The sequence below is a fragment of the Aptenodytes patagonicus genome, chromosome 5 (genome assembly GCF_965638725.1).
Source record: "Aptenodytes patagonicus chromosome 5, bAptPat1.pri.cur, whole genome shotgun sequence".
Lineage (NCBI taxonomy): Eukaryota > Metazoa > Chordata > Aves > Sphenisciformes > Spheniscidae > Aptenodytes > Aptenodytes patagonicus.
Window position 1 is genome coordinate 63,460,541 of NC_134953.1, and position 144,179 is coordinate 63,604,719.

Genomic DNA, 144,179 nt, shown 5'->3' on the forward strand with positions numbered 1-144,179 from the left:
TGTAATGTACACACACTTTACTGCTGCTCTGTATCAGTTTCTTCCACGGCTACACACTAGAGATCTCTCAGTTTGTTGAATGTGCTGCCCACGGTTGATGGCCCATTTCAGCAGAGGCTTTGATAACTTTCTGTTCTAGCAGATTATTCTGATTACCTTAAGGGTTATAAGTTACTTTCGTATTGAGCCAGCTGCACTAACACCTAGTATGCATTTCCTTTCTCCTGAAAAAATATGCCATCTCCTACCTCCTCAAAAGATAACTACTGAGATAGAGAAAATTAAATGAAAGGAAGGAAGTCTTTATTTTAACCTGCACTGGAGATTTTAATTGGTATTACTTTATCAAAGACTTAATTTTCTGTCTTGGTCTGCAAGGCAGATTAGAGAGAGAGATTCTTACCTCTCTGCAGACCTGTGAAGAAATCAGGTGGAAATGTACATAAGCTGGGGGGGGAGGCGGGGAGGAGGGAAAGGGAAAGGGAAAGGGAAAGGGAAAGGGAAAGGGAAAGGGAAAGGGAAAGGGAAAGGGAAAGGGAAAGGGAAAGGGAAAGGGAAAGGGAAAGGGAAAGCAAAGGAAGGGAAGGGAAGGGAAGGGAAGGGAAGGGAAGGGAAGGGAAGGGAAGGGAAGGGAAGGGAAGGGAAGGGAAGGGAAGGGAAGGGAAGGGAAGGGAAGGGAAGGGAAGGGAAGGGAAGGGAACTGCAGAAACACTGTCAGCTTCAATTCCAGTATGCAAATACTTTTCCTCCAGACTGTTCTGTTTTTTCACCAACTTGTGTACTTTGAACTACATTTAAAACTAAAGAGAACTTGGAATTGTAGTCACAAAAGCCACCCTTCTGGTGAAAAAAGATTTAATGTTTATTCAGTTGTAAATTGCTCAAGACTGGCATAATGTCTTTATCTGTTTCCATTATCTTTATAGATGCTAGTATTACCCCTTTATGTCAAAAGCAATAAAAAGGCCTCTAAAACAATAACAAAAAATCCTCTTACAGTATATAAATGCTACATCAAAAAGCTTCTCAATAAGAACTAAAGTGTCATCCTACAGAATATCATTATACTAATAATGGTAATATAGTTTTATTTTGTATTGTGTCTCTGTGATTCCAGGTAGTATTTTCTGAGTATACAGAGAAAATATAAAGTTTTGAGGAGATGGAAGGGTTGCAAGGTTTTGGGTTGGGGTTTCCGACTTTTTTTGGTTTGGTTTTGTTTAACTACTACCAGTCTTGCAAGCCCCAAAGTGGTTCCTTCCTCCCAGATGTTTTCACTCCTGAGATGCTGTTGTGGTTTAACCCTCATATTTTCTTAGTTAGATCTCTACTAGAAATCAGGGGGGTTTTATTTTAAAAAAAAAAAAAAGAAGAAATAGATTGAGTTGTTAGAAAGGCTTTCAGTTCTTGGAGCACCTTCATGTTGAGAAGTCAGAGGTCAATGAAACAAGAATGCCAATACTTGGTCACTGTCTTCTATTAACACTTCATTTTGAGACAGATAATGCAATTCACTCCCCTAAGGAAAGATACTAGAGTGGGAATCTCTTCGAGCTCTTGCACAGTGAACAAAACATGAAAAAAATCTACGTTAATCTAAATGGCATATCAGGCTAGCACAGCCAAGACATTCAAGCTTCTATAACCCAAATAAAACAAAGATATAATCATATGCAGGCACCTCTGATGATATACTAGACTGCATGACAAAGTACCCAGTTGGAGCTGGGTTGACTTGGGATAGGTGAAGTTAGGGAAAAAAAAAGAAAAGAAAAAAAAATGCAAGAAAAAAAAGAATTTGAGCTTCAGCAGAAATAATGCAGTTTTAATGGACCATGGAATATCAGGTACCCACTAAGAAGATGACCTTTTCTCCAGTACTGAAATAACAAAGCTATAGAACACAAATGGTGATAAACCAACTACAACTTTACAAAATCAATTTATGTGAGAATAAAAGAACAAAAGACATGACCTTTTCTTTACTATTAAATAAACCAAATCCATTCTACTGAAGTCTTCTTTTTGAACGTAAGTTATTGCCTGACCTTTCCTATTCCACTGCAGGATGCAAAGTGATTAGGCAAGCATTTAAGCTCTTCTGTTCTTCCTAAATCAGAGTTTTGTGTCACCATAGAGGAGAAAACATGCACATCTTTCCTAACCTCAACACAGGAGCATCTGTAGGTACCATCAGAGATCTGTAACATCTCCCTCAAAGTTGGGTCAAAGACCACACAGGCTAGCAAGCCACAAAGGCTGGTGCTGAAATTGGAGTGGATATTTGGGCTAGGGGCCCAGAGGCCAAAAGCAATGAAGGCTGGGATATGACTGGCCATCCAAACCAGCCCTGTATCTCCTCAGGATCCTACAACACACAAGTGTCAGTTCAATGAAGATCATTAAAAGTGAGATATGTTTATGTGATTTTATATCTATTATGTCAACACTGAGATATTGTACCTAACACTGATACCATTTTGTATGCTATTCTCGAAGAATCAGAAGCACAAAATATATTTCCTGAAATTATCTTTTTCTGTGGTATTACCACAAGATGAGGTCTTGATCATTTACTGGATTCTCTACTCAAACAGTTTTATAAACAGCATGAAATCAAAATATAATGTAAATTAATGATAATTATATAATTAATGTAATGATAATCTAAACATCATTTTACCTGTCATTTTTCTCTTGTGGGGGCAGTGCCCAAGTAATGTTCAACAGATGGATGTTGCAGACTGGGATAACTGCAAAATAGGTTTATTAATTGAAAATAGAAATGTGTTATTATTGCCAATCCTTTTAATCCCAAAAGCCATCTGTGGGCAAGATATTTTATTTTACGTAGAAAAAACCACATGCATACGCACTTGCATATGTGGAAATATATAAAAATATATACATTCATTCATTAAGCTGCCATCCACCCCTCCGTTAAACCGTTGTCAATAAGGTACTGCTTACGCACCATTCGGGATAGACTTACAGTCACAGTAATCCTGACTGACCAGAAATCAAGAATAATTTTCTGAGAGAGAGTCAAATCACTTTATTATGAGATCTACATGCAGAGAAATAACTTCCTCACTTCTGGAAGGGGATTAGTTTATTACAGTCAATATCATCATTTTCATCTCGGTTTGGGTTTCCATCCTCCTGTTTTCTTTTTTATCACTGAAAAATTGCCAGTGACATGAAACAGAACCAATCTGATGGCTCCTAGGGGCAGGAGAGCAGTTATGCACAACAAAATAGACTCTTGGAAAAGATGACCAAGAACTCTTTGAGATCAGGGAAAGTGGACAGGAGAACAGCAGGACTGAGAATTGTATCTCCTAGCTATAAAATAATAGTGCTCAAAACCCAGAATCTGAAATTATATGCCCCCATGCAGTATGGAAGGGACAGGCTTTTGCCAAAAAAACATAGAGAAGGTGGAGGGAATAACTACTGGTATACGTACAGATGAAGGATAAAGAGTATTAGTGAGCAAAGATGCACAAGAGGGCCTATAGCACTGCTAATTTCAGGGCCTGCCTATTTATTGCTTCTAATAGCTATGAGTGACCCTGAACAAAAGTCACAGGGTACTGTGAAAGGGGACGTTTACTGATCAAGAAGTCTTTTTCTGGATAAAGAAGAACAAGGTTGCCATGGCAACCCTGAATGAATTCAGCACATCACCTGCACATAAAGTCTATCTGCAAGGGCTGTCTTGAAAGCTGAGGGTTTGCCTGCTTGTTGCTAGGGATCCCTGAAAATTATACAAAGGTTTTACAAATAAGGATTGCACTGGAAATGGATGGTACTTTTGCATCCACCAGATCAAAGACTGCTCGAAGGTACAATTATCTATGCATGAGGAAAGCAATGTATTTTTCTTGACATAAGTTTTCAAATGGCTGTAGAGATTGGAAAATCTGATGCATGCAGGGGACAAGCAAGGCCTGGCAGTTTCTTGTGAGAAGACAGGACATGCCAGAGGTCTCTACCTTTTTGCTAATGAAGCCTTAAGTTTTGATCTCCTGATCTACTAGACGAGTTTCCTTCTTTATAGAATAAGGGAAAAGGAAAGAACTATATATCGGAATCAAAGATGTTGGAAAAACATGAGTTGTTTAGAGGAGATGACAAGCATGAGAAAAAATGAAATGCAAAACCAATTTAAAAGTATGCAGAAACACAGGAGACAAGCTTACCCATGTTAGCCCTCGTAAATATCTCTGTAAAATTTTGAAGTGAGAACTAACACACATCTATTTTTAAATAAGAGCAAACAATAGTCTGTGTAAGTTGAAGCCACAGTTCTACTGTGAAAAAAAAAAAAAATTTAAATAAGTAATATTTATTTTCTTAAATTATTTGTGGAAATAAACTATATTGAGGTGGATCTATCTGTACTGCAGCCCTGTTACTCTTCAAGGATAGCAGTTCTAATACACCGGACTACACACCAACTTCTAGCATCGCCAACCCAAACAGGTTAGAACCGAACACATTCATATGGGGGCTGACTTTTCGAATGAGAAAGTAAATTACATTATAAACTTCCATTTGCTACAAAAACAACCTATAGAAAAAGCAGAGAACGAAAATCAATCAAAATCAAAAAGCTTCATTAAAATTCACAAAAAGATTCACACGAGAGAGAGCTGATCTTGTCTGAGGACAGAGGGATGAACGTGGCAACTATGACAGTCCCTTTCAGTCCTGTTTTCTATTAATTTCCGTTAATCTTTCTCCTTTTTAGACACTCATTTACACATCTGACTCCATGCTAGGCTTAGGATTTTTTTCTTCTAATACGGATGTCAATACACTGCATTTTTGTTTACTTAGTCATCTTCAGAGAGTATTGTCTTGTAAGCAAGGATGTGCGTTTGCAAAGAATGTCTTTCAATCAATAGCTGGCAACAGAGGCATAGCACAGCAGAGAAAAACCTTAACTTAGAGAGCAATAAGGTAATTTTACTTGGCACCGAAACAGTAGATATTACTTCTTACAGAGCTATATTTTTAACCAAGTAGATAAAACTTATCTGTATCGCAGTTTCAAGATACAAAAAGGGATGTCTTTTCTAAATAGCATATTACCATGCATAGCTTAGTATTAACGTAGAAACCCACAGTCAGTTTGTCTCTAACGGCCACAACAGAATGCCGAATCAGTTATATTTTGATACTAATTATCTTTCACAGAATGCAGAGGCATACAAATTAACATTCTTCAAAACTAGAATATAATTCTCTTCCCAGCAACTAAAGAAGTAACACAGGTGTAACAGGGATCCACGTGTGTCCTGGTTTCGGCAGGGATAGAGTTAATTTCCTTCCTAGTAGCTGGTACAGTGCTGTGTTTTAGATTTAGGATGAGAACAAAGTTGATAATGCACCGATGTTTTAGTTGTTGCTAGGTAATGCTTACACTAGTCAAGGACTTTTCAGCTTCCCATGCTCTACCGACTGAGAAGGCTGGAGGTGCACAAGAAGCTGGGAGGGGGCACAGCCAGGACAGCTGACCCAAACTGGCCAAAGGGACATTCCATACCATGTGACGTCATGCTCAGTACATCAACTGGGGAAAGCTGGCGGGGGGGGCCACTGCTCGGGGACTGGCTGGGCATCGGTCGGCAGGTGGTGAGCAATTGCACTGTGCATCACTTGCTTTGTGTATTATTATTACTATCATATTATTATCATTTTATTTCAATTATTAAACTGTTCTTATCTCAACCCACGAGTTTTTCTCACTTGTGCTCTTCCAATTCTCTCCCCCATCCCACCGGGTGGGGGGGAGTGACCGAGCAGCTGCGTGGTGCTTAGTTGCCGACTGAAATTAAACCACGACAGTCCTTTTTTGGCGCCCAACGTGGGGCTCAAAGGGTTTGAGATAATAACAGATTAACCGGAGTGTATTAAGGAACTTATATCTGTTAGTAGTTGTGGGTCACAATGTTGGTTTCTCTGTTCTCGATATTGATTTGTATAATCTGCATCATGCTCCTTTCTTTGCTGCACATGTTAAAGATTGGTGTTGGTTTTTGCAGTTTGCTGTGGTCTGCAGTGATTAGTGATGTCTCGCTTGTGACGTTTGTTTTTAGAACATTGACCTTGACCTTAGTGTGGTATGTAAGTTTCGCAATGAAGCCGTTAATGTACCACGGAGACCATTTCGTGGAGACAACTAGCAATTGCAGTAACTTTTCTGAGAGTTTTTTTACGGAGGAAATACAGAATGGCAGTGTCACTACCTTCTTCTATGATGTTTCCTCCTTAATTACAGTAACTTTTCAGTATTTTGAACATCCTTGGGTAGTTAAGATACTTCTATTAATACTTCTTGGGAATATTGTTTTGGTTTTGTCTAAAGTTGGTAAGTAATTTAAGAATATCATCCAAAGATCCAGACGAAGTCAAGTGCACACGACCCATGTGGCAGAAGCTTATAAGGAGCTCACCATCGTCATACACCAATTCATTGGCAGTGATGACCTGGAAAGATGGAGGGGAACAAACAGGGGATGAATTGGCTGGTCAACTCCGGCAATATGAAGAAAGTCTCTCTTCCTCCCTCGTCTCGGCTGTGGAGAAACTGTCTGAAAAGCTGTCCCGGCAGATCCAGCAACTCAGAGAGGATAGGTCCTACTCCTCACCTGTACGGACCAGTATCTTGGCTATTAGAAGTAAGCGTTCTTTTGCTCAAGAGAGAGAATATAAAGGGTACACACCATGGGGCACCCTATGGTTTTACCTGCGTGACCACGGAGAGGACATGAGAAAGTGGGATGGGAAACCTACCGCAGCCCTAGGGGCACGGGTACGTGAATTGCAAGGGAAAACAATCACAGAAAGAGGTTCTTCCAGGAAAATTGCTGCTCCAGTTTCCAGCGGGCAGTTCCCCAGAGAGAGTAGAAGGGCTGATCTTACTCCTGATCTTAATGAAGAAACTTCTGACTCGTACGTACAAGAAATGAGAAACAAGTACTGTGATGAGGATCAGAGGGGCCCTGCCTCCAGCCAGGGGGAGGAAAGGGACAACCAGGTTTACTGGACTGTGTGGCTTCGATGGCCTGGCACATCAGACCCACAGGAGTATAAGGCTCTAGTGGACACCGGTGCACAGTGTACCCTAATGCCATCAAGCTATATAGGGGCAGAACCCATCTGTATTTCTGGGGTGACGGTGGGGGTCCCAACAGCTAACTGTATTGGAAGCCGAAGTGAGCCTAGCTGGGAATGAGTGGCAGAAGCACCCCATTGTGACTGGCCCAGAGGCTCCGTGCATCCTTAGCATAGACTACCTCAGGAGAGGGTATTTCAAGGACCCAAAAGGGTGCTGGTGGGCTTTTGGTATAGCTGCCTTGGAGATGGAGGAAATTAAACAGCTGTCCACCTTGCCTGGTCTCTCGGAGGACCCCTCTGTTTTGGGGTTGCTGAAGGTGGAAGACCAACAAGTGCCAATCGCTACCACCACGGTGCACCGGCGGCAATATCACACCAACCGAGACTCCCTGATTCCCATTCATGAGCTGATTCATCGACTGGAGAGCCAAGGAGTGATCAGGAAGACTTGTTCACCCTTTAACAGTCCCATATGGCCAGTGTAAAAGTCTAATGGAGAGTGGAGACTGACAGTAGACTATTGTGGCCTAAATGAAGTCACGCCACCGCTAAGTGCTGCTGTGTCGGACATGTGAGAACTTCAATATGAATTGGAGTCAAAGGCAGCCAAGTGGTATGCCACAACTGATATCGCTAATGCATTTTTCTCAATCCCATTGGCAGCAGAGTGCAGGCCACAGTTTGCTTTCACTTGGAGGGGTGTTCAGTACACCTGGAACCGACTGCCCCAGGGGTGGAAACACAGCCCTACCATTTGCCATGGACTGATCCAGACTGCACTGGAACAGGGTGGAGCTCCAGAACACCTGCAGTACATTGATGACGTCATCGTGTGGGGCAACACAGCAGGAGAAGTTTTTGAAAAAGGGAAGGAAATAGTCCAAATCCTGCTGAAGGCCGGTTTTGCCATAAAACAAAGTAAGGTCAAGGGACCTGCACAGGAGATCCAGTTTTTAGGAATAAAATGATGAGATGGACATCGTCAGATCCCAATGGATGGGATCCAAGAAAATAACAGCCATGTCCCCACCAACTAGCAAAAAGGAAACACAAGCTTTCTTAGGCATTGTGGGTTTTTGGAGAATGCATATTCCAAATTACAGTCTGATTGTAAGCCCTCTCTATCAAGTGACCCGGAAGAAGAATGATTTTAAATGGGGCCCTGAGCAACGACAAGCTTTTGAACAAATTAAAGAGGAGAGAGTTCACGCAGTAGCCCTGGGGCCAGTCCAGGTAGGACGAGATATAAAAAATGTGCTCTACACCGCAGCCGGGGAGAATGGCCCTACCTGGAGGCTCTGGCAGAAAGCACCAGGGGACACTCGAGGTCGACCCCTAGGGTTTTGGAGTCAGGGATACAGAGGATCGAGGCCCACTATACTCCAACTGAAAAAGAGATATTGGCACCATATGAAGGGGTTCGAGCTGCTTCAGAAGTGATCGGCACTGAAGCACAGCTCCTCCTGGCACCCCGACTGCCGGTGCTAGGCTGGATGTTCAGAGGGAGGGTCCCTGCTACACATCATGCAACTGATGCTACGTGGAGTAAGTGGGTCACACTGATCACACAACGGGCTCAAATAGGAAACCCCAGTCGCCCAGGAATCCTTGAAGTGATCATGGATTGGCCAGAGGGCAAAGATTTTGGAATATCGCCAGAGGAGGAGGTAACGCATGCTGAGGAGGCCCCAATGTATAATGAACTACCAGAAAATGAGAAGCAATATGCCCTGTTCACTGATGGGTCCTGTCGTCTTGTGGGAAAGCATTGGAGGTGGAAAGCTGCTGTATGGAGTCCTATGCGACAAGTTGTAGAAACTGCTGAAGGAGAAGGTGAATCGAGCTAATTTGCAGAAGTAAAGGCCACCCAGCTGGCTTTAGACATTGCTGACTGAGAAAAGTGGCCAGTGCTCTGTCTCTATACTGACTCATGGATGGTGGCAAATGCCCTGTGGGGGTGGTTGCAGCAATGGAAGCAGAACAACTGGCAGCGCAGAGGCAAACCCGTCTGGGCTGCCGCATTGTGGCAAGATATTGCTGCCCGGGTGGAGAACCTGGTTGTAAAAGTCCGTCACGTAGATGCTCACGTACCCAAGAGTCGGGCCACTGAAGAACATCAAAACAACCAGCAGGTGGATCAGGCTGCTAAGATTGAAGTGGCTCAGGTGGATCTGGACTGGCAACATAAGGGTGAATTATTTATAGCTCGGTGGGCCCATGACACCTCAGGTCACACCAAGGAAGAGATGCAACATACAGATGGGCTCGTGATCGAGGGGTGGACTTGACCATGGACACTATTGCGCAGGTTATCCATGAATGTGAAACATGCGCTGCAATCAAGCAAGCCAAGCGGTTAAAGCCTCTTTGGTATGGAGGACAATGGCTGAAATATAAATATGGGGAGGCCTGGCAGATCGATTATATCACACTCCCACAAACCCGGCAAGCGCCACGTGCTTACAATGGTGGAGGCAACCACCAGATGGCTGGAAACATATCCCGTGCCCCATGCCACCGCCCAGAACACTATCCTGGGCCTTGAAAAGCAAGTCCTATGGTGACATGGCACCCCAGAAAGAATTGAGTCAGACAACGGGACTCATTTCCGAAACAACCTCATAGACACCTGGGCCAAAGAGCACGGCATTGAGTGGGTGTATCACATCCCCCATCATGCACCAGCCTCTGGGAAAATTGAACGATACAATGGACTGTTAAAGACTACGCTGAGAGCAATGGGTGGCGGGACATTCAAGCATTGGGACACACATTTAGCAAAGGCCCCCTGGTTAGTCAACACGAGGGGATCTGCCAATGAAGCTGGCCCTGCCCAGTCAGAACTTTTACGTACTGTAGATGGGAATAAAGTCCCTGTAGTGCACATAAAAAATATGTTGGGGAAAACAGTTTGGGTTATTCCTGCCTCGGGCAAAGGCAAACCCATCCGTGGGATTGCTTTTGCTCAAGGACCTGGGTGCACGTGGTGGATAATGCAGAAGGATGGGGAAGTCAGATGTGTACCTCAAGGGGATTTGATTTTGGGTGACAATAGCCAATGATCTGAATTATGTGATGTTAAGTACTAATTATAGTTATAATAGTTATAATACACAGATATACTAATAATACTAATAATATTATATGCCATACTAATGTTATTACAATAAGAATCACCCAGACTAATGAAGAATAACTTCAATGAAACCAAGCAAAGCACAGTGATGATGGTACCAGAACTGACTTCAACATGAAACAATCCAACACCACATACCATCTCCATTTTTCCTGCCCTGGAAGATTATGATGACAGATGGAGCCCGAAGTCATGGACTAAATGAACTCACCGAAAGTTTTAGAGGGATGGCCCACAGACGAAGGGAATGATATCTCTGTGTGTGTGTGTGTGTATATATATATTAAAAAAAAAAAAAGAAAGGGGGGTGGTGATTAATGAAAATGTACTGGAAAATATGAGACTTGAGCATGACGCAGATGGTATAGAATAAGGGGTGGATATTGTCCTGGTTTCGGCAGGGATAGAGTTAATTTCCTTCCTAGTAGCTGGTACAGTGTTTTGGATTTAGGATGAGAACAAAGTTGATAACACACCGATGTTTTAGTTGTTGCTAGGTAATGCTTACACTAGTCAAGGACTTTTCAGCTTCCCATGCTCTACCGACTGAGAAGGCTGGAGGTGCACAAGAAGCTGGGAGGGGGCACAGCCAAACTGGCCAAAGGGACATTCCATACCATGTGACGTCATGCTCAGTACATAAACTGGGGAAAACTGGCCGGGGGGGCCGCTGCTCGGGGACTGGCTGGGCATCGGTCGGCAGGTGGTGAGCAATTGCACTGTGCATCACTTGCTTTGTGTATTATTATTACTATCATATTATTATTATTATCATTTTATTTCAATTATTAAACTGTTCTTATCTCAACCCACGAGTTTTTCTCACTTGTGCTCTTCCAATTCTCTCCCCCATCCCACCAGGTGGGGGGGAGTGACCGAGCAGCTGCGTGGTGCTTAGTTGCCGACTGAGGTTAAACCACGACAACATGTAAAGTCAAGATCCACACCATGGAACACGTTAAGTGCTATCAAATACATTTTAAAGAAACATTTTATGAATTTATTAACTTCCAAAGATTATATTGTCTTAATTTAGTCAGTGAAAGTACTTTCTTTGATAAGGGAATCAGTAAGAATTAAAGTCTCTGTAGATACAAGGAAAAGCAATTGCATAAAATTCTGCATGTTTAGAAAATAGTTTCACAACTTACAGACATGAAAAATATCAGAAAAGAACCTGACTTATTTGGAATCTGTGGAAAAAAATTCTGTCACCCAATTCTCCAAAGTGTTCAACGTTTCTAATGAAGAAAAAAAAATAGCAGAAATGCAACTACTTCAATAGCATGAGCAGGTTTTCAGGAAAATACAAACAATTCATAAATCTTGCAACCTTAAAAATAAGTTAAATTAGGGATCCAAAGTAGGTTGATTTATTAAAGCTTTCTGCCAGCTTTCACTGACATGTGGAAAAAAAAAACAACCCAACAAACAAATAGAAATATTCAGAGCATGTTTATCTGTTTTCTCCCTTTTCGCCAAGTCCCATAGATACCTGCTCCCCATAGGTCAGAAGTAAAAATCATGTAAATTTTGCTCTTCTTAAAACAACAAAAAAAACCAACCCCAAAACCTTATAAATCAGTATCAGTATCAAGATTTGATATCCACATTGTTATATTACAGTCCTTCTATCATATCTAAAATAGTAATGCTAACAATGTGTATTTATAGAGAGATTTTCTTCAGACACAGAACAATTACTGTTTGTATATGCTTTTAAGCAGAATGAAAAGAACTACAATCTACACATTTCTGTCCTTCACAGATACAACCTTAAGCCAATGCACTCAAGCGTGGCATGCCTTTTGATTCTAAATGTGTCAAGATAACCCAAACACCACTGTGGTAGCAATACGCTATCTATTGTAATGCCATCAAACATTGCATTTATTTTAACAAGACAAAAAACTAATACACACACAGCAAAAAACATATCTCACCCATAACATGCATTCATCATAAAATATGTTACAGTAGAGTCATTCTCTCACAAAAAAACCTCTGAACTTGAAGTCAAACCGGACAGTACTTAAGAGGATCATACAAAGTTTATACTTGGTATTACCTTTCAATTGGACAACCAAGTTCATATGATAAGCAGGGTAATAGTTCTGCCAAAAATCCTTCAATCTGGTATAAACATGAATGTTACTTTTTTTAAGCTCATGTTTTAATTTCTTTGCACTTTCTGTAAATGTTAAGAAAGCAATTGGTTAGCTATTTCTGCGTCAGTAGGACTCTTCTACTGAAGGGCCAACTTTAAATATTTTATAAAATGGAAATTCATAAAGAATGCAGAATGCAACTGTGAATATTCAAGCCCAAAGACATGAAAAATAATGAATCCCTTTTCACATTCATATAGCTGCTACCAAAAGTCTGCCTAAACCCAGGAAACTATGGCCAAGAAATCAGTAATTTTTAACCACCTATTTTAATTATAAACAGCCCTTTGAGATTCCAAAAGAACACTCTTTTCTTGAATGAATACACTTTGGAGACTATCTATGCCAGTTAAATTGTGAGAGGACTGGAGAAAAACTCAAAAATTTTACCAGAAAGGTGCCATAAGTGACAGAATGATAGACAGGTAGGTTTATTGTGACGGGAAAGATATGGGGACCTTTGATTCAATAGCCCAAGCTACTAAGCCAAGCAGGACAGGCATGACTTTGTCCCAGTCATTTAGACAGAACTCCCCCCAGAAAAAACTTTCTCATCAGATGCCCAGGTCTAGCAAGGCTTCCTAGTGGTAGCTCCCAACTGTTTGCATCAGAGGGCTTTGCTAGCTGGTACTCTGTTAGTTTTAAAGAATTACAACTACATTAAGTGATCAGTTTCAAGACAATATTCCTATGAAAGGAGAATACTATTTAAACAAAGATTCACACCATACATGGAGCGGTATTGAAAGTGCTTATTACTGGATAGACGGAACAGCAATGAACCTCATCAACCTCCTGTAAGTGCTAGAAGTAGACAGACAGTAACAGAATAAGGCAATATAACCATGTTAGATCTTTTTTACATGGAAAAACTCAGGAAGAAGAAATGGAATAAAAAGACATGTAAGTGTTTGATCCTTAAATGCTGTGAGAGACTGCAACTCCAATTTACTTTTAACAGGAAAAAAGGACTCCCAACATTTCCTGCAAAACACTGAGCCTCTTATGCATACATTTAGGACTAATACGCAGAACAGGCTAAGTACTAACTTTTTTTAATTCACAGAAGTTGAGGTCTTTCTTACCATAACTGCTCTACGGGGACTATGGTACCCAAAGAGACTGAATGTTAGGAAGCTGTAAACCAGAGGAGTCTATGAGGCTTACAGAAAGTCATTCAATTGAATTAGTGTAACATCAGTCTTCGTTAAACAGGAGTGAGTGTAGTATGTGAATATCTTTCACATGTGCCAGTCACTTAACCATGAGAAGCTAAACTGAAGTAAACTAGACATAAATCCAGGCAAAGTGCATACACTAACTTCCTCATGCAGGCCAGCTTTCCATTACAGTTCTGACGTTGCCTCACAGCATCTCAGCTGTGAACAGAAAAGACTCACGTATGTTCTGATGTCAAATAGATCTTCCAGTCAAACCCTGCCAGATTTGATATTTCCAGTATTCCTAACCATAATGTAAATGCAACAAGAAAAGTGATTTAACATTTATTTTAAAATTTACACTCTTAAACCTCTCTTCATATAGTGAAACTTAAAAAAAAGCCCTTTACGGTTTCTTTAGTGAATATCTTCAGCTCAGCAAACTTCTGTCTTGTTTCATTAACACCTTCTGAGGTGCTTCTGTGGAGTTTGCTTCAAAATGAACCATAATTCTGATTTTCTAATAGAAAAAACTTTAATTTCAAAAGATGTCTTCGCTTTTGTAATGACATCTGGCAGAACTCTGAAGATGTCATTCTATTAACTTCTAACTACAGGTAAGGATTAAATTTACTCCGAGTAAACACAGTACAACATAGCATGTCACATGACACATCATACAGAACAATCAAACCACAATACAAATGCAATGGCAATGAGTACTGCCATATTAGACCTAAGAGGAAGTGCTCTACTTCATCATTTAGCTGAGTTGTACATATTTAGTTTTCAATCTTTATTCATAAATAGATTTCTCCAGACTACTAATCATTGTCCCTCAATATCCTCCAATTCCCTTGGGAAAAGAACATAAGAAACTCTGTCTAACCTAGGCAGAGAAGGAGCTTGACCTATTACCACACAGTGAATGACACTAGGAGTCCATTATCTGTTCAAGAGTGAGCCTTAAATATTTCACCTCCCTCTACCTATCTTTTTATTTTCTTCTCTCACTCTTGGCGAGTCTATAATAAATTGTTCTTTATTTTGTGTGTGCCCAGTGAATAGTGTCTTTAGGTCCAAGCAAATAATAATTTAAGTTAAATGAGACAATGATGCAATTTCTTTGCTCCATTATTTTAATCCAATGAAGTCCTAAAATATATCCAAAGTAGCTATTTAACCCTAATTTATGAGTGCCTAGATTTAAACATTCATATTTTTCCAGAAAATTACTGTATTGCCTCTCACTGCAATAATTTACGTTAAAAGAAATCAACCATCAATCCCAACATTTTTTGGTTTTGACTGTACTAGTGAAAGCTTAGAGCTCCTACATAGTCAGAAGAGGAAGCTAGATCACAAAACATAAGGGGCTCCTGAAAAACAAACTACAGCCAAATCTGACCTATCAATGGGGAGGTTAGTCAGTTTACATATGAATTATGTCCAGATGTGGACACCTAGGGCTTTCCTCCACACAGAATTAACTGAGATCAAAGGTTTATCTGATAATTTACAAAATACCATACCAAAGACTATGTTATTTCCATGGACAGATTAGATGTGGAAGCAGTTCAGCAATTTCCACTCAGTTCATAATATTGCCAGACATAACCTTGCTGTAACTCCAAAGTAAGCAGAGTGAGCTTCATTAGCCCTGCACTAACTGCCTACACCTGGGATGTGACACAGCACCACCTAAACGAAATCAGGTTCATCAGTGTAAAACCCATTTTCAATACTACCACACTACAAAATGTCCTTCCCCGTTCAGTGTCCTCAATAAAAACTGTCCCTTCTAGTGATCAGCACAAGAGATACCCTATTTCTAAATTTTTCTTTCAGAAGGGAGTATTTTACAGAAGGGCAAGTATCCAGCTATTTCCTTTCCCTCAGCAGTTCCCCAAAGAGCAAAAAGGCAGATATTACCACCAGTCCATTTACTCGCAAACTTCAGGCCACCAGTGATGAGGCTTACTCAACAAACCAGTACCAGTGAGGAGGCACAGGGGTGCGCTGGATGCGTGGGGGCAAAACCCAGCCCAGGGAACAGCTCAGCTGGGTTACTGCCTTCGTCCGCAGGAGGCACAAAACTGCTTCAAATTCTAAGAGAGTAACACTAAATGTTAATGTCTGGACTCATAATAAAAGGCTAGCTGCACCTCATTTTTCTTTTATTACTACTATGCCTAAATATTACAAGAAAGCCTTTATTAATGACAAGTAGTTTTCATTTTCCACACAGAAAAAAATTCGCAAGTTTTAGGGCAAGGCATGCAGTATGTCCTGCACTGACTGAATCGAGTGGTCCTGACTGACAAGTCAATACTTGCATGTGGACTTCGGTCCATTCTGTGTTACAGCGACAGCACCCAAGCCATCACCAGCACAGCTGCGGCGTGGGGGAAGGGGAGGTGATAATCAAGCACCAGCCTGATTTTTTTCTGTCAAACATTACTACGAGAGAACAGCTTTGTGTCAGCAGCCTGGCCTCCAGGTACCCCACGGGGAAGCCACCTGCCGAAGGCCCAAGCCTTTGCCCTGGGGAAGGCGGTCGGTGAGGCGGCGCCCCTCACCTGTACCGCTTCGCGTCGCTAGGGGACTCGGCCATGTCCGGGCCGCCCCGGTTGAGTTTCGCCTGAGGCCCGGCCCTTCTCCCGCCGCCACCGCCGCGGGGGCCGCCTCCCGCTGCGGACAGCGGGAGCGGGAACGGGAGCCCAGCCCTCACAGACCCGGCTGCAGACACCAGCGCCCGCCAGGGGGCGGCCGCAACCGCCGCCGTTGCTGCTCCGGCTCGCGGCGGTTGGCGCCGCCGATCAATCGGAGTGGGGAGCACGCCCCGCCCCGCCCCGCCCGCCGTGACGCACTTCGTCTGCGCCGCTGCGGTGCATGCCGGGGCGGCGGCGGGACCATGGCGAGCGACTTCTATCTCCGGTACTACGTGGGGCATAAGGGCAAGTTCGGCCACGAGTTCCTCGAGTTCGAGTTCCGGCCCGACGGTGAGGGGCGGGACGGGATCGACCGGGCGGGACGGGATCGACCGGGCGGGCGGGCGGAGCCCGCTCCCTCCCCTGCCGGGAGGATGCGGAGCCGGGCCGGGGGCCGCCGCGGAGCGGTGCCCGCCGAGCGCTGCCCTGGCGGGGGTTTAACGTCCGTCCTGTCTCCGCCAGGGAAGCTGCGCTACGCCAACAACAGCAACTACAAGAACGACGTCATGATCCGAAAGGAGGTAAGGGAGAGCCGGCCGCCGCTGGGCCGCTGCCGGCGTGGAGGCGGAGGTGTGCGGCTCTGCCGGCCTGCGCCTGGAGCGGGTGCTGTGTCGGGAATCGGCAAAGCAAAGCACTCGTGTGGTGGTTTGTGCAAGTAGAGCAACCCCGGCAGCGTGCTAGGTAGCGCTGGGGGTTGTTTTTTCATGGTGGACTATTGTTTGTAGGCCTACGTGCATAAGAGCGTGATGGAGGAGCTGAAGAGGATAATCGACGACAGTGAAATCACAAAAGAAGATGATGCTTTATGGCCTCCTCCTGACAGAGTTGGTCGACAGGTTGGTGTACAGTGTCTTTTCTAATTGCTGTTTTAATTTTCATATGTTAGCTCATTAGAAGCATAACAACTTTTTCTTCACGTCAGTATTGTTTCTAGCCAAGAGGGAAGCAAATATTATTTTAAAACCTATGCAATGCCTAAGTGGCAATTTAGTTGTGAGAGTTAATACAACTCACAGACCTGCTGCATTCAGTACCTCTGTAATAAAAATGGAAAAGCCATCATCTCAGTACTTAAGTATTTCTGTAACTAAGGTGGTAGTTTGACTTCCTCTATCTTTTATTTTTCAGGAGCTTGAAATAGTAATCGGTGATGAGCACATCTCCTTTACCACGTCAAAAATCGGTTCACTCATTGACGTAAATCAATCCAAGTATGTACTCTGCTTTTTTTATGTTGCTGTTGTTTTTATGTAACTATCTATATTAGAACTTGCTGGCTATTAGGTACTTGTATTTTATATTGTTTCAAAGTAAAATCAGTTCCTGGGGGCACAGGTGCTCTGTGTTCCCGAGTAACGTACCGAACACTTTTAGACTGTGTCATTACATGCTATATTTTTAAACTGACCCAGCAGCTAACCTTACTGCAGGAACCCGTTAGGCGTATTCAGAGTCTGAACTGAACTGTCATTGGCCTGTCCACACCAGCATCTCTGGGAGAGCCAAGGCTTCTGTATTTCACCTAAGCTGAAAAGACTGGATATCGTGTTTTGTAAATCCACAGTGATGTTACTACTTGCTTTCATCATAAAAATGCACATTTTGTCAAGACTTTTAATTTGCAGACTTGGACTGTAGAATGTTCTTTCAATCCATGCAGGATGAAACAAATCTGTTGATGTCTAACATGACCTCTGAAAAGACTCCCCTATAGGCTTTGTTGTTTTTTTTTCATAGGTTAGTTCTTTAAACTGCGCTCTCAGAACATCAATGTAACTTTTTTTTTCCGCTTCCTTCTGTTGTGCACTGCAGGGATCCAGAAGGCTTGAGAGTGTTCTACTACCTGGTTCAGGACCTTAAGTGTCTAGTCTTCAGTCTTATTGGACTACACTTCAAGATTAAACCAATTTAAATGAAACAAACTGGTTTATATTGCAGTATCGGGGGGGGGGGGGGGGGAGGAATGCTGTTTCAATTCCTTGATATTTCTGGTCTGAAGCTTTTATGTATGTTAGAATGGGGTTGTTTTTTTTTTTTACAAACTGTCAGTGACCGTCTTAATAAAATGGTGAGATCTGTATTTTTAATTTTTAAGTTCTGGTGAGAAACTGACTTCCTAACACTTCTTTTATCATGGTACGTTCACGGTATGTTACTTCACTTGTATCACACAAAGCTGTATTTCACTTCTCTATCTATGCAGCAGTAGAAAATAGAATTAAGTCTGGCTCTGTGAAAGGAAACTTTTGCTAGCTGTCAAGATAAACTTTTCTTACTATCCCAAGTTGGATATTCTTTTGGCCAGCTCAAATATGCAACACAACTGAAGCCCTGACTCTGCACGATAACTGGTTATCGCAAAGACACATGTTGACTTCCTAACAACGTGCTGCTGTGGTTACCCATTTGCCTTCAGAGCAGAAGTAGACAACAGGCCACCTGGGAGCCATCCAGGATCTTCACTGATGCTCCCGCTTTAGAAAAACTGAAATGAAAAGCAATGTAGGATGTATTTAGTTAAGTTCTAGACTAGATCTGTTGTGCAGAATTGATTAAGAGACTTAGAGGACCAAACATGTCTCAACTTTAAAGTGGTAATTTTTGTAAAGCACTGTGGGAGACACCCGCCCCCCACCCCCCCCCAGTGATCCGAGGTTCCCCACAAGCTCTGAGGGGGAGCGTCCCCTCCCCACGGCAGCTCTGCCGAACTGAGCCCTTGCTTTCTCTAGCGCTTCTTTCTGTTTTTCCTAAACCAGTAGCCACTGCGATTAAAGAAAGATTGTGGTTAAATGACTTTTTAAAAGGTGAAAACATCTAACCCTTATTACCTGTGCCAGCACCTCCTGCTTTCCCTCCTCTCACCACAGGCACCATCTGCCTTTCCCGCCAGCATCCTCCTTCTGCACCCTCCCCACATGCCTGCCCCGCTTCCCCACCACCAGCGTTCCGCTTTCATCCCCTGAACCGGCCGCCCCGCTCCCCGGGGCCCAGCCCGCCGCGCCTCCCGCCTGGGGCCGCTCCGGCGGACGGCGGGGCGGTGGCGGGCCGCGCCGGCGGGCGCCATCTTGGCCGAGGGCAGCTTCGGCTTCACGTTAGCTTCAGCCCGGCGGAGGGCACCGGAAGACGGCCGCCAGCTTGGCGCAACGCGCTGGGGGAACAAAACAAAAAAAACGCAAACCAGCACTAAAAACACGCAGGAGCGGCTTGAAACACGCAGCTGCTCCCGCGAGAGGCGGGACGGGGTTGAGGGGGGCCGTCAGGGGAGTCCTGATAGTGCGGCGCCTTCGCGGCCCCGTGAGCTGCCGGGCACCCTGCGAGGCCATGGGGGTAGGTAGGAGCCGCGGCCGGGCCGAGCTGAGCTGAGCTGAGCTGAGCTGAGCTGAGCTGACGGCCTCTCTCGCTGCCTCTTGCCTTGCAGAGGATCGGGCTGCAGCTGCGCGCCACGCTGGAGAACATCACCCGCCTGCGGGCCGAGGGGGAGGACTTCCGCTGGTACCTCAAGGTGCGGCGGGCGGCGGCGGCCTCGGGGTCTTCGGGAGCTGGGAAACGCCGTTCTCGGTGTTAAGAGCCTGTTAGACTGTCCAGCGGGGCACCTGGCGATGAAGGCCTGTGGTGTTGAATGTCACATCACTCGGCTTAAAATGCAATGTGGGGTTTTTCCACACAGCGCAAGCAGGCTGCTACAGGAGCAACAAACGTGGTGGTCTAAGTATACGGATATGTATTCATTAATACATGCATGACATTATACATTAGTTTGCAATAATGAAAAGTCTTAAGTTCGAGTGTTGGTCAGTGCTTCCATTGGTGAGGTGGTTGGTAATCCAATATCCATTGGCAGGTAACTTTTATTTCGTGACCGTGCTTCTGTAACACGCTTTCCATCCAACGCACCGAAGGGCAGACCCTCTGCGGCAGGCATACCCGCCAGGTCGAGTCAGCTCATGGGCTTGTCGGGATAGACAGCACCTCATATCTGCCTCTGGCTCCTCTCCGCTGTGAAACGATGGCGTTTGATTCTGGGGGGCTCACATCAGCTCCTTCAGCTTTTTAATCCCTGATTATTGACAGCTTTAAATTCTCTGGTTTATATTTATTTTTCAGCTGAAATGTGGGAACTGTAGTGAAGTTTCTGAAAAATGGCAGTATCTGCGATTGATGGTATGTTTCCCTGTTGTAACCTGCATCAGAACAAAAATGAGAAAACAAACCTGCCTCTTACATACAAGCGATATTGGTGTCAGGGATGTGATGACTTGCACTTTAGATGAGGTAGTATTTTAATAGCTGTATGCATTCAGGAAATGCTGTCATATTCCGTATTAAAAAAAATATTTGGAGACTTAATTGAAATATGCCATTGGAATGGTGACTGTTGGTGAGAAAGTATTTACAGCTGCTTTGAAAAGCTGCCTTTCTGTAAAAATATCATTTGAAAACAAATTTTGAAGTGATACCAGAATAAGGTTGTGCCTGTAGCATATTTCTCTGATGGAATCTTTTTGGAGAAGTTTAGGTAATTAAATTAGGTAAGTAAATTAGGTAATTAAAGGTGAGTTAAGCATGCTAAATTAGCATTTAGAAACTGAAAAAAGCAGGATAAAATTTGTCAGGGATAAGAGAAGGTTCTGTTTTCAGGAATAATCATCCCTCTTTGTTGCATACTACTGAATGGTAAGAATGTATTTTGAGGAATTAATGGAACGTGCATATATGGACAAGACATAACTATCCATTATTAACTATTTTAAGTCTAGAACAGAATTATTCTTTGATAATCACAGCTTTCTGAATTATAGATCTCTCTAGTTTAAAAAAAGCCTTCTCATTGCAATATTTTTAAAAAGTTAAAGTTTAAGACCATTGTTGTAAAAACTACTTTACCTTTGCAGAGGTTTCCAGTGGCTCAGCTAGAGTGCAGTTAAAAATGATGTCTCTATTGTCATGGTTTTTAGGACAGTGCTCCCCTGAAAGGAGGCAGAGGAAGTGCCACTATGGTGCAGAAATGCAAGCTGTGCTCCAGGGAGAACTCCATTGGTATGTGCTTAGAAATTTGAGAGACATCATCCATTTTACACTTTTTCTCCTAAGTTTATTTTTTAGTCCCCATTTTTGCTTGACACTGTTTGTAAAGAGCATTCACCAGGAATTTTTTTCCTTGTACACTGGTGCTTGAGTTCACAACAGGTACATACTTGTCATCATGCTTATGAAGGAGACAGCAAGACCTCTGGGTGAGTTCAGGTTTCTGCATGAACAAAACTCATACCCGTGATGTCACTTTACAAAAGCATGCAAATTTTTTTCCATTGTTAGGGTAACAAAATGGTGTAATGTGAACTTCTCAGGAGAAGTGAGAAGAATTGAATTCTACCTTTTGAGGGCCAACTGCAGGAACTGCTTGGTTACTTTGTTTCTTTTACTTTGTATAAGGAAATTTCTTCAAAAAAAGAAGCTGGTGCTTGGTTTGTGATGAATAAAACTGAAGACATAATGCCACTCACTTTAACACTTCTGATTTTTTTTTTTTTAGATATTTTAAGTCAGACAATCAAACCTTACAATGTAAGTTTGTTTTCTCTTTTATATAACAAGTGAAAGATAAATAAGCCTTAATAATATTTTGAGGTTTTGCTTTATCATCACATTCCGCTTTCAAGAACACAAAAAGCTGGTATTCTCCTCTGATAGCAAATTGTCTCTTGTAGGCTCCTGCACACAGTCTCAAGCGTAGAATAATCCGTGATACATTTCATAAGCAAAACACAAAACCGTATCACTCAAATTAGAGGTGATTCTGTAATGCCCATATTAGTTTCCTTTTGAAGGCTTCTTTGTGGCAGATTAAGAAATCCCTGTTGGAATACCTATTAAATGAGCCCTAGGATTTTGCTGTCACTTGGGACATCAGAGTTGATAGTACTGCCTTTAAAGCAATTCATTCCTAGACTAATGCTTGTCACTGTTTCCCTATTAGAAGAAAACTAATGGTACTCTGACTCAATTATAGGCTGAAGACAGTGAGAAATTCAAAACTATAGTGGAATTTGAATGCCGAGGTCTGGAACCCGTTGACTTTCAACCACAGGTGAGTTCTTATTTGTTTCTCAGTTTTTAAGAGCACTTCTTATAGACTCTAGAGTGATAAAATACACACTATTTGAAATGTACTGCTCTTCCTGGAATGTCCTAGGCTTCCCCGGTTTTCCATCCTCTCCACAGTTCATTCTTTTACTTCATTTGACTCAAAAAAAAAAAAAACAAAAACAACAAAAAACCACCCCAAACAAAAAACCCAAGCAGCTAACACTAACAACTCTGGTATTCTTTGTGCCAGTAAAATCTAAAATTAAACACACCCTGGAGTCATATTCAAATTGCCTTACAGGTGACTCGGCACTGCTCACTGGAATTCATCTGAAAGGTCTTCATTGCTCAGGTTGTTGCAAAAGGGAGTCTTTCCTAAAGGGGAATTGTGAAAGTGCATAATTAGACAGCCACATTCAGGAGAGCGCCACTTTGCTTCTTGGGATGTTACAGAGAGTAGATGAAGTTCAGGTTATGAACAGTCTTCAGTATATGGCCTCTAAAAAAAAAAGAATTTTCTTTGAGACTTGACATCACCAAAGCCATAGGAAATGAATATTGGCATTTTTCCATTTGAAACTTGATCAGACAAAGACTGATCAAGGCAAAGATCAACAGCAGTTACGAGTGTTGCAAAGCACACCTCAAGGTTCAGAGTTAAAGGATTTCTTCAGGTCCAAGCCAGTCTTCAGTGATTCATTTGCTTGTGCATGGTCGTGCTGTATGCAAGCTAACTCCCTACTATATTTAACCTATTATTCCAGTCGGATTAGGTGTAAATAGACTGACAAATATAAACCTGTCTTATCCTTCCCTCAGACTGACACTATGGTAAGAAACAGACCAAAAAAGCTGATCCTACAAAGAATTTGGTATAAATAAAATCACCACTGCAGTGTGCTGCAGGAAGTTCTCTTTATTTATTTAAAATGAAGCCTATCTTTTCGAGGAACAGAATGGTTATTAGTTCATTCCTGTTCGAAAGCTTTGCAGCCAGACCTAGGAACTTGCACTTCAAGAAAAATCTATGAGACTATAAAATGTAGATGTTTATAGCTCTGCATCCTAGCTGTCAATTTTATTTTTATCTGCAGAACAAAGACTTCACAGCTGTAATAAAGCTTTTAATTTAATATTCTCAAAGTTTGGTCTGTGCACTCTATTGGAGAGTACACTTGAATCCCTGAGCAGGTATTTCAGTGAATTTTCTGATGCCTAAATGAGTAAATATATACACTTCTGCAGTTCCAAACAATTCTATAAACTGCTTTATATTTGACATGATCTAAGCCAGCCTGGCTTCTCCACAACCTAAGATCTGGCTTTTGATTAGCACCGAACAGGATTGGCCATAGCATTACTCTATTTTCTTTGTATTTTTGATAGACATAATACAACCATACCTGAAGTCAATTTAGAGTGGCTCAATGCTTGCATGTCTTATTTAAATTATAGTAGTTTTCTCAAAAAAATGATTGGAGTCTGAAAGAGGAGAAAGTGTCCTTTGATTCTCTGATATAAACCCTCTTTTTCTATCTAGTAGTAGCAACAAATTCAAACTAGGTACTCGTGTGTTCTAATAATGGGCAAGCACAATTTTTTCCCCCTAGTTACTTTTCTTGTTTAATGTGCTTAAGTAGATACATCTACTGCAAATCTGATATATAATTTTTGGCTTTACTTGAGGATAGTTCAGCTCCTTTCCTGTCCTTGTCCCTCAAGTGAATGCTTCAACTAAAAAATGGAGGTTTCTTTATAAAATTTCTCTTAAACCTTCTTAAGCTTCTTCGCTTTGTGGCATAACTGATAGTTTCATTGGTAACAAAAGTGTGACAATTCACTGTGTTGTTAAGTCAATAGGCACTTTTGCTTCTTTGGGGTGTGTGTGTTTATGCTTTAGCTGTTGGTCCTTTGCCCGTCAGCAGAGAGCAGACAAGTCACTGCATGTCCCAGCTCCCTTCTGCAGAGATTAAACGAGTTTCTGCTCTGACGCCAAAGCTGTAAGAATGCAAGTCCCACTGAGTGTCTGGTACAGAAGCTTGTAATTCCAGTCACATGGCTTCTTTTTCCTTGGAGGGCTGGTGAATATCTCCAGGTGGCAAAAGCAGGGCTTCTTCTATTTTTTGATTGTTTGTTCTATACTGCAGCTCAGCATTTTTGTCCCATGATGCTGATCTTCCTCTCCGCCCCTAGCAGTTCCCTTGAGATGGGCTTCTGACAATTATATAAAGGCCATATTCACACTGAGCCTTGCTGATAGCTCTCCTGTTGTTACATCTGCCACACTCTGTGGTTTATTTTACTCCCAAGTGCTTAACCTTCCATTCAAATCCCGAAATATTTTAAAATCATGTGGCTTAGTTCACACATTCTTACACGGTTAAATGTCTGACTGGCACTAGTGGGGATTTCTTTATCAAAAATGCAAGTGTAGATCCCTTGCAGAAAATCAGGAATAAGGTACCTTTGCTTTTTAGCCACTTAATTTCTGTAGTTAGAAATGGCAATGTAAGAAATCTTCCTGTATGCTACAGAGGTGGCTGAGATTTTTAATTTTACTTTTAAAACTAATAAAACTTAATTTACAGCTTGATAACTGTGAACCCTAAAATGAGAGAGCTGTTCCTATAGAAGGTAAAACAGAACACCTTGTTCTTGTGCTATACCCCACTGATACGCTATTTCCTTCCTAGTGCTATTGTTACCCTTTCCTTCAACTCTTTAAAAACAGCAGCAGTAACAACAATGGAGAACTCTCCCTTTTGAAATGATTGTTTGGGTATACTAATCTGTTCATTCAGCCAGCTGATCCTCCTTTTCATGTAAAGCTTGCTAGTTGCTTCTGTACCCAAATCCAATACAGGCTGCTCCTTCTCTAGAGTGGATTCTGGTGATATTTAAGCCAAAACTATTAACCCTTTCCCACATTTTCTTTCTATTGTTTTCTTGCAGTGTAAGTTTATTATGAAGCTATTTTATACATAATGCCTGTATGGATTCTGAACACAAATTAAAGCTATTAGTAGTTGGATGCTGCTATATAAACTTAGAAACCCAGGTTTAACGTTATCTAGAATACTTGGAAATACCTTTTTGGCAGGAAAAACAGAGGAGCAGTGTTCCCTCATTTTACGCTGTGGTTGCTTAGATTGAATTTTCCCAATTCACAAACAGGGTCACAATCTTATACTGACCCTTAACCAGGAAAGAGCTTGACCATTCTTTCTACCTAATTTAAAAGAAATACGATAGAAGTTTGTGCTGAGTTGCTTTCTTTAAACATGTTTCAATGATGATATTTATTATTTTCTTGGTACAACTTATTCTTAAAAACTTACTGCAAATGTGTTTGCAGGCAGGGTTTGCCGCTGAAGGTGCAGAATCTGGCACACCTTTCAATGACATAAACTTGTTAGAAAAGGTATGTTGTCTTAGTTTCATTAGTAAATCTAATTATCTAGCTTTCTTTCCCTAAGTCGCTAGTCCAAAATACACACCCTGCACATTCAAGAGACTAGTTTTGCTCTTTCATGTAGGCACAGGAAGGTCATAGCTGGAGAGGGAAACTAAATCAACTACGAACAACCAGCATTACTAACAGCGTCATTTTAAAGTATTCATTTGATAGCTTAGTAGCTGACAAAGGTAGAAATGCAACTTTTCTTCTAAGTCACTTAGGAATTCCAGAGAGCAAACACCTGGAATACTAAATGGCTGGGGTTATTCAGAGTGGTGAACTGATTTTTCTAGGAAGATGCCTGCACTTTTTCCTGTGCAGAGAGATATTAAAAAGTAATAGAAAGACACTGTCCTTCAAAGCTCAGGATAATGACTCCAGCATTGCAAATCTTCCTTGGCTGTGAGCAAGAATCTCAAGGTCAAATCTGTTCCCTGGTATCCTACTTGGCAGGGATCTGCTTGTCTGCTTACCCACCTGACTAGGGTGTTGTAAATGATAGATAATCCTTTCATCTGCCGTGGTTGCCATCTTGTCCACTACAGGCTGTGGACTACATATGAAAAAAAAAAAAACCATTGTTCAAACACTGAGACTGAAGCCCATTTAATTTCAGGCCAGTGCTCTTGCTTCTCTCGGATATCAGAACTTAGCTTAGTGACTGCACAGTGCTTTCCACAGAACTCTAAGACCCAAACTTTGAGTAAGGCTTAGTTTCAGTTTGAATTCCAGTCTGTGTTTTAGACACTGTTGCATTCTATCCTCTGTGACTAATACTGTGAAATCTTATTTCCTATAGGACTGGAATGACTATGATGAAAAAACAAAGGAATCTGTTGGAATCTATGAAGTTACCCATAAATTTGTAAAATGCTAAAGTTCATACCCCTAATAAATGTTTACATGCTTATTGATGAAGGGGCTGTAACCATCAGAGATGCAGTTTCCTCGGAGTTACTTTTCACATGGCTGTACTTCAGAAGTGGAAACCTAAGTTGTACTTACTGTTCCCAGGACGAACTAATAAAATATTTTCCACAGAGCACTTTTGAGATGGCCTCAGTACAAACTGAAAATCGTATATACACTTGACTGAACTGTGCCATTTTCTTAATGTTGTCTTTTTTGGGAATACGTATGGTTGTGATGGACTGTAGCTTAACTACTGTATCAACAGTAACTACTTAGACAACTTAACTGCCTTAAAGTTTTTAATAGCCTATCACCAAGAGGTACCCACATTTGATTCTCTAACATAAGCATAAGGTCTTTTCACTCACCATTCCTATCATCGGGAAATGGCTCTGATTAAAGGGACTGTGTTAACTGTTCAAGCGAAAAGGTATGTCTTTAATAGCTTTCTGCCAGTTCGGTAAAGACACTGAGGTGAGTTTACTGAGAACACTTAATAAGCTTGACTGCTATTGACACTTACACATAGCTGTTACATCTGAAAATCTGAGTGTGTCATTAACTAAACCTCACTCATTTCTAGTTAAAGGCAGACTTTCTACTTCATGGCAAGTGTGCTCACAATCTTGCCAGCTGTTCTGGTATTTAAAAAAAAAACCAAAGCCAACCAAAAATGGAAACCCCAAAACCTTCTTTAGTGACTTTCATTCAAAGGCTTTTGGTCCGATTAGTGTTTCATGATAGATTATCTCCTTCATCCCCCCAAATGATCACCTTCCTTTCTTTGTTTAAATGAGCAAGAACAATCATGGTTATGTTTTAAAATAATCCTTTTCAACTGGAAAAGAGAACAGCACATTACAGGCTGCAGAGGAAACAGCCCTGACTAGGAAAAGTTTATAAGCCGTTGGGCTTACATATTTAAAGCACGCCTCTCCCTTTCCTAGAACTTGCAGTTCATGCTTCAAGATACGGTATTGCTTACGCTTACGTGATGAAGAAAAAAGACACTGGGAGAACCCAGAAGCTAAGATATCCAAAGGAAGAGTAAAGGCAAGTAGGTTTCTGAGCCTCTGAACCTCATCTGTCACACCCAACCAACATGCTCAGGCTTTATGTTCTGCCAATGTATTTCGTTGTCAGGGTCACGGTGGGCTGTGCTGAAAGACATGAGCTGCATTAGTTTTACACAGAGCTGCAGAAGCAAGCGCTACTGTGCTATTCAGCTCCAGAGAAAGACTCATCTTCCCAGAAGAAAAACAGAGTGGAAGATGTCAGGGTTTAGAAGGCAGAGGAGTTCAGGTTATACATACCATAACGAATTTTGTGCAAAAAGGGGTATCTCATGCACAGGGCATCTGTGTTGTAATCCCAGCAACTTTGAGCACCTTTGACTTCTTGACTGACAAAGGCCCCTTCCCCTTTTGCTACCACGCACTTTGTAGCTGGCAGAGTCCCAGTTGTGAACAGCACACAAGCAACTGTCTGCATCAGTTTCATCTCGCCTTCACAGCACCGCTAAGTTTTATTGATGTTTATGCTCAAGCTCTCCTGCAATCCCTTCAGAGAGTTCTGATAAGTCTTAAGTCTTCAGAACTTCTGCAATGAGCCCCAATGCATTAAAGATGCAGCTCTAGGCACTACGACTCTGGCAGCAGTGTTCCCCAGGGCTCAGTTTTGGGGCCGGTCTTGTTCAATATCTTTATCAATGATCTGGATGAGGGGATTGAGTGCACCCTCAGTAAGTTTGCAGATGACACCAAGTTGGGCAGGAGCATTGATCTGCTCGAGGGTAGGAAGGCTCTGCAGAGGGACCTGGACAGGCTGGATCGATGGGCTGAGGCCAACGGTATGAGATTCAAGTGCCGGGTCCTGCACTTCAGCCACAACAACCCCATGCAATGCTACAGGCTTGGGGAAGAGTGGCTGGAAAGCTGCCTGGAGGAAAAGGACCTGGGGGTGCTGGTTGACAGCCAGCTGGACATGAGCCAGCAGCGTGCCCAGGTGGCCAAAGCGGCCAATGGCATCCTGGCCTGTATCAGAAATAGTGTGGCCAGCAGGAGTAGGGAAGTGATCGTGCCCCTGTACTCGGCACTGGTGAGGCTGCACCTCAAATACTGTGTTCAGTTTTGGGCCCCTCACTACAAGAAGGACGTCGAGGTGCTGGAGCGTGTCCAGAGAAGGGCAACGAGGCTGGTGAAGGGTCTGGAGAACAAGTCTTATGAGGAGCGGCTGAGGGAACTGGGGTTGTTTAGCCTGGAGAAGAGGAGGCTGAGGGGAGACCTCATCGCTCTCTACAACTACCTGAAAGGAGGTTGTAGCGAGGTGGGTGTTGGTCTCTTCTCCCAAGTAACAAGCGATAGGACAAGAGGAAATGGCCTCAAGTTGCGCCAGGGGAGGTTTAGATTGGACACGAGGAAAAATTTCTTCACCGAAAGGGTTGTCAAGCATTGGAACAGGCTGCCCAGGGAAGTGGTTGAGTCACCATCCCTGGAAGTATTTAAAAGACATGTAGATGAGGCACTTAGGGACATGGTTTAGTGGGCATGGTGGTGTTGGGTTGATGGTTGGACTCGATGATCTTAGAGGTCCTTTCCAACCTTAATGATTGTATGATTCTATGAAATTTACTACAATAAGTGACATCAAAAGTTCTAGCTGATAGAACAAGGAGGAAACAGGAAAATGTTCTGTTGAGGTTACTTTTCCACAGTAAGAGGATGTTTGGAAAAAGAGAACCCCAAGAGATAAAGTTCAGTGATTTTTCTTTTTTAAGACACAAGAGCACAGGTTTACGTAGCAAAACAAAAGCAGATTACTGGACAGACTTCATGTATGGAAGGGGAGAGCCAACACTGCAGCATGCTTTCAGTAGTATTCTTTTCAACCTTTATAAGAAACACGAGCTATTGATAAAGGGACTACCCATGCTGTATTATTTCGATATGACAATAAAATAACTTTGTGGTTATTAATAGATAGCTTTATTACAATACAGTCTCTTCCAGTCAATTTAACAACACAGTTGGTGATTGCAGGTTACTTAAAGCCTCCCACTTCATTTTTTGTTTCTCAAAAAGCTGTTACAGTGGAAAGGCTTCAAGCAGTTGAGGCACAATCAGTTCTGATATCAATTCAAGTTTAAATTAGAGAAAAGTAAGTGTGACAAGTTAGTAAGGAAGCTTACTGCAAGAGTGCAAATGTAACCACTCTTCCATATTTAAAATTATTGTGCATACTTTTTAAAATCAAACAGTTTAAGAGTGGTATCACAGTGCTGTTGTCTGTCTGAACACTCATGGAACACAGATGTTCCAAGTTCACAAACTTGGTAACAATGCTTTTTATTTTAAATAATGTGTTTTAAGAACACATGGATCTGTTGGAACAGATGGGTCTGTTACTTAATTTTGACATTGTCAATGTTTGTATTTCCTGAAACATGCATTCAAGGTCTGTACTTGATTTCTTTAAAATAGATACAAATTTCATAGTGAATCTAACAGTATTCAAGTTCAATGAAGATAAATGAAGCCAATTAAGCTGGGCAGTCTCAGCCACCTTGAACACTGATTAGTATGCCAATTAGACATAGTCTGCATTTTGTACTGCAACTGTAAAGTGTTCCAACATTTTTATGTCTAACTACTCATTTTCTTGCCCTTTAAAACATTAAAGATATCTTCTAGTGACTTGTATATACACTGAAGGAATTCCTTACCATTCCTAGTTGGGTAAGAAGAAACATTGCAACCTATCCAATCATTATGTACCTGATATCCTACTCCAAAACCATCAGACACCACTGGGCCAAACCCTCCTAATTGCACAGCTGGGCTTAACAATGTGCTTGTAGAAATGATGTTGTGATTAAGCCGAGCATAGGCTTGGTCTTGATAGAAATCAGGCAGTGCAATATCTTTGGATAAGGCTAAATAGCGCAAGCCAAAGAGATGTCGGTCAAATCCCTGACCTGTTAAAATAAAATAACAAGTATTAGAGAGATGACTAATTTTTGTGGGAAGTAAACTCACTTATTTTGACATCACATTGTTTTTCAGCCATAAAAGAGGAGGTCTATAGAACTGGGTTTTACTTTCATATTAGCAGGAATAATTTTTCAGAACCCAGACATTCTGCACTTCTAATGCATGTATCCTAGGGAATGAGGGCTTGCTGTACTGCTAGCCTCAACCAGGAATCATGATAGTAAACAAAAGTGCAATGTTAACATTGTTAGCAACATCTTGTTGTTAACATCTTGTTAACAACAAGACAATTTTAATAATACATCGCATTCTTTGATTAACTATTTACCTGAACATATCCAGGTTGTTTAAAACAGAGAAAAGCTTTCTTAAAATTTATGAATCTAAAGAGGAAGAGGATCTTGCATCAACAAAAGGAGGCAAATCTTAGACTCTATGGGGTAATGTTCAACAGTCAATTTTACTGAAGCAATAAAACAAGTTATGCTTCTGGGAAGGACAATTCAAAAGAAAGCATTTAGAAAAATACCAGGAGTAGCACAGCCAAAGAATCAGTTTGATTTGGAAGTTGTTAAAGCTTTTATCCCCTGCAGGGATAAGGTAGGAACTCCTCGGACATAAAGCCAAAGTTCTTGGCTGCCTTGGGGAGTACAACATGCACTAGGTATTTATCAAATTTTCTAATAGCCCAGCTGCTATAAAGACAAAAACTAAAGTATAAAAAATTCTCCACACGTTAACAGTGAAGTGGGAAGCACAGAGGCATTCTCCTCCATCAAGAAACAAGTCTTAGAGAATGCATTTTAAACTGCAGCCTTCTGCTACTGTTTTTGTCAAGTTTACATTAACATTAGACCTCCACGAAAATTAAATTATTTAGTTGTGAAGTAAACATTTACAGCAACTTTAATAGACATTTTAATGCAAAAGCAAGAGTGTTTGATATATTCCTACTTACCCATAGCAGCTTCTTTTGTCAAATGGCCATGGTATTTTGAGCACTCCACTATCAACTTCTGAAGCTCTTCTGTGCTATGTTTGGACAGTTCCCTGACAAAAGCTTCTGAACATTTCTTTGTATGGATAGAGGCAGGACGTATAGTTTCTGTACGACCATGTTTGAAAGCTGCAGTACTACAAGACTCATATGTAGCAACAGTCTGATTGTATTGTCGAAGGAAAGCCATCTGGAAGGCAAGCTGAGCCACAGCATCTGGACTTACCTTCTTCTGCTTTAGAAGGTCCTTGCCCCCTTCACGGAACTGAATCATATTAAGAGACAGTGCTTCTACACTGGCATCAAACTTCTGTTTGGCTTTGGTAATTCCTGCTTTTAAGGCATCATTCAGCTTAAAGTCAAGTTTCTGTACTGCTCTAGAAGAGTCTACTGAAGCAGGCTGGGACTGGGGGCTGATGGCTGGTGCCTTGGTGCTATCTTTAAAAACCTCATTCTGGAACCTGAGCACAGCCACACCATCTCCCCAGGAATGTTCAAAATTAATTCCTGCAGTGCCATCCTTAGTTATGATAAGATTAAAGGATTTGTCATACCAGCGGTTAGCACCATCTCCATGCAACATAGTGTGGGACAAGTGCACAAAGTCTTTAATGGGAAAATCATCTAAACTTAAACAAAATACCGCAGAGTCTACTTTCTGAAGAGCTTCTTCATTGCCATTATCCAGTAGATTCTTTCTCAGCAATGCCCACGTATCTCGGTTTTCACTGGAGAGGTAGCCAAGAGGGAAGGCTGGGGCTGGACTGTTGTCACTAAGGATGTATTTCAAGTGTGCTTGTATTTCTGAAGGTTTCAACATATTTCCGTCTCTATCAATAACATCAAATACATAAAAATTCCCATTTCTCAGTACCAGTAAATGTTTTGCCTTTTCATCTGTATAAAGCTCATCTCTGTTGAGTTTAGGCAGCCGCGTAGAATTGAAAAGCCTGAAGTACTGAGACATATCTAGGGGGTACGCATTGACCATGTAGGCACCAAACCAAGAAAGTGAAGAAGGCACAAATCGGATAATTTTTTTAAAGATCTGAGTGTCACTTTTTTCCGGATTGAGGTGAAAAACTTCTGGTTCAAGATAACCAGCCCTGAAGGTCTTCATAAAACGTACAGCAGAAACAGTCATGTTCGTAGCTCGTATGAGCTGATCGTTATATTCAGATTTCGGATCAGGATTAAAAGACATAAATGCATTAAAATTCAAAACAACAGGTTCACGTGCTTTTAGGTACATGTCAAACCAGGGACCTGAAAATGGAGAGTTGAAAAATAGGTCAGAACATAAGAGCAGCTTACCAAGTCAGACCAGAGGTTCACATAGTCAATATGTGATCACGAATAAACACCTCTTGAAGTGCGTACAAACAAGACAAACATATGTAGTAAGTCCCCCAGGGATTCTCCCAACCTCCAATTATGAAGAAAGGTACTGTTGACTAATTGTAAAAATACTGTATTTGGAGTGATCCATATCAAGAGTGTCAGTGTCATCAGCAACAAGGGCCAATTTCCATGTTTTGTATATGGCTCAGTGATAAACCGTAACTCCTGCGACATACAATGCAGCTCCCCAGCACTATATTTTGGTGCACACCTCACATTTGGAGTGGAACATGCCTTTAAGCTATTAATTTCTGCAACTCTCTGTCACTGAGGGCATGCTTCTCTTTAGAACCACCTTTATTTCTGATCCAGTGTTTCCCTCATTCCTGCCAGCATTCCTCCATCTACATTTGCTGTCTTACATTTCCACCTCCTTCCTCTTTCTATCCACTAAAATGATCAGCACAGGGCAAAACTCTTGATACCGATGCATTACCACCAGTCTCTCAAGCTGGCAAAAAGACGAGGTTAGAGGGGACCGTACGGTTATTCTTCCAGGCCCAGAACTGACTTCGGAAAGCAGAATTACATTTGATACCCACAGGTCTTTTAGATCAAGAAGCATGAGTGTGATCCAAAGGTTTTGTGCTTGCCAAAACCAAGGGAATCAATCATAGCTCCTTTACACCTGCCTATGAGTAAATGAAAATCCAGGGGGCATAGGCAGAGAAGGGATTTTTTAGGTAGGTTCTATTTCATCATCATTAAAAACTTCAAACTCGACAAGCTCTGGTATTGCACACTGACTGGATGCAGACAAAGGAAGCAAGTGCACACCAACTTCATCTCAAGGCAGCTGATGTATTAAAAATTATTATTTCAAGCCTGGATTGGTCCCAGGTAGACCCTTCTAACTGGGCTGTAAGAAGGGCAATGGGTAACTCAAGGACCTAAGTTACAATCTTAATTTCAGGTCCTCACAGGTGAGTAACTACCATTCACCTACAGTTTTAAGACCACATCTGTCATCATCACATAGCCCTTTAACTTTGGACTTCAAAGTCCAGGGTGGAGGCAATTATACATACTTTCAGAAACCAATTTCAAGTGGAACAGGTCTTTTATGAGGCCTGAAAAATAATAACTAAACAAAAAGGAATACAAACACCCCACAGTTCACGGACACAAAGCAGCATGCTGGTTAGTGTTGACAAACACCATAAAGCCACCAGTTAAAACCCCAGATGTTGTTCAAAGTGAATGGAAAGTAAAAGATAACAAACCGAACAGCAGCTTTTGTGAAATAATCTGGTATTCTCTACAGAATTTGTGGTAGCTAACACCCTTATAAGCAGTCTCAACAGATAGCAAGGATAGAAGTGTATTCGCTGGGCAACATGCAAACTTCTACTTCCATAGGTATCTGAGTATTTCTACCTCTGTTGCTATCCATCCAATACTTTCATAAGCAGACACTTGTATTTGGAAGTCAGCGGAAGCAATAATAAGGAAGAACAATAAAAAAACTATATGTATATTCTCCCTCTCTTAATTTTTCTTTATTCTCACCTTCCTCTTTCTGTCACTCCTTTTCTTTTGCTCTTTAAAAGAACATGGTGTTTAGTTTTGGGGGGTTTTAAGTCCAGAGCACTGACCACTCCTGCCTCCCGAAGCTTAGTCATATTCTCTGACCCCCCCTCAGAGTTCAGTTTTATTGCTAAATAACTTGGAATTATTTGAAAATGATTGCTTTAGTTTCCTTAAGGGAGTTAACAGTTAAGCGCCTCTATTAACCTAAACATAAATAGATAGCAATGTAAAAAGAAAAAAGATAAACCCTGTAAACTCAAATTTAAATACACTAACTCATGAAAAAATACCGTTTCTCCAATATCCATCTATCCAGTATTCTGGTATATATACAAGTTAGATGATGGGCATTCTTCTTTCTACCAGAGACTTGGAATTTGCTCAAATACAGTCACAGGTAGTATTCACAGCATGTTATTCCAAGTTTATGGAGTACAGAACTTAAGCTTCAGCCTATTTTATTTGTAGCATTATGAGCTGTCTGTTATCAAGCATGATGATCTACAGACTCCTTCTATATCCAGTAGGCCAACATACCTGTGATGTAACTAGTATGCTTGTTCTGATTGTCTTGAGCAACCAGTTGCTCGTGCAGCTCTCTTCCAATTCCCTTTTGAAAGTGATGAGCAAGTTCTTCAGTTTTCCTACAGCAATCAATAAGAGTCAAAATGCTGTCACAAGTCATATTTTTTATATGTAACACTTGGCTTTGAGGCAGCACATGATACTGCAATACGCGTATCTTGTTTGCCCATACCTGAATTGGTCATCATTTAAAAGCGGTTTCTGGGCATTCAGGTATCTCCTAATTGTATCTTCTAGTTTGGGAACCGGCAGTCTGAAGGAAGGGGAACAGAGAGACATGCATTTTATGAGCAGTGGTACTAATGAAGCCCGAGTTTCTTACACAGTAAGAAACTCTCTGCCTCCCCTCTTCCCTATCCTTCCTTATACCCCATATTATCCAAACAGCTCAAAAGTTTCTTCTGGAAGATGAGAAGAAAGGGACTAGATGGACATATGTCATCACAGCATAAGGTTCTTGGAAAACAAGGTAGAAAAACAACTCGACTGTTCTTGTTACAAAGGTATTGCAGTGAAGGGTCTTAATACCTTACAGGGAATACAATGACGTGAACTGTTGCAAGGAGCAGCAGCTATATAGAAGGAAGGTTTAGTTCAGTAGCCACCCCTGCATCGGGACTTCCCCTCACTGCTTGGTGCTGAACATCTACCCTTTCTTGCAAATTTCCTAAACAGTATCTTTGTCATCTGTTTCTCAGCCTAAACATGGAAATGCTCTTCTTCATAGAATCATAGAATAGTTTGGGTTGGAAGGGACCTTTAAAGGTCATCTAGTCCAACCCCCCTGCCGTGGGCAGGGACATCTTCAACTAGATCAGGTTGCTCAGAGCCCCATCCAACCTGACCTTGAATGTTTCCAGGGACGGGGCATCCACCGCCTCTCTGGGCAACCTGTGCCAGTGTTTCACCACCCTCAGCAAAAAAAATTTCTTCCTTATATCTAGTCTAAATCTACCCCCCTTTAGTTTAAAGCCACCCCCCCTGTCCTGCCGCAACAGGCCCTGCTAAAAAGTTTGCCACCATCTTTTTTTATAAGCCCCCTTTAAGTACTGATAGGCTGCAATATGGTCTCCCCGAAGCCTTCTCTTCTCTAGGCTGAACAACCCCAACTCTCTCAGCCTTTCTTCATAGGAGAGGTGTTCCATCCCCCGATCATTTCCGTGGCCCTCTTCTGGACCCGCTCCAACAGGTCCATGTCTTTCTTATGCTGAGGGCTCCAGAGCTGGACACAGTACTCCAGGTAGGGTCTCACCAGGGCAGAGTAGAAGGGCAGAATCACCTCCCTCCACCTGCTGGCCACGCTTCTTTGGATGCAGCCCAGCATATGATTGGCCTTCTGGGCTGCGAGCGCACATTGCCAGCTCATGTCCAGCTTTTCATCCACCAGTACCCCCAAGTCCTTCTCGGCAGGGTTGCTCTCAACCCCTTCATCCCCCAGGCTGTATTGATACCGGGGGTTGCCCCGACCCAGGTGCAGGACCTTGCACTTGGCCTTGTTAAACCTCATGAGGTTCACACAGGCCCACTTCTTGAGCTTGTCCAGGTCCCTCTGGATGGCATCCCGTCCCTCTGGTGTGTCGACCGCACCACTCAGCTTGGTGTCATCTGCAAACTTGCTGAGGGTGCACTTGATCCCACTATCTCATTGATGAAGGCATTAAACAGTACCAGTCCCAATACGGACCCCTGCGGGACGCCACTCGTCACCAACCTCCATCGGGACATTGAGCCGTTGACCACTACCCTCTGGATGCAACCATCTAACCAATTCCTCACCCGCCGGACAGTCCACCCATCAAATCCATACCTCTCCAGTTTAGCGAGAAGGATGTTGTGGGGGACCATGTCAAAGGCCTTACAGAGCTCCAGATAGACGACATCTGTAGCCCTTCCCATGTCCACTGATGTAGTCACTCCATCATAGAAGGCCATTAGGTTAGTCACGCAGGACTTGCCCTTGGTGAAGCCATGCTGGCTGTCTCAAATCACCTCCCTGTCCTCCATGTGCCTTAGCATAGCTTCCAGGAGGATCTGTTCCATGATCTTCCCAGGCACAGACATGAGACTGACTGGCCTGTTGTTCCCCAGGTCTTCCTTTTTTCCCTTTTTAAAAATGGGGGTTATGTTTCCCCTTTTCCAGTCAGTGGGAACTTCACCAGACTGCCACAACTTCTCAAGTACAATGGATAGTGGCTTAGCAACTTCATCCGCCAGTTCCTTCAGGACCCGCGGATGGATCTCATCGGGTCCCATGGACTTGTGCACCTTCAGGTGCCTTAGATGGTCTCGAACCTGATGTTCTCCCACAGTGGGCAGCTCTTCATTCTCCCAGTCCCCGCCTTTGCCTTCTGCGGCTTGGGCGGTGAGGCTCGAGCACTTGCCAGTGAAGACCGAGGCAAAAAATTCTTACTATGAAATAATCCTATCACGCTCACGGAGGGTACTTTGCAACCTGAAGAGATGTTTCAGTAGTAGGCTTATAGTCATGTTTATGCTTTAAAAAACAAAATCATTCCTCTCCACTGTGATTTAGGAAGAACACATACAACAACAAGCAAGTAGCACACCCCAAGCGCAGCTATACAGAAACGGGAGGGAGGACATTTTCTCTCCCCTCTCCTCAGAGCGGACATCCCAGGGCCTCCGGCCCCACACGGCCGCCGGCCGCCTGCCGCCGCCCCCCCCCCCCCCCCCACCGGAGCCCGGCCCGCCGGGTGCCCTCGGAGGCCACCCCGGGGCTGGCAGTGACGCTGGCTCCCCGGAGAACGCTCACTCCAGGCCTCGCCCCGGCCCCCGCCCGGCGGCGCCTCGGAGAGCCGCGGGACGGGCGGTCCCGAAGGGCAGAGGACCCGGCGGGCGCACCAGGGAGCGGAGCCGCGGTCCGCCGTACCTGGGCAGGCTCTTCTGGTAGTGCATAGTGGGCACGATGCTGCGGTGCAGGTACTCGGCAGCGCCCGCGCTGCTGTAGCCGCGCCGCCAGCGCGCCGCCGCCGCCCGCCGCCGCAGCAGCAGCAGCTGCCGCGCCGCCATGATGCACGCGTCAGAGGCCGTGAGGCGCCGCCCGCGCGGCTCCCCTCGCCGCCGCCCCGGGGCCGGAGGGAGCGGCTGCCGCGGCCCTAGCCGGCTCCCGCGTCGCGCGGTTGAGCGGCTGCGCTCCTCCCAGCGCTGCGGAGCGCCCGGACCCGTTCGGGATGAGCTCACAACGCCCTGCGGCGGGGCGGAGGCAGCAGCTCGGCACCTCGCGACGCGTTCGCACCGGCGCGTCGGAGGAACTGGGGCTGGGTCCCCGAAAGCCGCCCGGGGAAGAGGCGGGCGGGGGGGGGGGGGGGGGAGTCAGCCAAATGGCGGCCAGGCCCCGCGGCACGGAGGGCTTCCGCCGAGCCCTCTCCTGCCCGGGCGGGCCTCGGGCGGCGCCGGCTCCTCTGCCCTGCACGGCCGTCCAGGGTGAAATGTCCCAGCTGCAAAGCTGAGGGTTGCAGCTAGCGTGGCAGTCGACGTGATTTCATGAAGCATTTTTTTATTATTATTTCATTTGGAAAGTATATTCGATGCATGCTATCGAGGTAGCAAAGTTATCTGGTATTAGAAAATGTCTGGAGTGGGACGGTGCAACATTAGTTCAGTCTTCTTCTACAGGTGCATTAATAAAATTTTCTGTGATCTTGTTTTGACAGCACTCTTGTTCAGCATATAGACTCCACTTTTTGTGTGTGTGTGTGCGCGCGCGCGTGTCCCTATGCCTTACTGACCATACAGCATTCAGGTTCTGCCTTGAAAGAGAACAGTTTAATCTCTCATGAGCTTTTTTACTCGTATGTGAGCATGTAACAACAAATACTGTATTACAGTATAAAATATAATATTGTAAACACACAATTTTGTTGTACTGTATGGAATATTTTCCATAATACCACTGAATAATCTTAGAATAATCCGGAAACAGCAGAAATGTTTCGGTAAGAGTGGCATGGTGAACAGTTATGGTGGTATATTTTTATCAGATACTAGCATAAAAATCAGCATTGAGATTGAATGCGGACACGGCAAAGGAAAGGAAAGCAATCCCCGTGGCTTAGTCTGATAATCCTCTGAAAGTAAATTGGCCCTACTCTAATCAACATAGTGGTTGGAGAAAAAGTGAAATCATTTCACTTCCAAGATAACAAATGCCAAATGCCAGAAGGTGTCCTTGTGTGTGTCAGTATACAGCTATTTTATGTTCGTTGTGTGTCTCTTATGCTACTCATTCAGCCTTTTTTCGCCATGAAAACAAAAAACCCAAGCCTGCTTTAATTAATGAAGTTCAGTTTCACCTAACTTGCCCTGTTGTGATAGTCCGGTTCAAAATGTTACCTGCTGTGCCCTTTAGAAAAACTGCAGTAACATTACTTTTACCCATTTGAATGCATGACTCGCACTGTTCCCTCTCTAGGTTTGGATGTCCAGACCCCAAACTGGGCAGACTGAGGAATGCACTCAAACACCATCTTTCTCCCAGGAGTGTCACTTTGTTTTGAACCAGTCTTGTTTTAGAAATACTACTGCATTCTGTTCTAATTTTCCAGAGCCCCCTAATCTTCTTCCAGGCTCTTAATGATGTAGTCGATAATAGGATTGTTGGTATTAATTTGGAACAATAATGCCAGCTGCTTGCTTGGTGGCTATTGGCAGAGGGGTGACCTTGCAGGTCAGCTAAGCAGAACTGGAAGTGCTTTGATCTGATCTATACAGAGCTGGATCTGTCCACCCAAACAAGAGGAGCGAGTGAATTCTCTCTCCATGGGATGCTGATTCTTCTCCAAAGAGCACGGAGGGCAGCATGGCAGTGGCTTTTGATGCAATCCTCGCTCGGATCAAGGATGTTTGTAAAAGAAATGGTTTGCTCATTCTCTCGGTGTTGTCGGTCACCATTGGCTGTCTTCTCGGATTCTTCCTGAGGACGAGACGGCTCTCCCAGCAGGTATGTGTGGCATGGCAGTGTATCACTACAGAGAAAATATTGTATTTACGTAACAAAAGACGTAGCAACTTGCCCAACTTAAGGATGGACTTTTGAAGATAAAAAGCACGTATGTGTGTTTGTTAAATTTGTTTAATTTCTTTTGTTTGTTAATCTACACTGTTCTTTGGATCTTTTCACACATTCTCAAACAATACATTTGCAAAGGGTTCTGGTCTTTAAGACACCTAGTAAGTCTAGCGTAAGCATATTATAATGTTGCAAGTATGGATAATAATAGTGGGTATTTAAGCTAGATGAAAAGTAGCATCTAATATAGACCTGTTAAAAACTGGTAGTGCGATATATTAATTGGATTTTATATTACTTTGGAACATGTACGTCTAAAGAAAACATGGAATATTTTTCATCATCAGATGTACAGAGGTACAGATGTTTATAATACACCAATGGTATTTTGTATTAATAAACTTGAGATTTCACATCGTTAACAGACCATGTTATTAAAGTCACTTGGGGATTTCTCCTCCAGCATACTTCAGCTAAGCTTTTTGCAGGTACTCATTTCTATCTGCTCTATTAGTCAGACAGAATAGGGAGGGCAACATGCATTGCTGAACGCATTGTTTGAGCACAAAATATAAATCGCAACTAAAAAATATGGCACTTAGTAAATGTGACTAAACTAAAACAATTCTTTGTTCTGCTACTGCTAACTGCAGTCTGAACATCTTTTATGTCTAAGCAGTAGCTTCATACACATCTAGAAAAACACACAAAATGCAGAATGAAGAGATTATTCAGGGCAACCTATTAACAATAGTCCCCAAGAGACGGCATATTTCATTTTTGTCTTCCTTTGTTAAAGGAACAATGTAGTGTGTTTTTGTTGAATTACAACACAGTATGTAATCTAATTAATTTTAAAATGATCTTTTAAAGCCTACTATCTTTGCCACCTTATATACCAAAGCTGCAGATTTTACCAATGTTATCTGATCCACAGCTCTAGCAGGACAATAAGCATCTCTCCATGTATTTCTAGGAAATTAGTTATTTCCAGTTTCCTGGTGAGTTACTGATGAGGATGCTGAAAATGTTGATTCTCCCACTGGTTGTCTCAAGGTAAGTGAGGACAATGATTGTTCCAATAACTTCTGAAGCTTCCTAAATGAGACGTCATCACCACTATTTTGGGTTTAACTGAATTAATGTCAAAATGCCAGGACCATTACTGACTGCTGTACATTGATATTTATAGTGGAGCTATGAACATATTTTTTAATCAATAGGAACATTTATGCTATACCTCTTATAGGTATTATTTTCTTAAAAACTCATGGGTTTTTTTTAATTGATGTTTTCTTCTTTCCTTGTAATGGGAGGATTTCTTCCTTCAAGCTAACTAGAAGTTAAACATATGGAATAAATAATGCACCTTATCAAAAAGCCTACCTTAAATCTAAACTATTGAAATAATACACCATACAAATAAGATGAAAAAGCACAGTTAATTTATAGTCTTCCGCAGTATTTTGAGATGTGCTGTAGTATGATGAATATTGAAAAAAAACCAATGTGTCTCCAGTGAACTAATAATATATGCCTGGCTTCAGCTGGAAGTGAAAGTGATTTCTCAGTACATTAAAGGCAGAACCTTTAGTGGTGCCACTTTATTGGTGGCAGGATTAATGATCTAGATCCTGATGCTGAGAGATGGTGCATGGTAGCTGCCTTTTGCAGTGGGCGGGCATAATTTAGGCTAGCTTTTTCTCTCCTCTAAATTTGTCTTGACTTCCAACTGACTACAATCACAAATACCAGTTGGATGGCCAAAAGCTCTCAGCCCAACACTGAGAGAAGAGATAAGGAGAGATGGAGAGTAACAAAGCTAACTTTACGTAACCAGATCTGAGAAAAAAATCTTGCACTCTTTGGTGCCTTTCCTTGAAGCCTCAGCTTCTAGAACCGAATACACATGCCAAAAACTCATCCATTTTAAGAAAAAGATACGTTTCTAGGCTTCAGATCGCTGAGAGTTGCTGAAAATAAACACAACCCAGCACTAATTTTATTTTTAAATCATCTACCTTTACATCTACCTTCCCATGGTTTTTCACAGAATGAAGCTGATTCATGGTGGTTGCATGCCTAGAACTGGCCATAGTATGACCATAGACTCATACCTGGTTCTGTCCCACGCAGCTAGAGAACATGAAGACAAAATACGTTAGATTTTTTTTAAGAGGTGAAAGGAGAGTTTTCCCAGGTCAGCAGGAGTCTCACATGAGGAAGTGACGTAGTAAAGACAGAAAAGGGTTGGAGCAGAGTCACATGCCTTTCCCTAAAATGTATAGTTCTTTAAATCCCCTTGTTTTTTAGAGATGCCAGGAGGAGAAGCAGCACAGTGGGGCAGAGCTGCTCCGACACAGCCTGTGATAGCTCTAGGTTACCTACGGATGTGTCAGGAGTGAACCTCTGAGCCATACTGTTAGAACTGATGGACTCCATCCTCTGAGGGAGAAAGAGAAGAAACTTTACAGATTTTCAAAGGGATTAGCTCTTATTGTAAGACAGCATGAGTCTATCTCCCTGTATAACAAAGTAACCATCATTTGCTATTGCATACTGAAATTTCAGGTTTTTGCAAAGAAAAAATACTCCAGATATAATTACATTCTTGTACAGTCCTCTTTTTTTTCACAACAGGCACAGTATTTCCCACACATACATTTCATAAAATGAGTAAACCAGTGCTCTGTGTTTTTACCAGTCTGCATACACATTTAAACTAAATTTCTTTGTAGATTTGGAATATTCTCAGCCCATCCTGTGGGAGCAATGACATTTAAATTATCTTCTAAATTACTCCATATTATTGTTTACAAAAGCCAGGGGTACAGTGACAAGCTCTAATTTTACTCTCCTAGTTGAAGATAATGCAAGTTTTTTCTTGAAGTAACAAGTAAAAAAAAAATACTTTTAAAGAAAAGGGAAGGTGAGAAAGGAGGGTTAAAAGAGGCACTCGGTGCAAAATACACTGTCTCCAAGTCCAGAGTTTATCTTGAAGGGTTCTGGCAGAAGTAAAAGGTGGCAAGTGTGTGACTCAGAAGACTGATAATAGACTAGAAAATCTTGCACTTACAGGTCACTAGCACAAATCCAACCTTAAACAGAAGTGGCTGAAAATTTGTACTATCCCTCTTTTGACCTGATAGTTTGAGTTAAAACAGGAACTTTGCAGATTGTATCCATTAGGAAGGAGAAACTGATGATATAGTCAGGTATCTCTGACTGAACCGTGTTTATTCGAAAAGTTCCTTGAATGCAGAAGACATTAGTCGAACAGCAGGAGACTGTTTCTTCAATGTACAGCTCCCTCTTACCCAACTCTGTCCCAGGACTTGGAAGTGCTGTATCCCAGAGCTCCTGTACCTGTTTCTGATATCTCCTATCACCTGTGGTCTTACTTTTTGTTTTCCCACAGACAGAAAAATCTTGAAAAAGCAACCACCAGTAAAACTAGCTTTACAGTTTGAGCCCTTCATGAGCTTTTGTTTTTGTTGTGACGTGGACCTTCATTAAGGATGGGGGTTGATATTATTTCAGTTATCTGAAATAATAAACAATATCATAGCATCGTACAATGACTCTAAAAGAAGTGTATATTGATTTCCCCCATCCTCTGTCTGAGGTTTAGCCCTGTTCATACCTATTAGTATCCACTAAGTGTCTTGTGTATAGAGTTTGCTCTTCTCAGTGATGAGAACAGGTACCCACATAACAAAAGATGCTGCTTCTATTAGCAACATAAAGAAATGATAACAAATAGTCTGATGTTTTGTATCTGCCGTAGGAATACTCAGTAGGGGAGTATTACAAGATCAAATTTTAGACCCTGCAGTTACCAGATGTACAGTATTTATTATATGTATAAACATAGGATACTGCTTTTAAACCCGGGAATGGGAATATTAAGAGAGCTCACAGAGAATAAGAGCCAAATCTGAATTCATAGTTACACACTTAGACTCTGCCTGAGCTCCTACTGCAGTTGGACAAGGGGATCTTCTCACCAAGCCTAAAAGATCGACTGCAGGAGATCTGAAGTTCCCTGATTCTCTTTGGGACAGAGGCCTTGATCCTCATATGACAACTGCAATGCAAATAATGTATTTTCTCCTTTATATGCAAAAGGTTTCAGCACATATCTCAGGTTTTCGAACAGGCACACACATACATGGCAGTGACAGAGGTGAATCTCGGTGCATCCTGCCCTGAGTCCTCTGATCTGTTTAAAAAAACATGGGTCCAGGTCTTCAGACAGACATCTGCTGATCAGCTGGCCCAAGGCGCTCAAGTTTGTTAAACCATCTTTCCTTCTATCGAATGCATTTCCCGGCGTGTGGAGGCTCAGTCTGTATTACACCCTCTAGCCAGGAGGTGGCTCTGTCTAGAAGACTGAGGAACCAGGAGTTGTTAAGGGTGTTCAGTCCCTCCAGTGCAGGGAGGACCCGTGCCTCCGGGACGCCGTTCATCCGAGGCGTTTTCTAATAATGCTACCTACCCAGAAAATTATAAAATATCTACTGTTTTTCAGTACGGTTAATTATAAACTCTTCCCGCCCCCCCCCCCCCCAAGTCAATTGGCAGAGATACCTGTGCGTCACTTTAGTTTCTCAACTTCTTAAATGCTTGAAATAATCAAATCTGATGTCAATGTCTTTGTGCTGTGCACAAAGCAAAAAACTGGGAGAGGAACAAACACTCAACTTTCCCATTAATATCTTCTCACATTTGCTAAAGATAATATAAACCCTCTGACCAAATCCTCTCTGTGCCAGCAGTGCCAGGCATGGGTGCTGGCTTGAGCACAGGCCAGCCATGCTGGCAGGTACTGTGCCACAATTTACGCGCTGTCACCTCCCTTCGGAGCGTCTTTGTCCTTGTGCCCGTTCCCTGCCCCATCGTCTTCATCTCAGGTTACCAGTTTTGTACTGATTGGCTTCCAGTGGGCCAGAAACTCGATTTTCAGTAAAGCATAACTGCATTGACTTTAAGTTTTTTGGTGAGGCCGTTACTGAAACCTGATCTGTTACGACTTCGTATCTTGTTGTGACTGAGGTTTTGAAGAAGCTGCAAACTCTGACTGAAAAATTTACCACTGCTGAGGCATTTATAATGCTTCTTTTTGGCATGCATTCCTTCCAGTAGGCAGAGAGCTTACACTGTAGCATTTACCCCAGAAAGGAAATCCAACTCTGTTCAAAATGCGGAGGTGCCAGTGAGCCCACAGGGGAGAGGAGGTCTGGCTCCCAGCGCGCTGCAGAGCTCTGGGCAGGCAGAACCTGCCTGCACGTGCACCAGACCTCCTGCGTCTTCAAACAGTAATTGCAAGATGTGTGTGCTGCAGGTCTGTAAGGCAGGTTGGAGAAGAGGCATGGCTTGCAGCCCCTGGTTCTTATTTCAAGGTAATACTAGAAGTGCACAGATTCTTTCTTTCCTGTATTCGGCCATATAGTTTCACAGACCTTACAGGAACCTAATTCTCCCTTTCAGAGCCTTCCATCCCCTCTGCATAATTTGAGAGGAAAATGAATTAAAATGTTATTAGTAAGGGCGCTCACACACACAGAGTTTGACTGCATAAGCCTTGCTTTTTCAGAAAAACAGGCTAAAGCCAGAGTTACACAGGTTTACACTGGATGAACCTATTGCGTTCTCTTTGTCTTATATGTCTACCTGTGCATGTAATAGAATATTGCATCCTTTATTTCAACACCCTCCTTGTTTATATGATTAAGCTTTTATCTGGTAATAGATATAGGGCCCAGTTTTCTAAGCCTATGATTAGCAGTAAGCACTGAGACTACTTGTGGGAAAGAGTTGTCAGGGCAGAATTGAACTGTTCAGCTGTCTAACAGGCTTGTAACCCCAGTGAATAGTCCTTTTAGAAAAAGCAGTTTATTTTGTTTAAGCTTAGGATAATTATTACATTTTTTATTTATTTGCCACTAACTGTTTTCTAGACAAGAAATAATGTTTAGCAGAGATTTGATCCTTTTCCATGTGCAGAATCTGTTAAAGAAAGATTGTTCCCTTTATAGTCAAATCTAAATAACTCATTTGACCTGTATTTTTTTAAAATTATAAAGCTCGTTCTGCTAAGTATGTTGTGCCTGATACAAGCAAGTATATGCTAATAAAATTTTATATTTATTTGGAGGCTCATTTGGGCGTAGTAATAAATATTTGTTACTATTGGGGTTTTGTTGCTGAATTAAATACGATATGCTAAATATAGAACTGTCTTTCTTTAAGGGGGTTCCTGTCCATAATGCCATCAGTTCTGGTAATCCCTTATCCTTCTGCTCAGATTCCTGAGTGGGTCATTCTTACTCATGCTGTTAAAGCTTAGTATTTAATTAGAACCTATTCCATTGTAGTACCCTTTTCCTCATATCATTTTTTTTCACAGTTCTCTGATTTGGGGAATGCATTGGCATTTTAACAGCCCACTAAAGAAAAATACTGCTCATTCTGTTTTAATGGAATTCTGTCATTATTCAGCTGTACTGTGCCATACCAAATTTTGCCTCTCAGGACTCATTAGTTACATTTGAAGAGTTGACAACTGGATAAACTCTGCAGGAGGATGTGGAGATGCTATGGGTACAAGCAGGTGTGAACTCACTTAGCCCATGAGCCAAACTGGGCAGACTGGTGCCAGATCCATGCCGGAAGCCATACAGCCGCGGTAGCGTGGCTCTGCGCCCAAGCTCATATGTGAAGGACTAATGTGGCTATATGGCTTCCGGACCAGCCTTGGCAGCTCAGAGTGAAGGCAGAGCGAGTTCATGTCTGTCTGCAGTTGTCTGTGCAGACATACCCTAAGTAACTTTACAGCAACAGTATATTCTTTGGGAGTTTAGGGTTTGGTTAAAAACATGCTGTAAGAGAGACCATTAGCTTGGGTAAATTGTGTTGTGCGCTGTTTTGCTTGCTGTCAGCTGTAGGTGAAACTGGTAATAGACCACAGACTGGAGATTAGTTGTCTGTTTTACTACTTAAGCTTACAATTTGTTAGGGATGAGAAATTTGACCCAAACACTCAGAGGCCAGTACTGAAATTTGCAATCTAAATCTTCTACCATGATTATAAATCAGTGCCTGATATGGTCAATATAATGTCTATTCAGAAGGAAAATGCAGATCTCTAAAAGGCTATGAAATCTATCTTTTTTCTTATTTATCATTAAATTTAAACCAAGAGGACAGCCAAAATTAATTCACTCAATAATACTGGTTACGTGAATGACAATATGTACAGTACTATTTCTTCTAATCCATTCCTGGTACTGAGAGATACTTGCTATGTTGTCGTGACAAATTCATGTAATTTACCTGAAGACTGAATGGGAAAGGATAGATAACATCAGCTTCTGGTCAGTTTTCTGCTATGTATGAGTTAAACTATTCCCTCTGGTCATTCTTTCATAAATACCAGTCGCTTTGTTATTATGCTTATGCAGCTGCCAAACTGGGGCATAATCAAGTGCAATCAAATTTATGTGCTGTATTATCTAGTGAGGTGTTGAGGAGCAGCTGCAAAATGCTGCCTACAGCTCTCTGAGGAGCCTGCTCAGAACAATGTTTTATAACGTACCAAAGCAGCTGTATTTTCCCATAGAATTAAATTGCTCTTGGAAACACAGGGCTTTTTCTTCACATTATTAGACTCTGGACTTTTCCCTCTATTTCACCTGTGTTGCCTTGCCAATAGAAAAATATTGGCACTTGGGAACAGATCTTCCCCAACAGAGGAGGGTAAACCTTCTGCTGGGTTAGTATGGAAAAATCTGCGGGGTACCTGAATGATAATGTAAAGCGTGTATAATGTCCCATTTCTGAACTACCTGTCATGTTTATCACTGTAATGTAAATAATAATAATAAAAATACATTTCACCCCAGTGAGAACAAGCTGTTAGCCCTTTCCTAGGACGTGCGATCTACAGTCTTTATTGTGGAGAAAGTCAGTCTAGAGATGTGAGTTTTAAGGAGATTACTAGAGGGGATAAATATATTTACTTTCAGAGTGAAAAGCAAAACTGTACTTGGATGAAACTGAAAGGAAAGGATTACTCAAGGGTAAGAAGAACTGGTCAGAGAGGAATCTTACTCGACACCATTATACCACTTTAAATTATCCATATCGCTATTATATTGCGGAACTGATGTCAGATTACCCCAAAAGTTCTCCAAAGGATGCTTTGAGATTGCCTGAGCTTGTAGAGGAAAATTCCATTCTACCTTTGTAGGAAATCTTATTAAGAATCCCTCCTCTGTGCCTCAGACATCTTCAGAAGTTTCACTACGTTATAATCTGTAACATTATCCATGTTCTTAGCTGTGTTTAGGAATACAGAGTCTAATGGTCTTTTGCTTGTGCAACCTAGAGGTCCAAACTGTTTCAGTGAAAAATGACATGTTGCAGAGTTATGCATGTTGTAATGACAAAATTGGACCAACTCAGTACAAATTATTTAGGCAGTGTCAGTAGGGATCTAGTGGTGTGCAATAGACATCTATGGTCACAAAGTGAATGGGTGTGGAAAGCACTGAAGTCATTACACATGGGGTATGAGCTGTTTTCTGTAGTCCTCTAAGAGCTTTAAAGTACTTAGTGTCTTGCAAAAGAAACAGCAACGACGTGAATCTTCAGGGGCTGGCTGGATTCCCTCTGTTTCCCTAGGATAGAAACATGTATGAACTATAAACAGTTGAATAAATTTGACATTTGTTTATAATCCAAATTTGTCTTTCAAATCCTTTTGCCCTTTTCTTAATCTAAAAACACTCGAAAGAATTGACAGAACAGAAAATCAAGTAGTATTAAGATTCTTGGCTCTTTCCACAGATGTGAAGCTGCACATCCATATTTAATAGATAACTTGTTTTCGTTTGCATCCTGACCTTTGAATTTAGGGAATATTTTTTTTTTTAATCAGAATAGCTAAAGTCAACAAGCCAGCCTGAATTCTGTGTGAGCTATACTACAATGTCTCAGATCTCCTTTATCAGTCAGTGAGCAAAGGCTGCTGTTCACCCCTTCCAGCATTCATAGATGTATTGCAGTAGCCTTGCATATTGGGCTATTTGGGAGGAAGCAGTGGCGGAATAGCTGTTGGACATTGATCTTCACTGTGTGCTGTACAAAGTCCTGCCTTGTTTACATGAGTCCATAAAAACAGATTTCCTACTAAGAAAATACAATGCATGATGTGAATTCCTGGCAGGATTTTTGCTATATATGTCAGTTTATCATTAACAGTTACAAGTGTTAGATAATAAGGAAAAGGAGATACTAACATTTTGGGTAAAAAATAAAACTGTTTTATAAAGCGTTATTTAAAAAACAATCTCAAAAAGCTGCATGTTATGATGTACTAGAAATGTAGATTTGGTTTCTTTTGTAGATTTCAGTTTCTTTTCCAGCAGCCTATCTGTAAAACTAAACACAATCACTGCAAATAGTATATTGCAGACAGCATGATCTTCTAACATATTTTTCATTTGCTGTTGTCTGAAGATCAAGAGCCAGACTTTCCATCATGCCTGACACCTTTGAGCTCCCACTGTGTTTAGTAAAATAGCTATATATTGAGGCTCTCTGAAAAGTTAATTCACATTTCAAGTGCTATTTATGGCTGATAATCTAACCATACAGAAACTGCTGCAGCGGTCCTATTTGTAAAATAGCTTCCACTTTTTGTATTTGTTTGGGGTTTTTTTTAGCATAGACGCTATTTTAATTTATATCAAGATATCTACATTTCAAAAATGCTGTTTCCTATTACTTGATTTTCAAAGGAGACAAACCTTAGTAGCCCCTTGGACCTTCAGGAGGATTCTAGACTTCTCATCTCCTTTGAAAATCGTGCTGTAATACTGTGAAACTTTTAATAATACATGACATTGGGGATCATTCCACTGACTACAAGTGACCATGATAGTTCCTTAGTTGCGTTCAGATCAGCGAAAGCCTGTTAGTACACTGGTAGTCTGCAAAACTATTGAGTCTGCGTAAAACTCAAAGAGAGCCTAGGTGTCATTTTATTGCCTGTCTGGACCCTACACAAACATACACAGAAAGAGTGTTCATCCGTACAAATGGGCTGTCCTTCTACAAGTGCACAACACGTACCCGATCCAGCTTAATTCGCGGTGTGAACATGGATTATTGCAGGATTTTATCTTCCTGTGTACTTAGACAGATGGTGTCATGCCACATGAGACGTCCTGGCATCACTCAAAAGTGGGTGCATGGGACTGGAGGTGTAGGGTGGCACCAGCTTCCAACCAAGATGCCACTTGATTGTCTATAATATGTATACAGGTACAGACCAACAGCTGTTTGCGCATGTCTGGGCAGGAGGCATTTTTTCCTGTGCAGTGTGATACGACATCTGGAGATGAAAAAACTAAACTATAACATATCACTGTAAGTAAGGGCAGACCATGTAGGGTGAAGCAGAGACAGGGACGGGGCTACGGTCCTCCCACCAGTACCACTGTCACTCTGGCATGTGATGGCAGCAGCAGGCTTTTTTATTGTAGCCATGGCAGTGTGTTGCTCTGTAGGTATTCTGTCATGTTAGAAGAAAGCAAAAGAATATCCTGGAAAGAAAAAGTAATTCTGATCCCTCTTTCTCACTGCTGATATAATTTTAACTACACTAGAGACTAAGAGCAAAATCAAGCATCAAACTATGGAAAGAGCCAGAGAAAGCTTCTTATTTCTTTCCCTCATTACTGTAAAGAGTCTTATTTTCTTTGTTGCAAACTGTTCCTCCATAAATGGTACCTCCATGGAAGTGAAGCAGCCTGTCATGAAAGCACAGATAGGTGGGCACAGATGAGAAAAAGTCTGATGGTCCAATGCAATACAGAGATCTCTTCAGGTATATCTTTCTTCACTGCAACTTGTTTGTCTTTAAGTAAAGTGCCTTAATTTCTTTGTTTCCTTGTCTATAAACTGGAGATACTGGCTTCCTGTATGATAGTAGGTTCTCTTAGTAAAGCATTTGAAGATGATTAAATGGCTTGTGCTATGGAAATGGAGATTATTACCATGTTGAAACTTGAAGGCACTGACCTTGACAAAAAGGTAAGTGACAGCCTGCCTGCATGATCAAGCAGCATTAGTGAAGCCAGAACTTCACTTTCATGATGCTCAACTGTAATATAATCATCTCTAATGTAGCTGTTAGAGGAGCTTCCCAGCCTCACTGGGAGAACTTGCTTAGGAAGGTCTTTTCTACGGCATGCAATTACGAAATGAGAATACGAGGGAGAGTATGGGATGAATGAAAACAAACATCATTCTAGGAACAACTGTTGGTGGTTAATACTCGACCATTACTTCTTGACAGGATTAATGTCTTTCTAATCATACTAATCCCTTCTGATAACTTTATCCATAATCCATCTATCTCAAAGCAACATCCAGATGGTTTCTGGTGGAGAGGAAGACAAAATAAACATGCAGAATGGGGTCTTAACAGCAGCTTCTTGTATTTTCCCTTTCTGGGAATATAGGTTTTGATCTTGAGACAAGTCCAAAAATGTGCTTTTTATCAGAAAGCAACAGAAAAAACTAGAGAATTGCAGAGAAGATAGAAAGTTCTATTTTTATTTGTAAATAAAATACTTCATAAGTACTCTGATGTTTATCAGTGACAGCCAGAACAAGCCTAGAGGTTCTTATAAGGGTTTAGCTACTTGTTTGCATGGGACTAGATTTCCAAGATATTGAAAGAATTCCCTTCCTCATTACGTCAAAATTACTATAGTAGTTTTTGGGGTTTTACACAGATTTCTCTCAAAGCAGACATGAAACTTACTACTTAATAGTTTCATTGGTTTGTACCATTATCAATATTTTAAACAACCTAGTAACTGACTTTACATTTTTAATGAGTCACATATAATAATAATTCCTGGAGTTGATGAGGTCTTCCTCTTCCCTTCTAGTTTCCCCTTAAAAGCTTAATGTAAGTTTCATTATATCTTCCACTGATCTTGGCTTCGCTCTTCACCTTCCTCCCTCAACAAGGACCCCATAAAGAAATAATTTATTGTAATCTTTCATAAATCACATGCAGACTGTTCAAAAAAAGTAAACAAACTTTAATCAAGCCATCCTAGATAAAATAATTTAGCTAGAATTTTTTTTACTAACAACCAGCAATGAAACAATTGACGTCTTAGTGAAATAATTGTCTTAAATATCTGTCCCACTAAAATGCTGAAAGTAAATAAACTCTTTTGAATTATTGGCCATATCTAGCTTTTGATCAAAATACTGCTATTTGGTTTACTGGCTTTCTGACTTTCTTTCTCCAGTAAAAATGTGGCTAGATAGTTCAGAGAAGAGACAAGACAGATTTGGCTGCATCAGAACAACTTATTTCCCAGAAAACAAAGCAGAGTAGATTTAGAATTTCCTAAGTCCCAATAAAAAAGCCAAATATCTTTTACTTGTTAAGAATAAAAATACAAACCTTAGAAAGACTGTAAACCTGAAAATATTGTGGAGCATCAGGTTTGCATTGTGTAGAGAACTTCAGATTATCAAAACACAACTTTGAAGAGGCTTGAAAGCCACAGACATATAAGGACCACAGGACAGATATTTGCACAGATATACAGCAGATACAATGATTTTGGAGGCTATTCTTCAAATCATATGTAGTCTCTGAGAATACACAATTTCATCCAAGATTTATTGGATAAACAAGATAGAATAAAAAAAATTAAGCAGACTGATGTAGACAGCAGAAAGAAAAGCCACAGGAAGATCATTTTTACATGTAATTGGAACAATCTATGCAGGAGATAAAGAGGTCATGGGGCTACTTAGTTTATTATGGTGTCTGTTATTATATCCAGCACCAGATGTTTCAAAGCAAGGTGCAAGAAACCTCTTAAATTGTAGTAATCGGAGATTTCACTTAAATCCTGCACTACAAGATTTAATATCTCATCCAAAATTCATTAACACATATTTTGGAAGCCTTAGGCTTGACATCATTTTTTTTCTATACAAACTAAGAAATGGTCCCTGAACATGAAATTACACATTTGTGGAAATTTTTTTGCCAGACTGATTAAATGAGTGAGATGTACTGTAATTATTCAGAAAAGCTGCAGCTTGTTTTTCATTGTCTTAATCCTGTTTTGTCCATTTGGCAATCATTAAAACATGTTATGGAAGCTACGTGTGAAACATACATGTGGAAGCTACTTAGCTACATAGTAAGTCAAATGATTTTAATTTATGAATCAAATGTCTGTCCTGTTATTCCAAGCCTCGCCAGATTCTGAGGTTTGACAAGAGTTAAAGGTACACTGTTTTTCATTCCATTGTGTTTCATGAGAGTCTAGTAATGGATGGCATGGGAACATCTTTGTTCAGTCTTAGAAGAAGCTTGGGAAACTGTTGGGGAAGTTTTCATGTACCCAAGAGCGTCTGATGAGAATTAGATTTAAAGGGAAAACCTGAACATGATACAGTGATCTTAAGTTAAACCATCTGGAAGCTTATTCCTCCTGACTTTCTTATTCCCTAGGAAATAAGAAAAGTACTTTTTCTTGTCATTCTTTGGCTACATTATGTGAATGTTAGAGCTCTAGAGATCAACGGTGAGGAACTCCTGTGATGTAACTGTGTATTACTTACTTCATACAATAACTGTGATAATCAATATGTCTCTTAATCTTTATCTCTTCTGTCCTGTTCCCTCTGACATCAAACGTATGAAGCCAAATGAAAAACAGTTAATGAGTGATTACTGTCTCGTACTAGTTACAGGCATTTCCTTCTGAAAATTATTCTGAGCAATTGCTTAAAATGACATGACCAGTGTTACTCCACAGCCTTTGGAGAATTGCTTCCACTGGTCCCTTCTTAAAACTGAGCATTGCAGGCCGTGAAAAGCACAGGGCTTTGTCTGAACCTAGACCTTCGTTCATGCTTCGGTCACACCACAGTTACCCCTGTTGCACCTCCATAGTTAATTACTTTTGAGGACTTTCTCATCACAGCATGAACTGAGCATGACTTTATCTGGTGACAGGATAATCTCATTACAGATGATGATCTTGTTAATGAATATCCCCAAGACAGAGCAATCTCATTATTAGCCCCCTCAGGATTTGTCACCTAAGAGCCAATGTATGATTAGATTCTAGCTGTACAACATCCCCCTGGATCCTAAGGGCCTGACGTCTTGAGGCTGAGGTAGCACCCCCAAAGGCACATGAACCACTGGACATATTTAATTAGGATTTTTGTCCCTCAGTACTTCTGGACATACTTCTCAGGTGAACAATCAAGACAGTTCAAGTGCTATGTGCAGGGTTCATCTCCCTGTTGTTCTGTAGAACAAACACAACACAGCGGCATCAAGGACAACAGAAACAGCGTGGCTTTACTACATTGATAGTGGCTTCAGGGCAGTATCCGGAAGAGAAGTGTACTGTCTGTCTCCTCAGTAGTGCCCTCTCCAAGTAATCACTCTGCATGGTGTCCTATCTACAAGTTACAGATCTGCTGGTCAACGGTCAGGCCTTCATACCACTGGTGTCTGTTTGCCTGCACAATATATCTATAAAGAACACTGAAAATTATTACCGTGAAAAACATCCAGCTAGTTAAAAATCAACCTGATTTTCATTTTTGCTTTTTTTCCTGGGAAGGTGAGGGTGTGGGGTGGAACAGTGCTGAAGTTTAGTACAATATAGGTATCTCCTTTGGGCATCAATGAGCTGTTGAACTGGCTCAATGGCCTGTGAAACCTCAGTCTGTGAGAAGAGTTTAGTCCTAGAAATCTAATAACAACATAGAGAATGTTTTACAGAAAACTAGCATATTAATTTGAGCTAAATGTATTTAACTCAACTGTTTTATCAAAAAAAAGTTTTAGAATGTTTACTTTTCCATATGGACCCATCCAAGGGAAATGCCAAGGAACTAAGTATCATTGCTGCTACTGTTTTTTTAATACATAGTGCTGTGTTTGTACACAGTGCTTTACAGACATGCAGAAAGGTGGATTTTTTATCAAATACAATGATAAAAGAGAGGGAAGAACAATGCTTACAAGAGTGAGAGTTATCAAGATGCTAATTTTCTAAATGATCCCTATTACAGTGCAACCAATGTTCCCCCTTGCTCCTATAGTGTTAACAAAACCCATGCTAGATGAGAGATTGGCAATGCAGAGAAGCAATACATTTTCTTAATTAATCTAGTGGATAGCAGGAACCTGAGCACTAAATCCCACCCATTTGATTTCATTAAATCTACTATAAAGGTTAAGCTGCACTTTAGCATTGACTCTAGACAACCTCACTCAGCAGAGTGAGGTCAAGGAGGTCTCATTCAAGGAGGTGCAGCTCAGTAAATGACTATTTATGAGGAAAGGTCTGATAACCAGTTCTGTTTTGATGAGAAAGCTAGACAGTGGGGCACACCAAATAGTAAATGTGGTATTTTATTTCACCTGCAGTTTTCCTGAGATGTATGCTTTGAAGAGTTTACAGAGAATTAATCATAGAATCATAGCATAATTTAGGTTGGAAAGGACCTTTAAGATCATTGAGTCCAACCATTAACCTAGCACTGCCAGGTCCACCACTAAACCATGTCCCTAAGCGCCACATTTACATGTCTTTTAAATACTTCCAGGGATGGTGACTCAACCACTTCCCTGGGCAGCCTGTTCCAATGGTTGACAACCCTTTCGGTGAAGAAATTTTTCCTAATATCAAATCTAAACCTCCCCTGGCGCAACTTGAGGCCATTTCCTCTCGTCCTATCGCTTGTTACTTGGGAGAAGACATTGACACCCACCTTGCTACAACCTCCTTTCAGGTAGTTGTAGAGTGCGATAAGGTCTCCCCTGAGCCTCCTCTTCTCCAGGCTAAACAACCCCAGTTCCCTCAGCCGCTCCTCATAAGACTTGTGCTCTAGACCTTCACCAGTTTCATTGCTCTTCTTTGGACATGCTCCAGCACCTCAATGTCTTTCTTGTAGTGAGGGGCCCAAAACTGAACATAGTATTTGAGGTGCGGCCTCACCAGTGCCGAGTACAGGGGGACGATCACTTCCCTACTCCTGCTGGCCACACTATTTCTGACACAAGCCAGAAGCCCCAAGCATCACTGGTGTCACTGGAAACTCAAATCTCAGCCACCGGTCACTTGGAAACAGCGTCAGAATCTGTCAGAGCAGCCTGGAGCAAGTTCAGGGACCAAACAGTGCCCTGTCTAATTTGCCTATAAAAGAGGGTCAGTGGGAGCTAAAGCACTTGGCAGAGTTGTATAGCTTGGCAGAGGCAAGCTATACAAGCAAGAGGATGACTACTGGTCATCCTCTGGCAGTGGTGGGCAGGGAGCTAAAGGGGAAAGAAAAGGGTGAACTGACCATAGCATTTTCTTTGCTCGCCACTGTGCAGCCACACCCCCCATGAAGGAGTTTCCTCTGCACACCGTACCCTGTCTCCACTTCAACAGGAGGCACACTGAATCACGGTCCACTCCCCAATGTGCCCCCGGTAAAGCAAAAATATATTCTGCTTTGTATTGGTTTAGAAAGAAAAAAAGTTATTCTTTTAGGTAAAAAATGGACTATATGACAAAATTGCCTCTTAGTGTTTTTCATTTTGAAGTCGTGGTCTGCCTTCACACAGAAAAGGGTAAGGAGCTTGACCAGATTTCCTTCAGCGGTCCCTTCCGACCTGAATTATTCTATGATTCTGTAAAATTATGTGTAGAATTTCATACCTAAGTTTGTATGACTGATTATTGCCATTGCTCCTGTGAACTGAGCCATCACACGTGTAGGTTATGTAAAACTATCCCTCGAGCTTCAGGGAACAGTCGATAGGATTCAGTCCCCATGTGTGCAGCCTGAGCTTGCAAGTTCCTTCAAGTAACCAGGATCTCACATGGCAATCGGGAAACATCCCTTTAGACACAGAGGCTACAGCTTTAGTGTTACTGGCAAGCTTCTAAAAACACTGATATGCAGGCAATCCTGAGAAAAGCAGGTAAATGGCAATAATTAGGAAATTAGGTTTTCAGTTGCATTAATGTTATGCAAAAGATACCATATGTGTTGTGTTTTCTTTTCACAGCTTAATGTCTGGGCTAGCAGCCCTGGATGCCAAGACTTCCAGTCGATTAGGTATCATAACCGTCACTTACTACCTGTGGACAACATTTGTGGCTGTGATTGTGGGAATAATTATGGTCTCCATTATCCATCCTGGTGGAGCAGCACAGAAGGAGAGCACTGAAGAGGGTGGAAAGCCCATCATGAGCTCTGCAGATGCACTGCTTGACTTAATCCGGTAACTACATTCATTCTTTCTGCTTTCTGAAGGTAACATTTTGTACCTAACTACATGAGGAACTGTGGCCTGAGGATAAGTTCTGAACCTAAGGATGAACATTTTGTTTAAATCAAGAAAAAGAATCAAAAACATTTCAGAAGATGATTTTCAAGTTATCAGATATTTATACTGGCTGTTTCTAGTAAAATTTTAATGAATGGCCACCAAATGTGTCAGAAGTACTAACAACGCTGGGGTAGGTTGTTTTTTTTACCCCCACAGAATCACATGTAGCCTGTGGAGCTCATCATGCAATCTATTATTAAGGCCAAGACAGTATTAAAATGTAATGTTAATTTAAACAAGGGCAGACAGTTGTAATAGGCAAAACCTTAAATATAAGAGTTGAAATCCACATTTTTTAGGAAATAATTCTTAAAAGTGCTGTTACAACTGCTCATAGCAACTCTCAGATGAACAACACAATTAGAAAGACCACTATTGTGATCTTTTTATTCCTTATTTTTATTACATTATTTGTTCTGCTTTGTGGCTTTTTCTTGTTTGTTTTACTTTGTTTGACAGAAGGGAGGGTTGTTCTTTCAGACCAGCGTTACAGCACTGATGGCATTTTTATAGCCTTGCCTGAATATCCCTCTTTGTCTCAACATTTCAGGTGCTAGTGGAATTGGTTTCCTGACTGAACATAGTATGTGCCTCAGATTTATTTTGCTCACGCAGAAAGACCAAGTTTTGCCTTTGTTTGGTAGTTTCTCAAGCTGGTGATCTCATACCATGTTGGGCAGGGGCGTCTAGGCCCAGTTTGTATCTAAAACACAAAGAGTTCTCTCTGGAGTTTGACTTACTAAAATCAAAAACGTTGCACAGTTTGTCTTTCAAAACCCCCAATTCCTGACCCTGACAGGGCATCAGCACACCAAGTACTTTAATTAGAGTTACTAGGACCTCAAATCAGAAGGAACTGGGATGAAAAGCTTATAAAAATCTTTTTTTTTCTCCTCCAAGTCACACTTAGCCAGGCCATCTGAAACCCGCACATTTTTCTATTGTATCAATGTCTTACTGAGAATGGGCCAAATTATTAGTCATGGAGCAGCAGCTGAGCACACTCTCTTTCGTAGCTTTCCACAAAACCACCATCTTCATCTGCAATGGGAAGATGCCCACTTCATTGCCATCTTCATGGCAATCTTCCCCAGTGACTTTGCTGTGAAGTATGTGCAGTGGAATTTATGCGTGTGTGTTTGTGACATAATGTTAAGTCACATTATTCTGTTTTTGCTGCATAAAGGACTATCATTCCTACGCTAAGAGGAAGGAACTGAGCAAGTTACTGGAGCTTTGAATCCCTTCGTACAACAGAGTAGCATAAGAAGTAAAAGGGAATTTAAGAAAACTGTAATCTTAATGATTGTCTTCATAGTGGCAGTGTTTAGAAACCCTTTCTGGCATGCTGAGCTGTTTCTAAGGCCTCGGTCTTAGACAAGTAAAGGATAGTGGGACATATGGTGCAATGTTACATCCAAACTGACCTTACAGCTGTTTCTGGAAAGGGTCTCCCTCACCATGGGTTCCCATCCCCTTCCTCACACCAGCCCAGTTGCTTTTTGAGACCCGGAGTAAGCTAGTTCATGGCGATGAGTCAGATGAAAAGTAATTTGGGCATGCAAAATCCAAATTCAGTTCTATAGTATTATGTTTGCATAAACCGAGCGAATGTCTGTATGAATGGAACCTGAGATCTGAGTTACAATCTCATCTCTTCATCTCTGTCTGGCTAGTCCCTGTACACCACAGGTTTAGTGGTGAGGTTTGGGAACACTTTATTCTGCTGAGCCTCATTGCAGGTAAAATACTATGTCCTGATCTAAACATTTGCAAATATCATCTATAATTTCACTTCCTACAAACATTTACCTGAGCGAATTATAATAGTTTGCATGCATGTTTCAGGTATTCATGTTTCCAGCCAGGCATGTGCTTTTAGTCTGAGAAACCTTAAAGTCTTCACTGGTTTGGACAGGTGTCAACAATGACAGGCCAACAAGCCACTCTCATTACCAAAACTTAAAAAGAGAGAATAAAGCTCACTCTCCTTTTGCTGTGCTAAGCAGCAGTCACAGCTGCAATCTTTCTACCCCGAGTGCACAAACTGATGGTTTTTATTCCTCCACTACAGAAATAACCACATTTACTAAATAAATAAATAAGAATAGCACAACTGTGGGGAATGGGCTTTCAGCCTAGGCAAACACTATGGGTGGAATCCTGGCTCTGCTGAAGTCCATTGCAAAACTCCTAAATATCTATGTGGAAGTCTGGATTAAATATAATGATGTATCTGCTGGTTTGAGCTAGAAAAGCTGATCCTTTAGCTCAATGATAAATCACTTCCATTCACAGCTGGAGACCATCTTTTTTGGCCCATATTGGCTTATCTTCTCAATTCATTAATTTCCTCTCAATTTATCAATTGCATATGTGCACAGAAGTTTACACAGGAAACATCTGGTATTCTGCAAATGAAGAATGCTAAGTGTACAAGTGGAGAGATGATATGTGTGACATAATTGTGGGGTTTATTTTAAAAGCATGAATCTTGGCATGGTTGATACACATATTCACCCTCACTGATTTCAGATTTGAAGCCACTTTGAAATGATGAAATATATTACTATTTCTTGTGATGTTATATATGACATTGTCAGGTCTGGAATTTTTGGCAGGGAGGATGTTGCTAGAAATTGAATTTCTTGAATTTTGGGGTGAGGATTTTGCTTTTAGAAGTGGTTTTAATCAGAAATTAAAGAATGTACTGACTTAGCAATAAGTGAAACCAAGAACTACTGCGGAGCCTCATGGTCATCCTAAACACCTGCAACATTAATCAATAATCACATTATTATTCTGCATTATTTTGCAGATGGTGCTTCCTCTGTATATTTGTTATGTAAAAAAAAAAAGCAATAAAAAGTTCATATATATGACTTGATTACAACATAACAGTGACACTGTACTGCATAATTCTGAAATGGCTCTAAGCATCACATCAACCAGGAAATATATAATCTCATCAACATACTGAATTTCATGCCTCAAAAATTGTATCCACAAGTCAACCATTTTTTGCCACACTAAACAGCAGTACTTGAAAGACTTCCTTTCTAAAGGGAACCCCAAGAGATTGGGAACAAGATCTGTGGATGTGAATCTGCCCCTAGTGATTACCTCCTAGATTCAATCTGGACAGAGGGGCCACTGAATGCAGCATAATAGAAGTGTTTTCAGCAGTCAATTAGTCTTTATACCTAAAATCCTTAGTGCTGCTTTGGCCTTAAATGTCTGAATTTTTGCTTTAATCTGATCCAGCTTTAAACCAAATGCATCTTCTGCTGTCTGTGGAAGACACCCATTTAACTAGGTAGTTCACCTTCATTCCTGTGCAGGAATCTCCCCTTGCATAATTTGCCCCTCTCTATCGGCAGTGTGCCAGGATCCAGGCTAAGGACAAGTAATTCAGAAGGCAGCTGTGAGTCTGAAGTTGTGCAGGAGATGCTGTTCTGAAGACGCTTCTCTCTTTAGCTGCCACTTTATTACTACATTGAGACAGATGTACAAATCTGCCTTAATTATATTCAAGGTTTCTGGTGCAAGCACTGCAAGGCTTATGAAAGTATATTTTCTTCCATATTTAAAACTATAAATCCTCAGGCTAAGGATCACCTTGTTCTCTTTAACGCACTGAAGTACCTGGTGCTTTATGAATTTTAATGGATTTATTCTCATGATGTGCAATACTTCTGTGAGGTAGGCAAGGACCATTTTCCTTTCTTACAGCTAAAGAATCAAGACATATGGAAAAGAAATTACCTCACTGAGGATTGTTCAGAAAAATCTGTGGTGCCAGAGGAAATATTCCCAGCTTGTATGAGACCTAGTAGAGGTCTTGTTCTAGGAATGTGGCTTTTGGGGCACCTCAATGGAAGTAATAGCAATGAATCAACACACATCTTTACCTTCTTTTTCTTCTGTGAATTACTGAAATTAACTCTGTACTATGTCCCCAAAAATATGAGAGTGAATTTTTAGTAGCCTCTTGTGAGTTAAGAAATGAAGAAAGGCAAGATACCAATTTTTTAAAATAATTCAGACTTTGAGCATTTTATTCAAAAGGACAAAATGGGACATACTTACAGGAATAGCATTCAGTTTAAGATACTAGGTTTGTTTAATTCTGCAACATATATTCACCTGACAAGCAGAATAGAAAATGCCTATAATTAGGGGATGAACATTTGTAAAACAAGATATATGACTCAGGACCACACTGTTTACATTAGCAGTTAATATTTCCACCACATTCTGCTGCCATTATCAAAATACCTTTCATTTAGAAGGGTAAATCTTGTTGCAACTTAAATCATGCTACTTGCTTTTGTCACCAAGGGAAACAAAATTTGGCTGATGAGATAAAAACAAACAAGCAAACACTATAAACATTCACATGAGGAACCAAATCCCAGCCAAACTGGGGCTTCACCCTCCTGTTTTTATATAAGGCTGACTGCGTGTGCAAATCTGGGCACCAGCAAGTGCAAGGTTCACATACATTTTTAGTCTTTCTCAAGTCTAACCAGACAGCATGACATCACAAGCTTATCCAGTTCAAAAGCTCCAAATAAAACAATTTCGTGAATACAGTCAGGATCAAATCATGCCTTAACCCATGACACACAAATTTGTACATTTCTGAAGTTTACTGGAAGGATAAGTCAGAGCATTTTACTGCTGAATATTCAGGATTGCATCCAATTTAATAGCAGGTACCGGGAAACTCAATCTGGCTTAACCAAGGGGGGGGGTTATACCATTAATAGTTAGAAGAGGATATAAACACTGTAGAGGATTTATGTTTTCATGGGAATCCTGGGCACTCTTTAAAATAATTTCCTTTCCTTCTTTTCAAGCTAAGGGCTATATTCTGTTTTATAGAAATTCTGTTTCTTGAAAATAGGGCAGGAGAAACCCAATATCTGCTGCAGTTTAGAAAAAGTCCAGGCTGTGCAGAACCAGAAATCACACTTTAAAAAGTTTACAGCTGAAGACTGAATTGTATATACACACAATAAGATATTTAAGGCTGCATTAAATGATCCAGGGCTTAAACTATGAAAGAACTTTTTTAGTAACTTTGCCCTACATCCATGTACCTTTTGCCAAAAGCCACTGTGTACTATGATAGAAATATTTATCTGTTCCCTATGGCAAACTACCATTTTTTACTCATTTCAGATTGCCAGTTTTCTTTTATCTCACAAAACCAGCCTGGTGCCAGCACTGTTCTGCACTGTATGTGACCAGATGTTCGCTTCTAGTTAATTTTTAAGCAATTCAAGCTGCACAGAAGCCCAAACCTCAAGTATTTACAAAGGACTCTGAAGCCCCTAAATGTGTGGTTCCTATTTGGCACAAAAGGAAACCAACATGGAAAAAAGATAATTCCATGATAAAAACAACACAGGGGAGATGGACTACGAAGCAGTTTCTGCTGTCTGGTCAGGAGGCCTTAGTCACAGAGCAGGAGGTGCATGGGGGCCAGGAGTTAAAACTGCATTAGGAAAGCTTCAACCCTAAAGGGAAATAAATCATCCATCCTCATGACAATTGGCCTGGACATCTTCCATTGTAAACGTACACTTTTTATGAAATAACTTTGCCTTGCTGGAACCATAGTGGAAATACGTTGGGCCTGTCATGCTACCTTTGATATGATTCAGCCTTTTCAAGATTCCTAAAGATGTGAAGTACTTACGCTTCCACTCCAAAGAACGATTTTCTCAGAAAGCCATAGCCCCATTGGGGCTGTGTCAGGACCTTTTCTTTCAGAAGAAGCAGGGTAAGGAGGTTCACCCTCCAGATCCCTTACTGGAACCGAAAGGCCATGCAACAGTGTCACCCTCAGGACAGATAAAAAGTCCACGTGTTTGGCAAAATGATTCCACAACAGGGGTTCTGCTCTGATCTGCAAAAAAGACAAGCAAGACAAAATCCTTAGACCCGATCAGTGATTTTTGCATTCTATTAGTATCTTTTATCACAATAATGAGGATTTAGATGCCTCATTAATTCTGCAGAAGCCTTCTTTGGTCCTTTTAGCAGGAGGTAGTAAGATTGATACTGAGAAATGAGGCACTGGAGGTGACTACCGATGTGCAAAATGCACCCTCCCGTGGGCCCTGAGATAGGTCATTTGTTCAGTCTTGCTGAATTAAATTTTGTCCTTGATTTCAGGAGTGCAAACCCCGATGGAGCCCACCGACACCAGCAGGAAGGTATTTCAGATGTATACCCATATGACTAAGGACAGGATTTGTGGCTCATGTGGTACAGTAACAGTAGCCAGGAGTCTACACAGCTGATTAAATCATGCAGAGGACAGCAAAAGCAAACGAATTTTTGAGATTAAGACAATATCACTGAGAAGAACCTCAGCCTATAGTAAATAGGAACCACAGTGCTGTTCATTCTTGTGCTCAGCTGTAAAAGCTGGAAACTTTACAGTTGTCATGTCAAGCTACTCAGACTCCATTTTTACTCTCTCTGTACCCTTGCTGTATAGAGTGACAGGGTAAGATCTCAAACACTGAAGTATTAGAATGCTGTCAAATACCCAGTATTAAAACAATGTACTTGCAAGCTCAGCTGTGCTAGTTCAAATTTGAGAGCAGAGTGTCCAAAGCTGTTTTATGCCCAGTGCAAATATAGGCCAATAAAATATCATTAGGGTGCATATGTAGCAAAAAACCAGTCTGGTGGCTTTAATTCCACAGCGTGGGAGACTGCAGCCAAAGACTGTCTGGTGTGGCAGGGATTAGGTACTGATAACATCAAAGTCTGAGAGCAAAACCAGATTGCTACTGCAGAGCACAGCGTGCCCCAGAGGGAATGGGTGTTCTGAGTCGAGGAAACAACATCTGCTGTACCTGTGGCTGCTCTTATGCTAGAGCAGCTGGCCTAATTTCTTATTAAAAAGATCTGCAAAAGCTTTGAGTTAACAGATGTTGTAGTCAGGACTTAGAATGAGTATTTCAGATATTCAGTAGTATAACTGCAACCAGAATTTGGCCTATTATTTCTAATAGAAGTTATCTAGCAGCCATCAAACTGGCTATCCCAGTAGCTGTAGGCTCATGTTCTGTGGACAATTCGTCTAACGGCATGAGCAGTAAAACAGTTTAACAGTGCTGGTATTTGTATCACTACTGTAGTTCTCAGAGTCAGCAACCTTCTGAAGAGAGCAAGAGGGCTCCCATGTCCTGGGGGCAGTGCCAAGGCACGGCCTGAGCTGAAAAATGGCTTCCTAACACAATTCAGCTTCTTAGCAGCGGAATACTAGGGGAGCAAAAACGAGCGAATAGTGTTAATTGGTAGGTTAATTGCTGGCAGACAATGGAGAAGGAAAGAGGACCTCCCACTTTCGGCAGTGGTAAGGTGCTAGGGAGTCCTATGTGAAATGAGAAGCTGCACTCTCAGAGTTGCTCCTTAGACCAGGTGCTGTCTATACTTGATAGAAGTCTTCAGGATTTTCTTCAAATTCCATGGCTATCAAATTGCAGAACACATGTTGTCTTAGTCATGCATACACATTTCTAACGCAATACATCCTTATGTCTGAATCCTCTTATCCCATACAGAATTAGGGAAGGACTCCAAAATTAGCTAGTAGAATGAACCAGCCTGTGCATCACAGCAGGATGTAGTCAAAGAAGGTGTTTAGTAGGTCACTTGTGCGTATATGCTGCTATCACAGCAAATGCAGGTCAGGCATGCTGTGCCAGCTGGGGCTCAATAGCTCACGGTCTGTAGAAGGTTCACTGAGCTGATATTGAAGTTTCATGCACATTCACTCTGTTGAACGCCCCTACTTTGTCTGGCAGAATTTCTAAAGCAGAAGATGCTCTGGAAAATATTCTTCCTCAGGGCGGACAGTATTTAGCTCTTAATTTTTATGTAACCAGAAACCATATGTCTCAGTTTCTGTTTTACAATCATATCCTTGTCTTAGACCTAAATTTATCTATGTTCCACACCAGCCTCACTCAACGTTATTCACTGTATTTAATTCCCTATTATCATGTGAAATTATTTTTGCCAGGAATGCTGAACTGTGCCACTGAGATCAGAGATAATGTTGCTTGTACTAGAGAAATGAATCCCAGATGACTTTTAAGTTTCCCACATTATTATTTTGTGTCCTGTATCTTGTAAGCAATCCGAAAGTAATGCTGGAAATTTAGAAGTATTTTATCTGCTTAGCTCTCTTAATTGAATAAACACAACAGCATTTATAGGTGGTGACAGCAATGAGTAGCTCAGCTTGAATTATTGCTTCGTAACTACTGACAGTGTCTTTAATTCAATATATGTCAGTGATAAACACAGTTCCTGTTCTGAGTAGAGAGACAGCCTCACTTTATGATCCTGATACCAGATCTATGTGGGTAGATCTTTGTCTTGTCCTGAATTGCAGTAAAGCTAGTAGAGATCTGCAGGGGCCAATCTGATTGCAGGCTGGATGCCTGGAAGATAGGTGAGCAGCACAAGGAGAGATCAACAGGCTGCAACACCCTGCCATTAATTTTTTAATATGTTTGGGCAAATGCAAGTGTCTGGATTTTGTGCTAGACTGAAGTTCCCACCCTAGCTAGCATTCCCCAATGCTCAGGTTTGGTGGGACAGAGACCCACAGGAGGGCTGCCCTGAGGCAGCCAGGCTGGCTGGCAGTGGTGAGGATCCCGCCAGCCCTCCTCATCCCAGTTCCATGGTAAAAAGTCAAATCCCCCACTACCAGTCTCACTTCAGTCTCTTGTTCTGAAACATTCCCAGGAGATCCCTGCCAACCATCCAGCTCATGGCTGGAAATATCAACGTGCAGCAAAACATACCCCTAAAGCGAGAATTTCTCAAGTGTTTCTGAAGAGGCCTGACTGAACCAACAAACACTCCCAGTCATCCCCCAGCTCTAGGTGACAGTTTGATACTTTCTTCTCATTATTTGTTTTTAGTCCATTAGGGTTCTTGTCCACGAATTGCTCTCTTGAATGTTTTTAATTAACAAAACAAAATTTTGGCTAATACTGGATTTTTTCAATCCAAGTAAACCAGCTTAAAATAAAAAATAAGCCAAAGCTCTGGCAAACGCATTCAGGTCAGCCCTTCACTAGATAAATTGTGTAACTTTGGTAAGGCTAGTCTCAAAGACTGGATCACAGTGCTTAATATATTAAAAAATATTGGGAGAATTCCAGCATCCAGTATTAAGTGGGTAGTTGTAATTCCTGCAGGATAAAGAATGATAAAGAAACAAAATTCTTTAATCCTCCATGAATTTGTCTAACATTTAATCCAGCTACTAACCATATGATATTTCCTTTCTCGAGCAGTCTTAATTTGTTCTTAATTCTACTAATTAGGACAATAAAACTAAGGAAGAAAGTGGAAATAATCAGCAATTAAATTCATATTTCTTTGTAAAGCTACAGCTCATACGTGACATTCATATTCAGAGCTGTACAGGAATCCTCAGTGTGAATCTATGCTTTCAGAATAATTCACATTCACACAGCAGGTCAGAGCACAATCATCACACTAACACTGTGCACTCCTGTAGCACCTTTCATCTGATCATCTCAAATCACAAAGCAAAGACAATTTAATACTAATGAAGCTTTTAACAATCTGGAAGCAGAATTCCCTTATGAGGCATAATAAGGCAGTAACTGTCTTTTCTCTCCAGTGCTTCCCCCTCCTGTCTTCCCAGGTCCAGCTCCATCCAGCTTCAGTTAGTCCCCTGTGTCAGCCAAGCCCCCCGGGGCTCAGGCAGAAGGTTGTGTCTGCATCTGATAGGAAAGCGAAGCACAGCTGGCTGTGCACAGTTGTCTGTGTCTTGCTTTGGCTACAGATTTGACATTTGAACCAGAGAATCATCAGCTTTATGGATGATTTGCAGAGATAACCCGGTGTTTTGCGCTGTTGTTACTAGGGTGAAAGCTCTGTTGATGGCAGCACAGCACTCAGACGTACAGCACTGCTTACAATGGTGTAGTGAGTGTTCATCGCTAACCACATCACTACACAGTGTCTTAAATGTCTTAAGCTAAATCATTCCAATTAAATGAAAGTGTGTACAAAGGGACTGCATTAATTTAACTAAGTCTTGCTAACTTATGATAACTTCCTTATATGGAAAGATAGACTAGATGACCTTTAAAGATCCCTTCCAACCCAAACCATTCTATGATTCTATGATTCTATATGGCCAAAACTGCTGTCCTCTGCTATCACATCCCCGTAGCGCACAGCCATCATCATACCTAGGGCTCTTAAGCAGGATTGGTAAAATGGAAGGAGATGTTGCAGTGTACAGCACAGCTAGTGTATGCTGTTATCCCGCAGGAATGCCAGGTAGCAGATCAGGCTGCAAGGGGTAGGTAATCTGAACTGTCTCGCCTGCACTGAGGGGAGGAAAGGCCAGGACAGTTAAAGAGTAACGAAAGTGCTGTGTATCAACCTCATATCTTGCCTGACACTTGTCTGTGTAACACTAGTTTGCCCTAAAGCAACAGCCTTACCAAAATGACATATGATGCCTTTATGTGGCTTGTCTGCTCTCACGAAGCAGGCCAAAAAACCCTCTCATTTTCAGTCTTCTGTTTCAATCGTTAGACAGTACTACTACCCTTTAATTAAAATTCTTCTCCCTCTGCTTTACCCTGAAAAGGATAATTAATTACCTCTTTGTAGCAATTGCTCTCAGTGCCTGATGCTACTGAAACAGAATCTACATCATAATTTTAAGTGCGACCATAATGTCACATTATGATCACTTAAAATAGCAATAAAATTGTTTTTTCTAAGCCAGTGCTGCACAGCATGCTCTTGCTGCGACTCCATTAGCAGCAAGCATATGCTGCTGCCGCAAAGAGAAAAGCAGGTCTGGAAAATGTCTCAGTTCAGCATGCATTTAACTGTATATATGTATATAGCAGTTCTCTTCGGAATGAGAATGGGCTTTTCACATATACTTAAATGTTGTCTTGTCTTGGGGCTTGAGCAGGACTTTGAATAAGTGTCTTGGTTTGAGATTTCAGGAGTTTCTCCTTGCATAAATGTATGTATATGAAAGCATATAATTGGGTCATAGGCTGTCACTGTCTTCTGCCCCTAGGTTCAGAAGCTTTGGGCTGAAAATAAATCAGTTCTGAAAATGATCCTATTAGAATCATCACACAAATCTTGATTCCCAAATGCTGCATGGAAATATATGACTTTTTAGCTTTTTTGCCCAATTATACTATGATTCCTCTTTGAAGCCTGTAGAGGGTGTGCTCTCCATTTCAAATTAAGATTGAATGTCTTTCTGCAAAGTAGTAATCTAGCTCAAACTGAAGTTATAAGTTAGCTCCAGATATTATTGGGTGAAATGTTATGGACTGAGATACACAGAAAGTCAGAAAAGATGACAACAAGAGTCCCTTTTGGAATTAAAAATCTATCGGTCTCGCTGAAGATCTCACAGTGTATGGTCATTGTCTTCCTCCGTAGCTCAGCTGTGAGCAAAGATGAAGCTGTTGGTCTCACTTCAGACTCTTCTTCTGAAGCCTCAGAACCATATTAAAATAAAATTTAGCAGAGACTGTACAGCTCTAATCTCAATTCTTTTAAACAAGAATGAGAACCTCTTTTTGAAAAGCAAACTATTCTTGACCAAACTACTGCAAAGTCTACATCACTTACAATTTTAGTGATGAAAGTGTATCAGGAGGTACTACAGTTTATGAATTATCTCACAGGAGTACTTAGAAGTCCCAAAGTAGATTACAGCACCCAGGGGTCTCAGCAGTACATCCCTGAACACTGACTCTGTCTTGAACAGCTCATTATTTAAGTAGGGAAGACAAAATACAGAATAAAGGAATATTCTCCCCAGTTAGCAGATGGGGAAGGGAATGATAGCAATTATGTTGCCCCAGTTACAACACGGAGACTGTTGTCTGGCAGAGCCAGAAGCTGAAACTAGAGATCCTGGGTCTCACTCTAGGTATTTAGAAGCAAGTCCCAAAACTTTAATTCTGAGGAACTGTCTCTCTGTTGAGCCTTGCTTAGTCAGGTACAGCTGTATGGCATGAGCAGGAGAGAGTGGCAGTCTTCTGCACCTGTCCAGCCCTTGGTCTCTAGGAGGGTAAATAACTGATTTATCGTGGGAGACCCAAGACACCATAAACAGAAGTTGTTTTCAGTTCCATAGAAAACATTCTTCTATTTGTTCATTTTTAGGAACATGTTTCCAGCCAATCTTGTTGAGGCCACGTTCAAGCAGGTAAGTGGCTATATTCCTTTTACCACTGATGAAAGAGGTGAGCCAGCATCATATAAAACATGTATCTTCGTAAAACAGAATCCAGATACAGACATTGCGTATTACTTCAGATACTTCAGATACAGATTACTTCACCATTTAGGAATTAATGAGTCCCTTTCCATTAGCCTCAGCAGCCTTGGTATCTGAAGGCAAAACAAGCAAGCATAAAAAGCACAGTGTGACTAGAAAGTAGACATGCACACCTATGTCAGCTCCACCTCCACCTGAGGCCAGATCTTTGAGGACCTTGAGAAAGGTGCTGTAGGGAAGCAGAACAATTTATGCCAGTATGCCTAGAGCATGGTTTCTCTTACCACAGGACTGCAGTCACAGAGTAGCTGGAATCTCTTTAAGAGCGCACAGTAACACTGCGCAAAGGAAGGACAGAATACCATGTCCAATTAAAGCAATAAAATAATGTATTTGGGAAGAATCTAATTACTCAGATTGGAATTTGGCCAGAAAACCTCATCTAAAAGTTCTGAGTGAGCAAGAGGCATGGGTATATTTATTTCATCTGGGGGAATATTTCATGGGAACCTTACCTCTGGTGAGACAAAGAGAAGGGCACTCCAAACCCCTAGGGAGTCATTCCCAATTATGTCTTACAGGAAAGTAGCTTTATCAGAAGACGATGTGTTTTCTGCACAAGGGTCTGATTATAGGAAACTCTGATTTTGTTATGCTTTTCCAAAAATTCAAGTGTTTTTACAGATTTTAGCAGCATAGGGACAGGAGCTGTCATTCTTCTTTTCATGCTTGTCCCTTTAACATGCAGCCTTGTTGAAACAGAGCACTTAGGAGGTCTCATTAAACTATTAATTCCTGCTGGGATGTTATAATAAAAACTATTTTGTTTTCTTTCAGTATCGCACCAAGAGTATTCCCATCATTAAATCTAACAAAGCATCATCTGAAAGCACCACTCGTCGCATTATAATATATGGAGTCCAGGATGAGAATGGATCCAATATCCAGAATTTTGCCTTGGATATCACTCCCCCTCCTGAAGTGATTTACAAGTCAGAACCGGGCACTAGTGACGGCATGAATGTGCTAGGGATTGTGATATTCTCTGCCACAATGGGTAGGTTTCAGACATGTTTGGTTTGTAATAATCTAAGTATCCATTTAAGAGAAAAAGATAGAGGTTGGGTTGTTTGGTTTCTTGATTCACCTTTTTTAACTGCTTCTATCTAAACTTTGTGGGGAAAACGGCAAGACTGTTACAGAGCTGTTCTCCCAACCTTTTGAAGACAAATCTTCAAAATCCTTGATGACTTTTGTTCCATGCAGTTCTGTTTTCTGTGCGTGCACTTACATTCTTTTTATATTAAATTTTTCTGGATTATTTTGAGCTTTTATTTATGAACCATTTTTTCCTGACTGTAAGAAACACTAATACAGTGTGCTCAGAGGAGGTAGGAATTACTATACCAGGTGAGACCCATGGCCCCTCTGCCAATATTCTATTTCATTCTCTGGACAGTAACAAAAATCTCAGACAAAGTTTCAAGAAATTCTGAAATAAACAAGTCTGTAGCAGACTTTCTTTCCAAAGCCCAAGAAGTTAGTACACTTCTAATGCCCAGAGCTCCAGGTATTGTATTACAGGAATAAAGAACTTCCTGCACTGCTCTTGGTTCGGGGGTATCAGGCTGAAACACCCCCCGCTCTCATGGCTGGATGTTTCACCCCTGCAGCTGGCAGTCCAAACAAAACCTGCTCCCAGACCAACTCCTTGGCTAAAGTTCCCCTCAGCAGGCAGAAAATTACTTTAGCCCTGGAACCTGCCATCTATTGTTCTTGCCCATTCTTAGTCACATTTTACCACATGATTAGTGTAGAATATAACTGTCACTGTAAGAACCCAACTCAGATAATGAACCTCAGTGATATCTTGAATAAGTGAGCCACAAAGGTATACTGTTTTATCAGTTTTAAATCTGTGGATCTTCTTTTTGATTGAAACTTCTTGATTTTATTTTTGCCATCCTGCAATGCTGATAGTTATATACCATCTAGTATCTTATCACAGTGGACACTAAGAGCTTCTGTCTGCCTAATTTATTCAGTTTAACTTGCTGGAGGAACTCATTGGTGCCACGTGTGTTATATTATGTTTGTGGATTTGGAAGAGGGAATTTAAACAAACATGCCCTAGTTAATCATAAAGTTCTGATGATTTTTCCAAGAAAATGCTGATTAAATTTTCCTTATCTAAATTTATTCTTGGAAGTTAATCTGGTCAGCAGAGGTAGTTCCATAAAACATCTTTGACTGTATTTATTATATTATGGTTCATACCAGCACAAGGGGTCAAAAATCAAGCCTGGTATTAGCAGATTCGTCTCTCTTTTTTAGTTTCTCCAGTAGGTGGTATTCCATATGCAAGACTGCTGGAAACTGGTTGTCCCCCAGTTTGTAGTATTTTATAGTCAATTCCCAAAGTACAATGTCACAGCAAACACTATTCCAGTCAAAAAGTATTGGATATGAATGAATTAATTACATGTGCTTATTAGGATCAAGGGCTATTTTATACTTCTGAGCACAGATCATTCATTGTCTTCCCAGAACTGAATGTGTTACTTTTACCATGCCCCTAAGTATTGCTGGCCTGGGGCTCAAGAGGTGGAAGCTGAGAGCTGGTTTCTTCCTGGCTGATGTACAGAAAATGTACTGCCGGTACTGCTGCGTACAGCATAGTCCCAGCTGCTGGGTCACCTGTGACTGTATCAGCCACGAACAAACCTGAGACACTAAACCCTCAAAACTCGTCATCTACCAGTCACTATTTCAGGCTGTCGTTTTGAACAAAGGATGCAGCCAAGCATTTATCACTGTCTTCAGCCCCCCCAAAAATGGAAGCAATGAAACAGAAGACATGTGGCTTGAATCTCTATGAAAGAACAGCATCCTTCCAAAGTTTTTATTTATTGCAAAAGAATGTATACAGGCCTTGGTCCTTGGTAACAGTTTTGCTCACTTTGGCTGAGTCTTATTTGCACAAAGGTCTTTTTACACCACTTTGGCATAGAAAAATGGCATTAGGGTGGGTATGAGTTCTTAGTACCGCCTTGATGCTGGGCTCAGCTGTGATTAGCTATACTACCTTTTCTCACAGTGTGCAGGAATTTCTGTTAGAGATTATGACAAGTGGCTAAGAGTTGAGACATCTGATCTTTTTTTCTTGAAGGAGCACACATTATTTATTCACCACAAGGAAAATGTTTGCACTGAAATGGAACTTGGTGCATCAGGGCTGTAGACAGGAGGCCCCAGTCCTGCCCACTGCCCTGTCTGTCCCCACCAATAGCCACATGCTTAGGTAGGACAGTGTTTTAAAGAGCAAATTTCAGTTGTTCCTGTAAAATAAAAGAGAAAGCATTCCTTTTTTTTTTTTTTGCATTATACAGAATTAGAAGTTAAGACTCTTGTAAAACTGCCACCAACCAGGCTACAAAAGCTGAACTGTATTCAATGTCCTGTTACCAAAGATGAACAACATGCTTAATAAGAGTGTTGTTTTCTGACCTAAAAGTTACAGCTTAGATGAATATTAACAGACTTATAAACCCACATCTTGAATGCACTGTTATTGTGAAATCCCTGGATAAAACAGCTGAGAGCCTCCCTCCCTGCCTCAGGAGGGGATTGCGCTGAAGCAGTGCTGCCTGAGACCCAGCTCGCAAGTGCAGATGTGGGCTCTGAGGGACAGAGCCTGAGCTCCTGCTCAAAGCAAGGACACTGCATATCCAGAGCAAGCGGCAGCACGTCCCCACTCATAGCCCCCTGCTTCCTCATGAAACTCCCTTCAAAGGCAGTCTCACTTGGTGCAGCTAGCTTTTGAAGTGCTTCCTTGAGCAATTAACTCGATCACTTATAATCCTTTCAGGGAGTGATGGCAGAAAATTAATAAAATAGGAAAATTATGTCTATTTATATGCATTATTGGAAACTAACACTATCTGGAGAATATATGGTTAGATGACACATCCCAGAGCTGTATTCTTTTCCTTTCTGAGCACAGGGTGTGCATAAATGGGTTTTCGTTGCTTTCTTCTTTGCCGGTTTGTCTGTATAGCAGTTTGGCTTTTCTTCACATGAACTTGCATTTCCTTATCTCCCCCAAGTTTGCAAAGTCTGATTGATTATGAGGGTTGGTTGTTATTATGTAGACAAATATCTACTAAAAAACTAAAAAGAGGATGGAGACTCCCCATATTAACTCCCTGTTACCAGAACAAACCTCAATACTGGCTTTTCCCCAGGAATGTCTCATGGATGCTGCCCAGTTGTATGCAGCACACAGCAGTAAGGCAGACTGCAGGCAGAGACAGCTTCCTTCATTAGAAAAAGGTTTTCCAGTTTGTCTTCCATGGATCCCTCAGAGCAGCTAAATCCATCTCAGGGCTCTATGAAAGATAGTTAAGGAAACAGGCTTGCTACTGGGGGGGGTTGTGTGTGTAAATCTACAGCACAAAAGTCTGTACCACCACAGGGAAACTTTCAGGGAACCGCAAAAGAAAAAACACTGAGCTAGGGGAGAGTGCCCTGTATGGAGCCAAAGCACAAGCCTGTGACCTGGCTCCCCCACACTCTCATTGTGTTTGTGTGTGTGTAAGGTAAGATTTTCAGATACCACATCTGTTTATACAACACGAAGATCTATATTCTTCCAGTCATCTCCTACTTAGTTCACTTTGAACTACAGCAGGGAGGAAAAGCACTGGGGCTTTGCATGAAAGCACCTGAGAAATTGAACCTGAATGCCTTTGTTTGCAGGTATAATGTTGGGAAGAATGGGGAACAGTGGTGTTCCTTTGGTCAGCTTTTGCCAGTGTTTAAATGAATCTGTCATGAAGATAGTGGCAGTTGCTGTTTGGTAAGTAACTGTTTTAGTAAGAAAATCAATATTTTTTTAAGAGTAAGAAAATTTCAATAGAAGAGGATGCACAGAAATGTCATAAACTTATTTCTGGGGAAATAAATAAGGGTGAACGATCCTTAGCTTTGTGGGGCCTCAGCATTTGAAGGAAGATACATACACACACACCCTGTCCCTGGCTTGTACTGTCATTTTGACAGAGGCACCCTCTGTATTACTCCCAAATAACATAACATGGTATAGCTGTGTGGGTGTGTGCTGTATGCACTAGGGGCACTGCCAATCCTTGGGCATGCCAAGAGGGATTATAATACAACCAGCCCACACAAGGGAGGAGCATGATGAGATGCTCAGGCTGGTACTTCCATCTCTTACAGCACTGCTCCACTCGAAATACTAGCCTGGCTTCACCTTGCTCAGGAGAGGGCTGGGCTCTTATGCTGATGTGCCTGTACTGTCGTTAGTATGGTTGCTGCTAGCTTGACTATCTCTGCACTGAACGGCACAGTGGAGATGATATACCCAGAGTGCTTGGCAGAATAGCCCTCAGTGAACCATCCTAGGCCATGCCACTTAAGAAAAGCCTTCAGAGCAATCCTAAATTACACTGACAGCCAGCTAGACCTGCATACCCACCTGCTCCAAAGATCAGAGGAACAGTAGGTCACTGCCAACAACAAAAACTATGAGCTTAGCACCTTCCCCACTCTTCAGAAGGTCCCCAAATGTGGCTCAGCCCGATGTGGGGGGATCCCGCTACCAGCACTCAACCTTTGTTTCCAGCTACCTGGTCCAGTCTGACTGATCGCTTGGTTAGATTGCTCTGGAAGGATGAGAGGGAATTGGCAAGTCTCTGAAGATAGAATCATAGAATCATAGAATCATTGAGGTTGGAAAAGACCTCTAAGATCATCGAGTCCAACCGTCAACCCAACACCACCATGCCCACTAAACCATGTCCCTAAGCGCCTCATCTACACGTCTTTTAAATACCTCCAGGGATGGGGACTCCACCACTTCCCTGGGCAGCCTGTTCCAATGTTTCACCACTCTTTCAGTAAAGAAATTTTTCCTTACATCCAATCTAAACCTCCCCTGCCGCAACTTGAGGCCATTTCCTCTTGTCCTATCGCTTGTTACTTTGGAGAAAAGACCAACACCCACCTCGCTACAACCTCCTTTCAGGTAGTTGTAGAGAGCGATGAGGTCTCCCCTCAGCCTCCTTTTCTCCAGGCTAAACAGTCCCAGTTCCCTCAGCCGCTCCTCATAAGACTTGTTCTCCAGACCCCTCACCAGCCTCGTTGCCCTTCTCTGGACACGCTCCAGCACCTCAACGTCCTTCTTGTAGTGAGGGGCCCAAAACTGAACACAGTATTCGAGGTGCGGCCTCACCAGTGCCGAGTACAGGGGCACGATCACTTCCCTACCCCTGCTGGCCACACTATTTCTGATACAGGCCAGGATGCCATTGGCCTTCTTGGCCGCCTGGGCACACTGCCGGCTCATGTTCAGCCGGCTGTCGACCAACACCCCCAGGTCCTTCTCTGCTGGGCAGCTTTCCAGCCACTCTTCCCCAAGCCTGTAGCGCTGCATGGGGTTGTTGTGGCCGAAGTGCAGGACCCGGCACTTGGCCTTGTTGAACCTCATACAGTTGGCCTGGGCCCATCCATCCAGCCTGTCCAGGTCCCTCTGCAGAGCCTTCCTACCCTCGAGCAGATCAACACTCCCACCCAACTTGGTGTCGTCTGCAAACTTACTGAGGGTGCACTCAATCCCCTCATCCAGATCATCAATAAAGATATTAAACAAGACCGGCCCCAGTACTGAGCCCTGGGGAACACCGCTCGTGACCGGCCGCCAACTGGATGTAACTCCATTCACCACAACTCTCTGGGCCCGGCCATCCAGCCAGTTTTTGACCCAGCGCAGAGTCCACCTGTCTAAGCCGTGAGCCGCCAGCTTCTCTAGGAGAATGCTGTGGGAGACAGTGTCAAAGGCCTTGCTGAAGTCCAGGTAGACCACATCCACAGCCTTTCCCTCATCCACTAGGTGGGTCACCTGGTCATAGAAGGAGATCAGGTTGGTCAAGCAGGACCTGCCTCTCATGAACCCGTGCTGGCTAGGCCGGATCCCCTGGTTGTCCCGCTCATGCCTTGTGAGTGCCCTCAAGATGAACCGCTCCATAATCTTCCCCGGCACCGAGGTCAGGCTGACAGGCCTGTAGTTCCCTGGATCCTCCTTCCGGCCCTTCTTGTGGATGGGCGTCACATTGGCAAGCCTAAGTGCAAGATGGCACAGCTGCAAATGGAAGATGGCTGGATGTCCCCAGATCTATTTTTATTTATTTTTTAATCTTAAGCTCTTTTGGCACCTATGTCTTTCTTTGCATCTAGCCACGCACAGAAGCACAACAGTTTTGATAAAGGACCTATCCCACATCCAGTCCAGAGGGGGTTCTTCCGACTATCTGCCCCGAATCAAACACCCAGGCAGTCCAAGAGCATGTCTAATGCATATTGGTATTTCTTCTATGTCTTCCAAAGGCAACATAAACATTTACTTAACAGCTTCCAACTAAATGGGATGGGCCCAGGCCAACTGTATGAGGTTCAACAAGGACAAGTGCCGGGTCCTGCACTTCGGCCACAACAACCCCATGCAGCGCTACAGGCTTGGGGAAGAGTGGCTGGAAAGCTGCCCAGCAGAGAAGGACCTGGGAGTGCTGGTTGACAGCCGGCTGAACATGAGCCAGCAGTGTGCCCAGGCGGCCAAGAAGGCCAATGGCATCCTGGCCTGTATCAGAAATAGTGTGGCCAGCAGGAGCAGGGAAGTGATCGTGCCCCTGTACTCAGCACTGGTGAGGCCGCACCTCGAATACTGTGTTCAGTTTTGGGCCCCTCACTACAAGAAGGACGTTGAGGTGCTGGAGCGTGTCCAGAGAAGGGCAACGAGGCTGGTGAGGGGTCTGGAGAACAAGTCTTATGAGGAGCGGCTGAGGGAACTGGGACTGTTCAGCCTGGAGAAAAGGAGGCTGAGGGGAGACCTCATCGCTCTCTACAACTACCTGAAAGGAGGTTGTAGCGAGGTGGGTGTTGGTCTTTTCTCCGAAGTAACAAGCGATAGGACGAGAGGAAATGGCCTCAAGTTGCGGCAGGGGAGGTTTAGATTGGATGTAAGGAAAAATTTCTTTACTGAAAGAGTGGTGAAACATTGGAACAGGCTGCCCAGGGAAGTGGTGGAGTCCCCATCCCTGGAGGTATTTAAAAGACGTGTAGATGAGGCGCTTAGGGACATGGTTTAGTGGGCATGGTGGTGTTGGGTTGACGGTTGGACTCGATGATCTTAGAGGTCTTTTCCAACCTCAATGATTCTATGATTCTATGATTCTATGGCTGCTACCAAGAAAAGCCATGAATGGTTACACGAGCACAAGCACATGAGCAGAGCTTAGGATTCATTCCCCTTCTCCCCAGTAAATGACCTGACTTAAGCTAAAAAGTCAGAGCTGCCTTCTGAACCAAAACATTTTGAAGTCATTCCTGACCAGCACCATAACCTCAGCTGTGCTGAGGAGCACCCCACATAAAAGATTGTTTAACCCAGTGCTTTGGGCACACTCCTCAGGGGTGAGAGAGAGGGGCTTAGTCTGACAAAACAACGGAACCCAGCTGTGCCACTTCCAGACAGGCTGCTGTAAGTGCACTGCTACTGGAAGTACAAGGATTTCCCGTCTCATACTGTTTGATGGAAGTGAGCTATCTCCTAATAATGACTGTCTTTCTTTTTGCTCAGGTATTTTCCATTCGGAATTGTGTTCCTAATTGCTGGTAAAATCTTAGAAATGGATGACCCTTCAGCCATTGGGAAGAAACTGGGTTTCTATGCCATTACGGTGGTTTGCGGCCTGGTGGTGCATGGGCTATTTATTCTGCCAATGATGTACTTCTTTATCACCAAGAAGAATCCCATTGTCTTCATCAGAGGGATTCTTCAAGCCTTGCTCATTGCTCTGGCCACGTCCTCCAGGTATTACACAGTTTCTAGACAGATGCAACAAAATACTTGCTAGATCCTTACTCCAGCTTTCTCTTGGGAACAGCACACTATAGCTGTACTGGAGCAGATATATTTGTATCTGAACAATGGCCTGTGTCAAATTCACCGGTATATTTGTAAAAGATGTGTGTCTCAACATTTGGAAGTTATTTGTGGGAGCCATTTGACAATAATGTTTGTCACATTGTTTTTCCTCAGTTTAAAAAATATTGGACAAAAATGTTTTTTCTTAGAGGACTAGAAAGGAAATAAGGGTATTTTTCCATAAAAACAAACATTGTGCTTCTACAAAGTTAATATATATTATGGGACACACAGTTTGTCCAGGCTTCATTTTTGGTATTAGTGGAGAACCTCCTAGTTCAGTCATATGGAAACATTTTACTCATCTTAGTCTTTGTTTCTTGGTACCTTAAGAAATACTGTGGTTGCAAGCTATTGTCCAGCACTGGGAAAGTATTTAGCTGTTCTACTCAAGGAATAATATATTTTGCATCCTTTTTAGGGAGGATGTGCAATGAGTTTTAACCATAGCTGAACAAAGGTACAGTGAAAATGGGAAACAGCTTGTGAACTGATTATGAAAATGACTCCCAACACGGATAAACTGGTGCGTGAGAAGTGCTTGAAAGGGCTGGAATTGACTTGCATGGAGTGGAGACAAGAACGACAACTAAACCAACATTTCCCTGTAGCCGATATAATGAAAACACAGTTTCATGGCATCTGTGGCTGGAGGCTTGTTACTCTGAAGTAACAAAAGCAGCTATACCTACCACTTTTTATGCCGTAATAAAAGCCACAGTACAAGCGGAAAATGCCAGGTAAATAGGTCTCTTTAGCACATCTTACATACTTATTATTTCTACTGTCGGCTATAAAGGAAGAGGGCTAAAGAAAGGAAAAGATACCTTTCTTTTATCTCATTTTTGCTTTTGGATTTTTAAAGTTATTATTGTTACTTTACAGAGAGACTGGAAAATACTAAATTCTTATCCAGACTTTGAAATGATGACAGCTAGTGACCAACACCTACCTTCATCTACCTCATTTAGACTTCAAATTAGTAATTAGTACAAAATCAATGACAAATTGGGAACATCTGTTTATGAAGAGACATAATGAAAAATTAAAAGGTTTTATTAACCCCAAAATATTTATTCTAATTAACAATAATGACTGAGGAGTACTTCATCTAGTTATACTTAAATACCGATTCCTTCTTCCATCTTATAACAATTTCTATAATAAGTTGAGCTCTGATGACTAATATGTCCTTTCAGGCAATAGTATTGTACCAGCTTCTTATCCCTTGTGCCTCTAATCTTACTTTTCTCCATAACTTCTCAAGCTCCTTGAGGAAGAATTCACATAATCTCTCCTACAATGGAGTGACCCACTTAGAAATAAAGTGCATTTGTAATTGGTGGGATTACAGAAGGAAAAGGCAGGAATGATGTATAGATAAAAAGTTCTGGGAAAGCAGTCAAATATTGATTTAAATAATTTCTTTTTAATAGTCTAATAAGGGCCATTACGTAATCAGCACATATGGCTTTCCATAGACCATCATCACTGATGAATAATTATGTGAGTTTTGCAGAAATCTGGAACTCTTCTGCGAATTATCTAAGTAAATAAATACATGGAGAAGTAACAATGTAACTTCCCTGAACTCAGATTAGTTGATGTCATTCATTTTTGCTATAATCATCTGCAAAACTTATTTTTGTTACAAAACATTACTTTGCAATGCGGTAATTACCGTCAATGCTAAAAGAGAAATAATCTCTATTTTACTGAAGGGACAATGAAAAAGAGAAAACTTAAGTTGTACTAGACCTGTGCCAGACTTGGGAAAAGAGCCTAAAATTTTTATCCCCAGCCCATTGGCCTGATTAGGCTCATTATAGTTCTAGCAAGGTCCAACAAGGTAATTTGGGGCAGGAAGGTCAGATGCAGATGGCTGATTCTCTCATGAATATGCGTACAGTGGTTAGGGCAGGAGTAAGCAGAGCAGAAGGAATGTATAGGAATTAAAAGAAAGGAGAGGAAGGAATGATTATTTCAGTACAGTTGGAAGGTATTGGCTTTCCACTATGTTTCATTTTACAAGGTGTTTTCATATATAACAGTTTGCTCCAAAATGACCTATAAAGAGCAACATACTGTGAAATACAAAGTCAAGAAAAAATTATGTGCTGGGTGGTGTTTTAAACTCTAATTAGGCTTAAATAATTAAGGCAATCTTTTTTATTAGAACATAAAAAGTTTGTAGCTTCAGATGTCGTCACATCCCCAGATTCAAGTAAGATGCTAATTTTGAACTCGAAGATGTTAGTGTTGGAAAAGGCTCGTCAGGTTCACATTTGACACACTTGACTATCTGCCCTGCTCCTCTAAGAATTCTGTTTCTGAAGAACTCTATTGCTGAGAGGTTTTTTAATCTGTGCCATTCCACTAATTCTCTTTTTCTAGAAAAAGATAATTTGTCTTAAAAATCTAATCTGCATTTTTCTCTTTTTAGGGAAAAAAAGAGAAAATTTTGTTCCTCGTTTTACCTTTAGCATCTATAGAAGAGTTTGTCCTTTTCTCTTCTTCTCTGTTAATAAACAACAAAAATAACCAACTTCTTCACCAGTATAGATCTCTTTATCAAGGGAGGTTTAATCGAGACTTAAAAGATCAGCACATATTCCACCATTTTCAAAAACAGATTAATTTTCTTAATTTTCCCTATTTTGCATCAGCATTGCATTTTGATTTTATAACCAATTTACTAGTCCTTTACTGGTCTGAACACTTTCAGGGCTTGTGCTTGTTTCTTCATTGGATCTCATCTCCTTACTCTGTCTCTAGCTCTGAGAGTATCAAATCACTTTACAGTCATGAAGGGCCCTCTTTGCAGTTCATAATATATTCAGGTCCAGGTTGCTTGTGGTATATTTCAAGGTTAGAAATGTTCCAATGCCAGTATCATCAATCATAGTCATAAAACAAAGAGTCAGACATGATATGTAGTAACCAAAATACACAACCAGATCTACAAAGTTATGCAGGGGTTTTGATTCCCCTGTTTTACACGAGCGCCTAAGTTATATTACTACTTGGAGAAAGTCAAACAATGGTTGGTTTGAGAATTTTTAGATCGGGGGTTTTTTTTCTCAATTACTTGTAGAAGCATAAGGAAAGAACACGCACACTCTCTAGCAAATGTTAGCTAGCTCTTTTAAAAGACCTGCATATCACAGTGATCGTCATTGCAAAGCTTAACTTTTAGGCAACTTTCAACCACACAGGATGCCTATGGTTCATCTAGGAACTCAGATCTTCATGGGAAGAGTTGGGCTCCTAGGAAAGAGCCCCAAAAGCCAGTGTGGTAAGGAGAGCTGGGCAGGCATCAGGCATAGCTATAAAGCAAAAATCTCAACCTACAGAACTGGTGAGAGAGGTGTCTTTGCTGAATCTCTCCAGGGTAAACCAATCCTTACTCGAGGTTTTCTCCAGCCCCATTTCCTTACCCCAAGCTGATGTGAGAGTGCCCGCTGACAGTGGGGAATACATGGGGAATTCAGCTTTCCCTTAAACCTGATTCCCAGGAGAGAGCCCCTCCCCAGGGATATCGAGTACTTTGAAATAGCACACTCTCCCCTTCCACTGTGCAAGGAATAATTACATATTTATAGGCCCAGAGAGGGTGTAGTTCGGGAACAGAGCTCTGGCGCCAGCTGGCAGCTCAGCCTGTCAAGAATCACCAGCAAGACTTGCTACCAGAAGAGATTTAGTATCTTTATTGTCAGAAACTAATGTACCACCAAAGTTAAGGTGAGTCCTGAAGAAAGGCTCTGAACTTACGAATCTGGGGCTTGGACATGTTTGATGGATTTAACTCTGTTTGCTCCTTCTTACCAGTGTCTATATTTTGCAAATCCAACACAGGCCCAACATGGTTTTTAATGTTTTTCTGCTCAAATAGCAGTGCCTTGTCTAGAGATAGCTGAACTTTTCACCTTCGTTACACTGAAAGGAATGGATACTGCACATAACTGAGCTGTTGCCAAAAGAACATGCACAAATAATTGGGGCTGGACAGGAGAGCTGCTTCTCCTGACAGTCAACACATCTGTATTTGGTTAAATAATACTTGCCACAGGGGCATTATATAACACTCATAATGTGGGTATTGGATTTTCAGATCGTCTTAGAGGAGAACAAAGAGTTGGTTTTAAGCGTACTGATGTGTTTCTTGCAGATGTTTCTGTGTCAGTTCATGTCTACATCTAAAGATAGAAAGAAAACCACAGATCAGTGTCCTGATATTCATTCCAGCTAGTCTGCACCTGTGGAAAGCTTTCTTTTTAAGCTAAAAGTCAAACTGCATGAATCAAAAACAATACCAGGTACAAAACCCCAGAATGTAACACAAGGGAACCTGAAAGCCACTGAACAGCTGTCTCATGGCAATGATTTTATTGAATCTGAACATTCTACACCCCATTCTCAATCCCCTTATATTTCTCCAGAAATCCCAATCACAGCAATATTTTAGTTTGCACAGACATTACTGGAGAGAAGGGACAGAGAAGACGGAGATCTCTTATTCCTTTGGTGCATCATTTAGGACACAATGAACTCAATCCCTACGACTAGCACCTAGTCCCTGCACCAGTCACCTGGCCAGCCAGCCCCTGAAGCCAAACCCTCGGCCCCAGTACAGGCTGGCTTTGGCAAGAGGCGCCCATAGCGATGTACACAGCTCCTCTTTACTACATCAGTAAGGTGTGTAAAGCACATGCAGTCATTGCCCACCTTGCCCTTGCTCTGTGGTATTCAGCCCGCATAGCTGTGGATTTCTGACTCGCTGCTTTCTTCCCCCCACATCGCCCCTGATCTTGTCACCTCTTACTGGATTGAAAAAGCAGTATTTGGCCTACAGGCAAAATTCCTCTTGATTTTAGCTTTCCTCATTCCAATGGCATGAGGGAATTTTATTTTTCTAGGTCATCTTTCCATATCATTAATGAATTAAAGTAGCATCTTCTCAGTGGTACATCCCATCAAAAGAAGTGATTTTCATCTTCTCTGAAGACAAATGATAAAACATGAGTTTTTCAAGGGTTTTGCTGCTTATGAAACACTAAGATCTTGGCTATTGCACAGTGTAAATTAAAGGCAGATTTAGCAAAAGGGAGATGAGATCAGTTTGTTGATTTTTTGGAGCAAATATCAAAATGCATTTAAATGATAAGACAAACAGAGCAGGCTGAGCAGCTGTTCTTCCACGGTGACTAGCTGTCTTTGTGGCTCACACTAGTAAGAGCTTGGCCTGATCCAGCATTAGCTTATGCTCGGTCTCTGCAGCTGCAGCTTTTTATCCCAAAATTGAGATAAGACTCTAAAAATGTATTTTTAACTGTTAGAGTTAGTGCTGGGAGAAGATACCTCTCCTCTTAGCTGAAAGCTTTAGGACAGTTTTTAAAAGACTTAACAGATTAAAATCAGTGCTTTAGAGTATTTTTTCCTCCTAATAAATGTTGTATGTGAGGCTTTCATGTTACCGCTCCACTGTTTAACACTAGATAAAGCAGCTTTCAAGAAAACAAACTTCACCTAATTTAACTGGAAAGACAGATTATTTATTTGAGAATTTTTTTTCTTCAGCCATTGAAATGATATATTAATATAACCCAAAAATGACAGTAGGAATGTTTTTATTCTTTGCCACTTGTAAGTCACCAAGAGCCAAAGCCTTAAATAAGACACATATTTTGATATGTGCCAGATGATACATTATGAGTAAAAATGAACCATCATTGAACAAGACAACCTCTCCTAGGATACTCCACATAACTTTTGTCACCTGTATTCAGGAAAAGTTCATTCAGATTAAAACAGGTGCCGAAAGGGTAATCAGGGATGTAAAGTAGCAATCTTGTAATTGATGGACCTGATTGGGTCAATCCAGGCTGAGAGGGGACAAAACTGATTTCTAACAATACGTGTTGTAACAGCTGGACTGATTTGTGCAAGGAGAAATGCATAAAGCACATAAAAGCAAATTTAGTGTAAATTGAAAAGAATACATCTAGATCATAAATTAAATTTCTCATCTGAACAGTGAATTCTGGAAAGCCTTTCAATAGGAATAGTTAGGACAGACAGTCTACTAGCTCTAAGATGTGATGTCATAAATTTGAGTGAGACTGTATGTGGTAGCTCCCTGTGCTAGGAAGGTACAAGAATCTGTGACCTGGAAATTTGCTTCCTTTCAATATCTTGCACGTTTTTCATCATCATTGCACTTACATTCTGCCCATTTTCTTTTTTATTATAATATTTAATAAACAACAAAATCAATGTCTAGTTATGTGCCCTAGAAATTTTACTTCTAACAGCACAAAATTAAAATGAAAGAAGCACCTGAATCTCTGTGAGATAATGCACAAGTTTAAAAGTTGAATTCTTGCAAAAACAGTATCATACATTCTGTTTACAACAGTGGAAATAATAGATACAGTTTTTGCTGGTTGTACCATTGGTATTATGGGATTGTTTTTCACAATCTTTGTCACATCTCAACCAAATTGGAAGATGTCAGTCGGTTAAAATTTGCACGTTTCACAGTTCAGCTCTCTGCCCTCAGAACAGGAAGGCATTTAGTTTTAAAATTCTGGTATGTCAAAGTGTGAGCAAGGTGGAAAAGGACTTGTAAGATTATCTTTTTGTCTTCTTTTTCCCACAAAGAAATTAGACAGGGTTTTGTTACAGAAAAATGGCTGAGGAAAGACTGTCTTTAAAAAACAAGTAACCCTCCACAACTGAAGTAGCTGCAGGGAAGGGGCGCAATGAATAGTAAGTTTAGTAATTGCTTCCTGGCTATGCCTGTAGTTAAGAACATCTAGAAGTGTTACTGTGGCGGTCTGCTCCTAGTTACAGCTACACCAGGGATTTCAGTTCTACATTATCTGTGAGCCCCAGCCTCACCCTTTTATTTTATGAACATTTTAGTGTAAACAAGACATAGAGAATTTCAGTCATTCACAAATGAATGTGTGAAAAATGATAGGCATGTCCAAGAGAGAAATTACTTCTAATGTGTAGTTTGGGGGGGTTATGCTTTGCTGTGTTTGTCTTTCAAAGTAAATATTGATTAAATATTAGAACTGTCAGAATGAAAAAGTTTAATATACCCCAGTTACCAGAGGCAATCAGATTTCTATTGCTTCCTTGACCTTTCAGTTTATTTGCATACTTAGAGAATTACTTTTGTCCAGATTTTCATGGCAGTGACTGCCAGTCTGTAGTAAATTATTCACCAGTCAGATTTTATAAGGTTATAGAAAACAGAGATATCATAATGAAAGTATAGACTTGTCTTGATCCTTGTGTTTCTATTGCAGGAAGTTATTTTTCCTTTCCAAACACTGTTACTTTCCTCAAACAACAGCTTGCACAAATACAAAATGACAACTCCTACTCGTGGAAACACTTTGCTAATGCATTCCTGCAAACTTGGGGTTATGAATTCAGAGCTTTCAGAATCTCTCTGTGATTTTGTAGGTCACATGTAACGACTGAGAAAGAATTTGTAGATCAAATGTGTTGTCCTCCGTTAGGAACATATAATGGTTGTTATAAGATTTAGATATCAGAGCCACATTGCTGATGTAAGGCTCACAACACACAGCAACTGAGCAATCTGAACTGTCCAAACTAGTGGAAAGACGCCTATATTTCATGACTCAGGGCACGTAGATCACAAAAGAACAGAACAGTAAAGACCTTAGTATCAAGGTACCAATATTTCCCCTGTAATTACTTATGTCCTTAAAGAGGTAACTGCAGAATAATTTTGAAGGAGTTTGCTATTTTACATCTATTTAAATAGTATCAAATACTGAGCAGTAGATTAAAATGAGTATCATAACAAGGAAAATATTTTTCCATTTGTATGTTTTCTTCAGTGGTATTATTTATTTTCCGTACAAACTGACGTGCCATAAAAAATACCCCCTCCCTCACTTGAATGCAGTTTAATTATTCATGACATATTAGTGAATGTGACACTGTATGGTAAAATGCAGAATGTTACAAAAAGGCTGATAAAATATAAAGATAAACATGTTTAGGTGTGTTACTATTTTAAAATGCATTCATCTTATTGAAAAATTAGGAAATTTATGACCAGATAATATTTAATTAATTGTCTTAGTTAATGAAAACAAAAATCAGATTTTTTTAGAGAGTATGAAATCGAGGGTTAAAGTTTGGAAGGGGTCAAGCTCATTTTAAAATGAACACCTGTCAAACAGTCTTATACCATTCCACTCCATTCCATACCATTCCACACACATACATATTTATATCTCATTTACATATGTACACATTATTATATGACCTGCAATTATGTGATTGTTATATGATCACACAAGGGACATGGGCAGATCTGTCCCAGAGAGGAAATGGGATTGTATATTCCTGAATACAGGGGCTTGGTCTGTAGCTTTTATTTTCAGGCGTGTTGTTGATAAGATCTTTGCCTAACCCCTTGCAGAAATAAGAAATTACTTGTGCGTGAGGTAGGATGTTACTGCCTTAATGCATTCTGTGACAAAAGAAAGAGTAGTTTCTTGGTCAGAGCTGTTGCCCACTGAGATGTTTTAAAGTTTAACCCAAGCAGCATTCCAATCTCTTATAAGCTCTCACTACTGTTATAATTCATTGCCTAAACTGGTCATCTGATTACTGTCAATATGCAGTGAGAACTGGAACAATCCCTAAGGGCATTTATATAGCTGTCCTGGTTTCGGCTGGGATAGAGTTAATTTTCTTCCTAGTAGCTGGTACGGTGCTGTGTTTTGGATTTAGGATGAGAATAATGTTGATAACACACTGATGATTTAGTTGTCGCTAAGTAGTGCTTACACTAGTCCAGGACTTTTCAGCTTCTCGTGCCCTGCCAGCGAGAAACTGGGAGGGGGCACAGCCAGGACAGCTGACCCAAAGTGGCCAAAGGGATATTCCATACCATGTGACGTCATGTTCAGTATATAAACTGGGGGGAGTTGGTCGGGGGGCAGCAGCCACTGCTCGGGGACAGGCTGGGCATCGGTCAGCATGTGGTGAGCAATTGCATTGTGCATCACTTGTTTTGTATATTGTTTTATCATTATTATTATTATTTCCTCTTCTTTTGCTGTCCTATTAAATTGTCTTTATCTCAACCCACGGGTTTTACTTTTTTTTTTCTGATTCTCTCCCCCATCCCACTGGCAGGGGAGGGTGAGCGAGCAGCTGTGTGGTACTTAGTCGCTGCCTGGGGTTAAACCACAACAGTCCTTTTTGGTGCCCAACGTGGGGCACAAAGGGCTGAAATAACGACAGATCTGACCAGAGCGTGTTAAAACAAATTTGTTATAAGAATTCATTGTATTAGATTAGTAGTCGATGGCCACAATGTTGATTTATTTGCTCTCAAAGTTGTATTTGCTCTCAGAGTTGTGTTATGTAACACCTTACTTGCCATATATAATGCTTATCAATATTTATGTGCTGTTTATCACCTCTGGAAGGTGGATTAAGGTTATTGCTTTGCTGTATTGTGGCTTATGGTATGATAAAAATTATTGGTCGTGAGATCAATCTGGTATTTGTACTCAGCATTGCCGTCACCTCTGTACTTCAGGAGCCATCTATCAGAAATTATTAATAATTACACTTTTTACTTTTTCTCTTCAGAGAGCCAACCTATGGGGGAGATACCTTCCTCCATCTTCCCCTTCTCCTCCAGGCTAATTACAATAGCTCTTGAGAATATTGAGTGAATATCCTTGGGATGTTCAAACCAGCATGTTCCTATTGCTGTGTCTCCTGAATGTGTGTCAGATCTTGCTTAGGGTTAAACAACTATTTAAGAATACTGTGGTTACTTCAACCCCCGTGACAGGCACTGCATCTACTCCAACCCTGGCGACAGGCACTGTGGCTACTCAAACCCCGGTGGCAGGCATTGCGGTTACTCCAACCCCCGTGACAGGCACAGCGGCTACTCAAACCCCGGTGGCAGGCATTGCGGTTACTCCAACCCCCGTGACAGGCACTGTGGCTATTCAAACCCTGGTGACAGGCGCTGCAGCTGAACCGGAGAACCAACCTGTGCCAGTATCAGTCGCCCCCATACACAAGAAGAAATCTTGGAAGCAAAAAACAGCTTGTTTAGTAAGGGATGAAGAAGCTTCTAAGAGAGAGCAGGAGGAAGAAGCATACTGCCCCACCAGCGAGGAGGCAGACTACTCTGAAGCAGGGCCATCACAAGAACAGGAGGAGGAAGAGGAAAAATTCCCTGCTTCCCCCCAAGGAAGAAATTGGCGGAAGGATTCCTCCTCTTCCTCGGAGGGAGAGGAAGAACTCATAAACAAGATGGTAACCACCTGATCTCTATCCCTGAGCGAGCTGCGAGATATGCGAAAGGATTTCAGCTGTCGTCCAGGTGAACACATTGTCTGCAGAGCATGGCTGCTCTGATGCTGGGATAATGGTGCCAGTAGCCTGGAATTAGAGGGTAGGGAAGCCAAGCAGCTGGGATCCCTTTCTAGGGAAGGGGGCATTGACAAAGCAATTGGAAAAGGGGCACAAGTCCTCAGCCTCTGGAGGCAACTCCTGTCAGGCGTGAAGGAAAGGTATCCCTTCAAGGAAGATGTTATATGTCACCCAGGCAAGTGGACCACCATGGAGAGGGGTATCCAGTACCTGAGGGAATTAGCCATGCTGGAGGTGATTTATGATGACCTGGACAACAAGCAGTTATCCAAAGATCCAGATGAAGTCAAGTGCACACGACCCACGTGGCAGAAGTTTGTACGGAGCGCACCATTGTCGTATGCCAACTCAATGACCTGGAAAGATGGAGAGGGACAAATGATGGATGAATTGGCTGGTCAACTCCAGCAGTAGAAAGAAAGTCTCTCTTCCTCCCTACGGGCCTGCATCTTGGCTGTGGAGAAACTGCCGGACATGCTAGCCGAGAAACTGTCCCGGGATTTACAGCAATTCAAAGAGGATATGTCCTGTTCCCCACCGGTACGAACCAGTATCTCAGCTATTAGGAGTAAGCATTCCTCTGCTCAAGAGAGAGGACACAGTGGGTATACACCATGGGCCACCCTGTGGTTTTTTACCTGTGTGACCATGGAGAGGACATGAGGAAGCGGGATGGAAAATCTACCTCCACCCTAGAGGCACGGGTATGTGAGTTGCAAGAAAAAACAATCACAAAAGGGGGTTCTTCCAGGAAAATTGCTGCTCCAGTTTCCAGCGGGCAGTTCCCCAGACAGAGTAGAAGGGCTGATCTTACTCCTGATCTTAATGAAGGAAGAGACTTCTGATTCATATTTACAAGAAGTGAGTAACGAATACTATGACCGGGACTAGAGGGGCCCTGCGTCCAGCCAGGGGGAGGGAAGGGACAACCGGGTTTACTGGACTGTGTGGCTTCGATGGCCTGGCACATCAGACCCACAGGAGTATAAGGCTCTAGTAGACACCGGTGCACAGTGTACCCTAATGCCATCAAGCTATATAGGGGCAGAACCCATCTGTATTTCTGGAGTGATGGGGGGATCGCAACAGCTGTATTGGAAGCTAAAGTGAGCCTAGCTGGGAATGAGTGGCGAAAGCACCCCATTGTGACTGGCCCAGATGCTCTGTGCATCCTTGGCATAGACTACCTCAGGAGAGGGTATTTCAAGGACCCAAAAGGGTGCTGGTGGGCTTTTGGTATAGCTGCCTTGGAGATGGAGGAAATAGCATAGCTGTCCACCTTGCCCGGTCTCTCGGAGGACCCTTCTGTTGTGGGGTTGCTGAGGGTTGAAGAACAACAGGTGCTGATCACTACCACAACGGTGCACCGGCGGCAATATTGCACCAGCTGAGACTCCCTGATTCCCATCCATAAGCTGATTCATCGACTGGAGAGCCAAGGAGTGATCAGGAAGACTTGCTCACCCTTTAGCAGTCCCACATGGCCAGTGTAAAAGTCTAATGGAGAGTGGAGACTAAGAGTAGACTATCATGGCCTGAACAAAGTCACGACGCCACTGAGTGCTGCTGTGTCGGACATGTGAGAACTTCAATATGAATTGGAGTCAAAGGCAGCCAAGTGGTATGCCACAACTGATATCGCTAATGCGTTTTTCTCAATCTCTTTGGCAGCAAAGTGCAGGCCACAGTTTGCTTTCACTTGGAGGGGTGTTCAGTACACCTGGAACCGACTGCCCCAGGGGTGGAAACACAGCCCTACCATTTGCCATGGACTGATCCAGACTGCACTGGAACAGGGTGAGGCTCCAGAACACCTGCAGTACATTGATGACGTCATCGTGTGGGGCAACACAGCAGGAGAAGTTTTTGAAAAAGGGAAGAAAATCCTGCTGAAGGCTGGTTTTGCCATAAAACAAAGTAAGGTCAAAGGACCTGCACAGGAGATCCAGTTTTTAGGAATAAAATGACAAGATGGACGTCGTCAGATCCCAATGGATGGGATCCAACAAAATAACAGCCATGTCCCCACCAACTAGCAAAAAGGAAACACAAGCTTTCTTAGGCATTGTGGGTTTTTGGAGAATGCATATTCCAAATTACAGTCTGATTGTAAGCCCTCTCTATCAAGTGACCCGGAAGAAGAATGATTTTAAATGGGGCCCTGAGCAATGACAGGCCTTTGAACAAATTAAAGAGGAGAGAGTTCACGCAGTAGCCCTGGGGCCAGTCCAGGTAAGACAAGATATAAAAAATGTGCTCTACACCGCAGCCGGGGAGAATGGCCCTACCTGGAGGCTCTGGCAGAAAGCACCAGGGGAGACTCGAGGTCGACCCCTAGGGTTTTGGAGTCAGGGATACAGAGGATCCGAGGCCTGCTATACTCCAACTGAAAAAGAGATATTGGCACCATATGAAGGGGTTCGAGCTGCTTTGGAAGTGATCAGCACTGAAGCACAGCTCCTCCTGGCACCCCGACTGCCGGTGCTGGGCTGGATGTTCAGAGGGAGGGTCCCCTCTACACATCATGCAACTGATGCTACATGGAGTAAGTGGGTCGCACTGATCACACAATGGGCTCAAATAGGAAACCCCAGTCGCCCAAGAATCTTGGAAGTGATAATGAACTGGCCAGAAGGCAAAGATTTTGGAATATCGCCAGAGGAGGAGGTGATGCGTGCTGAAGAGGTCCCACTGTGTAATAAACTGCCAGAAAATGAGAAGCAATATGCCCTGTTCACTGATGGGTCCTGTCGTCTTGTAGGAAAGCATCGGAGGTGGAAAGCTGCTGTATGGAGTCCTATACAACAAGTCACAGAAACTGCTGAAGGAGAAGGTGAATCGAGTCAGTTTGCAGAGGTGAAAGCCATCCAGCTGGCTTTAGGTATTGCTGAACGAGAAAAATGGCCAGTACTTTACCTCATATCTCTTATACTGACTCATGGATGGTGGCAAATGCCCTGTGGGGGTGGTTGCAGCAATGGAAGCAGAACAACTGGCAGCGCAGAGGCAAACCCATCTGGGCTGCCGCATTGTGGCAAGATATTGCTGCCCGGGTGGAGAACCTGGTTGTAAAAGTCCGTCACGTAGATGCTCACATACCCAAGAGTCGGGCCACTGAAGAACATCAAAACAACCAGCAGGTGGATCAGGCTGCTAAGATTGAAGTGGCTCAGGTGGATCTGGACTGGCAACATAAAGGTGAATTATATATAGCTCAGTGGACCCATGACACCTCAGGCCATCAAGGAAGAGATGCAACATCCAGACGGACTTGTGATCAAGGAGTGGACTTGACCATGGATACTATTGCACAGGTTATCCATGAATGTGAAACATGCGCTGCAATCAAGCAAGCCAAGTGGTTAAAGCCTCTTTGGTATGGAGGATGATGGCTGAAATATAAATATGGGGAGGCCTGGCAGATTGATTATATCACACTCCCACAAACCCATCAAGGCAAGCACCACGTGCTTACAACTGTGGAAGCAACCACCAGATGGCTGGAAACATATCCCATGCCCCATGCCACTGCCCAGAACACTATCCTGGGCCTTGAAAAGCAAGTCCTATGGCGACATGGCATCCCAGAAAGAATTGAGTCAGACAACGGGACTCATTTCCGAAACAACCTCATAGACACCTGGGCCAAAGAGCACGGCATTGAGTGGGTATATCACATCCCCTATCATGCACCATCCCACCAGGGAGGGCGGGGTGAGTGAGCGGCTGTGTGGTACTTAGTTGCCAACTGGGGTTAAACCACAACAATAGCATTTCCTTACAGTGAGTTAAGAGTCTTTCTTGCTTTATACTTTTTCTTGGTTTATGGTTATTCTTGCTGCTTACAAATGGCTTTCTATTTCAGAAGGCTTGAAAGGAAACTTTTTAGAAACCATGAGCGCACAAGAGTTTTCAGAGATTTTACTAATAAGCTGCCACAGGGTGTTTCCCCTGTCTTGCATTTGAGTGTACAATACTGCCTCTGCAGGATTTCTATCCTTTTTCTGAAGAAAGAGGGAAAGAGAGAATGACATTTTTAATTTGGGGAAGCAAAATTTGCACTAACTCTAGCATTTATACATGTAACTGTCTTTATTCCCCTCAAGCAAAAGAGTGAGTTACAGGGCAAGTGAGTTACACCTGCATACCAAAGAATGAGAAGCAGTGCTCACACGGTTAGTGTAAAATTTATCCTACCTGGAGAAGGTTTGCTACAATTTGTTCTATTCCACAGAAATAAATATAATTCAACGTGTGCTTCTCTCTGCTGTTTTGCAGCTCAGCCACACTGCCTATCACTTTCAAGTGCTTGTTGGAGAATAACCATGTGGACAGGAGAATTGCGAGGTTTGTGCTGCCTGTGGGAGCCACCATCAACATGGATGGGACAGCACTCTACGAGGCGGTGGCTGCCATCTTTATTGCACAAGTAAACAACTATGAGCTGGACTTTGGGCAGATTATCACTATAAGGTATAAACTTCAAATTCCACATGCTGCAATTTGCTTGTCTTGTTGAGTCTGACACTCTTAGGATTCTTGTATGTAGCAATGTTCAGAACGAAACTCATCTTTGCTATTATCAAAGAATCCCTTCCTCATAGGATGGTTATCTTTAAGTAATGCAGAGATCAGGGACTGTGCAAAGGGAAATTATACTGGTACCATTCAATAGAAGCATGCGGACACCAGGAAATGTGTTTCTGCTTGAGGATAACTGTCTAATTTTTACTTTTAGGCAGCCTACTGATAGTTTACTAGGATTGGAACATTTTACTATTATTATTGGTGTTTAAAACACTATTTTAAATGTCAGAATTGTTTTCAACTTTAACTCTGGTTTGCACCTTTACGTGAGAGGAAAATGTTAAAAAAATCACAAAATGCAAACGCAAAAAGTCCTATAGCAGATAACAGGGAATAGTGTGTGTTAGGAAGCTCTTTGTCAAACCTTGGAGGAGTAGGGGAACAGGGAAGAAGGACAGATGCTACTATCAGGGCAGGTCTTCATGAAGATGTCATATCACTCAGATATTTTTTAAATGTCTTCTCTGCTGCTTGTTAAAGCAGAAAACTTCATAAACAGCCATGCTTTCAGTGGGTAGAGAGTGCTATAGTTGCATACTCCGTCCTTGAAAAGTCTGTAATGGACCCAAAAGACTAGAAGATCCAGCTGAACAATTACTGCCAGAATAACTCCAGTGGCTGCCAAAGAATGCCTCAGGGACCGAAACCTGCAGGTTTCCAGCAGGGAACAAATGATTAGAAAAACATTCCTCATAGTCAGAGCCTTGTGCAACATATTTGAGATCTGCTTACCTACCCACCCAGTGACCTCATCACTGCCCCGTTTACACTGCTGGGCCTTGCCCATCTTCTGCTGGACTTGAAAACCTTCTTGACAACAGGAGGAGAGTCCTGAAACTAACCCCAGATGACAGCTGAGGTTTGCTAATGGGCTTCTGGCACAATCTGGTTAGACTAGGAGCAGAAGAAATAAATTGTGCCCATATGAGCTCTTGCTTCAGGCTCTCGCTCTCTCTCTGAAAATTACTGGAATAACCCTGTGCTAAAATTTAGGTTTTGGTGATTTTGAATTTGGAGATGTTTTTAGAGTTTGGTCCAAAATATGGCCCAGTGCATGGGCAGACATTACATACACCTTGAAGTAGAGGGTGGTGATTTGAAAAATGATGGAGAAGGAGGGTGATAGTAAATGGAAAGAAGGCAAGTTCTAACTTTCTCTTAGCAGAACCCTATTTTCTCTCTTTATTTTCACTCCCCATGTTAAGTGCGAGTAAATAAGGACCAGAAAGAAGACAGTAGAAGGAAAATACAAATGAAGATTGAAAAATCCAAGAAAGGAAAAGAAATAAAAAGACTGACTTACAAAAGAAGGGGCTAAATAGGAAATCACAGTGGATTCAGTACCTTGAATATCTGAAGCCAAGTTCTAACTGTATTCTATGGGCCAAACCTGCCCCAGATCTTGATATTTTAGGATCTGGAGATTTGAAATTCAAATATCCCTGTGTGCCAGGATATTTCTGCCAGAGGGGAAAAAATGTTAGGAAAATTATCAGTGTACTTTGCTCATAATCTGTAAAATCCAGGTTGACAGTTTATGTCCATGTGATTATGCAAACCTAGATGTAGCAGAGAAAGAGAGTTAAGAACCTATTCCCATCAGCTGAGCATATTATAGGAAGAAACATCTACATTAAGGTAAAAATTCAGTGGAATAGCAGATGAGCTTGCCTGTACAATCTTAGTTAAACATTCCTATTTTTGCTCCCAATTAAGTCATGAGACTTTCTGGCCTGAACTGTCTTAGGAGGCAGAAGCAGTCCTAATCATCTAGCCAGTTTATAGCACTAACTGGAGAACCTTTTAATGTTCATTGTATTTATCTCTTACTCAGCATCTGAGCTTCTGTCTCTTCCTTTCTATCTATACTCTGCCTATTACAATGCTATTAGGATGCTATACAAGCTAACTCTTCCAAAATGTAGTTTTAAATCTTTCTCATTCCCCATCACACCCACATGCAAATGTATTTTTTTTATTGCAGGAAAGGGCTCTACTTATAAATACTGATGCTGCTCTACTGTACACTGTACAGCTGTGAGCAAGGTACTGGATATCTCTGTGTCTCAGTTTCCATATGGGTGAATACTGTTACCCTCATTTTCCGTCATAGGAGGTTGATGAGACTTAACTGGTTGCCAAAAGCTCTGAAATTCTGGATTGATGAATGCAGTGGATTATCAGTGTATATATTTATGTCATCCTTTTATAATTGTCAACATTCGTTTTTTGTCTTTCTGCTGGATGGCCTAGCTCTTGGAAGTGGCCAGATGGGCGGAAATGAATATATCCGGTCACTTTTGCTCCTGGAAAAAGGAATGAAATCCCTCCCCTAAAAATAGCATTATGAAAAAAACATTAAGCCTGCCAGGTCCACTCTTGCCCTGATCTCCCATTAATTTCTGCTTGCCTGGCTGAAAAAATGGTGTGAAGGTCAAGCAAAAATACTTTCCAGAAACTGAAGAGGTACAGTCACATTCACACTTGCTTCATATTTAGATCCAAGTATGCAAAGCCATGTGCTATGCAAGGACTTCACCCTTGGCCCAGCCTCTTTACCCTTGGCCTAGCCTCTTTGTGATGGATTGACATTAAAGGCCCTAGCCACAGCCAGCTGTGGATTTGCCTGGCACAGGAACTGCCAGTGATGACTCAGAGATGTCTGCTGGGAGCTCTGCTGCCAAGGGTGAAGCAGCGATGAGGAGTGCTGGCAGATTCGTGGTGTTGGTGCCACGTGTTGGTGCCGCACTGCGTGGTGCCATGAACAATGAGAAGCTATGAACAATGAGAAGCTGACATAACTCAGAGAAGCCCACAGCCTGGCTGCTGCCCTTTCTCTGCACTTGTGATATTAAGAGATAACAGAACTGCCCCACCAGCACCAAGGCTGCAAAGGTAGAGGGTGAGAATTTAGCACTGGGCAGACAGTTTGGCCTGTTCCTGCTCTCTGACCTGGCTTCTGTCCACAAAACACTGGCACTTCTGTGCAGTGGCTTGTGTAAGAAGGATTAGGGTTTAGGAAAGCTCCTTTAGAAACACAGTGTGGTTTCTTGCAGAGCAACCCATCACTGGTAAAGCTTATTCCTTTCTTTCTTTGTTAAAGTATCACAGCAACAGCTGCAAGCATAGGTGCTGCAGGTATCCCACAAGCTGGCCTGGTGACAATGGTCATTGTTCTGACCTCGGTTGGGCTCCCAACAGATGACATCACGTTGATTATTGCCGTCGACTGGGCACTGTAAGTAACATTAAGCTTCTGAGGTTTCCAGTATGGCAACATTGCTAAAAAGGCAAATGGTCTCCAGGGGTATAGTAATACAAATATACATAAAAGGCATGGGAAGTAATTATTTTGGTTGAAATGATGCTAATGTGGCCTCAGATTAAATACTCTGCCAAAGTGGGCATTATATTGAAAAAAGACATAGACAAATGAGAGAGAGTCTAGATGAGACTTGGACAATATGACCTACATGGAAAGGCTGAAGAAGTGGAGTTCATTTAGTCTAAAACGAAAGCAGGCTGAAAGAGGTCACCACAGCAGTTTCTGATATAGATGATTGTCCTGAAGAGGACAGTGATCAATTGTTCTTCACATTCACAGGGAGGGAGTATGAAGAAGTAGGCTAAAGTAACTGCCTTAAGTCAGGTCACAGGAAAACTTAAGAATGATTTTTATCTAGGAGGATAGTAAGGCAATGGAAGTGGCTGCACCTAGTCAGGTTGGAGGATGACCTTCATGAGAAGTTTTAAGGTCAGGCCAGACAAATGTCCTTCAGGTGCAACTCTGGCACCTTGTCTTGGACAAGGACAAGGGGCCGACATTCCTAGGAAACGTAGTTTGCCTGCACTCTGCTTATCAGCCCACTGACACTTCAAGGACATCATCTCAATGTAGTGAAGCACTCTGCAGAGAGGCATGAGCCAGTGCTAAAGCAGGCAAGTACTTCCACACCACAGATACCACTCTGCCTGAAATAGCCATGACAGTACAGTAATGGTTTGTGCTGTTTATAGCTACTACTACTGTAACTAGAACCGTGATATAGTCAACCTGAATGTAATACTTGCAATGCACTGCATTAGGACTAATAATGTCTTCCTTTTATCACGGATCCTGATACAATTCCACTCTTTCTGATTTCAGTGCTAAATAGGCAGCAGCAATTTGTAGCCCCCTGCATGGAGCCATGTTTTGCAAGCGCAGCCATTCCGTAGAGAGGTTATTTTGCTGCATCCCTAATTACTGAGGATTTAACAGCAAAGGCAGAGGCTAGAACTTAACACACTCAGAATAAAAGAGATTCGTGTCACCCATGAGAAGAGCCACTTTAAAAACTCATAAGGAGTGGATTATTTGAACTCTTAACTTTTATGTAAATGTCCATAAATCAATCAAACAATTTTGAATAGTCTAGGAAGATGAATCATAAAATACTGGTCCCTAGCTCATTAGCATTTCAATTAACTACATAACTAGCATGTGCATCCACAAGGAAACAGTCCAAATTATTTTTTATTTAATCTATATAAACTATATCTCCATTAATACAGTGGAGTTTCATTACCTCAAGGTTCTGGATAAAAATGTGTTACAAGTCCATTCTGTTATATATCCTATTTTATTTGACTTTAAGCCACTGATTTTTTGTACAAAGAATTGTGAGAAGAAATTATTTAATTTCCTGTTCAGTGTAATAGATAATGATGATGATGATGATGATGATTATGATTAGTAGTAGTAGTAGTAGTAGTAGTAGTGTTGTGTTGTGTTGTATGCATATTTTAAGACATTTTTATTTTAGGAATATCAGGAATATTCTTCTGTGAAGGATAAATAATATCTGCTGTGGGCACCTAAACTTGGGAATGGCAGTTCAGATTTTTATAAAGTAGTCTTTCTAATGCTAGTCACTGAAGGTCAATAGTTAGTGAAGCACAACAAAATCAAAGTATTTTAAGCTGTATTACAAAAGCCTTTTCCCTCTATATCGCTCCGTTTTCGCCCAACTCTTGCAACATCAACATTTCATTGTTTTTCCAGTAAGTCTTCCAGTGTATATGGGAATTATGCTTCTTTTTGTCTTACAAAACTTTTCAAAACAACAGACAAAAAACTTTTTCAGGCTATAGTTCCAGATGGTATTAAAAAGTGAGCAAGGAACAGAACCAATTTTCTGTCTTTTGCAGATGACCTTTCATACAAAAAGTATATTTCTGTATTTCGGCACTTGGTGGTTTCAAGAGCCTGCAGATGCAAAGTGTCAACATGGTTGACATGATGAATATTTTCAATATTAGTTTTGGAAGTACTGGAGTATGAAGAATGCTTAAAGAAGGCTGGTTAGATTATCTCACGAGACTGAAATATCCATTACAATGCACTGCAGGTGTTACAGCTCATTTAGGTAGCCATAACAAGTATGTCAACTCCATGCCTTTAGCTAGTGCCTAGAGACATAAAGAAGAAAATAAAAATGTTTCTCAGCTAATTTATTAAACTCAAGGTAAAAATTTTGCATCTTTAATTTTGCATCTTTACTAATATAATCTAAAGCTAAAATACCACTGCAACACCTGACTCACGTGTTTGCACTGAAAGAAATGCCACTAGCAGCAGGTTGGCCTCTTAGTGGAGAAATGTCAGTGGTGTGCAGTGTGGTTCTACTCATGCATAGTGCAGACTACTCCTTACACACAGAAACATGGAATAGAACTGGTCAAACAACGTGCCAGGCAATACATTTTCTTAAGGGTTTCAGTATGGTGCACTGTTTCCTCAGAAACATTCTGTCTTCAGAAGAGATGCTAATCAGAGCCCAAAAGGGAGTGCAAACTCTGAGCTCTGCTCATACAGCTTCTTCTCTGCCACAGCTGACTCTTTGCACAATCCAAAATTAACAACTCAGGATATCTTTTCAAGAATCAAAATTTGATGATCAACCAAGGAAAAAAAAGTCTATGTGTAACAGGAACATCTATCAATATGTGCTGTAACAGTATTTTTCCCTGCTTAACATATTCTTGTGGGAATTTTCCTCAAGGCAAAACCCAAAATCAGAACAGCAGGAATTAGAAAAAAGTGTAGGACTGGATCCTGGAGTCAACAAGCACATCTAGCTGTAGGCTGTGCAATATTATTGCTGAAGTGACTTGCAATTGCATGTACGATTTGAGTAACTGCACACACAAATAACATTTCATGCAGGAACTTTCAGGCTAATTAGGCAAGGAACTGCATAAACATTTGCATGCACAGAGTACATGCCTAAAATATCTGAAAAAAATCAGCACACAGTTTCAATTCTTTTCTATATTAAGACACAGGATCAGAAATCTGGGTAGTGTTGATATTGGACCGTCACTGACTTTAATAAGCCAAACATATGGAGATTTCTGAACCTCCATTTTATAACCCACACTTATAAATTAAGTTACCAATATGACACAGTTTTCAGATGTGTATGTTTTTCTTGGAAAAGACATGATATATTTCAGACTTAAAAGCAATATCGTCTATTTGAAATCTTGTCAATTTTAACTAATAGATTCCAAGCTGTTTCAAGTGTAACACTTGTCTATGACAACCACTTACTTTTGTGTATTTACAGTCTGTATTTTAATAGATTTATTTTTTATACAGTGGGTAGAAGGTGTAAACAGGGAAGAAATGATCCCATAAATGAATAAATGAAAAATAGCGAAACTGTATAGTACTGTCAAGCATACAAATTTAAATTGGAAAAGATGGTAACTGAAAATGAAGAATCTTCAAGAGCCACTGCTAGCCATAACAACCATAGCTTTTTCAGAAATGAACATGATTTAAATATGGTCAGTGCCTGCTTAGTTTGTGAGTGTAGTTATTTAGCAATCTGAGCAATTTTGATTGTATTCTGCACATTCTACCAATTCATCTACCAATTCTGTCTATTCAATAATCTTTTTAACTAGCACTTTGGTTGCTGAGATTAGGACCTTGATAAGTAATACAAGGTACTGGTTGTACTGGCTGCCCGCAACTTTTATTGAATTAAGACATTTGCAGCACCAGCCTCCAAATCAGGCCATAATACTGGACCTTAACGTAAAAACTCAGACATAAATGCAATCTTGATCTGCTGTGTTAAACCTTTTTAGTGCTGAATCAGCTTGCGTGTATAGGGAGGCATAGCTGCTCTAGTTAGCTCAGTTACAAATTAAAGTATACGGCAGCACAGGGCACTGAGCTCTGAAAAGGCTAGAAAACCCAACTGAGCAGCTCAGTAACTAGTGGCTGTCCTGTGCCAAACTCCTTACTACCATTTCTAAACTTGTTAGCTCATAAAAACAGCCAAACTGGCCTTCGGCTATAATTACTGCGGTGATGAAGGTATAGGCATGTACCCAAAGAGCCCACAACTTACCATTACTATTTCATTTTCCAGAGACAGGTTTAGAACCATGATCAATGTCCTGGGAGACGCGCTGGCTGCTGGGATCATGGCCCACATCTGCCGGAAGGAGTTCATCAGGGACGGTGATGAGGTAACAACGCCATGAGCCAGGGTGTGCCAGCGTGTGCCGTATTACGGCAGAGAACCTGCGAGCTCTCAGCCTCCCACATTTGTTTCATCTAGTTTATAAAAGGTGTTTCAGAGAGAGGACAGAATTGGGCAATGTGCTGCTTAGCCAGATGGGGTGGAGGGGTCCTTTTCCATGAGGTCATGCAAAAAGCCACTCAAGTTCAAAGCTTGCTAGCCAGCTGTGTCTGGCACACTGGGGCTGGGAGCAGGAGAAGCAGCTACACTGTCCTGCAAATGCACAAGATGCTGGAACTGTGAGTCTCACACTCAGTACCCAAGTCCTGACTGGCCAGTAAGTCATCTTTCTTCTAAAAATGTGACCAGCAACAGAGCAGGGTGACAAATGTCCTTGAGTATTTGTGTGTAGGGGGAGGTAAAGGTATCTATGAGTGTGTATATGCATAATCAATAAGCTCACAACAAAAGCAACTACCCTGGGTGTTTCAAGCCTCTGTGTTAGCATAATCTGAAGCCACCATTGCAATAATTTCGTTTCTGGACTAGCACAAGCACATTGCTCCATTCTTGACTTCATTCTCAGGCATCTTCATGCCTTCTACATTTAATACAAGTCCCTCCTTACATCTTTGTTTTTTCTTCTCTATATCTTATTCCATACACCACACATACCTCTGTATTCTGCCCCTGCCTCCCTCCAATCCTATGCTTTTTTTCTTTCCTCCTTGGCATGCATCATTCAGTCTTTCCTTTTACCAGAAACTCTTTCTCATGCTCTTCCTTCAAATCCTTGACAAAGCAGATTCCTAATTCCACGAGCCCATCATGCTTGGAGGTGCTAATCTCCAACCATTTCACCTCATGGCAGACTCTCACTACCTTTCTTCCACAAAGACAGAGTAGTTCATGCAGAAAAGTTTATTCATCAGGACTGATTTTCACAAGGCATGTTTCATTTCTGTGCATCATTTGTAGTATTCTACAAAGAACAACAGTATTAATAGCAAAGCTTTATTTCTATTATTATTTCTCCCATTTTACAGGCAGTCTTTCTGGTAAATCCCATTCTCATGCCTTCCTGCAACATGCATTTAAAATTCCTGCTCTTTCAAGTTTTACATAGAAAGACAGGCCTTATCCTCTGAGGTACATAGCACCTGCAGTAATTACTGATGACAGGATTAGGCCTGAATATATGGGCTACACATACAGCTAGCTACGAAAAACCTAAACATACAACCGAATGGTAAAGTATGTCATCCGTTACAAAGCCAGAAGTGTAGTCTGAGTTCCTGCATAACACAGGCCTCCTGACATTTCATTGCTGTATTTAGAACTCAGTCAGAACTCAAGAAGAGATGTTTCAAGAATATAAAATCCCTCCTGAGGGATTATTTAGTCATCCGTGATGAGATTTTTCTTTGCATCGTGCTCTGTAATTGTATTAAAATATACCATTAGTCTGCCATATGTTTTGGCTGCGTAATTTGTGGAGTTAGTAATGTATACCCAAAGGCCAAATTTTCTCAGCAGCAAGCCCACCTCTTTTCTCTGCCAGTATTTACGTCTTATTTTCCCCATCAGAACTTCTGGTTTGATTTAAAGGACACTTCAATGATTTAACTTATGAATCAGTCAATAAAATCCTCTATTTCTTTTGAAATAGTGCAAACTGAAAAGACAGGTGTTAGTTTATTGGGTTAGAAGAAAGGCAGAAGACAACAAATAGTTACTGGTCTATGTAATTGCACTCAAGAGCAAGCGCTGCCCAAAGCTCAGCATACTGGTCATTGAGAGTCTGTATCTTTCGAACTTAGCCCTGAAATTCTAGTCTTTATTTACCCTACTTATATCGCTTTACTGATGCAAGCAGTTATTACTGTGGGTATAAGTTAAATTAGAGTTGTGACAGAATTTGCATTTTTACATGCTTAGAGACACCTTCACTTTATCCAGATGGTGCAAAGATGGCTTAGTGTATATGAGAAACAGGTCCTGGAAGTCTATGGAGGCCCTAGATAATCCTGGTGAAGGTAAAGCAGACCACAGGCTTTCAAAGTAAAAATTCCTTTCCTGTTGTATACAGCACACAGTGGCAGTATTCCAAATCTTAATGCTTCTCACATAGGTGCCATTGATCTGTGAAACTAAGCCTATTAACATCCATCAGATTGTGGCTTACCAGAGAAATGGCTGTGTGAAGACCATGAATGAATCTCGTGGACCAGAAACAGTGAAAGGGTTTCAGCACCACATACCCGTACAAGTGGAGCAAGAAGAAAGTCCAGTGGAGAATCACACTAAGAAATCCAACAGTAAAGACCACTGCACTATTGAAATAAATGAACTAGAAACAAATGTGTAACTGCTACACTCAGTGGTATCTCATACCCCAGTGACCTGATACCCAATCTCTACCTCACAGCTGGAAGAGGGACTCTTTGCCTTGAACAGGAAAATGTGGAATTATCGCCACCCTGCTCGTAGTGGAGCTAGGAGACCAGCTGTGAACGTCAGGAAAGGCACACAGCTTGCAAGAGACATGGGCTTCTTTAGGTGGAAGATTTTCATACTGAAAAACTAACTAATGGACGACTACTGTTTTATTCTGCACTCATTTGACTCCAATATAGTATTTGACACTCCTTTGGCTTCTTTTTTTTTAAGTTTTTTTTATTTGACCCTTTTTGATTTTCTAACCAAAGCCTTTTTTTGTGAATCTCAGTAATTATGAACACTGTATTTATGTAGATTTTTTGCTATGTGAAAATGTTTCACCAAAACTGCTAAAGATACTAATTTTGTCTAATATTCACTAAATATAGAGTTTGTGCTTAGTTTTAGAACAGCAGTAAGAAAATCACACTGATTTCCTGATCTCAAGGGGTTACATATATTACTAAATAACACTTCAAGCAGAGGTGAAGCAAAGCATGCGTTTTTGCAAGAAAGCACATCAAAGTAATTCTGATGGGCAGCCTTCAGACACAGGCATTCAAGTGTGATACATAACACAAAGAATTCCTAGGTCACTGCAGAGCACAGTTTGCCTTCCAAGTGCCAGATTTATTAACCTTTTTTTAACCTAACTCTTCAGTAGAGTCAGTACCATGCACATGCAGTGGCAGAGGCGATGTGAGCCCTAATCCATAAGCACTGGTGCTAATGTGTCCTCTCCTGTAATCTGTAGGTTTTTCTACTGTAAATATGTATAAACCCTAAGCTCAAGCTTGTGAACCATACACTTCATCCTAAGGGCAGACTGAACACAAACTGGAACCTGATGATGCTGAGTAATATTGGGGTTTTCTGAGGAGTTTGCTGTGGAAACTGGCCCGTTATTTCTCATAATTCAGTGGTTGATCTACATTGACAGTTACTCCCTTTCCACTATCTACTGACTCTTTCAGTTACAATAAAATCTGCGGAGTATGTTTCCAATGTTTGTGATAGAGAACATTTTTAATAAACCTGCCATTTAAAAATGGGTTGTCTGTGCACTTTTACTATTAGTGTCTTCTTATTTCTCTGCCAAAATGGAGAGTGGAAGTGAGGAGACCTTTTGAAAAGTTGGGATTCAATCCAGAGATTACATACTAGTTCATACCAATACACTTGACATATTATATTTAGCTATTTGTGGCATATCAGTTTCAGATAACATGTGCCTGGTATTATAATATGCTCCTCTCATCTGTAGAGAAAAAATAACCCAGTCAAAAAGAACAATTTCTGACTCACCAGAGCCAGAAGTGCTTCATACACATGATGGATGGTTTTCCTGGGATGTGCATATTCACCTCTTCTTTGAGGGCTCCTGTTCAGACTATTTCTTTTGTTATGCACTATTTAGTTGCCTCAGAGGGCTGTAGTATAGGTAGTTTAAATATCAAATGGTAAAGCCAGAAAGAACAAACATACATCTTATTTGCCTATAATTCCTCAGAAATTATGTATTAATTTGAAAATACATACAGTTGGTAACTATTTTCCTGATTTGATCCTAGAGTGAGAACAACAAACACAGAACACAAAGAATAGGGAAGAGCTGAAATTATTCAGAACAATTTGCTCCTGAACAAGTCCTGTAATGGACCTGCTCTACAGAGTGCCATTAAAATGAGTGATTTGGGAGAGCTGAGGCTGGTCTGTTCCTCTCTGAATGGGCTGACAAACACAGCATCTGATACTTTCATCTCAGCAGCACTGGCAGCTCCAGGAGGTCCCCTTCATCCTTCCCCAGCTGTCCATTCCTCCCTGCACTTCCTCCCCTCCTCTCCCAGCTGTACAGACCCAATTATTTATGAGGCCAGACAAAGAATCAGATGAGAAGTATTTTTAATTCAAACCAGTTCCCATATGTTTTTAGCACAATCCTAACAAACAGTTGTGTCAACACAAGTGAGGGGGTGACACAGGGACAAGAACAAGCAGCCAGGAATGAAACAGCCTAAGCGCATGTGGAGAGGGCAGGACCTCTGCATGCTGATTTTGCCAGCAAAGAGAATGTAACATAAAGTTTCAACTTCACACAGTCAATTACAGCTATGTGAAGTGACAGTAAAATCCTGCCAGCCATCTATCACTTTACAATCACTTTGCATAGATAAAAATGATGAAGAAAGAGGCCAAGTAGATCCAAGATTTGGAATGAGTAGTTCCAAACTAAGTGGTTTTGGATGAGTCTGCCCACACGCCATGCCAAGGTGCCGTGTTCTGCCAAGCAGAAAGTGCTGCTAGCCTTACCACCACCTTCTTCTCCAGCCACCTACAACATTTGGCTAACTACAAAGTGCAAATCCTTTTGCCTGCTTGCCCGAGACAGCTTACTTAGTCTGACACTCTTCAGCTTAGTCATGTCTCAAGAGGTCTAAGCCAACTCCAGTGCTAAGAAGCTGCGGCTTCTACAAGGCGAACTTCAAATGAGATAAAGCATCAAAGACCAGAAGAAGCAGCCGGTTGAGCTACACAAGTCCTACACAATAAAGAAAACCACATTTTTGCCCTTTACACTCTGGTAAGTAGGGAACGTGGAAGTCTCATGTGTGAAAGCATATTTTTATGGAATCAACAGGCTGTTTTAAAATTAGCCTTCTGCATTCAAACCCTATTCGTAGACTGTCCAGTTTTGCTTTACAAATTTGAAATTAATTTTTTCTTTTACATTATATTGTTCGGATCTTTAAAACTTGGGTTTTATACCAATAGGTGCCTCCCATTCACCCTAAAAATTACACCAATCATAGCTTACCATTATCTTCGTGAGTCACTGTCTCCTGTAGTTTGGAGCTACTGTTTGGTGTCTTAAGTTTTGCTTTTACAAACTCTTTTCGGGGCAGGTTTATTTTCTGTTGATGTTGTCTTGGGCCTTGCACCACAGCAGCAGCTGCAATGTGAACCAGCTGGGAGGAAGGCAGTGGTCCAGTTTCTCACCTGACCTTTACCATGTGTGGTATCAAATGCTGCTAACTAGAGGCCTACGGCACTTTAGTTCTTTGTTCTGGTAAATATGCGCTGCTTAGCGTAGTGTGACCTTGACTAGAACATCTGACTGCTACTGCAGTCATTCTGTACTAAGAACATGAAACACCACTGTTAACTGTGGAGAGGTAAACACTGAAGATAAAATAATTTTTACAGTAAGCTTTCCTCCATGTTAGCTATTTTCTGGGTCTGATGATGTTTGTTGTCAAGCAGCTTGACACACGGTGCAATTAGGCTAGCAGTAGGTTCCATATCATATTTGCATGTATGGATCTGTTCACTTTTTCCATCTATAATCACACTTCCTTCCAACAAAAATAATGAAGCTGTTGATTATCAAGTTGGAGTGCAAGCTTTGTGTTGGTAAATGTGTTTCTCCTACTTTCAGAGCATAAAAACAAACGTGACCTTTATAGTCTCAAAACTTTTATATTAAAAATATCAATCAATCACTAATTACAACAGTTTGCATGGAATACTTTCAAATATATGTGGAAAGAACATATTTCTTAACTGGCAACATTCAACCGTATTTTGAAGTTGCCTCCCCCTGCTAAAAAGAAAGGGAACTTAGCCAATTAAAGTATACTCAAGACACACTAGGAGAGAGTGTTGAGGAGGGAGAGAAGATAATTAAGAAGGGTGATGCATTGTATACAGCTATGGAAGAAATAATTTGGGAAGTAACCCAAATTAACACATACTTATCAGAGACAGTTGTTTTATGCTGGTTAATTTGCAACTGCATTGCTCTAGAGATACTACTGAGAGGAAAGAAGCCACTGCAGATTGTTGTGGCATAAAACATGGTTAAAGACATCTTAAAACAGGTTCTTGAAGATTTTGCCAATACCAAGGAAGTTTTGAAGTGTTGAATTGCTGTAATAAATCCTTGTGCAAGAATTAGAACTGGGAGAGACACAACCAGAGCACTTACACATCCCACTAACTCCCAAGAGCTTTTGGTTGCCAACCCAAATATAGAAGTTTATAGAACGAATACAGTTACTCATATTCTCAATTAGTCTTAATTGATGCCGCTTAAATTACTTAATCGCAGCTAAGCTTATTTGTGCCACCTGAATATGTATCCCAACATACAAACAAGATGATCTAATTAGCCGAAACATTGTATCGTAGACTTTCTCCATGCTATACTAGCAATTCTAAAGCACTTAGAAAATACAGAAACTCTGTAACATCACCATTTGATGAGCTCTCTCTTTCAATTCTACAACAAACATTAATTTTAGTCCCTTTTTAATGACAGTGAACTGATAGGTAATACTTTCAAAGCAGACGGAAAGCTTCATCTTCAAGCCAGATGGATACTCTTGGAAATTACCTCAGTCCTTTCGCTGCTTTCCATAAAAATGAGGTAAGTACTAGCAGAAGGCAGTTGAAGTGTGCAAGCAAAATGTGTAACCTGGGAAATTAATTGAATCTGGAAAACTCAGGCTGCCTTTGATCTTGCGCAATGCTAAGTATTCCTGTGTCTGTGTCACTACTGAGTGACCAGGTGCATTTTTACATCAAGACAGCTATCTTTCATTGCAGTCACAGTGGCAATGAGGAATTGCTGGTTTTCCCCTCCAGGCACTAAGCTGGCTGAGATCACAGCCCTCCAGCTGAGGACTACAGTGAGGGGAGAAGGCAATGTAGGTTTTTCCACAGGGATGCTGCTGCTTCCTATCTTGCAGTGGGGGAGCACATCTTTTTGCAGTAATGGCTGGAAAATATCTGACTTTGCTGCATTTGAAAAAGAGGCCACAGAATAGACAAATGTAATGCATCCATTCACTAAGGGCCGAGCTGCAAATGAAATACACGTATTATATTTCTCACTTTAGCCTATGATTTCACATACAACTAAGGGGCAATACATGCTCAAAATAACATTCCTCACTAACTACTTTGGAGCATACTGATTGATACTTCTGGAATTTGTAAGAGGCTTTGTCCCACAAAACCCAAAATGGATGAGATCAATAGAACAGGAAGGGTGGCCACTGCTTAAGTTCAGTTCATTATTCACCATCTCAGACTTCTCATGTGATCTCATGGTCAAGTGACCACAAGAATGCAGGGTTTGCTTCCCATCTATAAACAGAGAAAAAGTAGTTTTCTCATTCAACAGGGTGTTGCATGGTAAGGATAAATCCGCTGAAGACTGAGACAGTTACATAACACATTAAAGGGGACTCATATGATTACCTTGGATTAGTGTCCTGGTTTCAGCAGGGATAGAGTTAATTTCCTTCCTTGTAGCTGGTACAGTGCTTTGTTTTGGATTTAGGGTGAGAACAATGTTGATAACACACCAATGTTTTAGTTGTTGCTAGGTAGTGTTTACACTAGTCAAGGACTTTTCAGCTTCCCATGCTCTACTGACTGAGAAGGCTGGAGGTGCACAAGAAGCTGGGAGGGGGCACAGCCAGGACAGCTGACCGAAACTGGCCAAAGGGATATTCCATACCATGTGACGTCATGCTCAGTATATAAAGCTGGGGGAAGAAGAAGGAAGGGGGGGACGTTTGGAGTGATGGCGTTTGTCTTCCCAAGTAACCGTTACGCGTGATGGAGCCCTGCTTTCCTGGAGATGGCTGAACACCTGCCTGCCCATGGGAAGTAGTGAATGAATTCCTTGTTTTGCTTTGCTTGCGTGTGTGGCTTTTGCTTTACCTATTAAACTGCCTTTATCTCAACCCATGAGTTTTCTCACTTTTACCCTTCCGATTCTCTCCCCCATCCCACCGGGGGGGAGTGAGCGAGCGGCTGCGTGGTGCTTAGTTGCCGGCTGAGGTTAAACCACGACAATTAGCCACTCCTATCTCTCGGGAAGCACAGGATCACTACCCACAATATTCACAGGAATTGCCAGGCTCCTGTTTTGACAAAACCTCAGATTCCATCATTTACAAAGTAGCAATGGTGTGTCTCCATAGCCTAGAACGTGATATATGGGAATGGATTTGGCATAGCTGAGACTTTTGGCAGATTTGTGTCACAGGATATTTCAGATATTTTACAGGCTGTCAAAGTAAAATCATAGCAGTCTGTTACTGAGAGAGTGGTATTTTGGGGAAGGAATAAAGAAGGCTTCAGGAAGACAAGATGGTGAGTATTGCTAGATGAAGAGACAGAGTGTTTAGTCACTTCTCCTGCAATAGAATCAAACCTCCTTTCCTTGCTGGCTCCAAGATGAGAGGGTACCAACAGCTGGAGATGTAGGGATGGTGCAAGACACTCATCTCCTCGCAAAGCTTCTGCTTGCAGAGAGCCACTAAAGACAAAGCAGACAGGTCTGCAGGTATCCACAAGCATCTGTGAATCACTGGTCACTGCTTCACAGCTAATTCTTGGTTACCTCTCACTCCCTGAAAACTATTGGAACAGACTATGCAGTTAATGGAATAACTCTTTTCCTTCTCCTATTTGTGATACGATGAAAACTTATTTGTACTCCCATAAAGACTTTTGGTGGTAGGGCATGCTGTCCTTCCTTCCAAACTAGCATAGAGCATTCAGTCCAGCACAAGAACAAGCAAATATTGTTGCTGAAGTGTTTTCAATTAAGTCATTACAAAACCCTAGACTTCTCATGCCACTGGGAATTACAGATGTGCTGAGGGTAGGTCACAGTTCTGCTTTTCAGGTTCCATCATAGGAGTTTTTCTTCTGCAAGGTACAGAGTTGTGCATCTGTTGCTTTAAAAGCAGTCATCTTTCATCACAAAGAGGTATCTGCATTTCATTTAGGAATTAAACGTACGCTTAATTAATATGTTGCACACAACGCTAGCTGAAAGCCAGGATTTGACCCACCACATGAAACTTACTGTGGTTAATTGTTGCTTGTGAACTTTCCTAATAAGGATATAGTATCTCTAGCTTTTTTTAGCTCTCCCTCCCCCTCCCCCCCGCCCTCAAAGGGTATTTTAATAAGATGGAAAAAGCAGGGGAAGCAAAACAAGAAGTGTTTTATGTTCACAGATATCTCACATTACATCTGCTACAAATACTGTATGGGCTAGATGGCAAAACCAAAAGAAAAACAAGACTGACCTTGAGATGTTTCATTATGATTTCATTGCTTCTAGTGGTTTTATTGGGTTTTACCACTAGGCTATTAAAAACATGTGGAAATTATACAGAACTAAGTCAAACTAAGTATTTTCAACCCTAATCTTCCATCTTCTTTTCCATTAAAATACTTCAAATAGTTCTTTTATATTTCATGAGTTTTCCTGAAAACAAATTCAAAGTACAGAGATTTGGGTAGTCTATATTTTATTGATGGTTTAATCAGTAAATGTATGATCTTTGTTTTAGAATAAATCATTCAATCTTCTGGGGTTTTTTAATAGAAGAAAGCATTTCTCTGACATGAAATCCTTCCTAACCAAATATCTGGGGAGGGAGGAATCAGAATGGACAGGAGGGTATCAGTCCAGCTGTACAGCTCCATACTGTACTTTTTGCACAAGTAATCTGCAGCTCTCCAGAGTAAATTTCACAAAAGGTACTAGAGATTATCTGCATCCCAGATGTGTTGTTCGTCCCCCCTCTGTAAAGTAGGTGCGAACAATCTGGAAGACTCACTTCAGCTGTTCCTGCTTGATTTGGCGTTGGAAGATTCACTTTGGTTCTTCCTACGTGCTCTACAGAGAGAGTAGGAACAACCAAAGTGAGTCTTCCAGTGTGAAATCTTTTAAGCTGTGGATGATGAGGGTGCCTCATGGTGCAGCAACTCTACTGTCTTCAGCACATCAGTAAAGTGCTTTGGGTTTTATCCCACTGCTGCATTTGAATTAAACAGACCCGAAACAGAGGTCCACCACAAAGAAGGGGAGAGATCTAGAATGCTATATAAGTAATCAAAGTTAATTTTAATCCTGTATAAAGGATATATCCTAAGTAAAGATTTTTTAAAGCTAATTTCTTTGATGACTGTCAACAAACACGCAATTATATCCTAAGTAATAAAAGCATGAGATATTAATTTCTTGTCTGCAACTGGAGCTGAGAATACTGCAAATCAATCTGAATTTTTATGGGAAGCAACGTTCTTGACAGTATCATAATCATATGCTAAAAACAGATTCTGGAACTACCATGGGGAAAACTTGAGATAGCCTATACAACTGTGCATTAAAACAGCCTTTGCCTGATTCAAAACCATTTAAAGAAGGACTTTATTGATGGACTGTTTAATGTCCTTGGATACTACTGAAGAATTTTTATGGAAACACTTTGTATACTGGATTATTAGAAGACATTTATCATCCACTGCCTGCACATGCATCTCACAGCTGGCTGACTTTACAATAGCAGTATGAATCAGAGCTACAGGGCACACCAATATTTTCCTCACTAAAGGAAATGGAGTTCTTTAGGGAATTTACTCACTGTTCTTATATTAGCAACATAATAAAGCAATTATAATGATCTCCATAAATTAATCCCATTAGAGAAGGAAATATCTTGAAAAAACAAGGTTAAATTCATATTATATAAAACTCTATATATGTTTAAGTTTTTAGGACAACTATTCCCAAACCCAGGGAGAAAGACTCACCAATATTACAGTATAGAGTGAAATCAATTAGTAGGATACTGGACTAGATCATAGAAGCTTCCCAAGAGACTGCTTGGAATATTCAAATAATATTCAATTCAAAACTATTATTTGTAAAATACGTCTTTATTCTTATTACTTTTTTGTAAGCAAAATTTGTAAAAAAGTTAGTGGGCTTAGTCAACATGGTGACAAATGGTATCATAAACTAAACTCTTATTGACCATCAGAAACCACTGTCAAAAGAGAACAATTGTGAAATTTCGCTCAGAGCCCTCCTGCCTCCCCTCTCTGCATGGACCACCAAGGAATAGAAGAAATGGCAGTTGGGTCCCAGGGAGGAGGACACTTTCCGTTCTCATCCACTTTGTTAATGCAGGTCTGTAGTCTCACTCCTGCACATACCTAACTTCTGCTACCCAGATCCTCAGCCTTTTCAGGAAAAAGTCCCCTCTATCCCTCTTGCAAAGCAGCAGAAGAGGAGGAGGGGGTTTGTACCACAGATGCCTTAGGAGCAGGCCTGCCAGCCCAACTCTTCAGCACCTGCAGAAGTTGGAGGATCCTTTCCCCAACAGCCCTTTTAATGGACAATCCTGTAGTATTTATGGGAGGGAGCTAATGAAAATAATCTCCAAGTCCCCAAAGCTCAGAGATACAGTAGATCTTCACCCCGGCATGGCTGTCTGACCCACAGCTGGCTGCGAGGAGGGTGGTTGGCAACTCTGGGAGAAAGCAGCCCTGCAGAGATGTTGCACCGCTGCCAGAGGTCTGCAGTTGGCGGTTCATTAGGAGCTGCCGCCGCTCCCCCAAGGGAGCACTTTGCAGCCTTCCTCCTGCCCCACCACATCCCTGTTCAAATTTGGTCAAAAGTTTTCCTTTGGAGGTTTTTTTTTCTTTCTTAACTCATTTTTCCTTAGAAGAGTATCTACTTATCGTGTAAAGCACCTCTTTTTCATTAAACATAACACTTAAACCCCAAACACCACAGCATGGTGTGGCAAGGCATTTGATGCAGAGCAGGAACCCCCTCACCACACCACAAAGGTGCTTCGCCCCCCAGGTCCCCCAGCCCCTCACCCTGCCTCCCTCCCTGGCGGCATGGCCGCTGGCATCCCCCCCAACTCACCCCTCCTGCCAGCCAAGGCTAGGGACATCCAATCACCCATGAGGTCCTACTGTCCCTTGCAGAGGGTCTCACAGGGCGCCATCTTGGAGGAGGGAAGGCCTCGGCCTCGTGCCACCTCCCTCCCCACAGAGGAGCCGCCACAGCTGTGGCCTCTCCTTCCCTCACAGCAGGCGGGACGGCGCCTGCTCCTTTGTGGGGCCTTTGTGCCTGTTTGGGGCAGGAGGAGTCCTCCACTTCTGTGAACGTGGGGAACAGAGGGAAACAGGCTCCCCAGATCCAGTCTGACCCCCAGCACCTCAGCATGGGCCCTGTGGCCCCTCCCAGCACCCAGGGAGGGAAAAGGGGCCATAACCCCCTTGTGGGGAGACAAAACCTCTGGGAAATATACAATTATCCTTGCCCTTTTTTCCCAGAAGCCCCCAAATAACAATCCCCCGGGGTTACCTGGAGGGGAGCGGTGCAGGGCAGGAGCAAGGGGAGGGCATGCAGAGGCCGGACCAGGAAGGGAGCGGGCTCTTGGTGCCCCAGTCCTCGGGAGGGGACACCCATGGTGGCGAGGAGCCCGAAGGAATGGGGACGAGGGGGAGAACCACTGCAGAACGGCCTGTCCACATAGCAGATGCAGCCGGGCTACGTGCCCACCAACTGAAATAAAAGCTCATTATCCAGGGGCTATTTTCGGCACCCATTGAGTTCTTGATAGCTCGTGTGCTGCATTTGTACTCGTTTTGCTGTGAAAAATCGTATCCAATCTCAGAAAAATCCCATTTCCCCCCCATTTTGTGCAGTATCCTCTGTAATGAGGAAACATGGCCTTTAAAAGAAAAACAGCAAATAAACTCAGACCTCTGTTTGCATACAGACCACACATGAATACCAAGTATGTGCAAATGCATACTTAGGCATAAAGTTGCCAATTGAATTTTTTAGACTTCCAAGTTTTCACTATCCATACATCTATCTCAGCCTTAAAAACTTTCTATTCTTCTCTTTCCCAAATCCAAGCAATTCACAGGAAGAAAGTTACATGAAAACAACGGTTGTGTTATCTCTTTCTGGCCCAACTTTGTGGCCTAAGGAGAGGCCAACTTCGCAACTCTCGTAATTTTCACTAAAGGAAATAATAAAGTTAGACCCTGTTCCTGGGTCCTGCTCCACCCAAGGTCTGGGTCGGACCTTCGGATTACAGGTACCACCCACAGCCAAAAAAATATGTGGGCTTAGTCCCGTGGACTTCTGACTCTTCCTCATCATCTCTTATTCCTTTGAAAGAAACAAACAAACTACCATTTTGGTTTGACAGTTTCATGTCCAATGTCATAGGTGCTGATGATAACAGATAAGCAAGGAATCAAGCCTGTGATTCTGTCTCATCAATCTCTTACATGACAATCAAAAGACATTCCTCCTGGGGGGTTGTGAGGCTTTTATTGGGGGGAAGGGGTGTCTTTTTGGGTTTTTCTTTGCTGCTGGGAAACATTGTCCCCTTTAAAGGACAGAATCAGTGTACAATTATTTTGAAATAAACTTGGGAAAGGGTTTCCTAACTCTACTTGGTCTACAGGATATGCTCCTTCAACTGTAGGTGGGTGTCCTTCAGCAAAGGCTGTCGCTTGATTAAGAAGTTTAACAGTGTATGTATCATCCTGAAATTTTGGGCTTGATTCTACAGGGTGCTAAAACGTACCTTCACCCCTGCATTCACCACATCAGACTCTCAAGGGATTCAAAGGGTGTCTGGGGCACCTGACTTCTCACAGAATCACAGTGTAAGGGACTGAAGTTTAAAGATAATCAAACAGTTCTCCAAAAAACTGTACAGATCTGCATATTCTCAGCTTGTTCAGGAGTATAATAAATTGGTCTGTTTCACCAAAGACTGGCAAAACTTCCATTGGGGTTTGCTGGAGATAGCTAATTGATTTGAACTATATTCTGTACACATTTTACATAGAAATCTATCCCAAAAGTCAGTTGGAAGGCTATTTTATTGCTCAGCTGTATAGCTGATATCCAAAAATGTGGGGTTTTTGCAATTTTTAGGGCCAAGCTTTTATTTTTTTCAGGAAGCAATCTTTCCTTCTATGATTCATGATCGTGTTGAATTGTCTAAGGTAGGAAATATCAGCTTGAACTTACTGTCATGTGCTATGGGAACCCAAAGGGAGAGTGTGGAACTAGATCTTCTCCAGCAGGAAAAACAGATGGTAAAAATTAAGCCAATTGTGTTTCCAAGTAAATCCTGGAATGCAGTATGCAAAACAACACGTGTTCAATCAGAAATCCTCAAAAGAAAAGACCATTTCCTCAAGCAGATTAGCTACCTCAGATAAAGGACATTATAATCAAATAAGCAGCTTGCCATCCAGGTACCACGGTGAGTCTTCTTTCCCTTGGCTTCCTTATTTTCTGTGATTTCAACAGGAGCAGAGAATACTCAACACCATAAAACAGGCTTTAAGAGAGTATGACAACAGGCACTGTCCCCAGACTTGAACTAAACAAAGAAATTTCTCTTGACACTTAACAGGTTTCTCCTAAGACATCCCACACCCACTTACCTCTTTTGCTTCATTAGTCTTGCTTCTGACTCTTAATGTGAATGATATACAATATATGAAAAATTCTACCACATATGTTAAATTGCATACTGTTACTCAGTCTTCTGGATATACCTTCAGAGACATTCACAAAACTGCCACATGGGCAAACAACAAGAAGACAGAAACTTTACCAAAGCTCTGGAAGGCAGACATACAGATTTTATATATATATTCACAAGAGCAATTGTTTTATCTTAAAACCTTTCTAAAACAGGCATATACTGCAGGCTTTGGCAGTAGATATAAAATATTATGGGATCCAGCCTTACTTTGTTTTTCTCATCCAAATATACACATTGTTATAACAGAGGAATAGTTGCATTCAGAATTATTACTGCTGCTTGATGACCAAAATGCCTCATATACTGCTCCACACATGAAACTACTGCAAATATCCATCTCGCCTGATCAACAGCAGCTTCTTTGGGGTGGAGGAAAAGAAAAGAAGCATATACATGGTTCATTTAAAATGCAGTGACAAAAACAGCATTTGAAGGCATGTGTCCAAAACAGTCCCATATTGTTATTACAGATGGAAACAGTGAAGGAAAAGAAATAGAAGAAACAAAAGCCAGCTTTTGTGAGTTCCAGAGCAATCCCTTATGATCCTGGGTCTTGTATAAGATGACTTGGAAGCTTTGGAAAGGCATTCAGGGTCTATCCCTGAATAAGGCATTGTAACACACTGTCTTCCATAAGCCTGGCCCAGTGCCACGACAGTTTCTGCGTAATTCATTGCACGTTTTGCTAAGTGTTCTCTGTATATCTATATAGATATATACACATAGACATATATGTAATTTTCCATATGCTTTCCTGCAAAACATCAGAAAAACAAAATAAATTACATAATGGAATACAGAATTCAGAATATGCTAAACTTAGTACCCGCTGACATGTCGCACGTGCCCCAAACTAAACCAGAGATGTGTTGATTTGGAAGTTATATGTACTCTAAGTCTGTAGATACAAATTATTTCTTCTCTCACAAAGTTTTCATATAGCCCAGCCAGGAGGTCTAATGTTTGACTTTCCAAGTAGCTTCTGCCCTCTTCAAGCCCCATCATCTTTTCAGCATTAGCACTATTCCTAGCACTTCCTTGTGTCGTTCTCCATGACAAAATGTTGATTTGGGACAAAACTAAACTTTTTTTCAAGTTTTAGAGTTTAGATCTCCAAAAGTAGAAGGCAGTGTCTTGAACCTCATCATCTTTCAACACAAAATGCTTAAGAGATGCATAAAGCAGATCCCTATTCTTCTTACGGAAAAATACATATTCTTCAAACATCATTCTCCCTTCATCTTTTCTTCTGCAGTTGAAAAGAAAAGAGGTTCAACTAGAGAGATCAAGTGGCTGGCCAGATTGTTTATGGAATACTGAGATCTTAATTTCAAGATTACCGGTCTGGAATCAAAGTCAGCAGCAATCACAACCTGTAACTGGCCAGAGGCCTTTCAGTGAATCTGGGTGAAGTGAGCAGTGAACCCTCACCAAGACTTATCAGTAGCAAAAGCACAGGCTGTTGTGAGAACTGGCTATCCTGGACCATGCATCAATCCAGTCCTGCATACCATCTCCAAAAGTGACCTGAAGTAGATATTATTTCCATAAGAAATATGCCAAGTATAGTAGTATCTTCCCACTCCGAGTGGTCAGTGATTTAAGGACTGCTTGAGATAGAGGTCATAATCTTAATGCCGTGTTTAACAGACACCGATGGGTCTATCTTCCTTTAATTTGTCTCATTTTTTTAATCCATTTTCAGCTCACGTGGTCTTCTGCATCAGTAAGCTTCACAGTTCGTTCTTTGTTTTTCTTTTGAGCCAGTTGCTTAAAAGTATCATGAAATACCTTTTCATTTTTTGTTATCAGAACTAGTAAATAATGACCTTCATATTTACCTATTGTGTCTGCTGTGGCCATAAGCAGAAGCCACTATGAACAGTCAACTGCCTCTGATAAAACACAGATATATATACTGACTCTTTCATTTTACAAAATAAGGTATTTTCAACCCTTTTTGATTCTGCAATTACCAGCCATGTTCTAGTGAAAGTCTTTGAGTCTAGGGCTCAGACACCCACTTGTTATGTTTCAACCATACTTGTCAATTGGAATTATTTATACAAGAGTCTGAGAACTGGGTCCTTGATTTAACTAAACTACAGTTGTTACCTCCCACATGATGTGCTTGTGCGAGTTCACATTTTATCTCAGTTCTTCTTCCTCTTCCTCATCTTCCATTTCCTCTTCTGAGTCGTCCTTATTCTTTGAACTGTTGCTGAATTCAAGGTTTCCTTCAATATCCAGTACCTGTAAGTGCTTTAGGTTTTGGAAGGTACTTTCCTTCAGTGCTCCAACTGCAATCTTATTAAACCTTAAAACAAACAAACAAAAGGCCTTCTTATTTAAATAAGCCCATTTTTATATCCAGTACAGAAATGAGGAGACTAGGAGGAAACCATTCTGTAGCGTTACTCTAACTTACACTGACCCAAGGTACTTGAACTTTACACTGACCCACAACAGCACTCTAAGAGTACTGACTCCTCTGGATGGAAAAAGGAAGGGAAAACAGGTACTGATTAGCAAGCAGCCAAATGCAGTGAGTGAACAAAGTTTGTTCACAGCACTCTCTATCATCACAAAGGAACCTTGCAGGAAAGTACTGGGAAATATTAAGTATCTCCCACTGATCTCAAGTTCACTGACCAAGCTTCCAAAAAACTCCTACTTTTCTCTGCCCCAGCCCCTCTTCCCCCTTCTATAATTGTATTCTGCAAGGAAAAAAATCATAATATTGGAATTCGTCCCCCACAAATTCTTTCTCTTGGAATTCTGCTTTCTCCTTCCCAGAGTGGAAAGGCATCTGCTCCACAGACCACATTTCAAATTGTAACTTGCTTTTTCATGAGATTCTGTGTCATCCCTTGATAGTTTAATTCTTCTCCCACAAAACTCAAAATACTAGTACAAAGTATCCCTTTAGAAACAAAGCAACATGCAATAATTTTTCATCTGTTATTTGGGTTTCCAAGAATATGAATAAACTAATCTGCAGTTTAAGAACCTCTCACATATACTGCTTGGTCCGTTACTCTTGAACATGCTTAAAATTGTATTCTATCTAATATTCCAGATGTATATTATTGTTTCACAGCATTGCAGTGATTAATAGCCTCCCATTAAGAAATACAGTTTAGCTTGTGTGGAGTTGCCTCCTAAATATGTTAGCAAAACAGTTTTGCAAATTCCTTTTTTCCCTTTATATAGAAATATAGAGTATGGTATGTGGTTTCTGGTTTGCATCCAAGCATTCACTAAAATCTCATAAATACGAGCAGCTGAATAGACAGACTGCTCTAATTTACACCAGACTTTGTAATTTTATTTGCTTGGTATGGAATCATTCATCCAAAAAGGTATGATTCAGAACTGTTCAGAACTACAGAACAGTTTATTTGCATACAGACAAAATAAGGCCTTATTTAGTCTTGTGCAGCAGGCAGCCTAGGCTTTTTGAACACATCCATGGGATCAGCTTAATCACGTATTCTGTAGGGTTTCATAAATTACTTCTAAGCACTATTTTCAGTAACGTTCCATCAGATTGAATTTTAATATATTGCTGGGCCAGATTCTTGCTTCACTTCTTGTGGTATAAATCTTTGCTTAAATCAGTTACAATACTGTGACTTTACATTATATGTAAAAAAGGTCCGTATCTGTCACCTATATAAACAAGGTCCTCATCCAACTGACAGAGTAGGGAAAAAACCAGAAAAGCTTTCTAAACTTAGTTACATAACTGTCACAGCTGTAACTTGTCATCTGTTTCTGACAAAACTATCAAGGGAATACGCACAACTTCAAGATTACTCATACACGCCTTACTAGAGGGGGATTTTGTCAAAATCCAGGGCTAACAGACACAGGCAAAGCTGTAGTCCTACAAGCGGACTGTAAACTTTTAGTTCACAGCTGAATACTGGAATATGACATTATGTTAACCATTAATTTCCCAGAATTTCTAACATGCCTAATTCATTCCAATAAGCACAGAAAGAACAAACTCTCCAAACAGAAAGAGCATATTGTGTGTATCTATGTATTTTCTGAGCAGGTGAACACAGTTTCATCATACATTACTAGAAAACAAAGTTGCTTATTTAGGAAGTTAGGAATTTAAATACTTTCTAAAAAGTAAGCAATTATAAAGTGGATGAAGAAGAAAAAAATCTTGTGTGTTTGAGTGGAAACTTGACCTTACCTGAGGTAAATCCCCTTTATTTTGGGTGTGGATTCAAAAGCATTCTCTGAAACCGTTGTGATCTTGTTGTTCTGAAGATACAGATATTCTAGAGATTCTGGCAGGCCTGACGGGATAGAAGTCAGCTGGTTGCCAGCCATGTCTAGTGACTGCAAGGAAGAGACAACAGGGGTCGAACAAATAACTGAATTTAAATATTAGCAGTACTCCAAAAAAAGATTTAAGTTTGACAACAAATAAGCTTCCAAAGGCTGGCTCTATACACACCCCCCCCCCCCTTTGGAATTTTATCCATTGTTTTTTATACATATACACACATACATGTAAGTCTGTAAAAATACATATATATATAGATATACACACACACACACACGCACTTATAAAAAACTTAGTATGGTAATAATGCAGAAGTGAGATGTTTATGCAAAGCTTATCCAGGATTTGTTGTATTTGAAAGTCATCTGGGAACAGGCTTTATTCTTCAGATGGTACTTTGGTGAGTCTGTTTCAGATCCTCTCCCTTCTGATGAGGTCAGGAAAATGACAAACACCGTGTGTACGGTGGAAACTGTAAACTGTCAGTCATGCAGAAAGGTTCAGTTTAAGTTCATTGTGGAAAACTGAAGTGGTATTTTTTGTAGCATAAAACGTAACATTAAACTAGTTTAATCTACTTCTAATTTGCATCAAGGTTAAGTGTGACCATGACAAATCTGCTCTCTTACACTACCACTTAGCATCATGATTTCACATGAGACATCATGCTGTTTTGTTTAGGAGTCCCAACAGTTCTTTATCTCTGTCCCCAGGCTTTAGCCCATGCCTGCTTACAGTGAATTAAAAGCAGACTGGGTTTCAGATATGCATGAGAATTCCTTGGAAGCTGCTACTGCAAACACTTGACTAGCTAAGGTTACATTACTCAGAGTTACACAGAAAAACACCTGGAAACATTCTAACATAGACTAATATATGAGACATCAGGACTAAAGGCCGTGATCATTTCTCAGATAAATTTTAAACAAGGAAATGGATCAAAATAAGTGTTTTGTTATCCTGTATTGTAGCATTTTCATAGCATCAAGATGACATACTAGTTACATATTATTCAAAGCTACACTTCTGCAAATGATTGTCATGATTTCAGTGTTTTTATTCTCCATGTAACCCCAGTCTGGCAAACAATTATGTAAATGTCTAGCTTTGCAATTGCAGATAGTCTTCAGTGATTTCCATGGACACAGTGTGGACTGAAGCGTATGCTAAGTACATGCACGATCAGGATCTTATGTGATGGTTATTTGTCAAATCCACTCCAGTGCACGAACTCATAAACCAATTGCACAGTTAAGCCCTTAATGATAAAAAAGATTCATATATGCTATCATGAAAATAACTTACAAGTAGTATTGCTGTTCCAGAAAAAACAACAGCCAAAAATGCACCGTTAGTCTAACAGAACTTTAAATACGTGCTATTATCTTAACCTTGTTTAACATGAACAGGGTTTACTGTGGAGTAGGTACAACTGAAGGGCCAATGTTTGATTCAGCAACACATTATTCTGGCTTGACACTGACCACAAGGGAGTGACAGTAGAAAAAAAATAACGTGAAGTAGCTATGAATTGGACCTTTTGAGAAGGAAAGCTTGTCATTCCAACCAATAACTAAAGCTGCTTAATGGGTCTCGTGACCTGTTTTTGTTTGAAAAAAAAACAACCAAGATGACAGTGCCTACATTTCATTAAGCTACTGCAGTGAAACAGTTCCAGGATCTGTAATTCTCAACAGCATCTTCCTGCCAGACTACTCCTCATCTTAGATATGTTTGCATGCACGCACACACACACGCACACACGTATCACCGAGGCACCAAACAAATGCAAAATGTAATAATAAAGCCATGGACCAAATCTGCAGCTGATGTAAACCAACAGCTCTACAGATACTGTTGCTGCATTGCTGATTTACATTAACTGAAAAACAAGCTATTGTTTATTCCCAGAAACACCAGAAAGAGAAATGTTCACATAGATAAGCTTTTGGATTGCCTGAAAACACACTGGGGGCCAGTGTGGCATATGCTCCACGATCCTTATCCCTGCTCTGCTCTGAGATGTACAAACTTTGCCTGTACAGTGACCTAACCGTATGCACCCTAGATGGTTGCCATATGACATAGGTAATACCTTTTACTGCAGGAAACAGGCTGTTACCTAAAAGGAAATGCAGACAAATCCTTCAGCCGGTGTTACAATTTTGAAAGGTCATTTTGCACAGCACAAATGTGATTGTTCCTGCCTGCCTTATGGTTTGTGTTTAACTTTCTCCAACAATTAAGCAAATGAGAAGACTGCTGATTGAATCCAGACCTCCTAGCTACTATCCAGGTGCCTTAGCCAGCTGAGCTGCTAAATCCTACAGCTTGGCCTGTCTGACTATAAGCTGATGTGGGGGCTTTGAGAATTAAGAGTGGTTTTGTTTATGCATTCCTTCCTCCTGCTGTCTCTCTTCAGAGCTGATTTTAAATCTTTTGGGAGACAAGCTATTTGAAAGGCATAATTCCAGTTTTAATGTCAACATTCACTAATTTTTATCTGAAAATACAGGACACCGTTAGGGTTCAGAAACAAAGATGTCTTTCCATTTCCCAGAATTAGCAGTACCTGGTGAACCACCACCCTGGTCAGCAGTGGGAGGTACCCACCTCTGGCACAACAGCACATCATTTCTCCTCTAGAAACAGAAGGTGTAGCACTTACAATGCAAGCCCAAAACATGAGGACCAAGCCCATCTAGTATTGGTGCTATACAAATTGGCTTAGGCAGACAGACGAGGACATCAGCATTACTAAAACAATTAGAGAAGGTGACGTTTCTACCTGGAGACTGTTGAGTTCTCTCCACGCTCTTGAATAAATGGAATTTACTTTCAGTTTATTGTTGCTCAAATACAGTTCCCGCAGCTTTGTCATCCCGGACAAAGTCCCTTTTGGGATGATGCTTATCTCGTTCTCCTTCAGCTTCAGAATCTGCAAGTTCTTTGGAAAGCCAAAGGGCACCGTGTGGAGATTGTTTCCAGAAAGATCCAAGGACTTTAGTTGCCTCAGTTTACGGAAGGCCTCCCGATGGATCTGGGGACTTTTGAGCTTATTGTAGCTCAGGTTCAGCTCTTCAAGGAAGTAAGTGGTAGCAAAGTCATTCCTGTTAATCTCAGAGATCTGGTTATGAAGGATCATAAGTGTTTTCACTCGCCGGGGCAGGCCACTGGGAATCCTTTCCAGCATGTTGTTGTACAGGTGGACAGTGTGCAGCTTCTTTAAGCCCTGGAAGGCTAATGGGTGAATACCTCGGGCTTTTAATTTGTTATTGTGGAGCAGAAGGTACTCCAGGTTCTTAATTTGGGTCAAGACATCTCTGCCAATCACCTTAATTGCATTCTTCTCCAGGTGGAGGAGGACGATGTTTCGAGGTAAACCACTTGGGATTTGTGAGAGGTTATTGCTGGACAAATCCAGATATTCAAGACTAGACAATTTCCTTGGGAAAGCAGGAAAGAAAACACTCTCCATTTAGATTTTGCAAAGTGAAACGATAACCAACTTCCCCTATGATTTTACAATCTTTGCTTTAGAGTCTTTCTCCCTGGCACAGCTCCCGTTACTGCCCTTTTTTGTCTCATGATGTGACTGATGTGGACAGCAAAACAGGGAGCTCCCATACTGCCATTAGGGATTAGGACTGGGAGCTGCCATTGCTCCCCAGCCACACTAGCAAGAGAACCTGCTAGAGTCCACAGACATCCAAACCGCCACTGGGCTGAGACCTGAGATCAGTTCTGCAGTCTACTGTTCTCTCATTTGACACCACAGATAGCAACATACGAGCAATTTCAGTGAACAAATGCCACAAGAAAGATGCCATGGGAGCACCATTAGAACACAGAATTCAGCTCTCGGTTTCACAGAAATGTAGCCTGAGCATGAGTAATCACTGTCTCTCTGAAAGTGTCTATTGAAACTGAAAAGCAGGCCTGCTTTTCAGATGATGAAATATTACTCTTATGAAAAGCAGAAATGCTAATTCAGCATCCTAGGCTAAGGTAGTGAACTTCTCCTGACCCTCCCAGCATTATGGAAGTGAGTCAGGGCTAGAGCTGCTTTGTGTAAGCTACTGAATCTGGATTCCACATACTCAACTGAAGCTAAAATAAATCCTCAGACCAGCCACTTATACCAACTGGATGTGGATCAATGGTATTATATGCCAGGACTGAGGAGTCCTCTATTCCCTTGTATTTCAAGTCAGTTTCTCAGTTCAAATGAGGCTGTAATCTGCATGGCACTACATAACCCACTGCAGATGACTAGAAAGTTTTCAGGAAATGTGAGAACTAATGCCTTACAGACATTGCCGGTTACTAGGCTGTTATTCACAGCTATCCAAGCATGCTCTGAATGAGCAAATATACTCTCTGGGTAAAGCACTTCATTGCTGCAAGTTGTAATGCTTCCCCAGCTTGGGTGCATCTCAATAGCACTATGCTGTGCTGTACAGACAGTATCATGAGAGCAAGGAGCAATATCCACCCCCTCTGCTGACTGTGACTGGTGCCTTAGCTGTACTCTGTTCATCAAAATCTTAACAGAAATGATACGTCCAACATGGCCTGGAGGCAGATACAACACAGCTATGGTAAATTACCAAGGGAGTTTTCTGGGAGTGGGATGCAGAAAAGGAAAGCACAATTTGATACACTTCCATGTCTGGAGATCAGAAAAGTTTACAGAATTAAGTTATGGGCAGGACAGATTATATGATCTGGATTTTCAGGTAGAAGAAGGGCAGCACTCAGTGTAAGCAGAGACACAAATGTTAACTTTTTGAAGTGCTAAGCCCCAGGCTAAATTTAGGACAGCCAAAGGCTATTTCTGTTGCACCATTTTGTAGCAAAGCTTTTGCAGCCATCTGGCTATTGAGCAGCACCATTGCATCCCCTCCTACTCCAGCAATCCATCTGCACTGAGGTACAGCTGTACCAGATGAATTCACAACTGTGTATCTGTGCCTGCTTTCAAGTCACCTTCACAGAAACACAGAATTGGCTTTAGTGAAGATGAAGGTCTGGCCTTAACTTTCAGAGAACTGCCCCTGAAACTGGAACGTCCCAAGTAACCTCACTTTTGACTAGTTTGGAAGAACAGAGACCAGCTTTCAACATCGTTCTAGGTGGCCTTTTCCCAGAAGGCACTTAGTACCTGGTGTGATTGGGTCTGTGGCATTCAGGGAGTGATGCAGTCTGATGTTCAGTGTTGTGTCTTTTGTATAGAAGTATTCTGCAGTGTGAATTCAAACCATTCACCCAGACCTTTGCTTTTGAATGGCAGCATCTGAATCTAAGTCTTTTCATACAGACTTAGCAGAGAAATGCATAATGTCGTGCAGCTTTTAATAAATGTACTTTTTAAGATTTACTTTTTTCAGTAGATATACTACTGTACCAGAAGAGATAGACAGACACAAACAGAGGTGCAAACTACAGATCTCAGTCTCACCAGAAAGTTTCGTTGTCCATTCCTTCATTAGTCAAGTAGTTATTCTGTAAATACAGCTCCCGCAGACCTGTAAGTTCACTGAAGGCTCCTTTGGGAATCTTCTCTAGCTTGTTGTTCTAGAGTCACCAGAAGCATAAAGAACATTATTTGGCATGAAACAACATAGGGCATTCAGGTCCTGCTCACCTAACACCAGGCAGTTAAACTTCAAAAAGAGCTAGACTAAGATATTTCAGGGGGCATTATAATTCTGCTTAAGAAATAAATACAAATACTAGACTGAAATATTACAACCTATTTTTATTGATTCCCCATGGAATCTTTGGGCTAAGGAGTTGGAATTTGCCTCCGTGCCGGACGGTTTTCTTTTGTATTCCTAGTCCTTCCACCTATATGCAAATGTATAATGTAATCTAGGCAACTACCTCCAGAGTTTGCTCAAAATTTCTGCATTTTGTAAGACAGATTTCACCATAAAGAAGAATTAGGTTGGAAGCTGGGAACCAGCCACCCTTCCAGCATTAATGGCATTCCAAAAGGTACAGTACCTGCAATGTAGATTCCAAAATAATACGTCCTGCTGCCTTAGCGTGGCTTTGCAGTAGCCAGCAGGCAGACACAAACAAAATATAAAACTAAATTCCACTTAGAAATTCCATACAGAAACTGTAGAAATTATAAAAGGATATATAAAACACTAGGAATTATAAAAGGATATATAAAACACTGACACTGAATTTGTTAAACTTCCTACAATCCACATATACACAATAACGTGATGGACAGACTGGGCTATATTCATGTGCCAACTAATATAAAGTGGATACCACCACAGACAGATTTGGATGAGTGTCTCAATGAATAGTAAAAGAAAAAAAAAAGATCTGTCACATCTAAAATACACCTTTTGGACACTTTTGGTCCACTATTGGCTGTCTTTCATTTCTCATTGTCCTGTTTTTTTCCCAGTCAAAATATCAAGGTAAATGTTACTACTGACAGGCAGTGCACTTGAAAACAAAATGTTCATTTCTCTCTTCAGCTCCTCTGCCCTTAACACAACTGGTGACAGCAGGAAAGGACATGAGTTCAAAGTGTAGTCCTCAAAGTCTGAGACCCCTTTGGGAGATAATGATTACCTATAAATGGCAATAAAATGCAGGGGACTAGGAACTTCACACTTTGCAGAGAAATTCCAACAATTTAAAGGATCAGACTGTTTGCCTTTACTTTTCTTCAAGCTGGAGAAGCCTGTTTTCTAGAAGACTTTAATGGGAATTAGCAGTGAAACCTTCAAGGGAAAAGAAAGCTGGGAAGCAACACAGAACTGCCTAAGTCCAGAGGCTGATAACAGACTCCAGTCTACACATGTCCAAGGAGCTGTCAACACTAGGAGCAAGCGGAACCAGGATTCCCCACCGCTGCAGCTCTCCCATTATTAACAAGGTTGAGATCTCTAGCACAGACATGATGAAGTGTTTTTATCGAAATCAGATGACACGAAATTAAAAATGCTGGAGACTAGTTAATACCACAACTTGCTATTGCACTATTGCTGGAGAAGTTGTAGCAGTCAAGATGATCCAAACTTTCTCTGTGTTGTCTGAATTGCCAGTTCAGTAGCAAACAAAAATCACTGATGCTAGGAAACAGTAGTCTATGTGAAATGAGTTAGTGAGCAAAGCCAGTACATAGTGGGTAAGCAGCTGTCAGGAAAAACAGCATCGTCAGTGGCAAACTTAACTGGGAGGCCAGTCACTGGATGGCCATGGAGAATGATCTACCTTCTTGTACTAATATGTATTAATATCATTATATGCAGGGAAGAGACCAACAATGCTACCACACAGTCATTTGCAATACATTCCTCTGAAAACACAGAAAAGCATTTTTGTCCCCTGTGAGCATTTTGGTGTTTTGCAAAAACACACTGTTACTTAGGAACAAAAAAGTAAGGGCATGGCAGACAGCTACTGCTGAGGGTATAACAGACGAGACTTACAGTGGGCCTGGGAATGTTTCCAAGTGCACTGAAATGGCTTGGCTGTGTAGTTTGAATCCCATACAAACACAGTACTTGGTCACAATCATAAAAGAATACAAAACCTTGTGGTCATTACCTTTAAGTGTAATTTATATAGTGCTGGAGGGAGATTCTTTGGAACATACTTCAAGAAATTGCTGGACATGATGAGTATCTCCACATTATCAGAGCCATTGAACATATTATCAGGTAACCCAGCATCTGAAAGTTTGTTGTTATGAAGATACACAGATCTGTTGGAAGGAGAAAAAAGATGAAGTTAAACAGATAGTGAGATCTGGGGTTTTTTGTTTACCAAGAAGTCCTGGTTTTGGCAGGGATAGAGTTAATTTCCTTCCTAGTAGCTGGTACAGTGCTGTGTTTTGGATTTAGGATGAGAACAAAGTTGATAACGCACCGATGTTTTAGTTGTCGCTGAGTAGTGCTTACACTAACCAAGGACTTTTTAGTTTCCCATGCTCTACCAACTGAGAAGGCTGGGGGTGCACAAGAAGCTGGGAGGGGGCACAGCCAGGACAGCTGACCCAAACTGGCCAAAGGGACATTCCATACCATGTGATGTCATGCTCAGTACATAAACTGGGGAAAGCTGGCCGGGGGGGGGGCCACTGCTCGGGGACTGGCTGGGCATCGGTCGGCGGGTGGTGAGCAACTGTACTGTGCATCACTTGCTTTGTGTATTATTACTATTATTATTATTATTATCATCATTTTACTTCAATTATTAAACTGTTCTTATCTCAACCCACGAGTTTTTCTCACTTGTGCTCTTCTAATTCTCTCCCCCATCCCATTGCGGGGGGTGGGGGGTGGGGTGTGTGAGTGAGCGGCTGCGTGGTGCTCAGTTGCCAACTGAGGTTAAACCATGACACAAGAGAAAGCTGTTTAAAAACTGTATTTCAAACTTTTCTTCTTTCCTTGAGATAATTAGGTTTGTTTTTAAAATGTGCCCTTTAATTTAGCAAGGGATATAGATGGAAAACCAAATGGTTCGTCCAAATACTCTCTGAAATTTAGGTCTATTCAAAATCCAAACCCGCGTTTGAATACAAATTTCACAAGTAGACTTATCTTCTTAACAAGAAACTGAGTCTGGGATTGTGCAGTGCTTTGAAACAAAGAATGTCAGTGTGGTGGCCTCACTCGAAAGGGTTAGAACTCATATCTGATTAATAGATAGCCCCTAATTTTAACCTCTATTTGGAATCAAATCTGGGCTTCTTGGGCTTGCAAAATCAACCTGTATATCTCTTAAGAAAGGGCCATCTCTGACCCCTCCATTCTTTCTGCTTCCATGAAGGCTGGAAATACCCCAGGAAACAGTTTCTCTCCTACTCCTACAACTCAGAAAGGCACAAAGTACTGACAGAAAGACAGAGCAGATTTACTCAATCTGGAAGAATTTTGGTTTTTAATGAACCTTTGGGATTGAGAGAAAGAGGGTTTCTTATTTTCCCTTTGCCCTTCTTACTTTTAATCTTTAATATTCACAGAAGAGTTTCTCCAATCAGATTTTAAAAAATTGATTCATTCTTTCTTATACAGGTTTTAATTCTGTACAAAACAATTGACCCCTACGAAATTATTCCTGTTTTTCATTGGCTTAACCACTAAATTAATTAATTTGACTTCTTTCTAACAAAAGACATTATAGGATATTACGGACTTCGATTACCCCTTCCTTTCCTGTGTTTACCCCAAGATGCAGCAGGCAGCTAAAATTGTAGAGACAGGTTAAAACTGCAAAAGAGCACAGTGTCAAAGTGTACTTTTTTAACTTGTTCTTGGATTCTCTACCAGTTGCAGAGAACTTGGCAACATCTTTCTGGAAGGAAGGAAAGACTTGGTATAGAAACACAATCGTGTGATCACACACTCCAGGGAGTTCAGAGCCACACTGAAAATATTGTTCACCCTGCACGGTCAGCTGTAGTTTTAACTCACAAATATTTGCCTTTCTGAAAACCTTGCTTTCCAAATAATCAGTCTGAGACCATGAACTCTGCTGGGGGCAAATAAACCAACTGAAACAACTGCGTTAGGATTTTATATCAGCAATCTTGGAAATCAATGAGTTACTATTCTGACTAAAATTAGGGTTGATATAGGAAAGTGAGAAAATCACTTCAGAAGAGTGCAAGAATTTTAATATTAAATCAGAACACAGCAGCTTCTGCAACTCAGATTAAGGAAGAACACATGTATAAATCTAGCTCCTTTCATGATGAGATATTGCCAGAAATCAGTGAGTGATTCAGCCTTTTCAGCTACCAAGAGCCTACGAGACTAAAGGCTTAGTAAGTACAGAGTAGCTTCAGCTCTCAACGAATTCAGTGGGAACAGAGAGTTCTTCAGTTCGTCACAAGACTGGGCTCTAAGAGCTCAACTCGGTCAGCTATTATTAACTGCTTCCAAACTTGGATGCGTAAATTGCTACCAACAGAGTTTGAGACGTCTCTGCAGGATTTAGATGCTGCAGTGTCTGTATAGATTACTCAAAATGCCTTTGGAAAACACCGTATCTCACAGGAAGTGGTCTACGTGCATCTGAATTTGAGATGGGCCAATGTGCTGCACTGGATCCAGCTGAGAAAATCACAACCTGAAACTAGCAGAGAGACCTTTGAAACCTGACCTGAGGGTATGAACCACTTCTGAAGGTGCTAAAGTGCTTAGCTTTAATATAGTTAAGTTATACTCAACTGCATTGAGTACTGTACTCTCAACCTGATTCTATTTTTTTAAATTAATGGACTATAATAAAACTAGGGATTTCTAAACAGTTAATCTCCATTTTGAGAAACCAAAGCTGTTCCTTTCAACTCATAACTGATACACAAATAAAATGGAGACAATTTAATTTTTATCTATGCAAAAGTGTCTGGCAGCTAGTAAAAGCCCTTGGAATGTGTTTGTCTGAGAGATTATTTGATCTTTCATGCTGAGAATAACAGTCAGTTTCTTTCCCAAAAACATAAGTAGACAATAACATGGTTTAGCCAGATAGTTTCTTATCACTCACCAACTGCCTCCAAGCAGTGGCAGAACACTATTATTGTATTACTTCCTGATCCCTTACCTCAAGTTTGGTTTCTGTCCAAATGTGAGCCCATATATCTTAGTGAGATAATTGGCTGCAAAATCTGCACTGATCAAGGTATTTGGTAGGAATTTCGGAGCCACTGTTAGCTGTAAAAGAAATATACAGGGGAATTCCAATTAAATGCAACAAATGTTTTAACCAAGTATTAGACCAGCAACAAAATACTTGCAAATTTATTTTCTCTAAACAGGCAAAAATAAATGAAACCGAATGCAGATTGCATGAACAAAAACAAATTGTCCTCACTCACTAATCTCTCCAGGAAGGAGACAGACTTTTGCTCTAAGATACGTGAATGTTTGTTTTGGTTGGAAGAGTCCTGTCTCTTTTTGGTGGAAGAAATCAAGACATCGTTATTCAGAGAGCAAACACGTTGCTTATTATTGTTCCTAATTCCTCAGTCTGCTGTGCCAAAAAAATCTGACCCATCTCACAGTGGCCTACCACTTACCCCCATATGAAAGTATATTGGTGGGGGGCAGGGAAGTGTCACTTTATATGTCTGTTCCAATATTTCATCCATTTACGATGATCTTTTCAACAGAGGATTCAGGTTCCCAAAGGACAGGGATGCTTGTGAGCCAAATGATGGAATATCAAATGGGACTTCAAAGCAAAGACCTACTGTACAGTGATACTTTGTTCACTGAACAAGTGATGTATCAGAAACAAAATACAGAAAGGTCCTGTCTCCAAAACTTTGTAGTTGACGAGAGGTATAGGATTTGATGTGTTTGCTCTTGGCCTATTGCTATTTTTGTCAGTGATTTTAAAAAATAATGCTAAGAATGCCTGCATCTGAACAAAAATTGGTGGAGTGAAAACTAATGATCAAAAAAGCTCAGATTTACAGAGCATCCAGATAATACAATAGCTAGGTTCACTGAGTGGCTGCTAATAGCCAAGTCATTAATCTAGAAATCAAGAATACAGGTTACAATACAGGCTGGAGGACAGTTTTCTGGAAAGCATAAACCCAGAAGATTTATGCATCAAGAAAAAATGGGAAACAAATTCTTAACATAGTGCTGTAGTAGGTATGATCCTTGAGTACATAAGCAGAAGACTCCTGAATTGCAGTACGCAGATACAATCACATGGTTACAGATGTCAACTATAGTACTAATGAGACCACTCTTAGCGATATTTTATGTGCACTCTGAAAGGCTATTTTATGTACATTCTGAAAGGCTCTGGAGAGAACATCTTTTCTAGGGAGATACTGAAGTCTTTGTCATCTAAAGATCTGAGATCAAGATGGGAAACTCTGGGCAATGGAAGAGGTCTGCCGCCTAGCTTGAAATTCTTTGAATCTGTAAAGCTTCTTCCTTACAGCACTGTTGCGTGAAAAAGAACTTAGTCCTTACAGCCAGCAAGGCACAGCAAGACTCACATGATGAGAAAACATATTCTTCAAATTTCTATTACAATAAAACTGCAATTGGTTATTAATAACAGTGTAAAACCAAAATATTTAAAAGATGAACAATGTGTGAAAGAACAGATACTTTATTGGAGAACTGCCTAACCCAAGCCTTAAACTATGTATTTACCTAAAGGGTGCCTAGATCTCTCTCTACTAGTTTGTCAAGTGTACACTGACGGACCATATCCAAGAACTTGCAATTTACTGCACTTATAATACAGTCCTATTTTTTAAAAGATGAAAGTACGTTATTTACTGTTTTTCATTTTCACCTGTGCCAAAACCTCCATCCTTAAGCTGTCTTAAATGTTTAATGGTCACAAACACAAGAAAGATCTTTCCCACAAATCACACTCCTATCAGTACTTCCAGACGGTATGTAAGCAGTGGAAATAGGCATTTTACATATTACTGCAGTTGCCACAGTACTGCTTTTGGCTCTACTGATAATCTCTCACCTCCTGACCTGGGAGATATGATTTCAGGGAAGTGGATGAAGGCACTCATCTCTGACTAGGAAGGCCTGACAGTGCCTCAGAAAGAAAGAAGTCTCTACCGTGACATAATATTGAGAATTCAGACACAGGACTTAATCACTTTCATACATGGTGGCACATTAAAGCTTTTCTCCTGAAACGCGGTCTATTAGGTCATAACTTTTATACAAAACAAAGGGCATGGCTCAGGTATGTGAAATGAAAGCCATCAGAACCACAAGAAAGAGGAAAGAGGAAGAGAAGTTTCATCCAAAAAGAGTTTTCACTTGCTCAGGACTTTGCTTTGGCATTTCAGCACTTAGTCGTGAGACTAATTTATCTCCACTGGTTGACTGCTTGAAGGATTAATGCTGGATTGTTGTAACTGTTAGCAAAAATAAAGTTGTCTGAGTAGCTTTGTCTAGTATATTGCCTACTAAGTAGCAATCTGCATTTCTCCAGCTGCAATTTTCTTGCAGCTTTATTGCTGGATCTTCCTTTCCATATGACAGACAGTGTTTCTCCACTGTTAACTAAAGAGTTAACCAATGAACTCAGAAGGATTATACAAAAGTTATCACCAGTTTTGAAACAAGTTTTCTTGCTTATAACAAGCTTTGATATAAACAGAAGTACTGGATCCAGGTGAATCCCATATCACTTTGCGGATACAGGGAAATGTAAAACCTTCTGTCACCAAAATCACCAGCTTATAGTAAATAATAATGATAGCTCAGGACCTGGTCTCCAGTTTGGTGGAAGAGATTTCTGTTATTAACAAGGCTTACTGTGGATACTACATGACAGATACAAATTATGAGAGTGGGGTGAAAAATTAAAAAGGAAACTACAGCATCCGTTCTTTACTTGAAGTACTTGTTACTCATAAGCCACAGAAGGCTTTTAGCCTGTTACGGTATTTCTTTTCTCTGACCAACTATGCTAGTTTAACGAAAGATAATTTAGCTACATCTGATGGGATCACAATTGAAGATAAAGCAGCATTAAGATAATCCATAAAACAAGGAGCAAACTACCAGCAAATCCTTGCTCTCCTCCAGACACCACAGTTACTTGATCAGCAGTGTTTCCTGCTGCAGAGGGGATGCAGTTTGAAGCCAATCTGGTTTGTCCGGGCTTGTGATTTATAAAGAAATGTGTTATTTTTGTGGGTCCACAACCTCTCACTATAACTAGTTCTGACATTCGCTGATGTTTGCATTTTCTTTTAGGATCTTTTTCTCTCTGCAGTAAAGCCAGAAAAACCAAACACTTTGTTTTGTCACACAGGGAAAACTGGAGTGCAAAGTTCTGGAATATTAGTCAGAGTCTGGCTTGTTCTTTTTTATGGAGTTATGAACTGCCAAGATTGTTGTATGGAAATGGTGCTTGAAAGGGAGAAAAGAACACAGTGTTACTGTACTAACGAATGGGTTCTATTCTTAATCACTCCATACAGAAATCTATGGAGTGATTCTGGATATGTCTTGGCCTGACTGAAACCTGAATGCGGCCACGTGTATATAAACAAAACGTCAAAAGGTCACAGATTTTAAGAGGATAATAAAATATATATACAGACAGGCAGAGAGAGAGAGAGAGAGAGAGAGAGAGAGAGTGGGAGTGATGGAAGGGCAGAGGTTTTGTAGACAAAAGAAGTTCTGCCTGATGTTTTAACTTATATTTTTCTGTGGCATCCCAGTTTCTTCTGTAGCAAATATTTGTGGATGATCACTGGGGAAAAAGAAAGCCATAATGGGAACCATCCAGATGTAAGGGTATGTGAGAAGTTATTTCATTTCTTAGCCTTGCCAGGAAAGATGTGCTTCTGTCATGACATCCCACTTGGGTCATTAACAGGAAAGCACCCAGGATCTTCTCCACTTAAAAAGAAATTCAGCTCCTACCACTGCAGCTAAAAGAATAAATCCATAACTTGTGCAGTTTCACTGTGTGTGGGTATCCCCTCACATCAAATCTAGTAAGAATGGGAGTCAGGGAAAACTGGATAGCTTGTTACAGATTTTGATGGCTCAAACACAGGTATTAGGATGCGTTTGTTCACAGATTTTTCAACCAGTCTCATCTGATGAGATATGCAGCATTTCACATCATTACCCCACAGCATATTTGCATACAGGCAGCTACCAAATTTGCATGTAGCTGATCCAAAGCCTACTGAAGACAGCAGTAAATTATAAATGCAGGGGCTCTCTGTACCTCCCTACACACACAAGGGATACTTTTCACCAGTTGCACAAATAAATAAGTGTTCAAAATATACCGGCATATGTACCCTCTAATTTTTTAGCACACTGATTGTCTTGACCTTAGATGAACCTGCATTAGAATATCACTTTAGCACAATTTTACTTATGTAGCGTATGTATTTTAAAAGAATTGAAGACTTGCTTGTTTAACTTTCAGACCCCGATTAGAAAAGAACTCTGAAAGCCTTGTGAGCCTCTTACCTTATTGTTTGCCAGATACAGGTAATTCAGGTTCTCCAGGTGCTCAAATGCTTCCTCTGGCAACCCTTAGAAACAGGAATAACTCTAATCAGTGACATTGGCACCTTATTGCCTCTCTGAGTGAAAATACCAGAGGGTAGCTTTCTCTCTCAGATATCTTTAATGTGAGGTTTAAATATTTTTCATTGCCACTGAAACAGTCTGACTCAGACCTATTGTTGTCTTTGGGTTTTTTTAAATTAAAAAACCACAGACTGTTAAGAGCAATGGAAGACCATTAAAAATCCTAAGCACGAAAGGCCTGTGGCCAACCCCACTGGCAAGGGTCAGGTACAGAGCTGCGTAGACTTACTGTACGGCTGATTATCGGTGCTCGCAGCAACCATGCTATCTGAGAAGTTTATTTTGTCATTTGCTCATGAATCTGCAAATCATTTTTCTTGGAAGGACATAATCTGAGGTTGTTTAATGATCAGATCAATCTGATCTATGACCATGATGTTGCCAAAATAACACCAGTATCTGCATGTCATAACCCTTCCCTTGTTCTGCTCCCCCACAATCCAGATAGCTACGCAGTAACCAGCTCAGAGAGCTGATCCAACTTGGAGCTTACCCTCCCCCAATAATTACTAATTTTCAGCTGAATCACTCCACATCCAGCTGATCACACAAACACAATTGCTGTCACAATGGAAAGGCTGCAAATAACATTTTCACCTGGCACTTAGATAACCATAAGTCAAAGGTGAAGCTATTTCCCATGTCAAAACACATTGGAAACTCAGGGCTGCACTGAAGCTTGTGAAAGAAACATCAAGCCCCAAAGGTAATAATGTCAAAGTCTGAATCTATTAAGCATAGCCTTCCTTGTGCTATGTAAGAGAGCTTTGTTTTGGGTCCCATGCAGAATATGCCCACATTCTCAATAAGGGCTGTTCTCTATCATTGGAATAAGGATAGCAACAGCATTCAGAGCAACTGGGTGACACACAAGCTAACAATTATCTCTTTTGTATTGCATATCCTCCTCTCTCAGTATATACTCCCATTCCTCTGTTTCTTTCGCTTTCCTTACTAACCCCTTGAAAAGTTTCTCTAATAAGCATATGACTTAGCAAGCAAAACCTGCCTACAAAAATCAAAACGGTTTTAGAAGAAGGGTAGAAGTTGCCTTATTTGCAATATATATTATTTGTATTTATACCAAATTCAACAAGGACTGAACTGGACTAAACTGCACTAACTGACTGACTAGACTGAACTAAACGAGTGGATTAAGAAACAAGGTCAGTCAGAAGGAAATCATTCCGCATGTAGACATTTCTGGTTCTCAAGTGCATTGCACTGATGTGCCTGTGGGACTGGAGGGAGTTTCCTGGACGAGAAGATCTCACGCCACAGTACACAGTGCTGCTGCCAGGTCTCCTCCACTGGTTCAGTAAGGCTGCATTCTTATACACTGAGTATTATGTTTCGGATGATAAAGTGCCTCCATGATCTGTGTGACGGCCAAAGGAGTGAGGCTTATAGCTAACCACTCCAATCAAGTCAATCCATCACTCTGTAGCTTTCCTTATCAGCTGCCACTGGCCTCACTGCACAAGCTGGTGCTGTGGAGGCACAAGCTCTGTCCACGTCACGGCTCTGCCAGCTTACCTTTTGAAGTTAGCCTGTTGTTTTGCAAATTGAGAGTTTCCAGTCTGTAAAGACGAGCAAGCTCTTCTGGAAAGATTTCTTCTATCTGGTTATTCTAAGAAAATGGAGAGTATTAATCATCAGCAAAGTAATCCAGGAAGGTTCCCAATAAACCCAGACTGTGAACTCCAACAAAATTTGGAAATGAACCCACCATGTCAAATCACTGTCAAGACTTCTCTCCATAATGAGCCAAACTCAGATCTCAAAACCAAGACATCCAAACCCAGCAGCATTTGAAGGCCTGAACCAAGTTTTGTAGCTTGTGCTCACCTCCAGAAATATCCGGCTTATGCACTGATAGCACACAAAGAGTGTGATTATGCCTGGCAAGGCCTATAATCCATCTGCCACAGCCAAACCTTGTAGCTGCAGCAAAGCATTTGCTACAAGGTTGGCACTGCAGATTTCCAAGTTTATTACTTCTGATATTTATGTGTTGTTTTAAAAACAACCCGTCATGGGCAGAGAGAGTCAAACTGGGCTCATTTCCTCTGGTTTTACTGTCAGGGGTGATTGCCATCAGATTTTCATTAACTTGCTGACTAACAGTCTGACCATTAATGAGTGATTCTAGTGTTTTAGCATCTAGCGGACTAGTCAAGGACCCACTGTGCTGGAAGTCAGGCCAATACAGAGAAAGTGACAGCTGCTCCTCCAAAAAGCTTCCCTGCTGTTGGCAGTAGAAGTGGGAGCCATGGCTAGCACACACCTGGGACAGATCTGCTGAGGAAGGTGCCAGCTTACATTACAGTTTTTCTAACTATGCTGCACTTGGATGGAAAGCTCTGAACAAAATCTGCAATTCATCCATTGAACAGAAGTGGCAAATGGGAGCAATAAACAAAAAGCAGTTGGATAAGGGCCAAAGAGGCATTGAAAAGCCCGGAACTACTGCCACCACTCGGAGGAGGAACAGCCACAGGGCTGTCACGCTCCCGCCCTGCCCACGTCCTCAGGTGTCAGAGCACAGGCAGGGAAAGGATGCCTGCCCAAATGCTGGTCATAGGGATCGATTAACTAACAGCAGAGCACGGAAACCTGCTGACAGTCTAGGACAGACTGCTGCTTCTACCTGAAGCTTGAATCTCATATCCTTACATGCCCTTCTCCTGAAAAGACATGACGTCTCTGCAGTGGGTGTGACCTTCCCAGGTAAAATGACCCAAGAGTCTCCCGGCCGCATGCAGCCCAGCAAGTGCAGCACCAGCTGTCTGGATGTCACAGGCAATGCTGCTCACTGTGATGGATGGCTTCGGCCATGTTACGCCTGCTCCTTGCTGAGTCCATGTGCTGCAGGGAGAGACGGGACACTGCGGGACACTGGTTGGGTCTGTGTCTGGACTGGTACACTGTGTTTACTACACTTCAACTAACATGCAGTGCTGCCAGAAAAATTGTTGTTAATGAAGTAATTTAGCTCATCCTTTTCAAAGACACCTCAAAGGGAAAGGCCTTCACCAGAAACAGTAATTATTAGTTTGGACGAAAATTCTTCTCTTGGAGCTGGGAGAGAATAAGGAGAAAAATTTCCTATCCTTTTTCCTCCCTGGATCTGTGGGGAGAGAATTCATGCCAATAACCAGGCGCGCTTGTCGAGCACAAGCGCTGGGCCTGCTGCACCTCCTGCTTCCGACATGAAGCCAAGGAGTCGCTGAAGGATGCGGGAAGGAGCCGGGTTCAGGCGAAAGCAAGGACACGGGCCTGCACAGCCCAGGGAGACCCCAGAGGTGGCCGGGGGCGCGTCTGGGAGCTGGGTGGTCCGCGCCGGCCCGGGGACCTGCGGCCGGGGCTCGGCTCCCTTACCTGCAGGGAGAGGTGGTTGGTCAGCTCCGGCAGCAGGAGCGGGAACTCCTTCAGGTCGATGCCGCCGCAGTCCACGACGCCCTCCTGGGTGCAGCCGCAGTCGCGGGGGCAGGCGGGGGCCGGGCCGGGCGGCCGCCGCCGCCGCTCGGGGACGCCCTCGGGGAAGTCGTTGTCGGCGGACGGCGGCGGGCGGGCGGCGGCGCAGCCTAGCGCCAGGAGCCCCAGCGCCAGCAGCGCCCGGCCGCCGGCGGGCATCGCCCCTGAAAGCCGAGAGGACGGCGCGGGGTCAGGCCCCGGCGGGAGAGAGCGGTAGCGCCGGAGCCCGGCCCGGCTGAGCCCCCCGCACCTCCCGCCCCGGGGCCGCGGGAGCCCGAGGCGCCAGCCCCGCCGCCGCCCTGCGTTCCCGCTTTCCCTGGGTGCTTCCACGTGCTCTCAAGGCGGTTTGGGGACCGGGATGAGACCGAGCAGCGCTGCCCGGCCCCGGTCGGCCAGCCTGGCGCTGCCCCGCCGGCCTGACCCGCCAGCGGGTCCCCGGCTACAGCCGGCGGCCTGGCAGCATCCCCCACACTGTCCCCGACTCCTCAAGTTATTTATTGCTTTTTTCATATTGAGAAACGCCAGATGATCCCTGAGATTTATAGAGGAGGTTACGCAATGTTATTTCTATTACTGTTCCTCACAGTTTTGCATAGGGAAGAAACTCTTCTCGTTAATGTAAACAAGGTACGCTGGAAAAGAGTGACTCGTGCTGTCAGGATGCCTCTCGGAGGGGCTGCTTCACGTGTATCAAACAGTAAAAAAATCTCATGGCTACTGAAAACAAAATGAGCTTCCTATTGATTTTGGACAGCGCTGATCTGAACCTTAGAGGCCTGGCTAACGTTCAGTTTTTATCTTTCTGGCAGCATGTTAAAACAATTCAAACAGAACTTGAGTATCTAGCGGACTGGCCAGCTGGCCCTAATCCAGCCCCCTTGGTCTCATTTGTTGCCCTTCTCAGATTCCATACATAATGATTTGCAGTAAGGGCTGGTAATGGCTTGTCTTTTATCCTTTCGGCTATTCTTCGCAGAAGTATTCAACAGTGATGAGAAATTCTTATTTAGGCTGATCTTTTAAGGTGAAAAAGCACAATGGATTCACGACCTTCATATGAAATAAGTACTCTGTTCACCTCTGCCAGCCCAGGTTCCTTCTTTGCACTGGAAACAAGAACCTCCCAGAGCCAGACTGGCAGCCATCAGAACTGGCAGATCTCTGTTTACTTCCACAGGGCTTTGCTGCTTTGCACCAGCTGAAACTCTGGGGCTCTCACAGACTTTGGGTGCTTGGGAAGCATTGGAGAGATCCTGCTCTCAGTCACAGCCATGAAAGTCTCAAATAATTTCTTTAAACACTGGCTTATATTTGAAGAAATGGGAGAAGGTGGGACTACAGGACAGAGCATCCCGAGACGTGGATGGTTTTGCTTTGGTCCTGGTCCTTGCTACCAACTTGCTGGGTAATTTTAAGCATTTAACACTGTTTGCTTGATCCCTCTTCCCCCTGCTCCACTATTCCACAGCTTCCATATCTGTAAAAGCTGAATATAATGAAATTAATCTCCTCTATAAAACATTCCAGAGATCAGATGGTGTTCCTTATATGGCAGCTAGATATTAATAGTGAGATCAAAATTGGCCGTATGAGTATGCCAACAGTGGATTAGTAAAATCCTTAGTATTTGGTGACCTAATCTCCGAAAACATTTCAGAAATCTTAGAGAAAATAATCTCAGAAAGTATGATATATCAGACTTCTAACAAAGTATTTTTCCTATATATCAGCTTACCCTTATAGATACTTACAAAAGAAACTAAAGAAAGAAAAACCTTCTTATACGCAGGTCACAACCAGCCCTGCTGCAACAATACCAACACCGTTCCCATAGCACACATGGTTGGTATTGGGCTCTATAGATTTGCAACATGATGACTTTTCCACATATATAGCTGAAAATATCTTAAAAAATTAACATGAAATATTCTATCTATTGCACACTAAAATTTCTGAGACAATCTCACCCCATTGTCATCAATATGCATGCTTCTGCTACAATGTCTTTGAAGTGAATGCTGTTCTGGTGCCACAGGGAGACACTTTGGATATAGAAACATCTGCTTGCATCTGGAGTGCAGGCAGTAAAACCAAGCATGATTTATTTATTTTCTTTTAGTTCAAAGAAAGTCTGAAGTAACTCACTCCATTTAAACTCATTCCCATGGGCCTGATCCAAAGCCTTATTAAGAAACCTTATTAAAGGAGTAGCTCAAAACCCACTAGAAAGAGTCCTCTTCCCTTGCTGTCAGTGGGCTTTGGATCAGGTCCTTCCACCCAAAGACTGAAGTTACACTGAAACCAGTTCAGGGGTTTCTGTGGTTGCATCTTTCTGAGTCCAGAGAGAACCACCACTGATTTCTGCGCTTTGCTGCCACACAACACCTGAGGCAGAGTGCTACAAAAGGCACAGTCTCAAGAAGAAGCTGAAGTTTCAGGAGTTACTGTATGCTTCTCTGTGATTACAGTTACCTCAATAAACAACAGAATCATATTAAAAATATCTCTGTATCTATTATTCTCCACACACATTCTCACAGGACACACACACACAGCTGGAAAAACATCCTCTCCTTCAATATCAACAGGTTAACTGAGTTTGTTACTTACACTTAATATCCTTTCCAAAAGCTGCAGCTGAAAGGCAGGCTGCTGCATGTTGTCTGACAACCCAGCATTTAAAAAACATAAAGTGCTGAAAAACTCACCTTTGCTGTCAGAAATCAGATGAATGGAGAAGAACATTTCTTTTGCCCCCACAGGCTCCCTCGGCTCATGCCATGTCAGTTACATGCGCTGAGCTCAGAGCGAGTCTCCCCTTTCCAAGCCAGATCCTTTCCAGATGTGAGCGGCAGAATTAGAGAGAGTAATAGGCAACCCTCTACCAACGAGAGTTTCCTGCACTTCCCAACAAAATCAGAGAGGAATTTTCCAAAGTCACCATATGGGAAAATGTGAGTAGGACAGAGGAAGCAGCTATAGTCTGAATACAAAGACTTGGGCAAGAAACAATCTCCCATTGCTTTTTGTCAACACAGTTTGCGAGATCCATGAGAGATGCCAAAAGAAAACATGCTGGAATTGACAGAAAAGAAGCAGAGACGGTGTGTGCTTTAGCATTTCATTGCAGGATACTGGAGCTGCACTATCTGTTACTAAATCTTTAACTTTAGCTGTATTCAACACAAAATCTGAATTCCAGGTGGGAATGTCCTCCCATTCCCTGGGGGTCTGGTTCAAATCAGCCAGGAACAGACAGATCAGCAGTTTTTCCTGCATTTCATCTCCCTCCCCTTTTAACTCCCCCTGGTTTTCAACCCATCAACTGATCTTCAGGGATCAGGGGTAGATAGGCTGAAACTACAAATGTCTAAGAGGCAAAGTCCCCAAATTTGATATAACATGCCATCTACCCAATCTCTTTTTTTATCTTCTAAGCCCCATATTACAGCATTAAACATCAAAACAACCCTCCACCACTCTCTCTCTCCCCCCCCCCCTTCCCCCTCCCCCCCCCCCCCCAGCCCTGGTTATGTTTAGCTCAGAAGCCTCCCAGTTCTTACTTCTCCGCTCTTGGTAAAAAAGAGAGGAACATGCTGTTTGTAACACAGAATGCTCTAAGTGCAGCAATACTTCCAAGAAAGCAGCACAGCTTTTTGTCACTGACAGCAGAGTTACTATTTTAAATATAAAGCCACCTGTTTTGTGAATGCCCCGCAGCGCTCCATACAGTACCTCCACAAAATCTGCAGAGGATCTGTCCTCACCAAGAACACGACCTCTTTGCTGAATTCCAAAAAAGGGACACTGATTCTTTCCTCTCGACTCCAGCTGAACTAAAGTCTAAAGCAATTAAGTTATTTCCTCCCTCTCTTCTTCCAGGCTCATATCAACTGGAACTGATCCCCCTCTGTGCCACGTGTAAGTTTCAAAAGTTAGTGTGGGAAGTGTGTTTTTACTAAAACAAAAATAAAAACAAAACAAAGCTGGCTGGTTTTTCTTAGTGATTCAGAGATCCAGGATGCATTTGCCTGCTACCCTCTCTATATTACAGTACCCTGAGTCCATACAACAAAACTTACACCAGTGTTTTCAGGGAGAAGAAAAAAAGTGTGCTTATGTTGGGGGACCACCCATCTTACCCCAGTCTGCAGACAGAGAGAAGGAGGAGTAGAGTGATTACCTGGCTCACTATTGATGCCAGAGCATCCCACAAGGGAGAGGAAGAGAGCAGGATTCACCCTTCCCCAAAAGTGCATTTTTATCTGTGTTTTTGTTGTGTAAGTATAGTATTTAGCTGTCACGTAGCATCTAGAGGTACTACAGGACATTATAAAAAGAGGGGCATTATGCCTCCTTTAGTGGGGAAACAGAGGCACACAAGTGTCATAACCAACCCAGGATTATCCAGCAGGACAGAGCCAGTACTAGAAACCAGATATCCCATGTGCAAAGGTAACACAGCCTTACACTATGCTACAAATTACCTATATAGGCTGTTTTTTTCCAAGCTTTCACTTCCTTCAAATCTTACCCTCTTACATCAACATATCCCAAACTTGCAATCTCCTATCTCCAGGCCCAGTGCTGCATTTCCACCATCAGAACCCACAAAACCCACAGGAAAACCAGAGCTGGAGTCAAACCTATCTAAAGACATTCTGACCCACCACTAAGCCAAAGGCTATGCCCTAGCAGGGTATATGGACTCAGGCAACCACTGTTTCCGTCACTACAGCTTTCTGGTGCTTTCAGAGGAAAGAACTTCCACTGCAAGACT

The 144,179-nt window shown here is 41.7% G+C and overlaps 5 protein-coding genes across 5 annotated transcripts; 3 read left to right on the forward strand and 2 right to left on the reverse strand.

Moving 5' to 3' along the window:
* Positions 1-16,465: 16,465 nt before the first annotated feature.
* On the forward strand, positions 16,466-18,390 carry MAGOH (mago homolog, exon junction complex subunit). Its single transcript, XM_076340180.1, has 5 exons — positions 16,466-16,594; positions 16,766-16,824; positions 17,029-17,139; positions 17,432-17,514; positions 18,116-18,390. Exons 1-5 carry the CDS (start codon positions 16,507-16,509, stop codon positions 18,213-18,215), a joined length of 441 nt encoding a protein of 146 aa, XP_076196295.1. The 5' UTR covers positions 16,466-16,506; the 3' UTR covers positions 18,216-18,390.
* A 988-nt stretch (positions 18,391-19,378) lies between these two features.
* Positions 19,379-26,892, forward strand: CZIB (CXXC motif containing zinc binding protein). Its single transcript, XM_076340181.1, has 8 exons — positions 19,379-19,630; positions 19,722-19,805; positions 20,408-20,464; positions 21,259-21,340; positions 21,837-21,868; positions 22,314-22,391; positions 25,746-25,811; positions 26,647-26,892. The coding sequence occupies exons 1-8, from the start codon at positions 19,625-19,627 to the stop codon at positions 26,722-26,724; spliced, it is 483 nt and encodes a 160-aa protein (XP_076196296.1). The 5' UTR covers positions 19,379-19,624; the 3' UTR covers positions 26,725-26,892.
* Positions 26,893-29,642: 2,750 nt separating this feature from the next.
* CPT2 (carnitine palmitoyltransferase 2) lies at positions 29,643-38,291 on the reverse strand. The gene is made up of 5 exons (XM_076340183.1): positions 38,152-38,291; positions 35,434-35,514; positions 35,214-35,320; positions 31,707-33,011; positions 29,643-30,732 (listed from the first exon to the last, which is right to left on the reverse strand). The coding sequence occupies exons 1-5, from the start codon at positions 38,289-38,291 to the stop codon at positions 30,401-30,403; spliced, it is 1,965 nt and encodes a 654-aa protein (XP_076196298.1). The 3' UTR covers positions 29,643-30,400.
* Positions 38,292-40,080: 1,789 nt separating this feature from the next.
* On the forward strand, positions 40,081-104,025 carry SLC1A7 (solute carrier family 1 member 7). Its single transcript, XM_076338223.1, has 11 exons — positions 40,081-40,221; positions 41,267-41,346; positions 57,425-57,640; positions 69,980-70,022; positions 70,932-71,151; positions 74,853-74,952; positions 78,748-78,981; positions 93,829-94,023; positions 97,241-97,375; positions 101,565-101,664; positions 103,789-104,025. The coding sequence occupies exons 1-11, from the start codon at positions 40,081-40,083 to the stop codon at positions 104,023-104,025; spliced, it is 1,701 nt and encodes a 566-aa protein (XP_076194338.1).
* Positions 104,026-115,925: 11,900 nt separating this feature from the next.
* Positions 115,926-139,558, reverse strand: PODN (podocan). Its single transcript, XM_076340184.1, has 10 exons — positions 139,304-139,558; positions 137,459-137,552; positions 135,800-135,864; positions 131,403-131,512; positions 128,400-128,556; positions 126,280-126,395; positions 123,607-124,264; positions 120,723-120,871; positions 118,628-118,829; positions 115,926-117,266 (listed from the first exon to the last, which is right to left on the reverse strand). Exons 1-9 carry the CDS (start codon positions 139,556-139,558, stop codon positions 118,661-118,663), a joined length of 1,773 nt encoding a protein of 590 aa, XP_076196299.1. The 3' UTR covers positions 115,926-117,266; positions 118,628-118,660.
* Positions 139,559-144,179: the final 4,621 nt, after the last annotated feature.

Excerpts from the sequence above, each read along its gene's own strand:
- MAGOH (XM_076340180.1), top strand. The coding sequence starts at position 16,507 with ATGGCGAGCGACTTCTATCTCCGGTACTACGTGGGGCATAAGGGCAAG. Across the intron at positions 16,595-16,765 it reads GTTCGAGTTCCGGCCCGACG|GGAAGCTGCGCTACGCCAAC; the intron begins GTGAGGGGCGGG and ends TGTCTCCGCCAG. Across the intron at positions 16,825-17,028 it reads ACGTCATGATCCGAAAGGAG|GCCTACGTGCATAAGAGCGT; the intron begins GTAAGGGAGAGC and ends TATTGTTTGTAG.
- CZIB (XM_076340181.1), top strand. Across the intron at positions 19,806-20,407 it reads ACTTCCGCTGGTACCTCAAG|CTGAAATGTGGGAACTGTAG; the intron begins GTGCGGCGGGCG and ends TTTATTTTTCAG. Across the intron at positions 21,869-22,313 it reads AGACAATCAAACCTTACAAT|GCTGAAGACAGTGAGAAATT; the intron begins GTAAGTTTGTTT and ends ACTCAATTATAG.
- CPT2 (XM_076340183.1), bottom strand. The coding sequence starts at position 38,291 with ATGGCGGCGCGGCAGCTGCTGCTGCTGCGGCGGCGGGCGGCGGCGGCG. Across the intron at positions 35,321-35,433 it reads TTAAATGATGACCAATTCAG|GAAAACTGAAGAACTTGCTC; the intron begins GTATGGGCAAAC and ends TGATTGCTGTAG. Across the intron at positions 33,012-35,213 it reads GCATACTAGTTACATCACAG|GTCCCTGGTTTGACATGTAC; the intron begins GTATGTTGGCCT and ends CTCCATTTTCAG.
- SLC1A7 (XM_076338223.1), top strand. The coding sequence starts at position 40,081 with ATGGCAGTGGCTTTTGATGCAATCCTCGCTCGGATCAAGGATGTTTGT. Across the intron at positions 74,953-78,747 it reads ATAGTGGCAGTTGCTGTTTG|GTATTTTCCATTCGGAATTG; the intron begins GTAAGTAACTGT and ends CTTTTTGCTCAG. Across the intron at positions 78,982-93,828 it reads GCTCTGGCCACGTCCTCCAG|CTCAGCCACACTGCCTATCA; the intron begins GTATTACACAGT and ends GCTGTTTTGCAG.
- PODN (XM_076340184.1), bottom strand. The coding sequence starts at position 139,558 with ATGCCCGCCGGCGGCCGGGCGCTGCTGGCGCTGGGGCTCCTGGCGCTA. Across the intron at positions 131,513-135,799 it reads TGTATCTGGCAAACAATAAG|CTAACAGTGGCTCCGAAATT; the intron begins GTAAGAGGCTCA and ends TTTCTTTTACAG. Across the intron at positions 124,265-126,279 it reads ATGGACAACGAAACTTTCTG|GAAATTGTCTAGTCTTGAAT; the intron begins GTGAGACTGAGA and ends TGCTTTCCCAAG.